Source organism: Dermacentor andersoni, chromosome 3 (genome assembly GCF_023375885.2).
Source record: "Dermacentor andersoni chromosome 3, qqDerAnde1_hic_scaffold, whole genome shotgun sequence".
Taxonomy (NCBI): Eukaryota; Metazoa; Arthropoda; class Arachnida; order Ixodida; family Ixodidae; genus Dermacentor; species Dermacentor andersoni.
The window spans coordinates 188,680,606-188,805,477 of NC_092816.1; the positions used below are offsets into that span (position 1 = coordinate 188,680,606).

The 124,872-nt window shown below is 48.4% G+C and overlaps 1 protein-coding gene and 1 non-coding gene across 2 annotated transcripts; one reads left to right on the forward strand and one right to left on the reverse strand.

Annotated features, from left to right (window-relative positions):
* Positions 1-903: 903 nt before the first annotated feature.
* Positions 904-976, forward strand: TRNAR-UCG (transfer RNA arginine (anticodon UCG)). Its single transcript has one exon. It is a non-coding gene; the product is annotated as a tRNA-Arg (tRNA).
* A 41,712-nt stretch (positions 977-42,688) lies between these two features.
* LOC126524415 (juvenile hormone acid O-methyltransferase-like) lies at positions 42,689-116,823 on the reverse strand. Its single transcript, XM_050172734.3, has 5 exons — positions 116,716-116,823; positions 73,985-74,227; positions 71,998-72,364; positions 59,260-59,419; positions 42,689-43,026 (listed from the first exon to the last, which is right to left on the reverse strand). The coding sequence occupies exons 2-5, from the start codon at positions 74,224-74,226 to the stop codon at positions 42,818-42,820; spliced, it is 978 nt and encodes a 325-aa protein (XP_050028691.1). The 5' UTR covers position 74,227; positions 116,716-116,823; the 3' UTR covers positions 42,689-42,817.
* Positions 116,824-124,872: the final 8,049 nt, after the last annotated feature.

Genomic DNA, 124,872 nt, shown 5'->3' on the forward strand with positions numbered 1-124,872 from the left:
GGGCCTCACAAAAATGTATGGAGACCGACAACGGAGCTCTAACTAAACGTGCGATGATAAAAGACGTAGTTAAAAACAATGTAATGATTCCGACAGCCTTGCGCGCACAGAAATATCGACAAGAGAATTTCGCAGGGAGAGATATGAAACTCTGCTTACCCGCCTCCCCCCCCCCCCCCCCCCCCAATCCCCTTCTTTGGTGAAGCTCAGGAAAGGGCGGGGGCATTCCTGCGCCGTTATAATTGCCGCTTAGGATCTTTTTTCTATATATCTCTTCCTTTTACTCATTTAGGCATTATGACGACATTGTAGATAATGTATATCTCATTGAACACTGAGGATCACGAAGTTGTCACCTTCCATTGTCGGTATTGTCATCTTTATTGATGTTACCCTCGTTGTTGTCATCTAAATATATTTCTAACCATATTTCTAAATGTATTCTAAAAGGTCTCTAAGCATATTTACTGATGAGCAAGGGGTGCCGGAACTCTTGCTAGCGCGCTAAGTGTCTGACGAATGGAGAAATGTAGGAAAATGTTTGGAATGGATGGTGGTGGGAGGAATAACACAAAAGGGTTTACAGCTAAACTTAGAATTATATCGGGGTCACCAATATAAGCCCCAAACAACTTTTATGTTCCTTATCTCTTTTTTTTTGCGCAAGCAATGGGGCTTAATTATTGCAAGATGTTCAGTGCGTGTGCCACTCTTCCACACGCGACGTGCGTGTACTAATGCTACGCACCTTGAAGAGGATGAGTAATCAAGTAAAGTGATCGAGCTGCTTAAGAATTTTAATTACGACAGAAGTCTAGTTACGTACGCAAATATAGAAATCCAAAATGCCGAGGAGCAAGGCATGCCACAGCTTGGTGACACTGGTTTCGTTTGACAGCCGTGGTCCGCGTGGCCTAATGGATAAGGCGTCTGACTTCGGATCAGAAGGTTGCAGGTTCGAGTCCTGTCGCGGACGTAGCACTTTTTTGTTCGAAAGTAGATTTTTCTTATGTCGGGGGGGGGGGGGGGGGGTGCTCTTGTCTGCTTTTTCACAGCTGTATCAGAGTAGCACAATGAAGAAAGTATTTAATGCCAGTATTCATTTCAATGGGTCTAAATTTAAGCCGAGAGATGCAAAAGCGCGGCCATAACGAATGAAGCTTGTCACACAATGCGATAGGAAGAGATATGCTATAACAGGCCGACAGCTCAATCAGCGGACGCATTGTATTGATTTTTTTTCTTTTTGTTTTCTTCTGCATGTAATAGCCTAGAGTGACACCGGATGCTCGAAGTGCTGTGCTAAAAAAAAAAAAAGAAGCGATGAAGGTTGTTAATATGTATTTGTGCCGTGGTTATCTCTCGCATAGTCTTGCACCGCATACTTCTTTCCCATATCGGTTTGTCCCGCGCAATTTCGTCCCATATAGCTTTGTCCTGCATACCACGCCTAGTCAGCTTTCGTTCGGCACATTTTGTTGCGTGAGACTTTGTTCCGCATATTATAATCACTCGTACCTTCGTCCTGAGTAAGTTTGTGCCACAAAAGCCTCGTCCTACATACTTTTGCCTACTTATTTTCATCCCGCACATTTCTGCTGTGCGATAATTTTTGCCGCACAGTTCTGGCTGATACAGTTTGTCCCGCATAATTTTGTGCACCATGCCATTTATGCACAATGCTCTTTTCGGACGTTTCAAATTTTCAGATTTATTGCAGTAATGTTGTGGTTGCGCGAGTACAAAAGAACTATCACGATGGCGTGTCCCAAAGGTAAAAACTGTCAAGGGGACACCATAATGAGATATATATTTGATGTTAAATATCAACATGCAGCAGTAAGTTGCTTACATACAATATATAATATTTAAACAGAACATTTTATACAACGTTTCGGAAGTTTACTCCATTCTTTCTCGATGCTCATTTTTAAAAATTTTTATTAATTTTTTTCTGTGTGTGTGAGTACGTCGCAATTAAGCGACATGGTGGTCGCCATTTTTTCGGAGTCGCCGACACAGACGGCGTCGGCTGGGGCCAGGAGACGAGAAACGTCCACTTTCTTTCTACAAGTATAATCTCCTTTTAAGATTCTCTATTGTCACAGTGGGTAATTCGGTTGCCTAAACTATGCAGCCCGGAACATGCTCCCCCCCTCCCCATCCAAGGAGAAGCTTAGGGAGGGAGGGGGGCATCCTCGGGCCGTTCTAATTGCTGCTTATTATTGTTTCCTACATATCTCTTCGTTTACCTCATTTAGGCATTATGACGACATTGTAGATACTGTATATCTGCATAGAACACTGAACACCACTATGTTGTCTTTCATTATCGGTATTGTCATCTTTATCGGTATTGCCCTTGTTGCTGTCATCTAAACATATTTGTAAACGTAATTCTAAACGTATTGTAAAGGGTCTCTAAACATATTTGTTGATGAACAAGGGGCGCGGGTCCTCTTGCTAGCTCGTTAAGCGTCTGACGAATGGTGAAATTTAGTAAAATTTTCGGAATGGATGGCGGTGTGAAGAATAACACAAAAGGGTTTACAGATAAATTTAGAAGGATATCGGGGTGACCAATATAAGCCGCAAACCACTTTTGTGTTCTTTTTTTTTGTGCAGGCAATGGTATTTAATTACTACATGACTCTCTGCGTGTACCGCTCTTCCACACGCGACGAGCATATGCATACGTGATCAGTAATCAAGTGAAGTGAGCAAGCTGCTTATGAATTTTAAATACAACGGAAATGTAGTCTTGCAAGATAGACGCCCTAAGCGCGTGGATGGATACTTAGGCACGACAATACCAAGGCTGTGCGAGAAAATCGGGGCAATAGAAGTGATTCTTAATAGAAATGGATAAATGTTTCGGTAAGAAAAATACCTCCACAGTCTGGCAGCGGAATTGCAGGCGGTACCAGAGGAAAAGAGCGTTGCTGCAACAATACCTCGAGCTACAACAGGAAGCACCTGTAGCCATAGTCATGCAGGAAACGGGTAAGGCCCCTGTTAGATTTTCGGGTTACTAAAGCTTTGAAAGCGGCAAGAGGAATAAATGCCGAGTCGCCACCTTCGTAAAGCGAAACATTGCAACCATAGTTCATGATGTCTCCCCAAGCGAGGAAGAGGCTGTTTTCGTTGAGATTATCACAGCAACGAAAAATAGAGATAGAATATTCCTGCTGAATGTGTACAGCACACCCAGGCGGAAGAAAATTAAATTCATTACTTCATTTCGCAAAACACTCAAAGCCGCAGATGGGCGACCTCTCATCATTATGGGAGACTTCAATGCGGCTCACGAGGAATGGGGATATACATACAGAGACCCCAAAGGTAGACGAATTTGGGAGGATGTACAAACGCTAGGGCTTAATCTACATACGGACCGACGCGTCCATACGCCCCCAGGCAACTGTATAACCAGAGACACTGCACCGGACCTCACGATAAGCCGTATGGCGGGAACAGTAACATGGAAAAGCACCGGACAAAATGTAGGCAGCGACCCCTTTATTATTTCCTCACGCTAGGAAAAGGCGTCAGAACTCGCCTCATCAAACAGCCGAAATTAACGGAGTGGGATAAATTCAGAGAGATAAGAAAGGAGGCCTCACTGCCGGGCGATCTCTACAATATCGCCATGTGACACACCTCCTTAAAACACACGTAGGGCAACCGACTACAACTGTGGAAGATGAGGACGCAACCCCCGCGCTAGACAGCAAACTGCTGAACATGTGGAGCAGAAAGAGTCACCTGAAGGAAAGACTCAAGGCACAAAAATGGAACAGGAATGTAAGGCGCGAACTAGCCAGACTCAACGAAGAAATCGAAACATATGCGATTAAGCTCAACGAGCAGAATTTGTACAGCAAGTGCGATGAGTTGGAAGCCAATATGAGTATCTACAAAACCTGGAGCCTTCTCAGACATCTCATCGACGCTAGTAAATAAAAAATGCAAGCTAGTACAAACCAGGTGAGATCGAGGCATGACTTCGTAGGCACACATGACGAGCTCATTAGCGAGCTCCAAGAAACATATCTTGGAAAAGTAGAGATCGAGGTGTTTAAGGACTACGAAGGACCTCCCAACCCAGATCTCGATGCCCCCATCACCACGACAGAGGTTAGAGCAGAGATTAATAACCTCAGAAAGAGATCGGCCCCCTGCGCGGACGGGATAACGAACATAGCCCTCAGGAATCTAGACGATGAGTCTATGATCACATTAACCAAATACATGGACCTGGTGTGGGAGAAAGGAGAACTCCGAAAGACATGGAAACAGGCGGACGTAGCCTTTATTCCAAAGCCAGGCAAAGTACCCGGCTGGAACAACATGCGACCAATCTCCATCACCTCGTGTGTAGGGAAATTGATGGAGCATGTTCAAGCGAGACTGACCAGGTACACGGAGGAGAACGATCTCTGGCCGCATGAAATAATTGAATTCAGGTCAGGGCTCAGCACACAAGATGTCGTGCTCAGACTTAAGCATGGTATCCTAGATCGATACGACTCAACTGACGCCAGGGCAACGCTTGGCCTCGACCTCACCAAGGCATTTCGCAACGTCAGCCACAAGGCAATCTTGACAGGCCTCGAAGAGGTAGGTGTTGGACATAGGCATATGCATGCGTCAAAGACTTTCTGTTACAGAGGGAGGCGAATATAAAATTTCTGGATGTAAAGTCCCCTCTTATCACACTTGGGAGCGAGGAGACCCTGCAAGGGTCGGTGCTATCACCCTTCCTTTTCAACATAGCGATGAGGGGTCTTCAGCGGAACTAAATATGATTAAATCGATAAACTTTAGCATGTAGGCGGATGATATCAACATCGGGGTTAAGTAACAGTGGGAGCGACGCAGCCATCGAACTTAAAGTACAGATAGCGGTGAATATGGTAGAAGAGTATGCGGCCAGCAGAGGCTTGGCGCGCTCGCCAGAAAAATCGGAGCTGTTAATCATTGAGCCAAAACATCAAAGGGGGCACGCTGGGAGCAGCAGACCCATCAATGCTTTCGCAAACGGAAATGAGTTTCCCAAGGTGAACGAAATCAGAATTCTTGGCATGTATATCCAGAGAAATGGATACAACCTGACGACAATCAAGAAGTTAGAAGGATACGTGGCGCAGGTCACGGGGATCTTTGGAGACTTGGACTCAAAGGCAGGGGCCTCAAAGAGAACAGACTCCTCAGACTCATGCAAGCCTTTATTACCAGCCGAATAGCGTATGCCACACCATATGTTGTGTTTAAACAAGAAGAAAAAGATAAAATAGACGCGATCATTAGGAAGAGCGTTAAAAGAGCCCTAGGGCTGCCAGACTCGGCCTCGACAGACCTCCTTCTCAAAATGGGGGTTCACAGCACGCTAGTTGAGCTCACTGAGGCAGTACGAGCGTCTCAGTTGGAAATATTAGGCCAGTCCAAAACAGGGAGAAAAATCATAAAATGGGTAGGAATTCAATGCGACAGGGGTGCCCTGACTGGCAAGGAGGACATTCCGTTGGACGTGCGTAAACAATTCCGAATTGCCTCCCTACCTAGAAATATGCACCTTATCTACAACAAAGAGAGGAGTGCCCACAGGGCTAAGGCTCTAGTACATAAACAGAAAAACACACCGGCGCATAAAGTTAGCGTACGTGGACGCCGCTTGGCGCAGAGACGGGTCTGTGGTATTGACGGTGGTCGATGGCGACGGGTGCGTTAAGATAGCGTGTTCCACGTGCACGATTGACGCCTGTACAGCCGAGGAGGTAGCAGTAACACTCGCTTGTACGAGTACAAAAGTGGGAGTCACATTACTCGATGGCAAATTAGCTATCCGAAATTTTAGCAAAGGGAGAATCTCGGAAGATGCCCTCCAAATTCTACTCAACAACCGTCCTAGGAGGGACATAACCTTTATTTGGGTTGCGGCCCATGAAGAAGTGCCAGATAACGAAGCCGCTCACCATCTCGCGCGAGTACTCTACCACCGGGCAGCTCTAGAGCAGCCAGTTGCAGGGATCAAAGATAACATCATCACGTGCAGGGAAATTGTAGATCATTACAAATCCGAAAGAAGAATCTGTCCGCCTCCGCATCGGTCTCTCTCTCTCTGGAGGACGTTCGCATTTGGCGGCGCCTCCACGGAAACAATTATACATCACCATATTGAATATACTTAACTCAGACGAAGGACTCTAACGAGGCCCTCTGCAAAATTTGTAAGGATGAGGGTACGCTAGATCATGTAATGTGGGAGTGTGCTGGCTCCCCAGGGGCCAAGGAAGAGATGGACAGTAGAGAAGCCTGGGAGGCCTTGCTGCAGAGCGAGGCTGAAGACGACCAGCGTCGAGCAATCCGCCTGGCCGTTGCAGCCGTGAAGACTCACTGTCCTCAACGCGCGAGGATGGCTTCGTCCTTCGCACCCCCCCCCCCCTGCCTACATGTAGGTTAAAAGGCGGGTACCCCAGCTCTGCGGAATAATAAAGTTTTCAATAAATGAATCAATCGCGTGGCACATTTGCGTGCTCGCAAGCAACTGCTGGCTGCGCATGCGCTGAGAGATACTGTGGGTTCATAAACGCGCCCCGAGTATCGTTGCGTGTTTTTTCCTTGTTGAATTGAGGCTGCCAGCGCGCGCCTCGATAATAGAATATCTTCTAACCCATACTTGGTAACAAGCTACTACACTGTGCAGCGTTTGTTGCTTATGCACGCCAGCCGTGGTAAATGTTGCAAAAGAAGTTTTTTCTTTCTTCTTTCTTTTGAAACGCGATCCAGCGCAAGCCATGTGCACGCCTTTAAGTAGACGTGCTGCCCTCTCCGTATGCTCGTGCTACTATCTGTGTCTCTAGAGCTAGAAACGCCAAACATACAAAGTGGATGAAAGGGCGTAAAAGGAAAGATTGCTTTCAGAAGGTCGCATCACACCGCAATTGTCACGAGAAACCAACAAACAAGGACACCAAAGAAAACATAGGGGAAATTACTTGTACTTACTAATTCAATTAAAGAAATGATAAATTCATGGCAATGAAAGTGAATGAAAGAACAACTTGCCGCAGGTGGGGAACAATCCCCCGTCTTCACATTACGCGTGCGATGCTGCTGGCTTCATTCATAAAAATCGGGCACCTCGGTTAACCCCATTTCATCTCGTTACTATAACTGTCAAGCATCACCACCATGGAATGAAGACGACACTGACTGAATAAAGGGTTCGCTCTCGTCTTGTTGCTCTCGAAAGGATCGTCTTAGCACGCACGTCTTCGTGCTGAAACTCCAACATGTCATTTATATATATATATATATATATATATATATATATATATATATATATATATATATATATTGTAACGGACAGTTAAGGAAACCCAGATACAACTATTTATTGTGGGCGAACTTGTGCCCTGGGGTAAATAAAAAACACTGCCGCGTTCTAAACGGGAGATCAGGAAGGCCTTCTTCTTCTCTCTCGAGCGTCGCTTCACCTCGTCTTCTTCTTGTAGACGCCGACAACGGCCACCTGCGATGCGAGTGCGTGCGGCGAAAACACGAGCCATTACTTCGTCCTTTTCCTTCAATACTCCGTTGTCGTCTTGAGGGGGCGCACGAACCTGCGCGCGTTGTTTAAATGTTTCTGCCTTGTATCATTATCCCCCCTCCAAAACGCATCGTCCCGATGCGTAAAGCGACGAAATTGTTCACAAGCAGTTGTCCACACTAAAGTGGTATATGGCACAGAAAAGATGTTTGGTCGAATAATCACTGCCTGTCATAATATGGCTTCAGTCTGACCACATGTACAGTTTCTGTGCGACGCCGGCATCGTGATGAGCTCACTTGTCCTTCTGGCGTAACTTCGTAGTTCAGGGGGCTGATGCGGCGAAGTACTCGGTAAGGGCCGAAGTAACGGCGCAAAAGCTTTTCGGACAGGCCGCGCGTCCGCACGGGGGTCCACACCCATACTCTGTCACCTGGTGCATACTCGACTTCCCTTCGTCGCAGGTTGTAACGGTCCGCGTCGATGCGCTGCCTTTGTTGAATGCGATGTCGCGCCAGCTGACGTGCTTCTTCGGCCCTCTGTGTAAAGTCACTGATGTCAGGGTTCTGTTCTGTACTGTCGCTGACAGGCAGCATTGCATCCAAGGGTGTGGTAACTGTTCGACCAAAAACAAGTTGGAATGGCGTTACTTGAGTGGTTTCTTGCAATGCGGTATTGTAGGCGAATGTAGCATAGGGTAGGATCTTGTCCCATGTACGGTGTTCTAAGTCTACGTAAATTGACAACATATCGGTCAGCGTCCTGTTCAATCGCTCGGTTAACCCATTTGTTTGAGGATGATAGGCAGTTGTTTTCCTGTGGCTGGTATGAGTCAATTTCATGATGGATTGCGTCAAATCGGCTGTGAACGAAGTTCCTCGGTCCGTGATAATAATTGCAGGGGCACCGTGTCGTAATACTATCTTGGTGACAAAGAATTCAGCCACTTCAACGGCCGTTGCACTGATTAGAGAGGATGTCTCGGCATATCGCGTTAGGTAATCAGTCGCTACTACAATCCATCGTTTCCCCGATGACGATGTCGGAAAAGGACCAAGCAAGTCCATTCCTACTTGTTCGAACGGGGCTCCTGGGGGTTCTATTGGTTGAAGGAGGCCTGCGGGTTTTAATGGAGGCGTTTTGCGTCTTTGGCAATCCCGACATGTTCGTACATAATGCTGCACTGAATTCAATAGCTTTGGCCAGTAGTATTTAGCATGAATTCGGGCGAAGGTTCTGCTCACTCCGAGGTGTCCTGCTGATGGGTCATCGTGACAGGCTTCTAAGATTTCCGATCGCAAAGCTGAAGGAACAACGAGTAGAAGTTTCTCTGTGCTGTGCTCAAAATTTCTTTTGTACAGGACGCCATTTCTCATCACATACGATGACAATCCCCGGCAGAAAACTCGCGGAACATGGACGTGGTGTCCCTCGAGGTGCCTGATGAGTAGAAGCAACTCAGCGTCAGACTGCTGGTGTTTGGCCATCTCAGATGTGGTCACGGCTCCAAGAAACGAAAATTCGTCTCCATCTTTCACAGGAGCAGATTCGACCGGAGCACGTGATAAACAATCAGCGTCACTGTGCTTGCGACCTGACTTGTACACGACCGTTATGTCGTATTCCTGCAGCCTCAGACTCCATCTAGCAAGTCGTCCAGACGGATCTTTCAGGTTTGCAAGCCAGCACAATGAGTGATGGTCACTGATTGCTCGGAACGGTCTACCGTATAAGTATGGTCGGAATTTTCCTATGGCCCATATTACTGCGAGGCATTCTTTTTCGGTGGCTGAATAGTTGGTTTCAGCCCTCGACAGAGTGCGGCTAGCGTATGCAATCACTCTTTCCTCTCCGTTTTGCCATTGAACGAGGACGGCACCAAGTCCTAAATTGCTGGCGTCTGTGTGGATGTCTGTTTCCGCTTCCTCATCAAAGTGCGCAAGGACCGGGTGGTTTTGAAGTCGCCGTCGCAGCTCATTGAACGCATCTTCTTGTTCACTGTGCCATACGAAAGGCATATCTTCTTTCGTTAATCGCGTTAACGGCTCGGCAATCTTCGAAAAGTTTTTGACGAAACGTCTGTAATAGGCACAAAGTCCTAGGAATCGCCTAATGGCCTTTTTGTTGGTTGGTCTAGGAAACTTTTCTACTGCTGCGGTCTTCTCAGGGTCAGGACGGATGCCTTCGGAGCTAATCACATGGCCGAGGAAAAGGAGCTCATGGAAGCCGAAGTGACATTTTTGTGGCTTTATCGTCAGCCCTGCTGAACTAATAGCTTTGAGCACAGTCCTTAGTCGTTCCACATGCTGAGCAAAGGTGGTAGAAAAAATCACGACATCGTCGAGATAAACCAGACAGGACTGCCACTTTAACCCGGAGAGCACAGTGTCCATCATCCGCTGAAAGGTGGCAGGTGCGGAACAGAGGCCGAACGGAAGTACCTTGAATTCGTATAGTCCGTCTGGTGTCACGAATGCTGTCTTCTCACGATCCCGTTCGTCCACTTCTATTTGCCAGTATCCGCTTTTGAGGTCGAGAGAGGAAAAGAATTTCGCATCCCGTAGTCTATCGAGGGTGTCATCGATCCTCGGAAGTGGATAGACATCCCGCTTTGTGACGACGTTTAGCTTCCGATAATCAACGCAGAAGCGCAAGGTCTGATCCTTTTTCTTTACCAGCACTACAGGCGAAGCCCATGGGCTGGTCGATGGTTGAATTACGTCGTCTCGAAGCATTTCTTCGACTTGTTTGCTGATGACCTCTCTCTCCTTCGGTGACACTCGGTAGGGATGCTGGCAAATGGGCCTCACAGCTTCGTCGACAATGATGCGGTGTCTGGCGATGGATGTTCTCTGGACTTTCGATGTCGTTGAGAAACATGAGGCGAATTCTCGTACAAGGTTCTCTATTTGCTGCTTCTGGCTCGGTGATAGTGCTGCTTCGATGTGGACGGATGCGAGTATGGAGTCTACGTTGTCAGACTCCAGTAGTGCACCATCGGAAGAGCTCAAATCCGTAATTTGTTCATAATCGTTAAGGCGGGCAATGACGGTTCCCTTCGCAACATGCTGAACTTCATTTCCAAAATTAGTCAGGAAGACATTTGAACACCCGTCACGCAGCCGAACAAGGCCCCTTGCCATACAGATCCCTTTTTCGAGTAAGAGCCCAGTGTTACTGTCGGCTATTCCTTCATAGTCGCTGAATACGGTGCTTCTTACGGCGACAGCTATGCTGGATCTTGGGGGTATCGTGACGTCGTCGTCTATAATCTGAAGCGCATCGAATCGTTCTTCACTCTCGAACGTCGCGATGGCGTGCTTCGTTGAGAACGACACACAGGATTCCTGCAAGTTGATAACTGCACCGTTCGCCTGCAAAAAGTCCATTCCAATAATTACATCCCTTGAGCATTCTGATAGCACAATGAAACTGGCGACGTATGTAAAGCCGCGTATTCCGATTCTAGAAGTGCACCTGCCCACCGGGTTGATAAGGTGTCCACCGGCGGTTCGAATTTGCGGTCCTCTCCAAGGAGTCAGCACTTTTTTCAGTCTTCTGGCAAGTACTTTGCTCATAACGGAATGGTCTGCGCCTGTGTCTACTAAAGCAGTAATTTCGCAGCCGTCTATAAACACACATAAATCGGAAGCTACGTCACTCTTTTCGCAACTGCTCTCGCGTCCGTCGTTATATTTCAGAATCAGCGCTGGAGGCTCCGTTCGTGCGTCGACAGCGGCCTCACCTCCACAGGTCGCCGGCATTAGTTTTCCCGACGTGGGCTTTGGGGGCGTCGCCTTGGGGAGCTTGAGGATGGACGCGGGCTCGGTGATCGATACCTCAGCGGCACTGTTGACCGAGGTTGGTGTTGCTGTGAAGTCTGCGGGCTTTGGCGCGTTGACAAATACTCCTGGATCTCGAAAGGGCGTTCACCGTTTCTTGGGCAAGGAGCGTTTATGGAAAACCCCCGAAGTCCCGCTCTGCGGTATTCGCACATCCTGTAGAGATGACCAGCTTCGCCGCAGTGGTAGCACAGCGGGATTCTATCAGGAGTGCGCCATATGTCAGCTTTCCGGTATCTCGTCTCCGGCGGAGACGGCAAGAACCGAGGTTCAGGTACATGCGCAGTTGCCGCGACAAAGGTACGTCCTGGAGATCCTCTGAGTACCTCGGCGTACGATACCGTCGGCCGTACCGGTGACGACGCTTGCGGCTGTGCTGGTGGGTGCTGTTCGCGGACGGCTTGTCTCACTTCTTCGCGAACCACTTCTGCTAACGAAGAGACCTCTGTGGGGCCGTTGTTCCGCTGTTGCCTCTGGAGCTCTTCTCGAACCACAGACCTTATGAGTTCTCGTAAGACCTCGACGCTGTTCCCGAACATTGCCGGCATCGCATCCACAGAGGCGATGTTCATATCGCGGTTGTAGAGTCTCGCACGCTGTTGAAGAGTCCTTTCCATAGTTGTCGCCTCGGAGCGGAATTCGGCGACGGTGCGTGGAGGGCTGCGAACCAAACCAGCAAAAAGCTCCTGCTTCACGCCGCGCATCAGGTGCCGAAGCTTCTTGTCCTCGCTCATGCTCGGGTCGGCTCGGCGGAATAAGCGGGACATATCTTCGAGATACATTGCCACGCTTTCGTTGTTTCGCTGGCTTCTTGCTTGCAAAGCGGCTTCAGCTCTTTCCCGGCGGTCTGTGCTCGGATACGTGGCCAACAGCTCCCGTCGGAAGTCATCCCACGACCGGAGGACAGCTTCGTGGTTTTCGAACCACGTTCGCGCACAGTCTTGCAACGCGAAGTAAACGTTGCGGAGCTTCCGGTTTTCGTCCCATCCGTTGTAGTCAGCGACGCGCTCGAAGCCTTCCAACCAGTCCTCGGCGTCTTCGAAGGTGTCGCCGTGAAAAGGCTCGGGCGTTCGCGGCTGATCAACCACGATGCGGGTTGAGGCTGTCTGAGATGTCATTACTGTATTGTCTGCTGCTGCTGTTATAGTCTGCTCCGGCAAAAGAGGAAACTCGGGCGGCTCACCACGTAGGCGACGGCTCGTGCGCTGGTGGACGGGCGTAAGCTCGTTGGGTCTGAGATGGCGTGGTTCCGGGCTGCTTTCTCCAACTCGAATTGGGCTGGAAATCATTACCCCGCACCTCCACCAGAATTGTAACGGACAGTTAAGGAAACCCAGATACAACTATTTATTGTGGGCGAACTTGTGCCCTGGGGTAAATAAAAAACACTGCCGCGTTCTAAACGGGAGATCAGGAAGGCCTTCTTCTTCTCTCTCGAGCGTCGCTTCACCTCGTCTTCTTCTTGTAGACGCCGACAACGGCCACCTGCGATGCGAGTGCGTGCGGCGAAAACACGAGCCATTACTTCGTCCTTTTCCTTCAATACTCCGTTGTCGTCTTGAGGGGGCGCACGAACCTGCGCGCGTTGTTTAAATGTTTCTGCCTTGTATCAATATATATATATATATATACTATCAGTGGTGTACTCTCACTTGGCAAATAGGTGCTACAGGCTGGCTATAGCCATAGAACCGTTTGCCGAGTCGTCTCTGCGATTACCTCAGCCAACAAAACAAAGAATTTTCTTGTGTTTTCTTCTTTGAAAACTTTCCCTATCGAGGACGAGCCAGGCTAGACATCGATAAATTAAACATCCTTTCGAAACACGCGATAACCCACTGTTGAACGGAAACAAGCTTGCTCGATATACGCATACACCGTTTCTACAACATATGGCAACGCCCGTGCGTCAAAGTAATAAAATAAGAAATATCAGTAGTAAACCAGCAAGAAGTTATCATTTACACATTTAGAATTGTCGCTTGACCGCAAGCAATTTGCAGTAAATGATTGAGCAGACTAAGCTAATGCTCAAGACGCTCGCAAGAGAAGTAATATGTGCTTCTTCATTCGTGTTAAGTTTGAAAGTTGAAGGAAGAAGATTGCTGCATGCCAAACTATAACTGTCTCAGCGTGTTCCTCTGATACATGAACTGCGGGCAATCGCGGTTGAGGTGGTTAAGGAGAGTGAGAGGGAATAGCAGAGAAATTAGAGTAGGAGGAGAAGGCTACGCTCACAGAGAGCTGTTTCTGGGGCGAGTGGGAATTACATCCTGGCATTCGCTTCTCTATACGTGTACCTTCCTGTAGTCGGTGTTTAGAAAGTGCAACCCTTGCCAGAATATTCTCACAAAAAGAGGCAAATGCGTCATCGTAATTTATGGGTCAGTTGCCATCTCACTACGAGGTGGGTAGTGATTTACTAGCCACCTCGACGTTATTTACTGCGGCGCAATTTTACTGGGAAAAGAGAAGGAGTTCGCAGTCTGGAAAAAGGACAGCACCAGCAACAGGACCAGTGAAATACAAAGCAACACAGGCGATGACCAGAGGTGTGCAGAGTTACGGATATCGAAGAGCACGAGGAACAATTGGTGTTGCTCAACCGACGAGCCCAACATCGCACTCTTGCACAGTACATTTCTTTTACACAAAGCACGTTCAAGCCACTTGCTTCTCGTGCTTTTCACTAAACGTCACTCTGTCCAATGCTTCTCACTGGTCAGCGCTTTTGCTGTTCGGTCTTGTTGGTACTTTTGCTGCGCTGTTTCCCTCGGAATGTTGCTCGACCAACGATAACCCAACTTCGCGCTCTTGTGAAGAGTTCGTGAACAGTAGTCAGTGGCTCCTTTAAGGGGCTGTGCAAGAGAAAGTTTATTTAGGCCAGTTAGTCAGAGAAGACCAGGACAATGAGGAATTTTCTGAAAAATAAACAAGGATCGCAGTGCATGTGGTGGGCACTCCGAAGTCGTGACCGGCAGCTCGCCGTTACGCTCGAAATCATATGTGTACAATCATTGCATGATACTTGTAATAACCTAAGAAGCAAACAAATTGAAAGAAACCTGAGAAGCTAAAAAGCGCGCTACCAGCACTGAAACAAAAGAACGAGTGCCGCAACGTCAGAGGACAGGAAGGCACCCGTTTAAGTTAGATAGCAGACAGGTGCATCTGATGCTCCAGTAGAGCTTAAAAGGAAAGAACGGGTCGCAACAGTTCCTGTGATGCGTAGAGCAGGTAACCGGTGGTCTTCTAGAGAAACAGAGTAGGTGCCAGGGAAAGAGAAATGCCGTCAAAGATGGCAGAGGATTAAGTAGTTTGATGATATTAAGAAATTCGCAGGCACGGAGAGAAGGAAGTTGTTTGGAGATTACTAGGAGAGGCACGTGTACTTGCAGTGCAAATAAAATAAGATGATAATGATAAATATGATGCCAATGATGATGATGTGATAGACGCGGGTACTTTTTCAAAGCTGCATGACTGTGCCACCATGAGAATGTGCGTGGCATATAAGCCAAAAGCCATTCTGTGAAAGCGCAGGTACTATTTTGCGTATAAGACAGACATTTCAATGAAATAGTGTGGGCCATTGCTTCCAGGAGCCTCCGCGGCTAGTTGGTATTGCATTATAATTATATAGTAGCTTAGCGAAAAAGATAAACAGACACAAAATACAACAATACAAGCAAGGTCGGATGCTGCGAGCAACTGTTCATTCATAGGGCGCCCAATGATATTTTTACTATTCTGTACACATGCGCGTCGTCACATGATCGCGTAACAGTGGAAGAAACCGTGACATAATGTTCGCGCATGCCAAAGAGTTCCGATGGCGATCGCGCTCTGCAAATTGATCGCAGTACCTTACGTCGTCGGGTATTGTAGACTACATATTAGTCGAAGCTGCGGGTAAGCCATAACTGTACAACCAGCCTTACAGTATCATGCAGAGTTGCAGTAGTGCGCTTAGGGCAGGCCGCACGAAGGTAAAGTCGCTTGCTGCTGCAGGCTCTATCTATATTCTACGCGTGATTCCAAAGAGGGCAGCTTTAGCTTTAATTGGCTGAGTACTTGAAGCCTGCTCACCTCCGCCGCGGTTCGGTCCAGTATTGGGCTATCTCCGGCGCCGGCCCACATTATTGTCTTACCTGACGGACGGCTTTCTCTTTGGGTAAGCATAGAAATTATTAAAAAAATTGTGGGGTTTTATGTGCCAAAACGATTTTCTGATTATGAGGCACGCCGTAGTGGAGGACTCCGGAAATTCGGACCACGTGGGGTTCTTTAACGTGCACCTAAATCTAAGAACACGAGAGTTTTCGCATTTCGCCCCCATCGAAATGTGGCCGCCGTGGCCGGGATTCGATCCCGCGACCTCGTGCTCAGCAGCCCAACACCATAGAAATGATCATGCATTTGAAAACAAGCACAAGACCAGCATCCGAACCAGATATTTGAAGAATAGCCCGCGAGAAGTTCATAAGGCTGTTTCTCGATGCATGTGTTCGTAGCGTAATAGTTTCAATTTCGGGCTTCTGTACTAAAGGTCATGTGTTCGAATGTTCCCGTGGAACATTTCTTAATAGAGATTATTTATTTATTCCAGTGTTTTCTTCCGGACGTGACGGTGCGGTAAATGACTGGGAATGGGAGGACAGAATGACAACATATAATGACATTACGAAACAATATAGGTTACAGAGGCGCATATTCACGCGACCTCACGCAAAATTGACAAAAAAGCAGTCTGTCGCATGGCGGCAGTTACAAACTAGGACGTATCCGAATCCTGCGCTCTCGCGCATCATATATCCGGATGTATATCCTACGGACAAATGCAAAAGATGTGAATCCAGAGCCACTTTGGAGCATATATTATGGCAATTGCGAGGGATAAATAATAAAGAAAACGCGGCCTCTAGCAGCAGCCTTCGCACGCGCTGGGAAGCCGCGCTGCTCAGCCCCGACCTCGAGGATGAACTATGAGCCGTCCAGCAGGCCAAGATGCCGCCAGGACCCACGAACTCCTGGCCGTCACCTAGGCGGGGCCTCTGGCCCTCCCCACCAACTCGCAGGGCACACAATAAAGTTCTTTCCTCCTCCTCCAGTGTTTTGCTGAAAGTGATGAGTATACCAACTCACGAAGCCGTTTAATGCCAAATGGACGAGGTTTAGGCACATATATCATCATCATCATCATCATCATCATCATTATCATCAGCCTATTTTATGTCTACTGCAGGAAGTAGTCCTATCCCTGCGGTCTCTAATTAATATTGTACTGCGCCAACCTGTTTTAACTAGCGCCTGCCCATTTCTTAATTTTATCGCCCCATCGCGCGCAGCGAGAGACCTCAACAGAGTTATTCATCCATCCATCCATCCATCCATCCATCCATCCATCACACCATCTAGCCTTCTGCCGTCCTCAACAGCGCTTCCCTTCTCTTGGTACCCATTCTGTAACTCCAATAGTACACCGGTTACCAAACCTTCGCATTACATGATCTGGCCACATCCATTTCTTTCTCTTAATGTCAATTAGAATATCGTCTATACCCGTTTGCTCTCCGATCCAAACCGCTCTCTTTCTGTCTGTTAAAGGTATGCCGAGGATTCATCGCTCCATCGCTCTTTGCGCGGTTCTTAACTTGTTCTCAAGCTTCTTTGTCAGTCTCCATTTCTCTGCCCCGTATGTCAGCCCTGGTAAAATGCACTGATTGTACACCTTCCTTTTCAATGATAATAGCAAGCTTCCAGTCAGGAGCTGAGAATGTCTGCGGTATGCGTTCCAACCCATTTTTATTGTTCCGTAAATTTCTTTCTCTTTCATCAAGGTTCCCTGTGAGTAATTGACCTTGGTAATTGACACCGATTCTAGACGCTGACTGGCGATCCTGACCTCTTGTTCCCTTGCCCAGCTATTGATCATTATCTTTGACTTCTGCATATTACTCTTCAACCCTACTCTTATGCTATCTCTGCTAAGGTCCTTAATCATCTGTTGTAACTCGTCCCCAGTGTTGCTGAACAGGACAATATCAACTACAAACCAAGGTTGCTGAGATATTCGCCGTGGATCCCCACTCCAAACCCTTCCCAGTTTAAAAGCTTGAATACTTTTTCTAAGCACGCTGTGAATAGCATTCCAGATATTGTGTCTCCTTGTCCTGACCCCTTTTTTGTATGTGTCTTCCTAATTGTGGAGAATTGAGGTATAGTTGTGGAATCTGACGCAATAGTTCTCCGGAAACCGGCAAGGTGAAGAGAAGTAATTATTAAACGGAAAATCAGACATCCCCTTGTTCGTAACAATTGCTAAAGATGAATACCATACGGGTTCCACGAAATATAAACCTCGCAGTTGAAGAAAAATTCGTCCTGGTCCGGGACTCGAACCCGGAACTACCGCCTTTCCGGGGCAGCCGCTGTACCATCTGAGCTAAGCAGGCGGCTAGCAGATGGCAGCGCGAAGTCGAATTTGTCAACAACTCGAAGCAAAGGCAAGAGTTTGACGTAATAGTTCCGCGGAAACCCGCAAGGTGAAGATAAGTAATTATTAAAGGGATAATCAGACATCCACCCGTTCGTAGCAATTGCTACAAACGAAACCCATGGGTTTCCTTTGGTTTCCTTTGCTTTCTTTTGAAACCCATGGTTTCCATGGGTCTCCTTTGTAGCAACTGCTACGAACGCGTGGATGTCTGATTTTCCCTTTAATAGTTCTGGAATCTCTAGATATTTTGCAAGATATTTAGGTAAGGATCCTAAACTCCCTTTATGCGTAATGCCTCTATAACTGCTGGTATCTCTACTGAATTAAATGCCTTTTCGCAATCTATGAACGCCACATAGAGAGGCTGACACTACATTGCAGATTTCTCGATTGCCTGATTTATGACATGGATGTGATCCCTTGTAAAGTATCCCTTCTTGAAGCCAGCCTGTTCCCATGGTTGACTGGAATCCAATGTTGCCCTTATTCAATTGGAAATTATCTTGGTGAATATTTCATAGTATACGGGGATTGAGCTAATGGGCCTTTAATATTTCATCTCGTTGACCTCTCCTTTTTTTGAATTATCATAACCTTGGCATTCTTCCAGTTCTCTGGGACCCTTGAAGTCGATAGGCAATTCGGATAAAGGGCTGCCAGTTTGTCAAGAATTACGTCTCTTCCATCTTCGATTAAATCGACTGTTATTCCATCTTGCCGCTTTTCTGATTTATGCCTTGTAAGGCCCTTCTAACTTCATCCCTAGGTACAGAAGTCTTTGTAACCTGTTCATTACTACTTCGAATGGAGGTATTGTGGCTCCTCTGGATACTCTATAGATCAGTATAGAATTCTTATGCGGCTTTTACTATATCTTCGAGACTGCTGATGATGTTACCTTGCTTATTTTTCAATGCATACATATTGGTTTATCCTATGTCAAGTTTCCTTTTCACTGATTTCATGTGCGTCCATTTTTTACTGCTTTCTCAGTCTTTCTCACCTCATAATTTCGAATATGCTTTTCTCCTTGTTGATCAGCTTTTTTTTAATTCTACGTTGTCTCTTGAGTTGGACACTTTTATTCTTTGTCGTTCCTTTATTGGATCATTTGTATCACGAGAGAGCTTACTTACTGTGTGTCTTGGTGCCTTAACTCCCACTTAAATTGGTGCTTATGAAGCCAGCCTAGTTACGCTTTCATTCATTACCTCAATGTCATCTTCGTCTCTCTGTTTTAAGGCTGCATATTTGTTTGCAAGTACCAGACTGAATTGGTTTGCTTTTACCCATAACGAGTCTAGGTTGCCTGTTTACTCTTTTTCTCTACAAATTGACGTGAATCCTAGACATAACTAACTTATGATCACTGCATTTTACCCTACCTAACACTTCAATATCCCGCACTATGCTGCGATCGGCGGAAAGTATAAAACTATTTAATTTATTGTTTCACCACTAGGACATTTCCAGGTCCACTTTCTATTGCTACGCTTCCTGAAGAAGGTGTTCATTACTGGAGCGTAGGCTTGTAATACCGTTATTCTTTACCCCTTTTTCAGCTTTATTACGACTACTGCTACCCGCTCATTAATGCTGTAGAATTCGTCAGTGTTACTCGCTATGTCCTTATGGATTAAGAATCCTACTCCGTATTGCTTCTTACCTGGGAGTCCTCTAGAGCAGAGGACATGGTCATTGATCAGCACTGTACAAACCTTACCAGTTCTTCTAACTTCACTAAAACCAATGATGTCTCAAACAATGACTGATAGTTCCTCAGCGAGTCCTGCTAAGCCAGCCTCATTCGAGAGAGTTCAGGTGTTAAGTGTTGCCAGCGTCAGTTTCCATTGGCGGCCTGTCCAGGTCCAGAAATTCTTAGCACTCTCTGCTGCGTTACAGGTCTGACCACCGCTTTGCTTAGGGGCTCCGCAGTTGCTGGGAGTTGAGGGCCATAGTGCATCAGGGAGGCAAATTCCTGTTCTGGTGAGGGAGTATGTTTTGTTGAAGCTCAGTGGGTGTTCCTAGTTTGCTTGCACCTCTATTAGCATTGCGGCACTGGCTCTCAGTATCTTTTGCCGGTGTCAGGCGCCACTACAAGCCTGGAGATATAGTTCCATGCACTTGCCATAATTCCTATGCTGGCGAAACCAACACGATTTCAGCGACACTCCCGCGATTGCGACACTCCCGCTGAAGCACTGCGATGGGTAGGTCACGCAGAGTTAGGGCTCCAGAAAAACGACAGCGATCACAAAGTGTTTATCATTAGCGTCACTCAAAGGTAATAAAATATTCCACACACCCATCAGCAGGTGTAGTGGTTTTGCAACAGCTTCGCTGGACATCCACTTTTGCATGGCCGGGATAGCGATGTAACTTTTCAATTCCACAAAATGTTCGCAATATACGTGCTCTTTTAAAGCGAATATTTCTTTGTGAACCCTTCTGGACTTTTCTTACCGTAGCTGCTGAGTGTTGCTGGGTGCTGATGCAGTCGTGCTGAACAGCTTATAATTAAAAAATAGAATTAATTGCCTGATGGCGGGATCGAACCTAAATACCACTGAAGAGAAATCCGACGTTCAAGCCATGGGGCCACAACTGCGCGTATACTGTTATTGTGTCAACGCCAACTACGTCTTTAAGGTGGTCACCACCGGTTTCACACTGCGTTGCATGGGTGTGCCAAACTGAACTTACTTCACTTTGGATGCACAACAGTAAAACAAACAAACAAACAAACGGCTGCGCAAGAGTAAGTACATGTGCGCGCAACCGAGCTGAGGCTGCCGGCGTTTGCACAGCCTGAAACGTGGATGAATCCGTTTGGACAAGGGCCTTTGCTATGAACTTCCACTGACATTGCAATAACGCAGGAACAACGCAGGCCTGTGCATTTAAACAAAGCTTAGCTGCATGTAAATTTCAAAAAGTTGCGTTGGTTCTCTCTTGATAGTTAATTAACATTACACAATAATGTCGCTTTTGTACATAGTTGTTTCACCACTGCTGCCAGAACACTTTGGATTCAGATCAGGTGCGATTGTTCTGCTTTGATATTTCATTAACATTATACAATATATTCGCATATATAACAGTTACAGCCAGGATGAGGAGGAGTAGATTTTAATGAAGAGAAAGGAGGAGAGGTCGGCCTGGAGAGCGTGTCTCTAGCCTGCTACTCCTCACTGGGGAAAGGGGAAGTGGGAAATACAGGAAAAGGTAGGTGGCGGGTGATTATGTTATGGTACAATGAGATACTATATACACGTTGTCCAATATGCGGATGCGCACTGTAGACGCAATACACGTAAGAGTAATCTTGTCCATACAAAAAGTAATCTTGTCACAAAAAGTTATTGCACAAACGCATTTCGCACTGACTGCACGTCTCACAGCTTCTAGAGACGATCGTCTAAACCAGCCTCACTTAAAAAGTTCAAAAATGATTTTATGGCACGTTGGGCACAGTCAACACTCCTCCACGCGCCCAAAAGCTTTTCTTCTGAAAAGGGGCGGGAGTCCAAGCTGTCAACGGTAGATTTGAGTTTTCTTCGTTCGGCCGCATATTGAGGGCAAACGCGAAGTACGTGAGCTATTGTGTCGAGAGTGTGACAGACGCTACATTCAGGGTCCCGTGCTTGTTCAATCTTGTGAAGGTATCGGTGGGTGTATGCCACACCCAGCCGTAATCGATGAATGAGTGTTTCCTGGCTTCTCCGCAACCGAAGTGGAAGCCGGAATTGTAATCCAGCGTCAAGTCTATGGAGGCGTTCTTGTCGATGTTCGGGGTTGTCCCAATGTCGCGCCGTATAATTTTTAATGGAAGTATGGAGCAAGGCGTTAATGTCATACCGGGAAAAATGAATTCTTATAATGGTTCCGTCAGTGTGCGCCTTTTTTGCTTCCGCGTCAGCCTGTTCGTTTCCAGCTATTCCACAATGGCCAGGAATCCACTGCAGCACGATGGTGTGCCCGGAAAGAGACGCCTCAGCAAGCATGAGACATGATGTCATAAACCAGAGGACTATATGCGGTTCTGTCATTCATATAATTGCTGATGAGTTACAGTGCTGGTTTTGAGTCACAGAACACTGTCCACTTCTTGAGACTCTGTTGCAGTATGCAGCGAACTGCTGCTCGAACTCCGGTCAACTCAGCTGCTGTAGACGACGTCCTGTGTCCTATCTTGAACCGTTGTGCGATCCCCATTCCTGGCACCATGTAGGCCGCCGCGGAAGAGGTCTGTGTCACAGAACCATCTGTAAAAACATGTTCGTAATATCCATACATGTAAGCAATGTATGATAGCTCGAAATGCTTGAGACCAGCAAGCGGCATTTTCGACTTCGTCGTTATTCCAGGGATTGAGAGTCTCACCGTTGGATTGCCATCGTCCAGAGTGGAACTTCGGGTATGTCATACGGTTCGAAGTCCGACGGTAATAAGTCTTGCTGCGAAAACACGGCTTCTGAATAGGCGGACACAGGCCGTACGCTTGTGACGTTCGTGAGTGGATGATTCCTGTGTCTAGTCAGTAGTGTTGCATATGGGTCGCAAGCCCCAAGGGTAGCGTTGGCCTGGCGGCCTGGGGCACAACTGGAAGCATCCGAAGGTCCTGGCAAAGCATGAGTCGACTGCTAACAGAACAACTTGTTTATTCTAGTATCGCAAAAGACCGGCCGGTCAGGTCGACCGAAGTGGAGAGACGGGAGAGCACGTTACTCGACGGAAGAAATCGGAGCCTCTCTCGGCGTCCGTGGGCTGCTGCTTTTATACTCTCGGAGTCGAGGGCAAGAAGGAACGGCTCGGGAAGAGGCGCACGTGACGGCGCCGCTCGGGCACGTTGAGACGAGTAGGTGACGCATCCGCCGGGCCGGCGCCGGTCAGACCTCCTCGCTTCACAGTTGGGGAGCTCCTCTCCCCGGCTGCCGCGCTTTGACAAGCGTGGGCACCAACATGCACACACACACACACACACGCACACACGAAGACACGTGGCATTGAAACATGCCTGGACGCGCTTGGCGGGGAGGCGTTGCGGCAGCGCTGAACGGGCCAGAATGTCCGCCGCTTTGAACGAAGCCCCGGCGTCCATTGCATCCGCGCCGGCAATACCGCGCGTCGTAGGCGAAACGTAACAGACCGCCCCGCGGGGAGAAGGAGATCCCGATGGTCAGGGAACTGCATCCGCTGTCCGGAGGGATGTCGCTCGATGATGCTCATAACCGAAGTCGGTCGTCCTTCGGCGTTTCTTGAGCGCAGCGTACAGAGAAGGCCTCGTTCTCACGTTCAGGTTCACACAGCACACTGCGAAGTGACTTCGGGAGAGTTGCCATTTTTGTTCTCGTTCCCAGCAAGCGTTAGAACTACGCCGAAACTCAACCGCTCAGTCAGCAAGCACGCCACAACCCTCACTAAGTCATGCCAGGCTCTTTCCCCTTTTATACTACTGCCTAGTTCCTTACAGTAGTTTAGCAGCACTCAGAACGCGTCCACAATTTGGAAAATTGCACTAGAAAGCACGTCATGACTTTGAAACACTAAACAAAAGCAATACGGTAAATATCCTGCCTCAGGAAGAAAAACATCAGTAACAAATAACTTTGAGGCTGATTCCTACGTTAGGGGACTCGACTTAAGCCATCGGCGTTACCGTTGAGACTCCCCTTTTTGTAACGCACCTCAAAGGAATATTGTTGCAAAGCGAGGCTCCAGCGCAGGAGGCAGCCATTTTTGGAAGAGATGGTCTGCAGCCATTGGAGAGGGCAGTGATCCGTCTCGAAGCATGCGAAGCGGAGACCGCAGCGAGCGACCGTACACCAGCTCAGCTGGCGAAAACCCTGTAGCCGCATGCGGCGCGGTCCTTAATGCAAACATCACCCCAGGCAGACACAGCTCCCAGTCAGTTTGTTGTTCAAAACACAATGCTCTCAACACGCGCTTCATGACGGAGTGGAGCTTCTCAACGGAATTCGACTGTGGGTGGTACACTGAGCTGTGTAACAGCTTTACCCCACACCTTTCGAGAAAGGCTGTCGTCAAAGCGCTAGTAAACACTGTGCCCTGATCTGACTGGATTTCCGCAGGAAAACCAACTCGCGCAAATATGGACAGTAGTGCATTGACTATTTCAACTGAGCTGAGTTCTTTAAGCGGCACTGCTTCAGGGAACTTTGTCGCTGGGCAGATCACAGTCAAAATGTGTCTGTACCCCGTGGCTCTAAGCGGCAGAGGTCCCACTGTATCAATAACGAGCCGTCTAAAAGGCTCCGAAATGATAGGTACCAACTTCAACGGCGCCCTCGATTTGTCCCCTGGTTTGCCCACCCGCTGACAGGTGTCACATGTCCTCACAAAGTGTTCTGCGTCACGAAAACACCCTGGCCAATAGTACTCTTGCAAGAGACGGTCCTTAGTCTTCTTAACTCCCAGGTGTCCGGACCAGGAACCTCCATGCGACAAGCGCAACAGATCCTGACGGTAGCACCGAGGCACGATCAGCTGATCGAACTCCACTCCCCTGCGGTCTAGATATTGACACGTGTACTTGCCTCTATCGGGCGACAAGTTTTGCCGCCGAACAAATGTTATCGCACAGCGCGGGACGCGCCTGCATGTATCCGAAGTTTCTGGAAAGTTATCGATGCTTCTACCCGCTGTCTGTTGTCGCCGAACGTTGTGTTATCTGATTTCATCGCTTGACACGAATGGTGTAGAACATTTTAGAAGGCATGCGGGTCCCAACGTTTAATCTGGAACATTCGATGATTGCTGTATAAAAGCCGACGCGCTTGACCCGCTGATCAGATTTTCGACGATCGCCGAGCGTGTTCACCGCTATCGTTGTGCTATAAGTGTAGCCTGTTTTGTGGGCACAGGTTCGCCCAATAAAAGTTTGTTTTGTCGTTCACAGTATTGCTACTGTGTTATTCAACGTCACCACCACGTGACAATATTTCCGGTACAGGACCCCACCTCTTTCCATAAAACGAGTATTTTTCTTGGCGATACCTTCCTTGACATTGTAGCGCATGTTTTCTAGGCTGCCATCCTTTTTTTGCTCGGCTATCAAAGCCGAGCGGCTGACTTTTAGCAAAATATTCAGTCCATCTGACGTAGGCGCGATGAGCAAATCTGCAGATAGCTCTTCTAACTTTCCCGTGTCGGGCATTTCCTCTCCAGTATCTGTTGCCTTCAACGCTACAGGCTTAATTTTATTCAGTTCGGACGTGCTCTGAATATCAGCTTGCTGCGCCTCTGACCCTTTCTCATTGTTCGACAACGGCCCCGCAACTACCGCCTTTGCAGCTAGCTCCCGAACTCTCGATCTGGTTAAGGCCTGAACGCTAGCCTCACCAAACAAAAGCGCCTTCTCGCGCAGGAGGTGATCGGACCTGTTCGAAAATAGGTACGGGTACCGGGGGGGGGGGGGGGGGGGGGGCAGCATAGATGACACTGCGGCCTCCGTCTCAAGTGCTCCGAAAGGTCCTTCAATAAGCACTTTTGCTACGGGCAGACACACGCTATGAGCTTCCACGGCTTGCTTGATCCACGCGCACTCGCCCGTGAACATATCGGGTTCTACGTAAGAGGGGTGAACTACATCCATTGTAGCTGCGGAATCACGAAGCACTCGGCACTCTTTCCCGTTCACGAGGAGGTCTGGCATGTAAGGCTCGAGAAGCTTCATATCCTCGTCAGTGCTGCATAATGACAAAAACACGACTTTTGTTTTCGTTTCTGGACACTGCGCCGAAAAGTGACCCGGCTTCTGGCACGTATACCACACGCGCGCTTGCCTCGTCTCGAACCGCTTTCTGCGTTCGGCTTCGGCTGCCGCCGTCTCCTTAGGTTCGGTTGGACTGCTTTCACTCGCATCCGCACTACGTGTGTTCCCCCTTGCTCTCATGGGCGTGAACTTCGGCCTCTCAAACTTGGAGCCAAATTCACCCTTTTGACCGTCCTTAGCTCCGCGAGCCCGACGCGTCACAAACTCCTCGGCTAGCTCTGCGGCTTTAGGCACCGTACTCACGTCTGGCCTATCCAAGACCCAGTACCGCACGTTCTCAGGTAACCGACTATAAAACTGCTCCAGCCCGAAACACTGCAGAACTTTCTCGTGGTCACCAAACGCTTTCTCTTCTTTGAGCCACTCCTGCATGTTTGACATAAGCCTGTAGGCAAACTCTGTATATGACTCACTTCTGCCTTTCTCATTTTCCCGAAACTTCCGACGGAACGCCTCCGCTGACATCCTGCACTTTTTTAGCAGATTCGATTTCACTTTGTCGAAATCCTCTGCCTCCTCTCTCTTCAAGCGAGCGACTACGTCGGCCGCCTCGCCGGGTAACAAAGTGAGCAAGCGCTGTGGCCACGTTTCCCGAGAGTACCCCTGCTTCTCGCACGTTCGCTCAAAGTTAACCAGGAACAAACCAATGTCCTCTCCAAGCTTAAACGGCCGCATCAGGTCAGTCATTTTGAACGATACTCGTTCTCCTGCACCGTGTGCCTGACTTCCATTACGAGCGCGTTCCATCTCTACCTCGGGACCCTTCATTTCCAATGCGTGTTGACGGTCGCGCTTTCTTTCTTGTTGCTCTCGCTCTTTTTCTTTCTCTTGTTGCTCTCGCTCTTTCTGTTCTTTACGTTCGCGCTCATCTTTCTCTTTTTGCTCTTTAAGTTCGCGCTCCTGTCTTTTTACCCTCTCCTCAATGGTCTCAAGGCATTCCGACAGCTCGTCATCCTCAGCCTCTAACTCAAGAATAGCCCTTAGCAGTTCTGGTTTTCTGAGTTTGTCTGAGACATCCAGACCCAACTCTCTTGCAAGCTCCAGCAATTTCGGTTTGCGCAACGACTTCCAATCCATGGCTGCTCTGAATGCTGCTTTCTCTACTGCCTACTATTGTCTTGCCGCAAAGTAACCCGGCAGCAACGACAACCACAATTACCAGCTCTGTTTCTGACACTAACAAAAGCCTCGCAAAACTCAGATGAAGAAAGTCCCGCACTCACCAAACTTCGCCGCCAAGAATTCAGCGCAGTCGTTCCGCTGCAGGCAACCAGTCATCACACAGGGCTTGTTGCACTGCTCCCGGATGGTCGTTGTGCTGCTCAGCATACAGTCGACCGCATATCTTCGCTGCTGGCCTCCGTTGTCGCGATCTCACCGCTGGCAAACAGTTGTTGCATATGGGTCGCGAGCCCCAAGGGTAGCGTTGGCCTGGCGGCCTGGGGCACAACTGGAAGCATCCGAAGGTCCTGGCAAAGCATGAGTCGACTGCTAACAGAACAACTTGTTTATTCTAGCATCGCAAAAGAGCGGCCGGTCAGGTCGACCGAAGTGGAGAGACGGGAGAGCACGTTACTCGACGGAAGAAATCGGAGCCTCTCTCGGCGTCCGTGGGCTGCTGCTTTTATACTCTCGGAGTCGAGGGCAAGAAGGAACGGCTCGGGAAGAGGCGCACGTGACGGCGCCGCTCGGGCACGTTGAGACGAGTAGGTGACGCATCCGCCGGGCCGGCGCCGGTCAGACCTCCTCGCTTCACAGTTGGGGAGCTCCTCTCCCCGGCTGCCGCACTTTGACTAGCGTGGGCACCAACATGCACACACACACACACGCACACACGAAGACACGTGGCGTTGAAACATGCCTGGACGCGCTTGGCGGGGAGGCGTTGCGGCAGCGCTGAACGGGCCAAAATGGCCGCTGCTTTGAACGAAGCCCCGGCGTCCGTTGCATCCGCGCCGGCTATACCGCGCGTCGTAGGCGAAACGTAACAGTAGCCTTAGATGCACTCGCAATGGCTCATGTTGCAGATAAACTCGAGCTGGGCACGCACGTGCCTCTGCAATAGTGCCCCAAGTAGACGCACATCGTGGTAGTCCTAGGCAAATTCTCAGTGCGCGAGCCTGAGCACTTTCAAGCGTGCGTACAGCAGTTGTACTAACCCGAGAAAGTACACGCGCACTGCAGCGGAAGTAGGCAACAAAAAGTGCCTGGTAGAGCTGCAGAAGAGATGACTTGGATGGGCCCCATGATTTTCCAGACATATGTCGAATGATCTGAGTAAAGCTGTCCAGCTCTCTTCTTAATCCAGAGAGGTGCTTTGACCAAGATAAGTCACGGTCGATAGTGACTCCGAGAAACTTGTAGTGGGCTCCTGTAGGTATCATATCCAGCTTTTCCGGACACGTACCAACTAGCGCCCCAAGCGGGCCCGGCACGAAGCTAGCGCGTTTTCAATGGAACGAGCGGGTTTTTCGCGAGTAACAAAAGCTGCAGGTAGATTATCGAAAAAGGCAGGTGACAGACGTGTTCTGGAAGACAATCCACACGAGCCAAATGCAGTGATCACTCTATGGCACGTAAGAATTTTGTTCCCACAGCGCTTAAAGATTTAGCAATGGAAGCCTATGGAAACGACGAAAATTTTTACTCAATTTTCGAGGCAATAACCGTGCCTTTAATTAAACTACGGCAGCTATCGTAATACCCAGTGCAGCGTATGTAGTCCAGAGACTCAGCTTTCGATTGACGCCTATCTCGACTCTCCACACCTGGCGTAACACTGTTCCCAAAAACGTTTTTTGTAACACTTTCGTGAAAATTCACGTGGTATCTATAAAAAGATAAGCGTACCACTGGGCGAAGCGTCGGAAGCCGTGGGGGAGTGGTAGAATCGCGCATATCTTTAGCCCCGCGTCGCGGTGGCCGCGGTTCGATTCTGGCTTCGCACTTTTTTTTTAAGCCGCATAGGACTTAGTTTTATAGTTAGTTTATCTGGGGCTGGGCGAAGCTGAATCGGGGGTGATATCGGGATGGGCTAACCTAAATGTGGGAGTGATTTGCGGTGGGCCATCCTAAATTTGAAGTAGTAGAGGGGTGGGCCAGGCTAAGTTTGGAGCTGATATGGGGGTGGGCCAACCTGGATTTGGGGATGATATGGGGGTGGGCCAACCTAAATTTGGGGGTGACATGGAAACGGGCTAACCTTACCATGGGGGTGATGTGCGGTTGGCCATCCTAAATTTGAGGTGATCGAGGGGCGGGCCAGCGTTATTTTGGGCGGATATGGGGGTGGGCCAACCTCGATTTGCAGGTGGTATTAAAGTTGACCAACCTAAATTTGGTGGTGTTGCGGAGGCGGGCCAATCTGTATTTGGGGGTGATATGTCGTTGGTCCTACCTAAATGTGGAAGCATCTCGGGGTCGGCCAATCTGAATTTGGGGGCGATATGGGGGTTGGCCAACCTAAATTTTGGCGTGCGTCGACTCGAAACTTGGAGGACGATTTATGGAAATTCGTGCGTGGACCAACTTGAAAATTAGGGCTGGCCCAATTGAAATTTGGGATTGGGCCAACTTTAAGTTTAAGGCTGGGTGAAAAGAAAATCGGGTGTGGCCGACTTTAAATTTGGGGGTGGGCCAATTTAAATTTGAGGGTGTGCCAATTTGAAATTTGAAGGGTGGGCCTACTTAATGTTTGGGGTGGGCCATTTGAAATTTGGGGGACTGTTTACGAATAGTTACACAACATCTGTGGTGTTTCTGCATATTTTTATCATCGCAAAGTACGTATATTAAAAATTGTTACCCAATACCCCTCAAGGTGAGCTACCACTCGAGTCTTCCCAGCCCACTGAGCTAATAATGTCACAGGAGTGCTCTCATCGTGACGACTGCGACGTTCAATGTGGAGATCCACAAGGACAAATCGCAGACCGAGCTGACCATTTTCACACCAATGTCATCGCTAACACTACTCGCTCGTGCTAGGCGCAACACACGCTTACAGCGATCATAATTCAACTTTCAATCGCACGCTAGTCGACACGTTCTCAGTGCACAATTTCGTCAATCATCTGGATAGGAACCTTGCTGGATATTTTACTGTTATGTTGCGTTCTTTTTCACGAAAGCGTTCTCCCGCAAAGAGAATACATTATTTAGATTGACGAGGCAAGCTAGTATATAACTCATACGAAGCAAATGTATAAAGCGTTATAGAGATTTAAAAAGAAATATGAATAAGTAAATAAGATTTCAGATGGTATTGTTTCGACCAGGCACGAGAACGATTTCTTCCCGCCTGTCACAGTGCTTTGACCGAAAACCTAAGTATTTTGCTCTAACGTGTTGCCCCAATACTACATATGCTGACTGTACAAAAGTGCGGTGCGTGGTCACACCTTCAAAGCCAGTCTATTTTGTGTACTGTTGTTGATAGTGTAGTAATGTTTAAGAGGTAGTTTTTCTCTTCACAAGAGCACAAAAGGAAAATAATATTACAGATAGTAGCTAAGCGCAAAGTACATTGGAAGAGCTGAAACCAGCAAATATTTTTAATTTGCGGGTGGCTCTTCTCCGCTGGTAGATCGTTGTCCGATCACTTCAGCGAATTTTGTTTGTGTGCAGCTGCACCAAAAACAAAGATACTACCATTTCATTGCCAGGACCTTTATGCCCTCCACACACACAAGAAGGACACCAGATAATTGACACTATCAGTTTACCAACTGATATTGTTATGCTAATTTCAGTGTAGCGTGGTGTCTCCGAACGGAGTATTTTCTTAGTATCAGTCCAGTGTTAGCAGTGAGAAGCAGTTCGGTCTACCAACCCCATGAGGGCCTACTAGCCATTGTAGCGCTTTACTCTAGGACAAGTGCTAAAAACATGGTGTGCTTTGTCCTTTCCGCAGGTCGTCCCTCCATTATGTTATGGTGACCATCAACGTTGTGTCCGTCAGGCCTCTCCTCATTTTAGCTTCACCATAGCAAGAGTGTACAGAGAAAGGAAGCTTTCTTTACAATCAGCCATAGCGGGATTCCACCACTCGTAACTGCTGCAATTTGCATTCAGTGGCTGGGCATGCTAACTACATCCTTAGTTTCACAATGGCTAGAGCGTGCAGAAAAAGTAGAGCTTTGGTCGCTATGACTACCACGAACCCATGTCAATGCAGATATAAGTACGTACAGGGGCTGGGCATGCTAACTTCTGCGCTACCACCTGCCGCCGCCACCTCAGATTTTCTATGTATACCTGCTTCTTGTTTTCATCGCAGACGCATGCAGAACAAACGCGGATAAGTAATTGGATTGGATTGGGAAAACGCTTATTGAGCCTGCAGTGAAACGCGAAGGCGCGCTTCGGACGTGGCCTACGTCGTCATCGTGGCAGGTACTCTGAGAGGACCCCGCTCCCCGTTGCCGGCTCGCCAGGCTTCTGCCTAGACAGCGCCTCGATGACCTGCTGGACGGCCTGGAGTTGTTTTTCTTGGTCATCGCTCCGCGTTGCTTCCTCAAACTGCGGCGGTATACGTCCTGAGTTAGCTTCGCTTGGATGTTTGGAGCAATCCCATAGCATGTGCTCGAATGTGGCCGTCTCCCTGCAGCACGCTCTGCACTTGTCATGGGGGTGTGATTCTGGGCACATCCTATGCAATAGCACCGGGCTTGGAAGCGTTCTTGTTTGTAGTTGCCTGAACAGCACGGCCTGCGACCTGCTCAGCCCTTTGCAGGGCGGCGGGAGAAGTCTGCGGGCCAGCCGAAAGCCTTGGTCAGATCGTTATAGCTGGTCATCCGGTCTTTGGCGCTGAACCACAGCGGGCACTTGTTGCCTTGGGCGCGGTCGGTTAGTCCTCGCGCTCGGGCGTGTGCCATTTCGTTGCGATTGGCATGCTTCTCCGACGCTTGTCCTGCGTGCGCCGGGAACCACTTGATTCGAGCCCTCTTGTCGCGGTTTGCCTGTCGGAGCAGGACGCGTGCCGCCGTTGGGGCAATTCTTCCTTTGGCGTAGTTCCTCACCGCCTATCTTTAGTCGCTGAGGATCATGTGGCATTCTCAGTCTACGATGGCCAGGGCGATGGCTATTTCTTCTGCTTCCTCCACTTGCTTGCTCGATGTGCTGGCGGTCGCCCGCACGTCGCCTCCGGAGTCGACCACCGCGATCGCGAAGCCGTTGCGGCCGGCATATTCGGCTGCATCCACGTATCTGGCGCCGGTGTCTTCCGCGTGCAAGTCCGTCAGTGCTTTGGCTCTAGCGCGTCTTCTGCCTTCGTTGAATTCCTGGTGCATGTTCCTCGGCAAGGGGTCAACCCACGCGTTCCGTCGTACGTGGTCGGGGACAGGGCATTTTGGTCCCTGCTGTTCGTGATAACCGATGCCTATAGACTGCACAGGATCTTTCTGCCGGCCTTTGTTGATGACAGTCTTTCCAACTGAGCGGCTCTTTGCGCTTCGGGGATCTCGTCGAGCGTGTTGTGTATGCCCAGCTGAAGGAGACGTTTCGTGTTGGTAGTTCCGGGTAGACCGAGGGGTGTCTTGTAAGCCCTCCGGATTAGGATGCCTAGCTTGTTGTTTTCGCTTTTCATCCTCTTGTGGAAGGCTGCCACGCACACTATGTGGCAGAGTACGAAGGAGTGTATAAGTCTGATGAAGTTTTCCTCCTTCATGACTCCCTTGTTTGTGGCAACGCGCTTCACCAGTCTGGTGGCGTCGGCCGCCTTATCCATGATGCGGGTGACGGTGTCCCCGTTCCTACCGAGCGCTTCGATCGTCATGCCCAGGACTCAGATCTTGCTGACTGTCGGTATTGTGTTACCATTCCAGGTGCAGATCTTGATCTTTTCGTGTTTCCTTTGCTTCTTGATTCTGTGCGTTTTGATCGTTTGGTAAACAAGAGCTCCGACTTGCTTGGGGAGCAACGCAGTCCCGTACCTTCCAGGCTTTCTTCGGTCATGTCGACGGCCGTCTGTAATGTGGATTTTATGCAGGCATCACTGCCCCCGTCCACCCACAGCGTAATGGCCTCCGCATATATCGTTTGCTTCAGTCCTTCAAGCTGGCATAGCCTTTAGGCAACTTGAATCATAACAAGATTAAATAGCATGGGTGAGACGCCGGAGCCTTGGGGAGTGCCCTGGCTCCCTAATGTCTTCTCGTCCTTCTTCAGGTCGCCGGCTCTGAGCTCCGCCGTTCTGCTGGTGAGGAAGTCTTTGAAATATTCGCACGACCTCTCGCCTAGGTTTAGATGGAATACCTGCGCGACGATGGCAGAGGGCGTCACTTTGTCGAAGGCGCTTTCTAGGTCGAGCCCGAGGACGGCTTTGGTGTCCCTGGTTTCGCCGTCGATGGCCTGATGTTTGATAAGTAAAAAATCTCAGTGCCCTCCCACTCTGTGAAGAAAGATGACCAGCAAAGCTGTGTATGTGGGCCCCTTAGTGGCGAACTGCCCCTCCGCCGTATGTCGGCCCCGCATTGCACTGTCTTCGGGATCGGTCCACGTATGGGAGTGCTTAATGCCTGCTTCACCTCCGCCGCAGGACGGCCTGGCATGGCGTTACATTCGGGATCAGCCCACATATGGGGAGAGCTGAACGCTTGCTTCACCTCCGCTTCGGGTCAGGCCGGTATTACGCTAACTTCGGGATTTTGCCCTACACGCGCACACGATAGTGGGGAAAGTAGCCCTTAAGAGGAACCTTTAGGTCTGGTGGTCCCATCTAAATACATGTAAAAGGAGAATTCGTTTTTCTCCACAACCACTGCATGAAGTTTTACAAGGTTCGTTGCACTTAAAAGAAAAACTTAAAATCTAGTGACTGTTGGTTTAGAATTTTTTATTAGGTTATCATTTGTTTATTCAAAAAAAATTAAATTATGGGGTTTTACGTGCCAAAACCACTTTCTGATTATGAGGCACGCCGTAGTGGAGGGCTCCGGAAATTTCGACCACCTGGGGTTCTTTAACGTGCACCTAAATCTAAGTACACGGGTGTTTTCGCATTTCGCCCCCATCGAAATGCGGCCGCCGTGGCCGGGATTCGATCCCGCGACCTCGTGCTCAGCAGCCTAACACAATAGCCACTGAGCAACCACGGCGGGTTGTTTATTCAAAATTGGCAAAAATCGCTAATTTTCAGAAAACGAAACCATCAAGTTTACTACTCTGTCTTTCGGCAATGAAAACTGATATCACAATTCTCTATATTGCATCTAACAGCTCATCTAAAGCGGATAAAATTGATATACTACGCATGAATCTAAAAAAAATTGAATAATGTGGAAATACAGCTTTTCCACAACCCTTGTTCACAACGTAACGACTTCACGTAAGATATAAATCGGCATATTCGATTTGTCCGCTTTGAATTCTCTAAAGGATGCTGTTTACAGAACTGCGATATGAGTTCTTGATGCGGAGTTATTAATTCGTAAACTTCGTGCTTCTGTATTTTTCGCACTTTCAAATTTTTGAAAATCTTTTACAAGAATTCAAGCCCTAAATAGAAATTCCGTTTCCAATAGTCATTAGAATTTACCTTTCTCTCCCGAATCCAGCAAATTTCATTAAAATCGGCCAAGGGGTTGTCTCAGAAAAGCGTTTCGGCGTTTTACGTCTATTTGAATAGGCCGCGTCGGAGTTGGGCCTGAGTTAATAAAGCTTACTACTAACGACTTCGTTGTAAAAAAAAGGGATAAAAGAAAAAAAAGCGCCTCAGCCGTCAATATCGCCGCCTCAGATTTAGTCATGATGGCACCGCCACCATCGGCACGGCTCCGTGAGCAGCTACCAAGCTGTTCACTTTCGTTATCTTCCTTCCCTCGGCGGCAGCGCATTGTCTTTATGCCAGCGACGCGCTAAATCTGCACCATCATTCCGTCATGCATCGCTTCTGCGACCAAGCAAGCTTTCGGCGGCACACGTTCACTGCCGTATTTACACTAAAGCTTCAAAATGCTTGCCTTCGAGAAAGCAGCATGAATAAAAATGGAACGCGACTATGTGGCCGTGGGGAACATGTTCACGGGGCCATACTACTGATGACAGCATCACAAAAGGCTAGATCGTTGACTTTACAGGTTTGGAAGGAATGACTGACGGGCTAGTTGATTCATTATCACATAAAGAACAGTGCTTGAAGTTTTTAGCGCAGTTTGTGTGTGGTTCCTCCTTTGTGTCCCGTCGTGAACTGCTGTTCTTTAGGTGGCTTTACATATGTGCCTTTTCTGCGTCAGTTACGCCTTCCAAGAGTGTTTACTTGGAAAATTTTCGTTCGCATGGCTCTTACAGAAGCACGTTTAGTCGAAAGTTTTTTGCTTGGCTGCATAATCTCGAGGACGGGCTCCAAACTGCTCATTTTCTTTAGCCACGTAAGAACCATTACTGAAAATTTATTTAACGTAGCTTTGTTAATTACGCAAAGAACTTCTCAACTTACTCCGCCTCTAGAGATTACCAATCTGAGCACTCGAATGATAAAATGATGTTACATTGTTTGTATCGTTTCAATAGTTTCGTTTCGTGCAGTTAAAAGCAGCCGGCATATTGATGGTGCTGTAGACTTCTTATAAAGTAAGTGTGAAAGCTTGGACAGGTAATCTTGGCACAAATCAACTTCATGAGCTTAAGCACATGGCCCAACCTTGCACGTCTGTCTTTACAACCGATTCTCATACATTAAACAAGAAGCACCTCAGCGCTACGGTACATCCCACAAGGTGTGCGAGAACATTGTGCGCGCTCGCGATTAGGTTTCTGAGCGTTGGTGGCATCAGGCTCGGTTTCCTGGCATCATGAGGAATAAAGACAGCTTCCTGGAGGAAAGCATTGGGTACATTTTCAGTACTTTGTAACATATGGATCAGCACGGATATGTACGTTAGAACTAAAAGTACTGAAATTTTAAGGAGAGGGTTTCGCTGGATGTATTTTAGCTGTCTAATCATAAGATCTAAAAAAAATACTGTGATTTTGTGACAATTATTGCTGACATGAAATATGAGCTCCGACACAGTATCCGTGGTGGAACTGTCCCCTGGACTACAGAGCTACATTGAACCACGATATGCTGGTTTGACAAATACCAGTAATTGGAAAATGGTTCGCTCTTGAATTTCCTGCATGTCGGCGCCGCTGTGCAGTTTTGGGGGCCCTTTTTAAACCGCAAGCACTATGTTTCAGCTAATATTGAAAGCAACTGTATTCATTTTCTGACGGGGGGGGGGGGGGGGGAGGGGGGGACTTTTTTTAGCGTCTAACCACAGTTCCAAAGTTATCAGTTAGCTCAAGATGCGCCTGCATGTGTTTCTAGTGTCCAATATGTTATCACGGATTCAATAGCGAAAGAGCGTTATCTTATCAGATTGTGCGCGTGAAGCGAATACTGGCGTAGATTCTCCATCACATTTGATGACCCGAGATTGCGCTGCAATGTACGAGCATTCCAATCTGACGAACCGACGCCTTGATCCGTAGATCGGAATCAGAGGAAGGACTTTGCGCGCAGCCATCGTTATCTTTGAGAGTTATTTCCTTTTCCAGCGCAAGCTCATCTTATAATGAGTAACATTCGTGACTGACTCTTTTGGAAGTGTTTTGTTCTTGACACTACCACAACGTGAGAGTATAGAGGTGCTCCATCTTCATTGAGTGAATACTGGGAAACAGACTATGCCTTTTCTTGCGTCTGCGTTTACACATTTACCGCACCAATTTATTTTTCATAACTTCTTTTTTAGTTTAGGGGGCTGTAAAGCACAGCAACCTTTTATTAACAGGATGTTTTAATAACACAGAAAATTTAAATGCTTATTAGTCGGCTTTCACCTCATGGTAAGGAGGTTCAATAAAGATATACTTATGATAATTAAAAGCCTATCCGTTTGACAACGTTTCATCTGAGTTTCCCTTTACAAGGTGATACAGACTTGCAGGTGGTTCGTATCGGGGACCCTCGACATATGTCCAACCGCCAAACAAAGGGCTATTCCGAATGTTTTATTTCAGTAAGGCGTGTTACCCTCCTGTCTTTTATTCCGGTTCGCAAACACGCATAAGACGAAAGTGCTGCGTGAAGAGCGTCGTTAGTCCAAGCCAACGAGCTACCGTAACTCACCTCGCCTATATCGCTGTCATTTAGGCTTAGATAAGAAACATAAGCATTTTAAATCTACGCATCACGAATCCAAAAAGAGCTGCCCGCGACCAGCCCAGCTAGGTTTCTTTGATTTCGTACTTCGTCGTAGCGGCTAATAGCAGCTCACGAAGCAGAGCACCGAGTGTGGATATGGCAGAGAAGGTGTTCTATATACTGTCTCATCACCCATCTAAAATTGCCCGCCGTGCTACTGGCCATTCCTAGAAAATTGTGTATGTGACGCCTAGCCATTTGCAACACAGCAACATTGTTTTGCGATGGGAGAGTCCAGGTGAGGGACATGGTGGTCATGGAGATAAAGACACGCTATTTTCTGCAGTACCTTAGGAATGCATGAATGAATGCCTTCATTTATTGAGGAAAGGGAGGAGCAAGCATCAGTGGAAGCACGTCTCAGCGGATTGGGAAAGAAGCGGGGGACAAAGAGGAAGAGCTGGGGCCCGGGTGGCAGGCGAAGTCGCAGCTTGGGGGCGAGAGAATATAAGCAAGAGTTGGCGAAACCAGTTGAATTCCAGTGTACATGTGTGATGTGCCGAGTAAATGATTGGAGTCACCGCCCAGCATCCGTCCTTTGCGGCAGTATAAGCTCCCGCCGTTCTTGGTAACAAACCTTTACTGAAAACCAATCTTCGCAATTACTTATTCATCAGCCATGCCTAGCCACGTATTCCTTAGTGGCAGAGTCTGTGGATTGCAACTACGCTGTCCCGACAAGTTACGACCATAACGTGACGCTAGCGGTTACGGATGCCATACTCGTGACTCTTACCATACTACTACTATACTGCGCGAACACTATAAACATGGGTTTACTGCACAAGTTAGTGAACAGACATTTTAGAACCGAGTTTTTCGCCTTACATACGCTCAACGCAAGCACCATTGCAGCATGTTACGGTGCGCGTCCCTTCAAGACATAGACGCGAACGCGAACATAAGAACGCGTTAGAAGACCTCGTGCCAAACATATCCAAGCCAACAATATGTTAACAATCATGCCGTCGTTTCTATGCAAAGAGGTTATGTATTTAAACTTCTCGAGTGACAGTCCAATCCGCCACCTACGGGAGCGCGTGAAGCCGCCGGGGGCCACATTGTTAGAGGAAAAGGAGTGCGGCCATAGTACGTGGCTGCGGTATACGCGCGACGCAACCTGTGCTTGTGGTTCTGCAATGAAAAAATAAAATGAAACCCCTTTATGAAGTATATCAGTCCGCCATTGTGTGTCGCTGTTGTCAAAAATAAAATGTCGTGGTGGTGGGTGCTTTGTGTTCTGTGTACAATATGTTGCGAGAACTGAAAAATAGTCGTTTCCTGTTTTCTTCATTCAGTAACCTGTCGCGTGCATCGGCACTGTGATGCCCTTTCGTCGATACGTGGTGCCGGCCCGTATTGGCACAACGACATGACCTCTAAATATAGTATCCTTATGCCATTTCTTTAAAAAATCACTATTTGTGTAAATGAGCGTTTTTGGTTTAAACCTAGAAAACAAGAAAAAAATATTCAACGGTAGGTCTCATTTTTGTCCGGCATTTCAGTTCTAGCTGAAAAGAGTCGGAGAAATCAAATTTACAATAAAGCTAAGGCGACCCACAATCTGCACGCAGCCGCAAGCCTACATGCGCTCCAATGAGAATAACCTGTCAAAGTTAAGGTCATGTGTCAGCTGGCGGATCAAGCAATCTTTACTTTTTTTTTCGTTTCTGCATCCGTTCTGCCTGCGTCTGCAGCAAAAACGTGAAGTGGGAAGGCAGATAAACAGAAATTGGTGGAGGCAGGTGGTAGCATAATGATTAGCGTGCCCATCTCCCAAGTGCAAGATGGCGCATTTGGGAGATGAGCTCGAATCCCGGTGGTTTGTTTGTGAAGACAGCTTTCTGTGCTCTCTGGTGATTGCGAAGCTCAGAACAAGGCAGCAGCCTGACAACAATGGTTGCCGTCAACGTAACAGAATAAGCGGTCGTGCAAGGTCACACCTAAAGCCGAAAGCACGTTCAGAGAAAATACACTATGCTCTTGTCGACAAAAAAAAAAAAACGTGATGAGTAACGAGCGGTGTTGTTGAGCGAGGCTGTAGACGGATAATGTCACCATAGACAGGACCACGCTCCAATACCGGTGCTCAGCGGAAATATACATCGACAGCATGTCAACTAGCGTGTAATTGATACTTCATTAAGCTCGCTGCGTGTTTGTGTTGTGTCTAGCAGGAGCGAGTAGTGTAAGAGATGACACTGGAGAGAAGGCGGTGGGCGAAGTCCGCGAAAAGAAATTGAGGATAGCCATATTGAACGTCAACGCCATGTTGAATAAAGCCTGCGACTTCAGTTGCTCAGCCGCCAGAAAGGCTTGAGTGGTAGCGTACCGCTGGGCGTATTTGGTAACCACACCGACAAATGCACACTTTGCGGAAGTAAACAGAGGAAAGGGACGCAGTGAGTTGGCCGCCCTTTTCGAGCTCTGGCATAGTTTGAAAAATGAATGTGGTGAAGTATGACGCACTAAATAGTATGTGTTAACCCAAATGAATCAGCGTGGTCATACTTGCGCGACACGCCATGGTGGCCTGCCACCAGGGCATCATGAAGTTGCAGCGATGAGAGTTTTCATTGGGTACTTGAGAATAAAAACGAGCACATCAGAGATGTCCGAGGGACATTTCTAGAGTACAAGAGCACATCGCCCCCCCCCCCCCTCCCCACCCTACAAAAATTAAAAAAAATCGCGAATATAAGTTTACAAATAGGGACATCATAAGATCGAGCACTACGGCGCTTGTTGATCTTGTTTAGGATGACGTCAGCATTTCATTCAGCGTTTATTTATGAGAAAATGATTTGAAATTCCATTTATTTGCATCACAATGTCAGGCACAATCAGGCAAACATTGACAGTATTTCAATAGAGAGTGCCTGTATACTCTGTAAAACCCCAAATATTATTATTACTCTGTGGAGATTACGTATGACAATGACAACAAATACAGAAAGCTTTGCTTACATCGATTCGCACATACATGGGATCCGCATAATTTTTTTACTGTCAATTTAAATGCTTAAGAATGGCGCTCATTAACACAATATTTCCATTCACAGTGAGCAAAAGCGGCTGTCGTATCCACAGTAGAATTGATTTAAACGGCTTTAATCCCATGGACATTATATCGTTGCCAACTTCCATGGGATTGGAGTCGCCAAATGGGATACAGTTGACAGGGAAATCAGAAGGTTGATGAACGGCAAGAAGGCAGAAGCTTGCGCAAGACCTCAGGGATATAAAATGACTTTTTGAGCAGCTTGGTCAAGGGGGCCACGCAATGGTTTCCACGTCTATTAAAAATCCTCCAAAATATGTACAGAGGCCGACAAAAATGCGGGCATCTTGGGAAAGGTGAAATCGCTGGAAATTTCAGGACAGCATTAGCCTAAATATAAAAGATGACTTAAAAATAAGAACCCATAGTGTTGGCAGGGTGGCCAAATTTTGGCACAAATAAATTGGCTGTTGAAGCAGTTCAGCAATGGTGCGCAATAAGGCGAGAATGTCGGCAAGTTTTGAACAAATGTCGAGTAGGTCCTGTGGCCGACACCAGCGCTCGGCAGCTGTCAAGCGACTGCACGTATTAGCGAGATGCCTGGTCGTCAGTAGTTACAGTATGATTCGGGTCTGAAACATTGGACGCGGACTGCATCACATTGAATACAGTGCATTCTACGGTGTCATTCTTCGACAGATGGTACCGATTCTCGCGCAATGATGATGGGAACAAATTGTCTCACGTGCCGGCTGTCACCTTCCTCCTACTGCCAACATTCCTTCCCCTCCGTAGTTGCTTAGCTTTTATTGGGTTCGGCTGCTAATCATGAGGTCTCGGGATCGAATCCCAACCACGGCAGCCGTATTTCAATAGGTGTGAAATGCGAAAACCCGCGTACTTAGGGGTAGGCGCACGTTAAAAAATCCCAGGTGGTCTAAATTATTCCCTAATCCTACACTACGGCGTGCCTCATAATGAAATCGTGGTTTTGGCAAGTAAAACCTCATAATGTGTTATGAAACATTCGTTAAAGATGTCCTGGGCAGTCGCACAACTCTTGAATACAATTAAGTGTCAGGAGTTGTGCGCGAGGTCTTTGAGTATGTGGATAGCCTTTATGGCGTTCGATAGCTGCTAGTCTACACTGCGGTTATATAATAAAGGCGGAACGGCAACATGGTAGAGAATGTAGAGAACATACAAATCCCGCATATATGACTGCAGAATAATTTTAAATAGCGTTCTTGCTTTACGCACGTGGATAACCGCCATAGGAGACTACTTTGGAAATTAACTGCAAGTACTGTATATGTCGTACTGAAGGGTGTACCTGGCTTGGGTGGCCAGTAAATGTGCTGTAATATTGCGAGCAGCTTCGGCCATAGCATGCTAACGGACGACGACACAGAGTGAAGTGACCAGCGCAAGAGTGGACAGGGGACACTAAAGACGCTACAAGGACAAGCGTCCAGTTGGAAGATTGCGCTTATCCTTGTCGCCTCTTTAGCGTCCCGTGTCCACACTTGCGCTAGTCACTTTAGCATGGAATACCAACTAGCCCGGTTTCACACCCTGCGACGACACAGGGACAGTTTGCTCAACTCTTGTGTCGTGACTTTTGTGTCAAGGTGAAAAACCAACATATTCATGTATACGTCTTAATACTTACGCACATCTAGATTTGCAGCTGCGGCTGTAGCCCATGAGTGCGCATTGCAAAGTCGCTAGTGAAATAATTGTGTGCACCGTAACGATTTCGATAGGGGAAAATCAAAATCCGTCCACGACGGCGTCTCTAGTAAACGCTGTGCGATGTTCGGGCGTTAACAATGCGTGCCCACTGAAGAAAGGCTGCCCCGAAGTGCTTCGGACGGTTAGGCTAGCTTCTTTACTCCGTAGAATGAAAAAAAAAGAAAAAAAGGAAAAGAAAAAAAAACGAGAAAAAAAAATGAACCGCATTAAAAGCTCAGGATTAACCATTGCTCGTCGCGACCAAACGCTCTTAGGATGACGAGTAATTTCCAGGCGACGAGCGAACACGCTTTATCAATAACACTGATAATGCCGGCGGGACAAGCATTGTGGCGAAGTTCGATGCGCAGGGATAGCTTTTATTTTTTTTATTGTAGTTTGGTTGACGTCATCACGCGTCACCGCGGGAAGTTTGAAATGTTCAAGGTAAGTACGCCACGTGGTGGCACTCACGCGAACTAAACCCTTGTGTCCAGAAAAGCTGGATACGGAAGTGCAGGAAAATTAGAAGCCATGTTGGAGCTATACTATTTGGCAGGCATGCCAGCCGCGGAGCATGGATGCGACTCGCGGACACTACCCGACTTGAGGTATTCAGTTAGGTTAAGCAGCATATACCCATTTTAACCCAATATGAATACCCTAGAGTGGTTATGCCACGTGTACGAAGTTAACCCTCGCGACTTGGAAGTTTGCAAGTAAAAAAGGGAAAAGAGGACTGAAGTGACCACATTGAGAGAGATAGAGACGAAGAGTGGAGAGGAGTACAAGAAAGGACCACTAGCGATTTCTCCCGGTCGGGTATATCTTGGGGGTTCCGCCTACGGGAACCCGATGCCGAAGTGAAGCGTGTCGGCTCCGGACAAGGGTCTCAAAAGTCCTACTACAGCGCGTCGGCTGAACCACACAGATCCCCTACACGACAAAGCCACGCACGGCTTAACGCGGGTGCGTCCACTTCCTACGTTCATGAGTCCGTGGTTTCGCAAAAACAATTAAATCAGAGCACGGCATAAAGGCTCACTAGAATACATAAACTCTTTGACACTTGGGCTAATTTCGTACTTTTTTCATTTTTGTGAGTACCTTTAGCGTGCACAACAATGGAGATTTATTTTGTGCGATACCCCGCTGAGAGGTTGAATTACCCAGCTGAGAGATCCAATTGTCGAAGTGAGTTTGCTACTTGGAGCCTGCTCGTGCGGCTTGGGACGCAGAAGTTTGCGTACGTGGCTTTTGTGCGTGGATTACCAAGAGATTATGCGCCTTGACCGGTCTCCCGCTACGGCGCTTCGAGACGTCTTGCAGGATATCTTCTGTGAACTTGCGCAGCTCCGCCTTTTCGTCTTCAATCAGCAGCTGGTAAACGGGGTTCAGAATAGTGTAGAAATCTGCAAATAAAGAAGGCGTTACTTTTAACTCCACACCAAGGGCTCCTAGCTGAGTTGTGTTCAGTTATACCATAGTCGTTGTAGACGTGCCAGGTGTACTTGAGCTCTCTTTCTATCTTATCTTTCCATTCTCTCTTTCCCGTACCCCAGAGTAGGGTAGCTGACCAGACGCATTGCTGGTTAACATCCCTGCCTTCTCTCTTTATTTCCTCCTCCTTCTGTTTATTTCGCACGGATATGCGCGCTTCACACAAATGCCAAATCTGTAGAAACCCTGCTGAGCACACAAATAGGTACGCAAAAACTGCCACCCTCACTTATTGTGCTTGAGAATTTCGCTAAACTATGGTTGCATCAGTACCACGAAAACATTTAAACTGGTCTGCATTGCAATGAGCATGACCCGCTTCTTTAAAGACGCAAAATAGGACGATACGGTTCGAGTGACTGTCATTGATACTCGCAATACAACAAAGCAACGAATTTCACTTCTGCCTGGAAAGTCAGTCCCCGCTGAACTTTCTTCTGACGGGTAATGTCACCTACATTCAAACTCCTCAGGATATCTGCTGAACCGACATGAGAACGCATTATGGTAACAGGGGCAAAAAAAAAAGTCATTCCATAGTTCGCGGAGGGATGTGTGGCCGGGCCAAGTTTCGTGATTACCATCGAGGACCACAAATGCCTAATGCCGTTGGAAAGGATGATTGACGAGGCGAATGGAGTTTTGTAGGTGGACTGGTTACACCTGCAATACATCTGCTTCATCGGGACGGGAGCGTCGTTCGGAAGAACACTTGCGTTTACTTACCAGCAAATCCATGCCAATATTATGAGGCAACAGCGGCATCAATAAACAGACTAATATACTTTTCTGCGACGTCAGGTACGCAGCCTGTAAATTGCCGTGGTAGCGTTAGCCGATTCCCTCTTGTGCCTTGCAAATGCGGTGTGATCACTTCTTTTTTAGTTTTTACAAAATTATTTAAAAAGACTACCTGTGGCAGATAGCATAATTCTTGCCCTGGAGCTGTATTGTTTGATAAGGCCTACATTACTAGCACGAGAAATTGAAAAAAAAAAAGAATGTTCAACCAATGAACAAAAGGTGAAAATTTAGCTTCTTCATTAATTAGGTTAGGGTACATATTGCAATTTACAAATTGTAGCCCGCGAGCTTGCAAGAAGTATCCGCTTGAAATGAATTTTCAGGATTACACCAGTTTCAAGATATTTCTCAAAAATGTAGGACGAGATGCATGGGCCTGAGCCCCCTCCAGAGTTTTCAAGAGAAAACAGAGCCCCCCCCCCCCCCCGCCCCCGCCGATGCCGAAGCCTACCCGCCCCCCTGTCCCTACACACACACTTAAAATGCCATTACCAGAGTTTTGTCACCCACATCATCTGAGGTTTCTTTGGCTTGCTTCGACCTTATAACTTAATATTTTTATTGTAGCAAATAGCTTACTTCTTCATTGTTGGCGCGGACGTACACGGCTTTTAATTCATACTTTCGCTTTATTTCTGCATATCCTGATAATAGGAGGACAGACGTATTAGAAGCACTAGTTGCGGCTGCCTCATCCATATTTTCCTGATTTCAACATCGTTTTGATTTCCACTGTAAACACAATGCACATACAGAATATATTAAAATATATACACAGGACAAGGCTCATTATACTTTTGAAAGATAAGGACGTAGCCAATTAACAATTATTTATCAAGATATGGATAGCTTATTCCTACAAAATAAATATGTTTCTGTATGTTCAATTCGCTTCAAATTCATTTGCGTGCTTTTTTCACCCTGAAAAAAGCATGCAGAGTTTAGCGACCCTCTTGGCAGAGTTTTATCAACGGCGTGTAAAGTGCACGTGAATGATATGTGTCTCAGTATTGCTTCTCTTTTCAGTAAGCAATATTAACGACTAAAGAAAAAAAAAGCAATGAAAGAAACTCTTCTAATAACTTATAACATTTATTAGAAATGGAAACATCACTACTTTCAACCTGCAGAGGTCATAAATATATAGAGGGTGTCCCAACTATCAAGCATCAAGATTAGAAAAAAACGGCAATTGCGTTACTCAAAGAAAACTTACTGCATATTGTTTCTAGTATACAGTGAAACATTCATCTTCCCGTTACTCAGAGTTAATTAGGCAATTGTAATTACTTATATAACTCGAGACGTACTGCCCTAATTATCAAAGTGTCAACGAGGCATTCGTAGGCACTGCCAAGGGACATTTAACTGCGGTATTTTCAGCCACGTGATAATTGCGCATCAATTTTTTTTTTACTGAAGACAGAAATACGAAAAATACCACGTTGCTGAGCTCCCACCCGCACCATAATGCAGTGGCCTCGAACAAGCTCCCTCTGAGTTAGCCGGAACGAAATAAAGGAAATAAAGAAAAACATCGTGACCGATCTAGTGCCTTATCTCCCGCGCCCCAGCCAAAGTAACACGCCGCGTTTGGTGTTGGAACCAAGCTGAGATAGCTGTTGTCTAAGCGTATAGATAAAGTGCACGTTTTTTTTTAAATATTTTTTTGCCATAATACGCATCACCACAAAATTGACAACGTAAGTGCAAATGTTTAAAGGTGCATTTTGTTTCATCCCAGTCGCCATGTCTTTCTTTAATGAGAAGAGGGTAAAGATTATCCTTGCCTTGAGAGCTTCAAATGACAAGGCCGCAAATATATATCAGTCATGGAAGTATGGCGGTAGACCAAACGCATCGAGGTCCATAAGAAATTATGAAAACCTGAGACAAACCGGCAGCTTCAAGAAACAGCTGCGGAGGATTCCGTCTTTCAGTCCTAGCCTGCGCACCGATGTTCTAGCATTTATGACTTCAAACCCTCATGCTAGGGTGCGGGTAGGGGCCGCCCAGGCGCCAATGTCCAAGTCGACAGTTTGGAGTATTTTAAGCGGTGGCATTTCGCCCGCACCACCTTAATCTGCACCAATGCTTGGAAGGCACGAAACTGTAGAATCGTCTATGTTTCTCGAATTTCTCACAAAAGCCGATGAGTCGCCATAATTTTTCAGCAACATCATTTGGACAGATGAGGCCAATTTTCGCAGAAACGCCCAGGTAAATTTGCATAATTCACACTATTCGACTGTCTCTAATCCACACTGGGTTCAAGCGCACTCGGCACCAGTACCAGTTGTCGTTCCATGTGGGGTTCGGAATTTACGCCGGCGCTACAATCGGCCCCATCTTCTTCGTTCACCCACTGACTGGACAGCGTTACGTGGACGAAATCCTCAAATTTGTGCTGGATAAATTTATCAGCAGGGTCCCGCTGTCAGGTCTCCCACTTCTGTAGTACCAACAAGATGCAGCACACGGCGGCAGCCGAGCACGAAAGTGGCTGGATGTGACTTTTCATGAGAAATAGATCGGAACGGGCGGGCCTGTAAATTGGCCGGCTAGGTCACCTGACCTCTCTCTCCACTCGATTTCATTCTTTGAGCTTATGTGAAAGATCATGTTTACATGATCGAGACGGACGTCAGATTAGTTCAAGGTACGGATAACGGAGTCTGCCGTAGAATGCCAGCGTCGGTCATCAAGAAAGCCACCGAAGATGTGATGAAGCGGAGTCAGTACTTCGCACACCGGCAGGGCACCTATTCGAACACGTCCTCTGGGCAGCAGCTGGTGTTCAACGGAGCTTACAAATTCATAGATAATAAGGGCACCCTGAAATTCGATGGTTTCAGATGCGTAAGTATTTCTATCCTTACACAACGGAAAAACCGTCCCCCCGTCCGCCCCGCAACACGATCGCTTTCAACATATCTCCCGCAGCAGCGAGCGACGTGCTTGCTGAGAGAACGCAGCGCTCACGGAGCTCTCGGCACATGCCGCATTCTGCCGCTTTCGCAGATCGATTTGAAGATACGGGCCGCGCCGCTGCGCCAGCCTTATAGTTGCTTACGGAGCACGGTTGATCACGGTTAGTAATGGTTCAGTGTACCTAATAAATGTTGCATATAATTCCTTCATTCGCTACATATATCTGCCTGGTCTTTTCATCCCACGTCCACATCCGCTACGGGCTATCGATAACACCAGTGAAGTTGGTTTTACTCGCCTCTTCTACGTGGACTCGTGCAGGTCTCAACAGTTCGGTGTTGCAACCGTACTTCTCCGTTTCACGGTTCTTTCGCGGTCGTTCTCGTCATACTACGTACTACGATACACCACGTCAGTACTACGAAATGCTTACGCATCAGTCAGATGAATGCCTGAAGAGATACTGCCTGGATTTTTTTTTTATTTTTTTTTGTGCAGACGTCCCGAATGCCACTTCCGCTCATTTAGAAGTGGCAGATTTACTTTCTTGAACACCTCGGCTCTGCCTTTTCTCTACACGTTGGTCGCTTCCCGGTCTGTTTATTTGGCTTTTATTTTTTGCCACGAACCTGCCACGAACCACTGGCAACCATTCTGCCTTGATTTTGCATAGCGATTCCGATTCGGTTTTGTTGTTAAACTTGTGTTGCATCGAAACCCAGCCCAATAAATGTCCCGTTTTCTGTGCGAAGAGCTTTGCCCAGGGTTTTTACTCGCTGCATGCGTGGGCTCCCCTTTCCCTAGCTGAAACCGGCGTCCGCTGCAGGTGCAAACTCCGCGCCCTGCTCCACGCATGGCGGCTCGCAGTGCGCGAACCCGCAGTGCGCGGTCGGCGCACGCGCCGTGGGCGGTGTGTGGCTGATTATTGTATTCAGAGAAAAGACGGGGAATGCGGGAGATGGAAATTCAAGACGATGAGCAAAACGTGAACAAGGTGAATGCAGGAGCCAACGTTTCGACAAGTGCACTTGTCTTCTTCAAGGCGCCTTGAAGAAGACAAGTCCACTTGTCGAAACGTTGGCCCCTGCATTCACCTTGTTCACGTTTTGCTCATTGTCTTGATTATTGTATTGCCACATGTACATGGTTATCTTTCTCGGGTGACCGTTTTTTCACCGGCTGACAAAGGTAAACGTAATCGCTCAGCGCAGGACGCGCCTGCATGTATTGGAAGCTTCTCGAATGTTATCGATGATTCTATCCGTTGTCTGTTGTCACGGAACCTTGTATAATCTGATTGCATGCGCGACGCCCATTGTGCAGTACTTTCTGGAAGACACGCGGGCACCACCGAATATTCTGGCCCCTTCGATGACTCATGTATCAAAGCTGACGCGCTTGCCCCGCACATCAGAGTTCGATGATCGCCGACTGTGTTCGCCGCTATCGTTGTGCCTTGAGTGTAACTTGCTTTTGTCGGCACAAGTTCTCCCAATAAAAAGTTTCGTCATTCACACTTTTGCGAGTGTTCTCCTTATCGTCCCTACAACGCGACAATATACAGGGTGTTCAAAGTTAAGCTTTACGGTTTTGTTAAAATTAGGCACTGAGAGGTACGCGAAGACCACCCGTGCAAATAAGTTTGTGGCCAGGGGGACACAAAGTGAGATCATAAATATTGATGTCAGCAGCCCAATGAACTAAAATTGAATAATTAACTTTTCCTTGACTGCAGTGAGTGGGTATGTTTGTATTGAAAACTTAGAGGCAGTCGTGTTTCTGCACAGTACGAGTTGGAAGAATTCTTCTAGCGTGTCTTTGCTCCGAGATATCCGACCCCAAATTGTATATGTCGTTCGCATGATTACGCATGCAAGATAGGATGGGCGCAAAGCTCCTCCCTGATGTGACAAGCTCGTTGCGTGCGGCGTTTAATCTGACAACGAGGCGGATGCCTTAGCAAAGATCATAACTGTCCCCCTTCTCCTCTCGGCTGGCGAAATAAAAAAATCGAAGAACCCGGAACCGCTGTCGTGACACGCGACCACGCAGCCTGTTGCGATGGCGGCAGCTGCCATGCCGAGAAAATGGCGCGAGCGGAGAAGCCGGAAGGCAATGCGCGTGCGTGATGTGCGCTTATGCGCGTACGTGATGCGATAAGCGTGTTTAGCAATGGGAAAGAAATTTCCCTACCAAAATTAAGAAAGGCAGGAGTGAAACCGTAGAGACGTTCACTGAGGTTCGCGCAGCGAACGCCAATTCTGAAAGATTGTTGTCCCAGTCCATGTGATATGTGGTATGGGCAGTAAGCAAAGCGCTCATATTGCGATTGAAGCGCTGAGTAATGTTCGCCTGTGGGTAGCATGACGACGTTTTCTAGTGTTTGATACCAGGGCGGAGCACCTCTTAGCAAATGTACGATTCGTAAAGTAAATAGCGTTGTAGGTTATCAACTGCGCTGGGAAGCCGAATTTCGAAAACACTTTCCCGAGGAAATTCCCGATATTTCCCGAGGACAGTGCACGCAAGGGGTACAACTCAACCCACTTTGTGAAGTGGTCGCTAATCACAAAGAGGTAGCGGTTATCCCGAGGACTGCGGAGAAAAGGTTCCATTATATCACAAGCCGCAAACTGCCAGGGGCTGTCACATAGGGCTACATAAAACTGGGCAGTGGACCACAACGGGGTTTTACCCGCCGACATGTAGAACAACGTCTAACAAAGAGGAGAGAATCCTGCAGCCTGCCTGTCCAGGTAGCAGTCTGCCACAATTTATCGTAACACTTGCTGGCGGAGCTGTGACAAGTCAAGGCGGAGTCATGTAAGCACCGGAGAAAGTTGGTTCTGAGATTCTGTGGCATTACTACCCGAAACAGAGAGTAACAGAGAGGTCCCATTTCAGTTTCTAACTAAGGGACCTCCTTCTGTATATACATATGCTGTAATTATCTCCATTTTTGTCATGAATAAAACTGATTTTGATTCTGATTCTGAACTGTCATCATCGCCGGCTTGGGAAAGTATCGAAGGAAACACCGTACCCAGTGAAGGGCATAGGAGTCGGACTCACCATTGTTGCTTGTGTGAGGTAGACTAGGGTGATGTTGGCGTGCAGCCAACCACCGGCAAAGGCCTTCCTCGCGCTTAGCAGCGAGAAGGCGCTGCCTGCTGATGAAGGGTCCCACCGTGAGTCGGCGTCAATGGCAGCAACCAGGCTAAGTGTGTGGAAGAGGACTCCGGCAAAGGCGTGCGAGAGAGGCCGTCATCCACTTGATTCAGGGTGCCAGTGCAGTGTTCAATGGTGAAATAATGCCGCTGTAACGTAAATATCACGCGGGCAAGGCATCTGCCGGGTTTCGCAAGTGCTGCAGCCAAGTGGGGACAATGGGATCTGTTTGAATTGTCAATGAGGTGCTGTCTTTCAGACCCAGTGACCGTGTGACTATTTTCTGCAGCCGTCAGTGTATGACTTGCGAAGACAGCCAGCTGAAGTGCACTTTCGAATTCCTGCAATAAGACCACTCCAAGATCATAGACGCTAGCGTCTATTTGCAACCCAAATGGCTTGCTCAGGTCCGGAAGCTTTAGGGCTGCTGTTGCAGCAATTGCCCTGGTAAACGATTGGATGGTTTATTGCTGATCTTCGCTCCAGTTACATTTGACGCTCTTGCGCACCAGTTCATTAAACGGAACCGTAGGTTCTGCACAGCACGATACAAATGCGTCGTAGAACGCTACCATGTCCAGAAAACGCTGCAAGCGTCTAGCGCCACGCGGGCTAGGGTACTCCACGATTGCAGGAAGCTTCGCTTCGTTTGGCCGAAGACGTCCGTTGTCGGCAACGAACGCAAGCAAATCGACTTTGGAGCTGGCTTACTGTAGCTTCTTTAGCTCAAATGTTAGTCCCGTTATTTGCGTTTTCTCGACAACAAAGGTAAGATATTCAAGATTGTCCTAAAAGATGACAACATCGTCCATGTATGTCATTGGGAATCGCTACCACACATCGTCGAGAACGACGTCCATTAAGCGTTGAAAGAGCTACCGAAGTTCTTCAGAAAGAATGGCATGCGGACAAATTCGAAGAGCCCTTTGTAACAGGTAAACGCAGTCATAGGAATGTCCGTGTGCTCCATCTCTCTCTGCAAAAAGCCACGAGAACAGTCAAGCGTAGTGAACATACACGCATTACTCAGACTCGACAGAATTGACTCGATTGACGGCAGAGGGTAGCGTCCTGAACTGTGGCATCGTTTAAGCGGTCAGAGTCAACGCACAAGCGTGTGGTACCGTCATCTTCTGGCGCTATAACAATGGGAGCAGTCCAGCAGGTTAGAGTCGGTCTCACCACACCGGTGTCGATAATCTCCTAGAGCGCGACGTCCAGAGGTGCCCACCTATGCACTCTCAGATGCCTTGTGTTGTCACCCAAGGTCTCGTGACTAGCGTGTCAATGCGATAACGCAGTGCAAGAGTGCAGCCTGGTTTCTCCGCTAACATGGCTGCAAGTTGTTCGAACGTGCCTGCAAGCTGTCGCTTCTGTGCGTCCTCGAAAGCACATTTTTGTAATGTATCGACGATTGGCGAAGGCTGCGAACACCCTGCCATGAAGGCCGTGCAGTCGCGGGTGTTTTGCACAGGAAGGGTGGCTATGGAAGTAAAACGACATCACGGGCTCAAGTGATTCGGAAGCCACCGTTTGACAAATAGAGCGCTAGGTTCTCCCGCACAATAAAGTCATCACCCAAATGCCAACCCGGGCAATCGGTAAATCACTGTCGACACGCTTTACCCACGAAGGAGAGCTTAAGACAGGACAGTAGCACGCGCTGTGAGAACAGCACCGTTCGAAACTCGCAGGCGCGCCAGCCGTATTCTGTTTGTCTGGCACAACTGAAAAATATCGTCTCCGATTAGCCATACATTGCCACCGGTGTCAACAATGGCGGCGATATCCGAGCCAAGAACATGTACCGCGACGGACGGTACAGGAATAGAATTTGGGGAACGAGTGCGTTCCACGCGGCAAACGAAAGGAATATCAGTTCGTTCACAACCCTCAGAAGCTACGGCCCCAGGAGGTGGTATCCTGGTTGTCCACACCCAAAGCAATAGCCAGCTTGGCTTGGGAACGGCGCGATGCGGTCACAAAATCCAGGCCAGCAGGCCCCACTCCTGGTGAGCCGCGTCCAAGAGGGCCCAGCCGCGGTCTGCGCCAGCGTTCGTCATGCCGGCGTACCACACTATATATATATATATATATATATATATATATATATATATATATATATATATATATATATATATATATATGGCGATTGAAGAACGCGATAGCTGGACAAACGGACGACAAAGAAGTGCGCGTGCTTTAGAATAAAGGTATGGCATTTCAGCCACGCCACGTGTCTTGCTTCTGATGTTGCAACAATTGACGGAATCAACCTCGTTAAGCTGCCATGGCTACCCCGAAACCTTCGCTCAACATTACGAAGTACAAAGGAATGCCAGCAGACGTCCCCGCCGACAAGTGGCTCCATCTTTTCGAGCTAAAGGTGGCTGAAGCATCATGAACACAGCGCGATCAGGTCAGTCGCTTCAGCGAATACGTCGAAGGGGAAGCGTTCAAGTAGTACCTGACAGAGATATTCGGCAACAACGAATCATGGGAAGACATCAAGCGTGGCAGGCAGGACCGCTTTGCGACGACCAATGGAGCATGCCATCCGACGTTTCATTCACTACCGACTGAAGGGACAGGCCGTCAAGGAGTACTACGACGAGAGAAGACGACTCGGTGCCTTGGCCGACCTTAAACAAGGCCACATCATCTCTGAGTTAACTGACATTGTTCCTCCTGACATGGAACTAGCGCTAGCCGGACTGTCTTGCACCTTACCATCAGAGTCTTGAACCTCACTATCAAAGGTCGCGACATCCATGAAGCGGGTGAGAGGACATTCCTTTACTCGAACTATCAGTACAATGCCAAGAGATCCACTTTTCTTCAACAAACCGCAGCACTCAACTTTGACATCTAGCCCGCGTGTTCCACGAAACGAGTGCAGATACTGCTCAGCTGCTTGTTTCTCCCGACAGTTTCATTGGCACAACGAATGTCCGCGCCGCGCAACGTGTCTGTCGTGGAGACTGTGTCGGGAAACGAGAAGAGCGACCCGCAGTTTCGCTAATATGCTTTAAAGGTCTCATCAACGGAGAACCACTCAATGTAACTCTCAATACAGGAGCAACGATTACTTGTATCAGTGAGACTGTACACAGAAAGCTCCAACTTCAGTTGATGAGAGACTCTAGCATGACAGTTCAACAAGTTACATCAAGCATTCGAACTTGGGGTCACTTAATCATTCACTTGCACATTAGAAATATAACGAAGAAAGTAGATGTGCACGTGCTCCAAGGCATGAAAATGCAGTTGATTTTTGGCCTGGACAGAGTGTCATACTTCAGTCTTTCTGTAAACTTGGAACGCAAGACAGTTACACAAGCACGTGAAATTTTGAATGCACACGATCAGAACCATTAGGAAAGCACTAAAACCTATCTGATCAAGAACCTGACAAAGGAGAGCTTGGCATAACGGCAAGGCGCTATGCTGGAATGGAGATATCTTCTCGAAATCCCATATGGATATTGGATGCATCTCTACTGAGCAACATAGGATCGCACCTACCAATGCTGTTCGAATTCATCATGCGCCATGCAGATGTTCGCAAGTAGACAAGGCATAAATAGAAAAACAAGTTGACATCCTTGTTAAGGAAGGCGTTGTGAGGCCATCATTGTCCCCCTGCGGTGCACCTGTCATGCTAGCGGAAAAGAAAGGCGAGGGACACACTCGTTTATGTATTGACTACCGCAAGCTGAAATCTGTAAGGATGCCCGATTATCAACCAATTCGCCGGGTTGACGATGTCCTTGACCACTTGGTAATTTCAAAGCTTTTTACTATATTGGATGCGACTTCCACATACTGGCATGTCCGAATGCATCCTGACAACATTCAGAAAACTGCATTTGTCACGACTAATGGCCATTATGAATGGCTGGGGATGCCGTTCGGATTAAGGAGCGCTCCTGCTACATTTGAAAGAGACTTGAAGTCAATAATAGCGAAACATCGGCTCAGTAATGTCATAAACTACTTTGGCGATGCTGTCGTATATTCAGAGACCTTTGACGACGATCTGAGAAATCTCAGAAAGCCCTTAAGTCCGATAATGTAAAACTGAAACGCAAAAAGTGCTAATTTGCCAAGTCCAGCATCGAGTATTACGGCCACCAAATTTCACAAGGAACTGTGACATCTAAGCAAAGCAACGTTGTTGCGGTACTCAACTTTCCAACACCCATACGATAGGAAGAACTTCATCGTTTTCTCGGCACCGTAGACACTTAACATCAATACATCCCTCATTTCAGCTATATCGCTCTTCCTCACACAAAACTGCTTCACAAAGACACTAAATGGACATGGACAGACGTACGCGGAAGAGCCTCTTTGGAACTCAAGAACCGCATAACTCATAAACCAGTGCCTCGCATATACCACGTTTCAAAACCATGTACTGTATAATGTGATGCGTCAGTGAAGGGATTGTTACGGTGCCGAAGCAGACAGATAACATAGACAATAAACATCCCCTTCACTATTACTCCCGTAAGCTACTCAAGCACGAAGTTAACTACGCCATCACATAGACAGAATGCGTTGCCATCGTAGACGCGATTGATAAGTGGCATTATTATCTTTATGGGGAGCCTGTCACTGTTGTAACGGATAATTCTGCGCTACAGTGGCTGACGAATGTCAAGAATTGTCAAGGTTGGCTTTTTCGGTGATCGTTAAAGTTGTCGATGTATGAGGTGAACATTAAACATCAGAAAAGCGTAAGCAATGTTCAATCACTTTTCAGAGCTTCTGTAGTGCAGCTTCTCTCACCCACCGATCTTCAGAAATGTAACAATGAGCGCCACAGAGGAACGTACCCGCTAGAAAACGGCCTAGTCATCGACAAAAAGGAAGGCCAAGGAAGATATACGTGCCTTATGAGCTGCGGCCAACTATTTTTAAGAACGCTCATCCACATTTTGGGCATGTCGGCGTGAAGAAGACAATGTCACTCCTGTCTTCAGAATAATATTGGTCAGCTATAACAACCGATGTCAACTACATTCCACAGTGTGACACCTGCCACAAATGCAAGAAGACCAAAGAAGTGAGGATCAAAGATCACTTGAGTCACTGCGTTCAGCTGAAGAATCTTTTGATGTCCTTGCAATGGACACCATTTGAGGACTTTCTGGATAAGGCTCATCAAAAAAAAAAAAAATCATCCACTTCGTCATTGACCGTGCCACTCGCTATGTACGGGTGTTCACTCACAAAAATGAAAAGAGCGACGCCTACATTTCATGCTTAAAAAGCATTTTTGATGCCGGAAAACCACGGCAGTTCCTTTCAGATCGTGGAACAGTGTTCACAATAGGAAAATCTAAGCAGTTCTTAAAGCATAACCGAATACAACAACTCGACACGTCGTCTCATGATCCACAATTCAATGGTATGAACGAGCGAACCAATCAAACCATAGTGGCCAGATTTATATGCAAGATCAACGATGAACCACAGACGTCTTGGACTAAGCTGCTATCGGATGTCATTGACGAATACAATAGAACACCTCACGAAGTTGCTGCTTACGCACCTTCGTACCTGATGTACGGAATTTTATCTTATCCAGCCATATTGAAGCCACGAGAGAAACTGTTGAGGAAGCAAGAAAAACTGCTGTTAAGAACTCGCCCGCCTACCGCAATACGAACAAAGTAATCTTTGACAGGAAGTTCCTCCCACTTGACCTTCTAGTCAGTGACTCAGTACTTTACGAGACACCATGGCATCCCAACAGCGCCAAGTTGAGTTCCGTCATGGAAGGTCCATACAAGATTCTACGCAACTACCCCCAGGGCTAGTTCGCCGTGCGGCTAATTACGCGCTCCATGCAGATACGCCAAGTACAGCTGCACGTAATCACGGTTTCACCGGTAGTGGGTTCACAAGATACACCCCAAGGTGTTTGAACCCACCACCTCCCATATTCGAAGGAAGACGCTTCTACGCAAGGTATCACCAGTGAACTATGAGATCAACCACTCAGTGATGTCTTTAGGCAGAGACAGCGACATTGTACATATCAGCAAATTGCGGCGTTATTTTGCTCCTTCTGAACTGAGGCTTTCTTGAGGGGAGGGCGAAACGCGTGACGATTGAAGAACGCGATGGCTGGAGTAGCGGAAGACGAAAAAGTGCGCGTGTTTCAAAGTAAAAGTACGGCGTGTTAGCCCCGCCACGTTTCTTGCTACTGATGTTGCACACACACAGCAGCAGCAGCAGCAAACGACTTTATTGGGGTCCTGAGGAGCTAAGCGGGGGCCTGCAGGTCCCTACCTAGCCGTTGGCTAGCCCCATGTCGGAACAGAGAGGCCATGCCTCTCCGCTCATTCACGGGCCCTCTGGACAGCCAGGAGCTGGACGTCCTGCCTCGGGTCTGTGATGGCCTTCGTCCAGTCTTCTTCTGTATTAAAATCCTGTAACACAGGGCACTGCCAGAGCATGTGATTTAATGAGCTAAATTCAGTGCCACAATCTGGGCAGAGTGGATCGATGTCCGGGTGGAGGATGTTAAAAAAGCCCCTAGAGGGGTAGGACCCTGTCTGGAGCATGCGAAGCGTGCTAGCTTGTGGCCTGTTGAGTTTATGATGGGGGAAAGGAAAACTCTGCCTATTCCCTCTGTAATGAGAGGTGATTTCATGAAAAGTAACCAGTGGATCACTGTGGACGAGCTCTCCCGAGACACCATCCCGTCGCGGCATACAAAACCTCGCGCACGGTCGTGGGCTATCTCATTGGGGTTCAGGTGACCCGGTAATACGTCTGGTCCCATGTGAGCTGGGAACCAGACTATGTGGTGAACAATGTCAGAGGGGTGTTTGCCGTTTAGAATCCTGGCTGCTTCTTTGGCTATCAATCCCGATGCGAACGCTCTAACAGCTGCTCGGGAGTCCGTGTACACCGTAGTGCGCTTTGAGTCCAGTAATCCGAGAGCTATAGCAGCCTGTTCTGCAACATCGACCGAGGAGGTTTTCAGCGAGGCTGCCGAGAGGAGTTCTCCCTTGTCATCGACTACGGCTACGGAGAACCTGCTGGCACTGGCGTGTCGCGCCGCGTCAACAAAGGTCTCCGTTCCGGATATGTTCTTTAGGAAAGTTCTAGCCCTCGCTAACCTTCGACCTTTATTGTGTTGGGGGTGGACATTTCTTGGAAAAGGGTCTACAATAAAGGAGTTCCTTGTCTGAATATCAAGTTGCGTGATATTTCCCTGATTGAAGCTAGGACGGAGGCCTGCCGCATCCAGAAGTCTTCTGCCTGCTTTGGAGTTTGATAATCTAATAATTTGTGCTGATCTTTGTGCTTCTATTAATTCCGAAGTTGTGTTGTGTACTCCCAATGTCATGAGTTTCCCTGTGCTAGCCGTGATTGGCACGCCGATCACCCTTTTGATACTTTTGCGCATAAGCGTGTCTAATTTATCCAGTTCTGTTTTCGTCCAATTGAGGGCCGCGACTATGTATATGACATGGCTGATGAGGAAAGCATGGTGAGCCCTAAGGAGTATATCCTCGCCTATGCCACCTTTCTTGTTGGACACTCTCATAATTAATCTAATAATGTTTTCAGTTTTCGTGGTGAGTTGGGCTATAGTCTTAGCGTTACATCCCTTTGAGTTTATTGAAAGCCCTAGTATTTTGATAGAGTCGACTCTCGGGATGGTGTGCCCATCTCTGGTACGAACGCTAATGGGCACCTGATCGAGTGGGGTGAGTCCCCTAGCACCTCGTCTAGCCTGTCTGTACAGCAGGAGTTCCGACTTTCCAGGCGAGAGTGCCAGTCCCGTACCTTTCAAGAAAGACTCTGTAACATCCAGAGCCTCCTGTAGAGCTTGTTCGACCGTAGCCTCCGATCCTCCAGGACACCAGATTGTAATATCGTTAGCATATAATGCATGACCTACGTAAGGAATTGCTGCAAGGCTTTCCGACAACATGCGCATTGCTATATTAAACAGAAGGGGTGAGATAACTGCCCCTTGGGGAGTACCCCTGTTTCCGAGTGTGAAATATTCTGAGACTGATTGCCTCAACTTTATCGCCGCCGTCCTGCTCTCGAGGAAGGATGCAACGAAGGAGAAGAATTTAACTCCTAAGTTCAAGGCCGATATCTCGTGAAGGATATAGTCATGTGCAATTGTATCGAATGCCTTGGATAGACCCAGCGCGAGGACCCCTTTTACATCTTTGCTTTGAGAGTCGATTATCTGTGTTTTGAGCAGGAGCATGACATCCTGCGTTGAAAGCACGGGCCTGAAACCAACCATATTGTACGGGAATAGTTCGTTGCGCTGAATATGTCTCGATATCCTGTTATGCACTGCATGTTCCGCTACTTTGCTAATGCAAGAAGTAAGGGAGATAGGTCGGAGGTTCTCCAAGCTGGGTGATTTACCTGGCTTGGGGATTAAGACCACTGTGGCCTTCTTCCAACTCTCTGGTACAACGCCCTCCTCCCATACCTCATTTATCTCCTTCACTAAAGCTTGAATTGCTTTGTCGTCCAAATTTCTTAAGAGCCGGTTTGCAACTCCGTCGGGGCCTGGGGCAGACCTTCCGTTTAAATTGTGCAGCACTTCCCTGATCTCAGCTTCCGAGAAGGGGACGTCCAGCTCTGGGGCAGGCGCGCCCTCATACTGAGGGAGGGGAGAACCTGGGCTTTGGCCAATTGGAAGGTATTTGTGCGCTAGTTTCCGAAATATGGAGGCCTCTGAGATGCCTTCCATTTTTTCCTTATTAATTAATCGGTCTATGACTAGTCTCTGATTACATTTGGATTGCCCATCGTCTAAGAGATGTTTAAAGAGGGTCCATTTGCCTCTGTTGTGCATTTTTCCATCGGCTGCGGAGCAGGCGTCTCTCCATTGCTGTTTATTAAGTTCGGAGCAATGCTCCTCAATGAGTTTATTGAGCTCCGCGAATATATACACAAATATACACACACACACACACACACACATATATATATATATATATATATATATATATATATATATATATATATATATATATATATATATATATATATATATATATATATATATATATATATATATATATATATATAAACACCCTTTTAAGCTATCCCATCCCCTTATACCACGTGACCAGGTTCCCATACTTCTCAGAAATACTTTTCTTCCACTTTGATACTCGTAAAGCTAACGCATTACAATGTGTTCCATGGGTGCTTCAGCATGGTATAATCAGGTTACTTACCTAGTGCGTTCTCTTTGCTCAATCCTAGTTCCCCAGTCACACGGAAGACTTCACAAGCGAGCGGAGCCAAGTTCGTGGCTCGCACGAGATTGACCAGATATAAGCGCAGTGAATCGATGTCTTCCAGACTTCTAGTTTCCGGAAGGACGCGCAGGAGAATCTGTGGGTCCAAAAAGAAAGCACATCATGCGGTAAGAACATTAACACGTTCGCGCAGCTGGTATTGGCTGTTTTATTTAAATTTGATTAATTAGGCATAACATTTTATTTTCATCAGCATGCATTGTCTTTTCGTTATTGAATGAACATCCTTTTACTGCGCCTTCTAGTTGTGGCCTCTGTAGGCTTCCTAACACGTACTTTATGTTATCGAGATCGAGCAAGGTTTTAAGGTCCACGGGATATGTTGTGTGTCCATTGTCGGCCAAGTATGCGGAATGGGTACTAGGCACATTGGCACAAAGGATGTAACTCTCTTAACTGAAATAATCGAAATTGTTGCTATAAACAGTCCCGGAATGCGCTAAATCTCGCCGTCGATAGGCTCATACATAAGCAGGTCACCTCGGGCCTCATAAACGATGTAATTGTCAACGACCTGGCGCCAACTTACCTACCCGTCAAGGAAGGAGATTCGCAAGGCATAAGCGCGAGAGTGGCTTACCCGGGGCTGGACAGGCCAGAATTAGACGAACCTTTTACGATTTCAGAAATCAGAGACGTACTCTTCAACCTAAATGGAAGATCGGCCCCGGCGCCAGACGGGGTCACCAACAAGCTCCTCCGGAACCTGGATGACAAGGCCATCGTAATCCTAACGGCAGAGATAAACGAGGTGTGGAGCTCGGGGCAGGTCCCGTCGGAATGGCGCACCGCCAAGGTGGTGCTCATCCCCAAACCGGGGAAACCTCCGCACATAAATAACCTGCGCCCCATCTCTCTAACATCGTGCATTTGCAAAGTGGCAGAACATGCAGTACACAATCGAATCGTCGAACACGTAGAAAACCACGAACTATTTAGGCATAATCTAATAGGTTTTAGAAAGGGACTCTCCACACAGGACGCAATGCTCCTCCTGAAAAGATCTATATTCGATAACGAGACGCGGGATGTACGAAGTATCATTGCACTCGACCTCGCTAAGGCCTTTGACAAGGTGGCTCACGAACACATCTTGAACGAAATATCCCATCTCAACCTAGGGCGGAAATTCTTTAATTTCACTCTCTCGTTCCTATCGGAAAGGAAAGCGTTCCTTCGACTGGGCACGATCTCGGGCGGTCCGTACGAACTGGGAAACTGCGGAGCCCCTCAGGGCTCGGTCCTATCCCCGCTACTATTTAATATCGCCATGCATAAACTCTGAAAGGCTGGCCGCACTCCCAAAAATAGGCCACGCAATCTATGCAGACGATATCACAATCTGGTCCCCGGGGGGATCTTTGGCCGATCTAGAGCAATCTCTCCAGGCGGCCATAGATGTAACGGAAGAATTTCTTACATGCACGGGTCTCAAGCTGTCACTGACCAAATCCGAACTCCTCCTCTAGAGACAGTCGAGGCAGGGCGTTAGGAACCTCGAGCCTCTGGAAACGCTGCCAGTCGAAATTACAACATGAGAAGGGCACCCCATTCCGAGGGTGAACTCCATCAAAATTTTAGGACTTTTAATAAACGCCAAAGGCTGTAATGCAGAAGCTCTAAACAAGCTGGGCGCGCAGGCGAAAAATATACTAAGACTCATAACTAGAATCGCAAGCAAAAGGGGGGGACTCAAGGAGGACAACCTACTCAGGGTCTTCCAAGCTTTCTTCATCAGTCACATTACTTACACGGCACCGTACCTCGAATGAAGCAAAATTGAAAAGAACAAACTCGACACGCTCATCAGGTCCGGCGTCAAAAGAATACTCGGTATTCCACAATCCGCTAGCACATTAAAGCTACTTGAACTCGGAATTCACAATACCACAGACGAATTAATTGAAGCACGGTTTATTGCACAGATCTCCAGGCTCTCGTCAACTAAGCCGGGAATCAAGATTCTTGATGAAGCTGGTCAGCTCCCTATACAGGCACCGCTCAACCGACACCCCCTGTCTAAATTAGCCCGTGAAGGTATAAAGGTTGAGCCCGTGCCGAGGAACATCCACCCAATATATAACGAAGGTCGCAGAAGAGCGCGGGCTAGAGCCATCCTTCGACGAATCGATCCTTACGGGGCAGATGCATTCTTCGTCGACGCCGCCAAATATGGCAGCGAAGACAGGTTTGGAATCACGGTCGTTGACGCGCGTGGAACACTTATCAGCGCCGCATCAATCTACGCTAAACACGCGAACGAGGCGGAGGAAACCGCGATAGCCTTGGCTCTTCAAGCCGCAAAAGGCCCGGCGTCCATTTTCTCCGACTCGCGCACGGCGGTCAGGGCTTTCTCGTCCGCTCTAGTTTGTAAACACGCAGCCGACAGCGTTAACAGATGCTTTCGTATTAATACGCGAGAAGAAACCGCAGGTCATACCATAGCATGGTTCCCGGCCCACATGGACGATGTAACTAACCGAGCGGGTTGCAACCCTAACGAGCGGGCCAACTGCCTGGCGCGTGAATTCACGAACCGCGCCCGAGCTAGCGGTCCGGCTCTCCGGCAGGATTGCCCCCTTCAAAGATAAACTTACAACCTTTCACGAAATTACGTCACATTACAGACACAGCAGGAGAAAATTCCCTTCCCCCAGCCCGAAACTGAACAGGGCTCAGGCTGTTACTTTCAGGCTTTTACAGACGAGATCGTACCTCACTCCGAGAACGCTTAGTTGGATAGACCCGAACTTTCCGCAATCGTGCTCCAAATGCGATCACGCGTGCTGCTCCTTCGACCACATGCTCTGGCTGTGCCCGTACAATGCGGGCTCCGACTTTCATAACCAGTCCAAGTGGGACGCCTTGCTGAAGAGCTCGGATTTCCCAAACCAACTATACAGGCCGTCCAGAGGGCCCGCGACGTCGCGGAGAGTCGCCATCTCCCTGTCCCGTCGTGGGCGGAGCCACCAACTTGATCGGGGAACCTTCGGTTCCCCCAATCAAGTTTCTCAGGACACTCTAATAAAGTTCTTGTCACTGTCACTGTTGCTTGAAAATTTGAATTTATTCCTTAAATTTGTTCCTTATGGGCGACGTGATTGAATGTCCTGTTTCGCCCTCTGACCCATAGACACCGTACATCGCGTGCCTACGAAGTCTGGCGAAAAAAACATAATTGCCCGCTTCTGCTGCCGTGACAAGAAAACCGAATTTCTGCGCAAAGCGAGAAAGGCTCGCCTACAAACTAACCAAATTGGTTTCTCAGGCTCCACTCCACCCCCAGCTCCAGTCTTTGTAAATGACCATTTAACTCCCGACAACAAGAGGCTTTTCGCGAAGGCACTAGCCCTAAAGAAGGATAGCAACTGGCAGTTCCTGTGGACAGATAATTGCCTCATTAAAGCTCGTAAGACCAGTGACAGCAAAGTATTCCGCATTTCATCTGAGGCAGATCTGCGCATCTTCACCTAACCGTCTTTCATTAATCTTTTCCTTGCGCGTGCGCACCTTAATCTGCCATGTCTTTGATATCCCCACAAAGATTCAAGTATCAACTTTCAAGTAATAATCGTTCACTGATCCATTTTAACGCTCGAAGCCTTAGGAGGAATCATGATAACATTAGTAACTTTATCAACAATCTTGATCACTCGTTCTCGTTTATTTGTGTTTCTGAGACCTGGCTTTCTGACAACGATTTCAATTTATACGGTTTTCCATCTTACAGTTCTGAGTACTGTCATCGTTCGTCTGATAGTCATGGAGGTGCTGCTATTTTGATTGCTTCGGACGCCACTTACACCCGTAGGCACGATCTTTCAATAAATGTTAGTTCCTGTGAGGCTATTTGGATTGAGGCTGAACAACCTTTCTTTGCACATAATCGAAAAAATCTTATTCTTGGTTCCATCTACCGTTCCCCATCATCTTCTGTCACTGATTTCCTACTTGCTCTTGACGTCATACTTAACAAATTATCGTTCGAAAACAAGAATGTTTTAATCGTTGGCGACATTACCATCAACTTTCTCGATACAAATACCAGCGTATATTCTGCCTACTCAGACTGCTTTTTCGGATATGGCTACGAGTCGCTTATTAATTGCCATACCAGATGTAGCCATAACGGAACGCAGACACTTCTTGATCATGCGTTATCTACATAACACCGTCCCCTGTGTCGGGAGTAGTGCGTACTGATATGACCGATCATTTTCCCATTTTCGTTACATTTAACAGTCTAGCGCCAATCCCCAACATCTCTTTCAGTACATCAGTATTTAACAAAGATACATTTATTGATACCATTAGCGATACTAATTAGACTCAGGTCAATCTATTGGAAGATCCGGCAGCAGCAGTTGATGAATTCTCTACGTTGTTTTTACATGCCGTTTCAATGAGCACCCGGACCGTTAAGTGTAAGAATAAATATAAGTATGCCTGCAACTCGTGGATGACGTCCGCATTACTGACCAGATTAAGGAAAAAAGATAACCTATACAGGAAAACTAAGCGGCAACCTTTTAACTCTAATCTGCCCTGCGTTATAAAAAATATTGTTATGCTCTTAACACGCTACTTAAACAGGCTAAAAGGCGCTACCATGATAATGAATTTAATAAACACAGCAATAATCCAAAAAAGCAATGGAAGCTTCTTAACGAATCATGAATAAATCTTCTACGCCTGAACACTGTTCTAAAATTAACCTGAATGGTACAACATACCACGAGCCCACTCATGTCGCCAATGCCTTTAGCGACTATTTTGCTCTGTCACAAATAAATAACAACCCAGTCACTCAGCCAACCTTGTCGAGGTTACCTCACTCATTTTTTCTTTCCCCTGCTACTGTTCCAGAGGTGTATTTAACAACCTTTAGCCTGAAAAACACAAGCCCAGGTTTAGATAACATTTGTGCACACCATTTAATGTTAGTTGCTAATATTATTGCTGAACCAATATGTATCGTAACTAATCGCATTTTCGAATCCGGCACTTTTCCTCTATGTCTAAAGAAGGCAAAGCTTATTCCCGTATTTCAGAAGGGTGCCAAAGACCAAATTTCTAACTACAGACCAATATCTATTCTTTCGTCTTTAAGTAAGATTATTGAACATTTATTAGTTAAACGTTTCAATAACTACCTTGAAACATTTAGTATAATTAATCCCTGTCAGTTCGGCTTTCGTTCCGGAAGTTCTACTTGCTTAGCATTGCTCTCTTTAACCGATTTTATTAAGAAATCTATAGATTGTGGTAAATTCGTTGGCTCTGTCTTTTTGGATTTCACCAAAGCTTTTGACACGATTAATCACAGCATTTTGTTCACTAAACTTGAAGCATACGGTATTACTGGTCCCGCCTTAACTCTATTAAAAAGCTATTTGTTGGATAGGCAGTACGTGGCTTCTGTAGCGGGTGCCCTTTCTCAAACTAAAATAATTAACTTAGGTGTACCCGAGGGGTCCATTCTCGGTCCATTACTATTTATTATTTACATTAATGACTTACCCGACCTTTTACATTCATCTCACTGTGTTTTATACGCCGATGACACCACCTTATCATAATCCGACACGTCGTTATTCTCATTAACATCAAAGTTAAATGCTGCGCTAACTGACGTTATAGAATGGTGTCTCAGTAATTACCTAATTATTAATCCCGAGAAAACTAAATATATGATATTCAATAGTGGTCACAGGGTCCTAACTTCTCCACTAGCGTTAACACTTGGTGCTCATCAAATTCCACCCGGTGACTTGGTTCTATTCCTCGGTGTTCTCCTGGACGCTAACCTCAAATTTGACTCCCACGTTAACAATATTAAGAAAAAAAACGGCATTTGGCATTCGCGCTCTAATAAAAGCACGCGCCTTCTTTTCTCACAAGGCTCTTTTATCACTTTACTTCGCTTTTATTCATAGTCATATTAACTATGGAATCGCTGCCTGGGGCAATACCTCCAATTGCCACCTGTCATCAGTTCAGCATTTACAAAATCAAGCCATTCGTATCATTACTAGCAGTCCTCGCCAGTCAAATGCATCCATTTTGCTCCGTCAAAACCTCATTTTACCGTCCGTGAACTTGTTTCAATATAATTTAACAATCTTATTTTTCAAGTTACTTAACAACCAATTGCTTCACGAAATCGTTGACCTAAGTGATTTACGTAACTGCAATAGAACTACGTTTGCCTTTAACAGAAATTTTTTACTGCCTTGTGTCCGTACCAACTATGCTAAACTAACATCATCTTTCGCTGGCATATCTTTATGGAATCGCTTACCATCAAACATAAAAACACTCACATCATTGTATGCCTTCAAAAAATCCCTTAAAGAGTTCCCTTTGAAGCAGTGACGCAATTATCGTTCCAAATGTTTTATTTATTATCACTATTTTCTCCTATGTTTTGCTGCTCACATGCTTGCTGTTGCCTTTAGTCGTTTTGTTCATAAATGCTTCTTTTTTATGTATTCTCATGCTTTTTATGTCTGTTGAAATTTTGTATATGTATATTTTTAGCGCACTTATATTTTTACTTCATGTTCATTTCGGCCTGCCGATTATATTTTTCTCTATTTCGTTCTGTTCCTTCTTTACATAATTTAAAGGTTCTGTTGTACGCCGATATTATTTGTATTATTTGTTAGTATTAGTGTACATTGTAATCATAATCACTTTTCGGTTGTTGCACTAGAGCTCTTCGTTTCTTTTAGTGTACATTCTATAAATTTTATTTCTGTCCTGCCACCTATGTAATTTTTTTTTCTAATAATTACCCACCGAGAGTGCTGGTTACAGTCTTCGACTTTGGGACCCTCGTCTGTAAAACAAAAATGTAACCGTTTCTTTGTTTGTAGTGAATAAACTTGATTTAATTTGATTTGATTTGAAATTTATATATGTGTAGTATTTCTTTGTGTATACACCTATCCTCACCATTCTTCTTTCGACAGAGATCATGCATCGCATACGCCAGCCGCAGCAGCCAAGTAGCTATGGGATTGCGCTGCTTAGCTCAGGTCATGGACCTAAGTGCGGCCGCGGCGACCACGTTTTGATGGGGGTGAAATGCAATAACGCACGTCTACTTATATTTACATGAACGTTAAAGAACCCATGGTAGTCAAAGTTTTTCAGGAGTTACCCATCATCATATATGGTTTTGGCACGTACATCCCTAGAATTTGAATTTAATAATACATCGCCTTAGTCTGTAAAATAACGGCCGTGTGCATTCACCCGATATGATGTTAGCATATGGCATAGCTTGTGAACGGTGTAATGCATGAACTTCAGCAGGGATTATGAAATGTGGATTTTTATGGCGCAAGGGTCAGGTGTACCCAATAAGTGCGAAGACGAAGTTCTGCAAAAAAAAAAAAAGCTTAGTGAGAGGGCGATGCACATGAGTCTTTCAAGTGGAGGTATGTAAACGTGGCTGTAAAGGGTGTGGAATTCGTCGGCTGTAAAAATACGTAGCATGTATATTCACATAAAACTGTCAAGTATCGTTTGACATTCTTTATGCGGCGATGTGAAGGTGATAAGTAATAAGGAAAGGAAGTGGTGTTTAGATCGATTTTTGATTTGGTTACATTTTAAATTAATTTCGTAGAGCATTGCAGTCTCGATACATTCTTCGTGAACAAAGGCTTGGATGGCGATACTGTTTGTTAAAACAGCTATCGCAGCTACAGCTTTTACGAAGCGATGCTACGACTTAGTTTCTTGGACAGGTAATACGTATACGTACATTCTTTAAAATTGAAAAAAAAGCCCCTTAGTGCAGAACAGCGGTTCAATACTAAGGAAGAGTGTGGGATATAGAGGAATGTGCCTTTGATATTGTTACGCGCTATTCCCGCGCACTGAAGCACGCATCCTGCCGAGCGTGCAAGAATGCGCCAGAACGACGGTAAAGACAATCAGAGTAGCGCTCGTGCTGTTGTTCTGCCATCTAGCCTCCAGCCATTTCTCTCTTTATATATATCGTAAATGCAATTTCCTATCCCTTTTGGGTGCTCTCATCCCCGTGGCATTTTGGTGGAGGTGCGGGTTACCCACACGGCACAATGGAGCTCCGCAGCGGCCGCGCTTGGATTTCTTCACCAAGGGGGAAGAGGGGTCGGCGCCCGCCGAGGCCATTCCAACGACAACGGTCGTCCTGGCTCAGCTAAAAGACTCAGGCACATTCTGCGGGACTGACAATGTTGACATCGAGGACTGGCTATTGTACGAGCGTGCAAGAACAATCACTGGGATGAGACGATCGTGTTGGAAAACGTCTTATTTTACTTCAAAGGAACAGCGAACGTGTGGTTTGAGAATAACGAAGACGAAATTGGGAGTTGGGATGCATGCAAGAAAAAGATGCGTTCCCTGTTCGGCAAGTCTGCAGGTAGAAAGCCAGCAGCAAGGAAGTAGCTGGCATCTCGAGCGCAGACAGCGACAGAGTCATGCCTGACTTATATACAGGCCGTGCTTGCCCTTTGCCGCAAAGCCGACCACGACATGACGGAGTATGAGAAAGTGGGCCACGTGTTAAAGAGCTTAGGAGATGATGCCTAATCTGCTAATCTGCAAAGACGTGGACACCGTCGATGCCATCATCCAAGAGTGCGAGCGCTTTGAGGCTGCCAAAAGTCGACGCATTGCCCATCATTTCGCTCGACGTCAAAACACGACAGCAACGTGGTCGTGCGAAGACGTACCTGAGCCGTCGGCACCGCTCACCGTAGAACATGTGAGGATCATACGACGTGAACTTGAGGCTGTGTCTCCTGCTTCTACCAGTGGCCGTATTTGTGACCATACTATAGCTCCCAGATAGTGCCACTAGTTCAAGCTGTCGTTCATCGGGAGCTCTCCGATGCTGACCTGGACTCTGTGTGCGCCGCAGCTCCTTACCAGCTGATCGACCGCCGTCCCTCACTTCGGCACGCACGAGGTCAAAGGCTACCATTCCGTACTCGCTATCCAGCCGACTGAAGGACTGCTGATGACTGTCCCATTTGCTTCAACTGCCGTCGTATTGGACACGTGGCACTCCATTGTAACAGCCGGTGGTATTGGTATTAGGTGCCCTATGGACACAACAGTCGCCCCGACATGGATCATGGGCGATTTCAGCCCTACCGCGAGCCTTCCCGAACCACCGGCGACGATGCTTCCTCCATGCCGTATCGTCGTTCACCATCCCCACGTGTCACCAGTTCAGTTCGCCGTTGTCTCATGGCGAATCATCTCGCTCACCCCAGCATCTCTGACTGGGAACAAGTGGATTGCCGCAGCTACGGGCTACACGATACGATACGCTATGACGCGGGCACTGCCGACATGCTGTGCCACTGACGTTGCGGAATTCCTCCTTTAAGACGTTATTCTTCACCACGGTGCTCCTGGACAGCTGCTGACCGACCGTGGTCGCTCATTTCTGTCCCAAGTCATCGACGACATTCTTCATTCGTGTTCCATACGTCACAAGCTAAGCACGTGCACTGCCTTCCATCCGCAAACCAACGGGCTTACCCAGCGCCTTGACCGCATGCTGACCACAATGCTGTCCATGTTCGTTTCCTCGGACCACCGTGATTGGGACAGCACCTAGCCTTATGTGAGTTTTGCCTACAACTCGTCACGCAATGACACCACTGGCGTTTTTCCCTTTTATCTCTTGTTTGGTCGCCATCCCACATTGCCGTTGGAGACTTTTACCATCACCTGTGCACCCGGTTACAGACTACGCCCGCGATGCAGCTTTTCGGGCTGCAACGGCTCGCCAGATTCCACGGTATCGTCTCTCCATCTGTCCCAGAAGGCCCGCTACGATTGCCATCACAGAGTCGTTAATTACTCTCCGGGCTCTTTGGTCCTCCTCTGGGCGTCTTGCCGCCACGTTGGCTTGTCGTCAAAGTTTCTTTCCCGCTACTCCAGGCCTTAAGAGGGGCTACGCCAGATCAGTGATGTCACGTACGAGATCGCTCCATTGGACAGTCGATCATCTTCCGCGTCCGCCACTGATATCGTGCACGTCTCCCGACTTAAGCCTTCTGTTGCCGGACACGATCCTACGGCTCCTTAAGCGCCTAGACGGCGCTCTCGCCGGCGGGGTTCTATGTTACGCGCTATTCCCGCTCACTGAAGCACGCATCCTGCCGAGCATGGAAGAATGCGCCAGAACAACGGTGAAGACGACAATCAGAGTAGCGCTCGTGTTGTTCTGCCATCGAGCCTGCAGCCGTCTCTGGCTGTATGTATATTGTATATACAATTTTCTATCCCTTTTGGCTACTATCATCTCCGTGGCAATATGCCGGAAAAAAGTGTTTGCGCTTTATACTTTGTTTCTTAAATTCTAAAAGGACATGTATAGCCGCAACTGTTTCATTACACCATCTACACGTGGGCAGCAGACCACTCGCGACCAAGCATGAGTGAGTGGCCTATACAATCTGCACAATGAAACGTCCCGCCATCTCGCTCGCTTTTCATGTATAAAGATTTTTTTTTTAAGTTGTGACTGCAAACTGTAGAGATTTTACTGTGCAAACTACCTTGTATATTTTTCAAAGATAGCGGTAAGCTGCCGGTCATGATTTGGTAATGCCAGATGTAAGCCGACCACCTGGAACTGTAGTAAAACAAATGAAAAAAGCGCAGCACACTCCATATGGGCTTTCGTCTCGACAAGCTCTTTCCCCACCTCTGTCACTTGAGTTGTGGTCGTCGACGGCGCACAGGGAGTGGGATCATTTACGCTAGTAGAATAAACACGCAGCTGGCACACCTAACTACAGCAAAGCTCGGGGAGTGCAGAAAACCACCGGCGCCACCTTAGCTATGGCGCTTGACAGTGACCAAGCGCTTCAAACCTCCTTCGGTGGTGCACTTTCCTGGAACCGCCGCAGCCATTCTCCTCGCGCGCGGCAAACGGCCTGGTGTGAAAAGATTCACAGTTGCGCCGATTAGTTAAACAGGTGGCCTCCCCTAACGGGTGGCAAATGACCACGTTCCGCGTCTGACTTCCCTACCGGTGCTCTCGTGTGTGGCTTTGGAATGTGCGTGACACGGGCAGTTGCAATCACGCAATGGTGGCGATTGCGCTGGCACCATTACACCATGGGACCATTATGGGTGCGTCATCGCACGCAGGAGAACGTGCGGTTCCCTAAGGCACATGAGAAATGGTCAGTTTTGACTCTGATCTGAAGCACCAAACGAACGTTTTCGTATACGCTCCAGACAAGGCGTCGATGGTGGGCTAGAGAACAGTTATACCGTGCACCTCACTGACAGGTTTACTCGCTAACCAGTGTTTGCTATGATGCCCCAGGGCCTTCGGCTCCTGGTAATTTGGTCGCTTCGCGCGTGCGTTCGAGGACTGTCACCATAATTCGGACGTTCTCCCGCGTCCACGTTCTGCGTATATGTTTGGCCTATGAGCATTTTATTACAGCTGCTGCGCTTGCATGCCGTTTCTTAGAACTTCTGACAAATATGGGCGGCGTGACCTTGCGTCTATGTTGTATATTGTATAGTTTTGGTGAAGATTCTACGGTGAACTATGTTTTCAAAAATGTGTGCTCAGATGCTTAGTGAGTCGACTGCCCAATCATGCATGGTAGTTCTGGCAAACTCAAGGTATGGTGGACTGATTGTCGAGACACAAAACAAACGAACAATGATTCGTCAGTAAACATTTGTGGCGGAGCATTGGGTCTAGAAAATGCGGCTCCAGCGTTCCCACCGTCGTTATCGACGTGACTTTGGGTGCTATGCACCATCGGATCTGCCGAGATTGGTTTCTCTATGTTGCTCAAACCAATATTGCAACCGTTTGTAACCGATGCAACATTGAAAAGGTGGAAACTTGTAACCAAGCTTTGTAAAGACTTTGTAAATGCAAGTTTTCTTCGTCTATACATGAGCGTCTGCGTCATTCGAGCCAATTACCAAGCTATGCAGGCCGTCTCTGACGGAGCTCGCCGGACGCAGAAGCGGAGAGGGAGGTGGAGAACAATGCATCATCACCGAATCATTCACTGCAGTCGTACGCACTTGTGAAATTCCCTTTGATGATAAAGTGCAGTTGTGAGCATTCGACCAAGATAAACGCGCTCCCGCGCCGATTGTAGAGGCCAATGAAAAGTTATCGTTCTCCTGCCGGGCTACAGAGCAACACGTTTCTCTTTCGCATAATAATCTTAAATCCTACTCTTCCCCTTTGTCGGCCAAAGTCCTAAATAATTTGTAGCAAGTCATCTCCAGGGTTGCTAACAGATCGATATACATTCGTAATATTTTTAATTGTTCCGGTAGCTTTGCACGACCGCAGTAGAATCGCACTGCCGCGTATCTCCGCACTGTATGCGAAGACACGAGCTGCATTGCAGACATGTGCTTACATTACTTCTTTTGTAGTTGCACATTGTTTCGCCACTCAACCGCGTGCCAGATGAAAGGTGCCCCAGACAGAAGCACACAAATGCCTCCCTGTATGCTCACAAGCAAGACTACCTTATTGCTTACTTTGTATATATCGGGAGCATGAAAATATCTACTGGTGCTCGTATTTTCCGGCCGCGATCACGCTGAAGGCGTACCACCAGTGCTATTGCTTTGTGGAATACTTACGTCAGAGTACTTCTCCCACCTGGGCGACTCCATCATAGCCGTGAAGACGTCGAACACGACCAAGCAGTCAGAGAAGATCAGGAAGCATTCGCCGCCGGGCGCCAAGAGCGTCTCGACATTCGTCAGAGCACGGCGATGCTCCGCTATCCAGTGGAAGGCGAGGAAGGAGTAGACTCTCTGGAAATGACCTTCCACCTGCACGAACCTTGTTACGTCCTCGTCCGCGAGGATGTCCAGTTTGCGGTACTCAATCCGAGGGTACCCGCGGTTTTCTGCTGCAAATTTCAGCATAGCCTCCGAGTTGTCGACCGCTACGAGCCTCTTGCACCAAGACGGCAGGCGTGGCAGCAGATGCTTCCTTGTGAAGCTGCATGTGTGGAACGTTCTTATAGCTCTTGCAAGTCTCCTGATTGCACTAACGCGCTATTAGCATAAACGGAGGCCGCAAGTTGTTGACAGATGATGAAGGCAGTAAACAACACTAACTTCAAATTTATTTCGATATGTGCGCAAGATGTAAAATTGTGAGGAGTGAGCGACGGTTCAAAAGAGATGAAGAAACATAAGGACCATCGTAAAGAAAAAAATGAAACAGCGTAAGTGAAATCGACGTGTGTGTTTCTAAAGTTCTGGCTTTTCTATCGCACTTGTAACTTCGGCCGTATTAGTAATGAATGTCCGTACCAAGTGACAGTCATAACGATAGCTATTGTCACCCTGCTATCTTCGCACAAATAAGAATTACAGTTTTTTGCGTGTGTATATGTTTAACGCGACACAGACGAGGGACAAGAAATGGACGACACGAGCGATGATTTACAACTGAAAGTTTATTGCTGGACGAATCATAACGAGGACTCAGTCACATGGTGGGTACAAGATATGTAAGGGTGTCCAGAAATCTGGCCATTCAACAAATACTGTTTGTTTTTGGTGCACTGAAAGAGATGCTTGGCTAACAAACTAGGTGGAAGCTATGTGCATGTGATATGCTTCAACTATTTCCACGCTTGTTTGATTTTATTTTTTTGTGCAGCTTTCTGGTTTGGTGAAACAGGGGGTCGCATTGGCAGCGCCTGTAATGTGCAATCAGATTTGAGCTTGTAGAAATCCTGACAGCACTGTGGGGCTCTCCAACACGAACATTTAAGCAGTCTCCAGTCTGTCCGTAATATACTTTGCCGCACGATAGTGGTATGGCATATACCACCTTTACTGAACACGAGTCGAACTGCCGCGTGTACTTCATCTGACACGAAGTTGTCGATGTCTTCCGAGGTTTATTCAAATCTGGCCGTACAGTCCAAGCGTTGTCCAATGCAACCCCCTGTTTCACAAACTACAGTGCTGTTTGGAAATGGAAATAAAAAAACGCCGAGAGATAGTCGAGGCAGATCACATACACATACGTATTTGTTTAACACACGAGGCGGAATCTATTTCGCTGCATCAAAAAGAAGGGGTATTTTTGAATGGCCCGATTTCTCGGCACCCTTGCATAGTTGGTACGCACCACATGACCTAAGCGTCACGTGACGATTTGCCAAGCTATAAATTTTTACTTGTCGGTCAGCGCTCGTGAGCGCTGACCGACATTCCTTGTCCCTCGTCTGTGTCACGCTACACGTGTATGTGAAGATGTTAACATACCAACTCGCCGACTTGCTGCGTTGAAACAATTAAAATCGCAGTACGCCCAAGTATGAGCAGTTCTCTCTTCACCCCTTCAACTACAACGAACTTTAAAGTCTAGCGACTTTGGAATCCTAATTAGGATTCCAAAATCAAATTAATTTTCGCCTCTTCCTACTGTGGCTACAAAAATATTTGTTGCTTTCTATGCTTGCGCTATTGTGTCGTAAGGCGCACTGTTTTCATCAGCTCGTCGCAACGCATGTGAGAATAATGTGCCAGCTGTTACTAACACTTCGCCGATAAAGTAGACATAAAGAACCAGCATACTTCAGCCTTCCAGCCTTCACCGTACCTTCCCGAGCCGCAACCAATGTCCAGGAACTGGCTTTCCTCCTTAGTTGGGGCCTCGTCCTCTGCCTTTCCGACACTGAGGTCAGCGCTGTTCAGGAAAGCCTGTTCGAACGAGTCCAACAAGGCAGCGACGGCGGGTGCAACGGGTGCAGAGGCTGCGTCATACAGTTGCACACACCTCGCCACGCCGTACGTGTCCACAGCGTCACCGCTGGTTTTATTTCTTGGTCCCGGAGTAGACATGCTGGTATAAAAAAAAAAATAAGCATGATAGGTCATATCATCCACGTTAATTATCCAATCGTGCTAATAACGTTGATTGAATAATGAATTTTCTTGGCGCGAGAGCCAGCTCTGGACAAAGAGCGCCGAACACATGGCGTAATGAATGGGCAATAATAAATGAAAGATTGGTGTAGCGTGACTGTAAAGGGGCCTAAAATCGGTTGCTCTGAATTGTCTAAAATATCAATATAACAAAAATAATGACAATCGTCAGTGATGTGTGCTAGGATCATAAACGTTTTGCGACGAAAGTATGACTAGTAAGTCGTATAGGTGGCAGTATCACTGGTACCTGTACCGGCCCCTCGGACGCTAGGGCTAGGAGGCACGTGTTCTGCAAGTATGCGTGTATTGCAGCTACAAAGTCTAACTGGACGCCATGCTACAAATAACCTAGCCAAATAATTTATAATATGTCCGTTTCTGCTAAAATGTTCAGCACCGTGTTAAAACGCGGTCCGTTGCTGAGAAAAAGTGCTAGGTGGAGAAACATGTGCTCACAACACAACAAGGAAGTACTTTTTTCTCCTTGCTTCTATTTCAGCGCACTCAAGAACAACGTGGATAACTGTAAGGCTAATGTCATACCTGCTAAATCTAGTAGGTGTGGCGATATGGCAATGTGGCTGTGTGGTAGCAGGTAAGCGAGAGTGATGTAGGTGTGCACTTTCGTGTGTATTTTTTCCCTAGGGTATAACCAGTTCCCTAACTTTGGTTTTATCGTGTGTAGCATGTTTGATACGTCGGTAATCCACTGCTTTTGCCAATTCTTCCTTATCTGGTGCCGCGAGAAGGGTGTAAAGCCGGTAGCCACTATGGGTTCATTTATGTCTGTGAGGGAAGGCTACTGATCTAGCGTTTTCGTCATAGCCTACATTTCGTTGTACGCATCTGTGGCAAGGTACCAATGAAGGATATTTACTTGGTTGCACATGTACGCTGCAAATAGTAATGAGAACAGTTCATTAAGCAACGGAGTCATGTTTCTGCCAGCTCGTTAGGGTTCTAACGCTGCCCAATGAGTTTGTGAACACCGTAGCTTCGGCGACATTTGTCTGCTTTATGGGTTTGACGACCAAGAATATCGCGAATTGTTTCGAAGTGAATATTGTCACGTGGTGGTGACGTTGAAGAACACAGTAGCAGTACTGTGAACGACAAAACTAACTTTTATTGGGCGAACCTGTGCCCACAAAACAGGCTACACTTATAGCACAACGATAGCGGCGAACACGGCTGGCGATCGTCGAAAATCTGATCAGCGGGTCAAGTGCGTCGGCTTTTATACAGCAGTCGTCGAATGTTCCAGACTAATAGTCGGGCCCCGCGAGCCTTCCACAAAGTTCTACACCATTCGCGTCAGGCGATGAAATCAGATAACATAAGGTTCGGCGACAACAGACAGCGCATAGAAGCATCGATAACTTTCCAGAAACTTCGGATACATGCAGGCGCGTCCCGCGCTGTACGATAACATTTGTTAGCTGGTGGAACATGTCACCCGATAAAGACAAATAAGTATACGTGTCAATATCCCCCTCTTAAAAGCATCGACCCGATGCTGCAAACAAACGAAAGTAATAAAGAAGAGCACTCGTAGCAAAGAAAACAACAAAATGAGGAAAGTTCGTCAGCGTCCATAAAAGGGTTTAAGACGCACTACGTGGACCACTTCAGATCGTGCGCGGCGCCGCTGTGAATGCGAAATGCCGTCTGGCACGACCTCATAGTCCAGTGCGCCAGTACGTCGGATGACCTTGTAGGGTCCGAAATAGCGCCGCAGTAGTTTCTCACTGAGTCCTCGTCGGCGTATCGGGGTCGAAACCCCAACACGTACTCGACGAAGCGCAGTCGGAGGTTGTAGTGTCGGCTGTCGGTCCTCTGCTGGTTCTTGATCCGTAGGCGGGCGAGCTGTCGGGCTTCTTCGGCGCGCTGGAGATAGGTAGCGACGTCAACATTCTCTTCGTCAGTGACGTGCGGCAGCATTGCGTCGAGCGTCGTCGTCGAGTTCCTGCCGTAAACCAACTTGAACGGCGTGATGTGTGTTTTTTCTTGCACCGCCGTGTTGTAAGCGAAGGTTACATAAGGCAGGACCGCGTCCCACGTCTTATGCTCGACGTCGACGTTCATTGCTGGCATGTCGGCGAAAGTCTTGTTCAGGCGCTCCGCGAGACCATTCGTCTGCGGGTGGTAGGCAGTTGTCCTCCTGTGACTTGTCTGGCTGTATTGCAGAATGGCTTGCGTGAGCTCTGCTGTAAAAGCCGTTCCTCTGTCGGTGATGAGGACTTCTGGGGCACCATGTCGCAGCAGGATGTTCTCGACAAAAAATTTCGCCACTTCGGCTGCGCGGGTGAGATAGTCCGTCGCTACGACGATACGCTTATTCCCGGATGTTGACGTCGGAAACGGTCCCAACAAATCCATCCCGATCTGCTGGAATGGTCGGCGAGGAGGTTCGATCGGCAGTAGTAATCCTGCTGGCCTTGTCGGTGGTGTCTTGCGTCGCTGACAGTCTCGGTATGTCTTGACGTAACGGGCGACGTCGGCGGTCAGACGCGGCCAGTAATACCTTTCCTGTATTCTAGACAGCGTCCGGGATAATCCGAGGTGGCCAGCGGTTGGATCGTCGTGTAGGGCGTGCAGTACTTCTGGGCGGAGCGCTGACGGTACAAGAAGGTAGCTGGCGCGGACTGGTGAGAAGTTCTTGTTCACGAGCAGGTTGTTTTGTAGCGTGAACGAAGACAACCCACGCTTAAATGTCCTAGGGACAACGTCGGTGTTCCCTTCCAAATACTCGACGAGCACATTTAGCCCTGGGTCTGCTCGTTGCTGTTCAGCGAAGTCTTCCGTGCTTAAAATGCCAAGGAAGGCGTCGTCATCTTCTTCATCTTGCGGTGGCGAGTCAATGGGGTCGCGTGATAGGCAATCGGCATCAGAGTGTTTTCGTCTGGACTTATAGGTTACAGTGATATCATATTCTTGCAGTCTTAGGCTCCACTGCGCCAGCCGTCCTGAAGGATCCTTTAAATTCGCTAGCCAACACAAGGCGTGATGGTCGCTGACGACTTTGAATGGCCTGGCATATAGGTAAGGGCTAAATTTCGCTATAGCCCAAACGGTGGCGAGGCATTCCTTTTCGGTAGTAGAGTAATTGCCTTCCGCCTTTGACAACGACCGGCTAGCGTAAGCTATCACGTGTTCATGTCCATCTTTTCTCTGGACTAGGACTGCACCGAGGCCTAGGCTACTGGCGTCAGTGTGGATTTCGGTATCGGCGTCCTCGTCGAAGTGCGCAAGTACGGGCGGTGACTGCATGCGTCGTTTGAATTCTTGAAATGCGTCGGCCTGCGGCGTTTCCCACTTGAACTCGACGTCACATTTAGTTAGCTGTGTCAGCGGCTCAGCGATGCGTGAAAAGACCTTGACAAAGCGCCTTTAGTAGGCACACATGCCAAGGAATCTACGCACTGCCTTCTTGTCGACGGGCTGTGGGAACTTTTCGATGGCAGCTGTCTTCTGCGGGTCGGGGCAGACTCCAGACTTGCTGAAGACGTGGCCTAGGAACAGAAGTTCATCGTAAGCGAAGCGGCACTTTTCTGGCTTCAGAGTGAGCCCTGATGACTTGATGGCCTCTAGTACTGTCGCTAGCCGCCTAAGGTGATCATCGAAATTTCCGGCGAAGACGACGACGTCATCCAAGTAAACAAGACAGGTCTGCCACTTCAATCGTGCTAACACCCTGTCCATAACGCGCTGGAACGTTGCAGACGCCGAGCACAGTCCGAATGGCATGACCTTGAACTCGTAGAGGCCGTCTGGCGTGGTGAAGGCGGTCTTTTCGCGATCTCTTTCGTCGACTTCTATTTGCCAGTAGCCAGACTTGAGATCCATCGACGAGAAGTATTTTGCGTTGCAGAGCCTATCTAATGCGTCGTCTATCCGTGGTAGGGGGTATACATCCTTCTTTGTGATCTTGTTCAGTCGACGATAATCGACGCAGAAACGTAAGGTTCCGTCCTTTTTCTTCACCAAGACAATAGGGGATGCCCACGGAGCTTTCGACGGCTGGATGATGTCGTCGCGCAGCATTCCGTCGACTTGTTCTCTTATAGCCTCAGGTTCTCGCCGCGAAACTCGGTAAGGGCTCTGGCGGAGTGGTCTAGCGCACTCCTCGGTGATTATGCGATGCTTTGCGACTGGTGTCTGTCGAATCCTTGATGATGTCGAGAAGCAGCCTTTCTATCGTCGGAGAAGACTTCTGATCTGTTGTTGCTTACTCACAGGAAGACTTGGATTAATGTCGTAGTCTGGTTCGGGAACCATGGTCGTCGGGGTAGATGCGGCGGAATCCGAGAGGGCAAATGCATTACTGGTTTCCCGAATTTTGTCGATGTACGTGATCGTCGTGCCCTTGTTGATGTGCTCGAACTCCTGGCTGAAGTTTGTCAGCAACACTTCAGTTTTCCCTCCGTGCAGTCGAAGGATCCCTCTTGCGACGCAAATTTCACGGTCGAGCAGCAAACGTTGGTCGCCTTCGATGACGCCTTCTACGTCAGCGGGTGTTTCAGTGCCGACCGAAATAACAATGCTCGAGCGAGGCGGGATGCTCACTTGATCTTCGAGCACACTCAAGGCGCGGTGACTAGGAAGGCTCTCCGGCGGTATCGCATGATCTTCCGACAGCGTTATTGACTTCGACTTCAGGTCGATGATTGCGCCGTGTTGGTTCAGGAAGTCCATACCGAGAATGACGTCTCGTGAACACTGTTGGAGGATAACGAAGGTGGCAGGGTAAGTCCGGTCATGAACGGAAATTCTTGCCGTGCAGATTCCAGTCGGCGTGATGAGGTGTCCTCCAGTGGTCTAAATTTGAGGGCCTTCCCATGCAGTTTATACTTTCTTCAACTGGACGGCGATGTGTCCACTCATGACGGAGTAATCAGCCCCTGTGTCCACTAAGGCGGTAATTGCTTGGCCGTCGAGAAGCACGGCGAGGTCGGTGGTTTTTTGTCTTGCGTTACAGTTAGGCCTCGGCGTCGGATCACGGCTGCGTCGCGTTGACCTGTGGTTGGTACGTGGCGTCGTCAGGTGGTCTTTCGTCAGCGTGTTCTTTCCTGCCAGAATTCGTCGGGACGGCGGTGTGTCGTCGTTGTTATATCGTCGAAATAGGCTTTTCGGCGTCTTCGTCGGCGGCGGAGGATCTTCGTCAGTTCGACGAACAGCAACCGCACCTCCATCGGTTGCTGCTTTTAGTTTTCCGGATATGGGCACGCTGACCGGCCCCGGCCTGGGCTAGTGTATGGTCGGCGCTGCGGCGTCAGGTAGCGGCCTGGTGATGGCGAACGCGACGGTCGTGGAGAGCTCCACTGAATAGCGGCGGGGTAGTCAGCGATATCGCAAGGGCGTTCACCTTGCTGCGGGCATGGAGCGTTGACAGCGAACCCTCGCAGTCCCAAGTCGCGGTATGGGCATCGGCGGTAAACATGGCCGGCTTCTCCGCAGTGATAGCAGAGCGGGCGGTGGTCGGGGGCTCGCCAAATGTCCGTCTTCCTCACGTAGGTGGGCTGGGCGATGGGTGGGCGTGCTGGCGGCGGCGGCGGCGGCGGCGGCGGACGAGGGAATTGCGGCGTTACAGGGCCCTGGCGCGGTCGCGGAGGGGGGCCTTGACGGCGTGCAACGGCGGCGTAGGTCATCGCTTCTGGCTGGGGCTGCGTTAATTGAGGTTGCACCTCAGGAAACCCAAGTGATCGCTGAACCTCATCTTTCACGATTTCGACGATCGAGGCCACTTGAGGCTGCGACGGAGGCAGGACCTTGCGCAGTTCTTCGCGCACAATGGCCCTGATGGTCTCCTGAAGGTCTTCGGAACCCAGTCCTTGGACGGCGTACTGCGGCGTGAGCCCCTGGTGGTTATATTGCCGGGTGCGCATCTCCAGAGTTTTCTCGATCGTCGATGCCTCTGCAAAAAACTCAGCTACAGTCTTCGGCGGGTTACGAATGTCCGGCGAAAAGTTCTTGCTTGGCGCCCCTCATCAGGAAGTGGACTGTTTTCTCCTCCGACATTTCCGGGTTGGCGTGCCGGAAAAGACGGGCCATCTCCTCCGTGAAGATCCCGATCGTCTCGTTTGGCAGCTGCACTCTGGTTTCTAGTAGTGCTTGGGCTCGCGCTTTTCGCACGACGCTTGTAAACGTTTGCAAGAAGCCGCTTTGGAACAGGCCCCACGTCGTTATGGTGGCTTCTCGATTCTCGAACCAGGTCCTGGCGGCGTCTTCCAATGCAAAATACACATGTCGCAGCTTGTCGTCGCTGTCCCAACTGTTAAACGTAGAGACCCTCTCATACGTCTCGAGCCAGCTTTCCGGGTCCTCAAGCGTGGAACCGCGGAATGTCGGTGGCTCCCTGGGCTGCTGCAAAACTATTGGGGCCGCTGAGGCTGCCATTGGGGCTGTCTTCTTGGTCGTCTCTGGTAGAATTCCGTTTTCCGGAGGAAGCTGCTGTAGCCAGCGGCTTGCTCGATGTTCCGGGAATTTGCGGTCCGGGCGTGAATTACGGCTTGTCGGGGGCGTCCGGTACATGAACGTAAAGCACCTCCACCAGATGTCACGTGGTGGTGACGTTAAAGGACACAGTATAAATACTGTGAACGACAAAACTAACTTTTATTGGGCGAACCTGTGCCCACAACACAGGCTAAGCATATAGCACAACGATAGCGGCGAACACGGTCGGCGACCGTCGAAAATCTGATCAGCGGGTCAAGTGCGTCGGCTTTTATGCACCAGTCGTCGAATGTTCCAGAGTAATCGCTGGGACCCGCGTGCCTTCCATAAAGTTCTACACCATTCGCGTCAGGCGATGAAATCAGATAACATAAGGTTCGGCGACAACAGACAGCGAATAGAAGCATCGATAACTTTCCAGAAACTTCGGATACATGCAGGCGCGTCCCGCGCTGTACGACAACATTTGTTAGGCGGTGAAACATGTCACCGAATAAAGACAAATAAGTATACGTGTCAATATACTGGTGGTGTGGGTATTTAATGCGCCGGATCTTGAAAACGACGCTACCAGAGTTGCATAATGCACACAAGCGGGAGACTGGAAATCCCCTATGTAAATTTCAGCAGTACTTCTCTTGAAGTTCAAGAAGGGCGAGCGTATATGGTTCTACTTTCAGGATATGGAAGAGAGCTAAATATGGTTCTTTGGATATGTACGGACCATTAATTCGGCTCCATATACAGTCTTTCTATAGAACTAATTCTGAAGGCACCTGTAACCAGGCGAAGAAAGAGATAGCAAGCAGGATCCAGCATCATTAACGCGCTCCGAGCACAGCACATGTCACACGATTTATTGACGTCTAGCCGTCAAGGAACGACGAGGAACCTCAAAGGTGAGCGTCAAGAAACGGTGGTTGTCAAGCGGCCAAAAATCCCAGCAAGCGCAAGCTCGGGTCGCGTCGCTACCGCTAATACTGTGGCTTGCTTGCTTGGCTGCTTCGTCGTCATCTTGCCTTCTTCATTACATTGGCCTCCGGGGAATAGCATAGCCATCCTGGTGACTTAAGGCGTTGACAGCATAGCGGGGCCATAATATGGCTCGAGGCGACTCACATGGAAGACTTCCCGACCACGACGACGTAAGTCTTCGGACAGTGTTAAAGGTTCAACCTCATTATTGACTGGAGATGTCTGAGCGAGGATGTGGTAGAGCCCAAGATATCGGGCCAGTCATTTAGAGGAAAGCTCAGGAGCACTCGGAGTTCAAGCCAAAGGAGCGCACCGGTCGCGAAAGTAGGGAGAGGTCAGTCGGTGTCGTGCCTTAGCTGCTGGTGACTTTGGTCCTCGGTTGTCAATGAACGGGCCAATTTCGAGACAATCTTCGGCGTACTTGGCAAAATCAGATGGGAGTATATTCAGAGGAGTCAGGTGTGTATGGAAGCGTAGTGTCCAGCGTGCATGATGGCTCGCGTCCGTACAAGAGAAAGAACGGCGAGAATTCTGTGGTGACGTGCGTATCAGTCTAGTACGCATATGTGACGAGTGGAAAGACGGTGTCCCGATTGGTTGGGTCCGATGCGGCGTACCATGTCAGCACATCACCGAGAGTGCGATTAAATAGTTCACTTAGCCCATTCGTTTGAGGATGGCATGCAGTTGCCATGTGATGAACGATGTTGCACTGAACGAGCAAGGCTTGAATAGCAGTTGACAGGAAAACATGTCCTCTGTCACTCAAGAGTTCACGGGGAGCATCATGTAGCAGAACGAAGTTGCGTAAGATGAAAAACGCAACGTCTCTCGTTGTGGCTGTAGGCAAAGCTGCAGTCTCTGCGTAACGCGTGAGGTGGTCCACGCCGACAATTATCCACTTATTTACAGAGGTGGTCGAGGGAAGCGGGCCGTATAAGTCGATACCGACGCGGTGAAATGGACGGGCCGGCCAAGGCAGAGGCTGAAGTGTACCGGCCGGGCGTTGAGGTGGAGCCTTGCGCCGCTGACAGGCAGTGCAAGCACGTATGTACTTGTACACAAAGGTATACATTCCGCGCCAGTAGTATCGCTGACGCTGGCGGTTGCATGTCTTGAGAACACCGGCGTGAGCACTTTGCGGGTCGGTGTGGAAAGCAGTGCACATTTTCGTTCGCATGTGGCGGCGTACCACTAGCATCCACCTCCGGCCATTAGAGGCGTAATTTCGCCGATAGAGGAGATCGTCTCGAATACTGACCGGGGTGGCTTGGCGACGGAGAGTTCTTGAACCTGGATAAACTGATGAATTATAGTTACACCCACCATCTGTCTTTGAACTGTGGGTGAAACTATGTTGGTCAGAGCGGACAATGCCTTAATAACAGGCTACGGAAGCATCGCTACAATGTGATTGAAATTAGTGGGATCTCTGGATGCCTACCGTAGGAATTGCACGCGTAATCAGCAGACGCCACAAATACGGTCACGTGTGAACCGGTATATGGTGCACGCTCAATCGTCAGCAGAAATTGTAATCAGTTAACCCGGGAAATCATCGAAGCGGAATTGATTGACAGGTGTGGTGACACCTGTGTGCCAAAACCACCCATCGAACTTTCCAGCAAGGAGCTATCCTTCTTGCACAGAGATAGCTATTTTCTGCGGGCAGCGCACACGTGATGTGTCACAGGTGCTGCCATATAAGCGGTCACTTGCTTCAATATAAAACAATGTTGTAAGCCTGTGCTCGTGTGTCTCAGCCTCTTCTTCGTCCTCGTATCGAACATTGCCCTCACGAATTCATTCTGGGTCTGTATTTTCTCGCCACTCATTCTGCCCTCATTGAGTGTTCCGCCGGCTCACTTTGCCCTGACTTGCCTCCCCTTGCCGACCCTGTGGACCCGCCTCAAATCCGTTTAAGCTGCATGAATTTTATTCGCCTCCCGCCTCAATATGTGGCACATGCCGACTTGTTTCCCACACCAGCTGTACCTGGCGGCAATTACTTGGTCGCACCAATTCCGGTCATTATGTTTACACATACACATGGTGTTACCGTTCCGCACACTCTGCTGACAATTACTGGCCACCGCAACTGCCTCCCACTTGTCTATTTCGCGCTAACAGAGCCGGTACTCCGTCAAGGTATCTCACAGGCTGAAATTAATGCTCTGCAGGATAGTCAGGTTGAGCCCGTCGAAGTCGAGGTCTGTTGCAGCTCAGCCCGTACCGCGACGTCATCCCACGGCAGTGGCGTCGACATCGCGAAGATGTTTTCCTCTCACTATACACCTGCTCAAGCTGAAGCTCTTTGCCGCGTTCTTGAAGGCTATCGCGACATTTTTTTTTTTTACTTTGACAATCGTTCCTTAGGCCAAACGCCCGTCGTGACTCGTCGCATAAATACTGGCGATGCGAACCCTATTCACCAACGTCCATATCGTGTTTCCGTGTCGGAACGAGCAATTATTCAGCAGGAAGGGAAACAGACGCTTGCGAAGGACATTATCGATCCTTCCTCTAGTCCCTGGCCTTCTCCCGTTGTCCGTGTCAAAAAGAACTATGGAACGTGCCGCTTTTGTGTAGATTTTGTGTAGATTCATTTATGCTCAGAGGTTGTTGTAGCCCATTCAGATATATATTGGGATCAGGTAATATTCCTCTCTTGTTTGAGAAGAGAACGCAGGTACTTTTTGGAAGGATTAGCTTAAATACATCCTCATCAGCCCCCTTACACAGTTTGTTCGGGCCAAGCTGTACCTGTCGCTCGCAGATTGCACAATTACGTGACCTGAATGCAATCTGCACATCGTCCACATGGTTATAATAAAAGGTAGTGCGTGGTATAACGGTATGCAAAGAACTCATTTTTGCAATGAAGAGAGCACTTCTCAACACACCATTTCGAGGTACACATATCTTCTGACTGAACAGCAGAAACAGGACGTTGCTACAACTTACATCAAACGTTCTGTTGTATAGGTATTTTTAATGACGCTCTGTAAGTCCACGGATACCCATTCCAGGCAAATAACGGAAAATTCCAAAGCGCCAAGTAGTATCCTAGGACTTCTCTGTGTCATAGCATACTGATAATAAAGATTGCTTGTGTATAAAGGCATCCAGGATATTCGCGTCCATGTGGACGAAGCTGTCGATCGAAGATCTACTTTCTCTAAATCCACACTGTGGGGAGTCTAATATTTTGTTATGTTCAACATAATGAATCAGGCACTCGTTTACTATTTCCGAATAGAGTTTGAAGAGACAGCTTGACAACAGTATAGTGTGGTATCTGCCCGCTAGAGACAGGTCATTGTTTTCTTTGAGAATTTAGATTACAATTGCTTGTTTCCAAGCGAACCGAATTTAACCCGTAGATCGTATGGCATTGAAAAGTAACAGGAGTGTTTGTTGGGCCTCAGGGTTTACGTGTAGAATAATTTCGTAGACTATTCTGTTGGTTTAAAAATCTGCCGTCACCTAAGCACTTATTTGTGAATGCGAAAGCATTAATGTCTAATTGATCGCCGCTAAGCGGCCCTTCGGGTTATAAACTCCTCGCAGCCAAGTCACTGCGTTAAGATTGTTGGCGAACGCCTCCTAGATAGCACGAGGCGCGTTCACTTCGATCTGTGACGTGATGCTACCTTGCCCGACTCCCATATAATCTAATGGGGACGTTCCCGAGTAAGCCGCAGTGGTTTTGGCGTCACCGCTTTCGTCACTCCGGGGTTGGTAGTAACAGTTTTGGCCCAGTAGCACGGTGCCATAAAGCCGAGTGCACAGGCCTGCTACCTAGGAGGCAGGCGAAATTTCGCTTCCAACGTAGTTGAAAGCTTGCGCGGACAAGGAACGCGTGGATAACACAGGCTTCCGAAAGCGAGGGTGACGTGGTGTCGCGGCAATGCCCTCTCCCCTCAGGCAATACCTGGTGCGCCAGCGTGGCAGCAGGTGTTCCTTTTCGCCCGCTCTACTACTTCGAGGCGCGCACGTGACATGGCGTCGCAGCCAATCGGAATTTAGTTGCCGTTTCGTTGCTACAGACGCCGCCTTTTTCGTTCAATGGGTCAGCTGATACTTTCGCAACAATAATAATGTCAGACTTTTTTGCGTAGATTTGGGGCGCGTTTTCCGAACTCTCAACATCGTGGGACTAAATTTGCGAAGTTCTTCAACGTCGTCAAGAGTGTGGAGGCAGTGCTGGCAGTATCCAAGAGACATGTATCTTAGATAATATCTTAGATAGACTTTGGGTATGGGTATCTTTATCTGTATCATGGCACGTCTGGCAAGACTTTTATCAGTACCTGCATTTCCGATGCATGAAAGAATGTATAGTGTATCTTAAGTACACGATAGTACTATCACAACGTTACTATGCGAAACTATAAACATTGACTGAACTCCGCTTCTGAAACTGATACTGCTGCTACTAAGCCACCTGAGCAAAATGAAAGGCAGCTACATTCTTTTGCCTTTCTGCCATAACACTCCAGCGAGGGCAGGCGATGAAGTCTGCGGGTCCCTATTGGTGGAGCCTAGTCACGTGGTGGTGATCGCGCAGTCTCGACAAAAAGAAGCTCGCGACTGTCTGCGCGCAGCCAACCTTTTGTTTTCTTGATGTTTTTGTTTTTAGCTGCGTCGGTGCCACGACATTTGCTCATAGCCACCGTACTGTGCTGCACACGCCAATGCGGGAGCGTCTTTCGCGCAAATTCTGATGCCATAATCGAGAGTAGATGTTAGCATAAAACGGCAACCGGCAAAGCAGATTGGTTGGAGATGATACTAGCCACAATCTCAAAATGGGTGTAGTGCATGTTCGCAATGGAACACCACAGCGCACCAAACCGCACTGCGCCATACTGTGCATTGGTCCATATGTACGCTGCCTAGCTAGAAGAATAAAACCGGCTGAATGCCGCACGACAGGCGGCGAAAGCCGCCAGGGAGACAGAGCGCACTGCCCGCTAGAAGACGAATGAATTTAATTCTGAGGTTTTCGCCAAAACTAAGATTTCAATATAAGGCACGTCGCAGTGGAGGATTCCGAAATAATTTTGACCACCAGGAGATTTTTAACGTGCCCCCAATGCACAAGACACGGGCGTTTTTGCGTTTCGCCTCCATCGAAATGCGGCAGCCGCGGCCGGCATCTGATGCCGCGACCTCGTGCTGAGCAGCGTAACACCATAACCGCTAAACCACTGCGGTGAGATGGATGGATGGTGGGATGTTACGAGCGTCCAATTTGGATCGGGGCGGTGGGTTGTGCCACCAAGCTCCTGCTATAATACTGCTTAATGTCTATACCTGGGTTAAAAAAGAAAAAAAAAAGCATGATGAATTCCAATAACCAAATTTTCTGACCCCCTATTGTGAACTTTGTTCTTGTAGGTCTCCGTTTTTTGTCGTTTCCCTACTTTTCTGCCACAAATCACCCAATCCCTCTTACTCTTACTAATATATACTGCTGTCATGTTCACTTCCCCCTCCTCTCGCTGAACCGAAGGGCTTCAAGGAAGGCAGTGGTGCGTAAATCGACCGCTGGGCAGATATCTTCACATTCTAGTAAAACATGCTCCGTCGTTTGCCTAGATTTACCGCAGCAAGCACGTGCTTCTTCCTACTTTTTATATCTCGCTTTATAGGTGCGTGTTCTAAGGCATCCTAATCAGGAGTGCCCGAAGGAGGAGCCACACAGCGTGGCGCCATCTCTCGAGGTGATGCAAGACCCGCGACGCGCAACTCACGGACCGCATCCGTTCAAAAGAGCCCTCAGCGCCAATAGATGATAATGAAGTCTATCGTGTCCTGTGTTTGCCTTGTAAACGTCGTTATTGCAAATGAGAAATAAAACTTCAGCGTATAGTAGAAGTTACAGCTTGAGTGATATCATGAACAAACATTAGGAAGAACTCGGAAGCAATATTTTCATTACTTCTTTGGGTTGTAACTAGCGTATGTAATGCGGTCTTGTACAAGGAGTTGGGGGCCAGGGATAGCATTTTTTTTAAGTTTTCACTGGTTGCCCGGGTGATCTCGTATTATTCTCGGAACTTGCGCGCATGTTCTCGTTTGAGTAGCGGATAACGACTCTGGCTTTTGGCCCAAGGTCACTTGAAAGTCGCCAGCAACGGGAGCTGAAAGCATTCCATGCTTTAAAATATCGTAGGTGGTTTAGGGCCCCTTTAAGAGGAAACTTTAGCTTGGGTCCTACTCCGGCGCGGCCTATTCAAATACATGTAAAACGCAGAAACCCTTTTCGGAGATAACCACTGGACCGATTTTAATGAACTTTGTTGCATTTGAGAGAAAAAGTTTAAATTCTAGTGGCTGTTGAAGCGGAATTTCAATTTAGGGCCTGAAGGTTGTTCAAAGAATTTTCAAAACTTCGAAAAATAGAAAGACGAAGTTTACAAGTTAATAGATATATCCATCAAGGATACGCATCGCGGTTCTGTAAATGGCATCCGTTAGATCATTCAAAGCAGACAAATTCTATATTTCAATTTATATCTTACGTGAATTCATTACGTTGGGTGCAAGAGTTCTGGAAAAGTTGTATTGCCATATTACACAATTTTTTAAGATTCCTTTGTAACATTTCAGTCTTGTCCGCTTTAGATGTAGTATGAGATGCAATTCACAGAATGGTGATATCAATTTTCATTGGTGAGTTGCAGAGTTGTAAACTTCATAGTTTCGTTTTCTGAAAATATGAGATTTTCGCGAATTTATAATAAAAAATGGACGACCTAAATCAAGAATTCGAAACGGACAGTCACTAGATTTTAAGTTTTTCTTTTAATTGTAACAAACCTCGTCAAATTTGTTGCAGTGGTTGCCGAGAAGAACGAATTATCCTTTGACGTGTGTTCAGATAGGAACACCCGAGTTAAAGCTTCTAAAGGCACGTCGCTACAAGTATCCCTACAGTCTCAGCAGATCCCTTAAGCACAAGGCCTGGAAGCACGTGCCTTTGAAGCCGCTACTATCGCAGCAGCAGCCTCTGGTGAGAGGTTGTGCTACGAGTCTTATGGAAATATAACGTGAAATAAATCAACATATCGTGAAAAGTCTCAATCTTATTTATGGTAAAAAAACAGTTCAGTTCTAAGAACTAATGCCTGATGAAGCGTGACAACGGGACGCTAAAGGAAAGCGCTACTATTGCGATAGTAACTATAAGGACACACCAAGGGCATTTGTATCGTCGTCGTCGTCACTGTGATGTTCCGTATAATGTCCAAACGCGATAACATCGACGCCGCGCGCCGTACGCTGTATGTACGAGTGAATGCTTGCGAGGGTCAGCTGATGATCGCGGCTCAATCTCGTGCGCGCGAGCGAGGCTGGCGCGGCAGAAGCGCGGCGTGTTCTTTTGCACGCGAAACCTGGGAGGAGGCGACAGAAAAGCTGGGGGGGGGGAGGGGTGGTATTGTACTCCGGCGGCTGCTGCTTGCGCGCGGGCGCTGTGTCTCGAAAGCCATTTGCACTGTGGACAAAGTACGCACCCGCGCGAGCCTCATCTTCAATGCGATCTGCGATGTGGACAAAGGGCATGAGCCGAGGGCTGGTAGCTTCGTATGCGCTGTGCTTTCGAAGCTTAGTTCGCCTTGAAGCGAGAGACAACACGAAGGTCAATTCGCTCGATACTGCTCCCACGTTTCCTCACTCAAGCGTTTTGACAGCGAGTTTCCGCGCTAATCGAACGCGATGTGTTCATGTTTGCCTGTGCGCAAGATACACCGTGCTTGTTAATTTAGTTAGTAGGCGAATGTTTACAAATTCATTAATTACTAAATTACTGTGCTTACTTCGTATATATGTCTACTAATTTGCTATCGCAATCGATGCTTCGCCTATCGGGCGAAACTGCGACTTTTTTTTCTTCCTGTAGACGTCTGCTTTCCAGCATTCCAGCAATACGCAGAAGACACTCAACGTCTCGCCGCATTTATCGCAGATTCAACACCGGATAGCAGCTAAGGGCTTGCACCATACGTATAACCGTTCTTAAGTCGCCAGGAAGAGATATCAGTTCACCGTGTTTTTGTAGTTGATGGCTTATTTCCTTCAAATACCTTAATCCAGTAGAGTTTATTTGATTTTTCAGTATCCCACCGGCTTTGCCAACACTTCACTTTTTTTTCGAATGAAAGGCTACTAATCTATCGCGGAGACAGGTGTGGAAAAAGTGCAAGCGACGGTTTGAAGTTCTGTTGGCCATGGACCTAAACTCTTTCCTGAGGATAATGGCCGTCTATCCAAGCCATGTATTTTTTTCGAAAGGTACTTGTGGGGAGCGTCATGATTTTTACAGTGTAGAAGAAGGTGTTCTATGTCTTCGTCAGGCTCTTCACATGAGCATGTAGCACTGTTGGTTTTTCTTATCCTATACAGCAAGATTCTAGTATAGGCCGTACATAGTTTGTAAATTTTAAACGAAATATTGAATTATGTAGCAGGAGTTATATGATATTGTTACGCAAAGGACGAGTCAGTAAGACGGGCAACTATTTACAGGTTATATTTGCAACAGCGGCTGCAGCGTTGACCGGTTAGATTCACAGCGCGAGCCCAGTTCATTCTTCCTCCTCTTTTCTCGAGTGATGGCGCCCACGCGCCTCGTTCAAACAATCAAATACCACACGCGTGTAGCATAATTCCCCGGCGGCCGAAGCGACGTCCCGTAGCGTCTAAATTCCATCACAGGGAGGGTGATACTGCTTCAGTCGTGTAACGTGTACGATATCACTGGACTGGGATGCAGACGGGGCGTCAGGGGCGATCTCGTAGGTGACGGGAGTCACGGCACGAAACACTCGGCATGGGCCTGTGTAACGAGACAGTAGTTTTTCTGATAGGCCGACCTGACGCGACGGAGACCATAGAAGCACCAAAGAACCAGGCGGGAAGTGCACGTCTCGGTATCGCCGGTCGTACAAACGCCTTTGACTCTCTTGGGATTTCAGAAGGCCATCACGGGCAATTTCCCTTGCGTGGGCACAGCGGGCGATGGAGTCAAGTGCATATTCACTGGTCGGTGCCGCGTGAACAGGGAGGGTTGTGTGGAGGGGCAGTGCTGGTTCCCGGCCGAACAGAAGGAAAAATGGTGATTAACCGGCGGTGTCGTGGCGCGAGTAACTATAAGCAAATGTGACAAACGGTACAGCAACGTCCCAGTCAGTGTGGTCTGAAGAGACATATTTCGCGGGCATGTCTGTGAGAGTGCCATTGAGACGCTCCGTGAGGCCATTTGTTTGCGGATGGTATGACGTGGATAGCTTGTGCCTCGTGGCACAGGACTGCATGATGTGCGCGATAAGTTTTGATAGGAATGTCGGGCGACGGTCTGTGAGAAGTTATCGCCGAGCTCCATGTAATAAAATAACGTCGCGCAGAAGAAAATCGACGGCATCTGTGGCATAGCTTGTAGGAAGCGCTCGGGTGATGGCGTAGCGCGTGGCGTAATCCGGGGCCACAGCGATCCTCCTGTTCCCAGAGGTAGAAAGCAGAAAAGGGCCAAGTAAGTCCAAACCAACCCGAAAGAATGGTTCCGGGGGAATGTCGAGTGGTTGAAGGTACCCAGCAGGGAGCGTCGATGGTGTCTTGCGTCGCTGGCATTTCTCAGACGCAGCTACGTATCTTCGAACGGAGCGAGCAAGCCCTGGCCAAAAGAAGCGTCTGCGGATCCGGTCGTAGGTACGTGACACACCCAGGTAACCGGCAGTGGGGAGGTCGTGAAGTTCGTGGAGAACAGCCAAGCTAGGGTGTTTAGGGATCACATAGAGTAATGCAGGGCCGTCAGGGTGAACATCGTGGCGGCAGAGGACGCTATCTTTAAGTGTGAGTAAGCGAAGGGAACTGTCGGCAAGTCAAGATTCCAGGCAGTCAATGATAATACGCAAGGACGGGTCACGGCGCTGCTCGTCGGCGACATGGAGCCGTGGAAAATAGAGAGAACACAGGCGTCAGTGTCAGTATCAGGCGTAGAGGTCGCGTCTTCGGCTGGGTAGCGAGACAGGCAGTCTGCCTCCTGGTGTTGGCGTCCCGACTTAAGTCAGTGTGTAGGGATATTCTTGTAGTCGGAGGGCCCAACGACCGAGCCGGCCAGTAGGATCCTTGAGCGACGAAAACCAACAGAGCGCATTGTGGTCTTTGAGTGCTGAGAAGGGCTTGCCATATAAGTATGGGCGGAACTTTGAAACAGCCCAGACGAGAGTAAGACATTCACGCTCGGTAATCGAATAGTTGCGCTCTGCAGTTGTCAGGGGCCGGAAAGCGGTTTTTTCTTGGTCTTGCTCATCGACGGAAATCTGTCAATAACCAGATCGAAGGCCGATGGGCGAAAAGTATTTGGCACCGTAAAGACAATCAAGAGCGTCGTCGATTCGTGGTAAAGGGTAAACCTCCTTTTTAGTAATTCGGTTTAGGTGGCGGTAATCAACGCAGAAATGCCACGTGCTATCTTTCCCTTTGACGAGCACGACCGGCGACGCCCAAAGACTAGACGAGGGCTCAACAATACCTCTGGCGAGCACCTTCTTTACTTCCTGCTGAATAACTTGCTGCTCTGCCATGGACACGCAATATGGTCGGCGGTGAATGGGAACTGCATCACCAATGTTTATCCGATGCTTAACAAGGGACGTCTGACCAAGTGGTCGATTGTCAGTGTCAAATGTGTCGCGGTAGGAACGCAAAAGGCGATATAGGGCGACTGCTTGGATCAGGTGCGAGGTCCGGAGCGATCATGGGACGTAATGGGCCGTCGAGGCTCAAGGCATCCTGCGGGTAATCAGGTGGATCTGGAGACGCGTCGGCTGCAAAAGCAGTGACGTGGTCGTCTGTCACTGACCGGAGCGTGGCCACCGCTATGCCTTCAGGTAACACTTGCTTCGTCAAGCCAAAGTTGATAAAGGGGAAACACATGCGATTACCGGCCAGGGTTACGACGGAGCGTGGCACAGAGATGTCGCACGCCAGGAGGATATCACGAATAGGTGCGACGACATAGTCTCCATCAGGCACGGTTGCCGTTGAGGCCAATTCGACGAACGCTAGGGCTTCTGGAGGTAAGCCAACGAACGCTGTAGTGCAGTGGGTGTAAGATTGTTCGGGCCGAACGTCTGAAAGAAGTGGAAGGCACAGCGTACCGGTGAAACAGTCGATGAGAGCAGAATGCGTCGTCAGAAAGTCGAGCCCGAAGATTAAGTCATGAGAGCAACTGGTCAGCACGGTGAACAAGACTGGAACTTGGCGGCCAGCAATTCCTATGCGAGCAGTGCACATACCTCTGACGGCAACAATGGCGCCATTGGCGACGCGTACGGCTCGAGTGATGGCAGGCGTAAGAAATTTTTGAGGAGACGACATAGGTTAGCGCTCATTATGGACACTTAGATTCCAGTATCAATTAATGCCGTCAATGGAACACCATCTGCGTCTACTTCAATTAGGTTCGTGCTGGCGAGGAGCGTCAATTGAGAATTTGGACAGGACAGACGTGATTCAGCACTAACTCCAAGAGCTACATGGCCAAGTTTTTCTGTCCGAGATGGTCCATAATTGGTCGGCGACGAATAGCAGCGTAGCTGGGGCGACGGGCACCGACAGCGCTAAGGTGACGGCCAGCGAGCAGGACGACTGACATCGACGGATACGTCAGAGGTAGGAGGCATATGGCGAGGCGAGTAACGGCGCGGGTCGGCATATGGGCGAAGAGACGAGGAAAAGGAGCTCGAATACGGCGACGTCCAGGAGGTGCGGCAGTGGCCAGTGACGTGGCCAATGCGGTGGCAACGGAAGCAAATGGGCTTGTCGTCCGGAGTTCTCCACTCGGCAGGGTTGCGGTATCTGGGAGGGGAATGCAGATCGCCGTGAGGCGGAGCAGTCGGCACCGGTCGGGCGTCAGGTGAGGAGACGGAGCAGGCCGCAGGAAGACCTAGGTTTGCAAATTCTTGCCGCACAGCTGCGTGAATGAGAGAGATCGCTGGGGCTGGTTGGTCAAAGGGGGGGGGGGGGTAATATGGGCGTTGATGGAACGGCGCAGGACTTGTAGCCTCGAGCTGGCGGCGAATAATACCTGTGACGGGCTCATTTAAGGGTGGTGAAGCGGTAAGGTCGACGCAAGACGACGTCGCAGCCATGTTAGGGAGCCTGGAGAACATTAGAATGACGCGACGGCTTTTGACGAGCTCAAAGCGGCGGCATTCCTTGACAATGACGTCGATGGTGGACACATTGTTGAAGACCAACAAGTTCAAGGCGTCGTCCGCAATCCCTTTAAGTACGTGGCCGACTTTGTCAACCTCGACCATTTTCTCGTCGACTTTCCGGCAAAGAGCGAGCACGTCTTGCACGTATGAGACAAACGATTCAGTAGAATACTGAACTCGGGTAGAAAGTTCTTTTCTAGCAGCCAGCTGCCATCCGGTGGGATTTCCAAAGAGGTCGACGAGCTTCTTCTTGAAAGCGTCCCATCTGGAGATCTCGTCCTCGTGTGTCCGGAACCAGACACGAGGAGTTCCGTCCAAGTAGAATAGGACATTGGCTAGCATAATGGTAGGGTCCTAGCGGTTCTTTTGGCTAACACGCTCATAGAGGTTGAGCCAGTCCTCAGCGTCGACATTATTTTGGCTGGAGAATATGCCAGGATTGCGGGGATTGGTAACCGTAACGTACGTTGTAGTCGGGGTCGCTGGAGTAGGAGACGAGGTGTCGTCACCGGGAGCCATGGCGGAAAGCAGGACGGTACGACCGCTGCGGAGCTCCGTGGCGAGTACGGGGAACCGCTCCCTTTACCACAATGTTACGCGAAGAACGAGTCAGTAAGACAAGCAACTATTTAGAGGTTATATTTTAAACAGCGGTTGCAGCGCTGACCGGTTAGATTCACAGCGCGAGCCCAGCTCGTTCTTCCTCCTCTTTTCTCGAGTGATGGCGCCAGCGCGCCTCGTTCAAACAATCAAATATCACGCGCGCGTAGCAATATAATTGAGAGTTCTACGCATCATTTATGAACCAAGTTTCCTTGTACAATCTACTGCATAGTTTCTTCAATAGACATCGTGCATCAGTAGCCGCTAGAGGAAGTAGTGATAATTCAGTCTCTTGATGTGCTGCACGTGCCATCTGAGCAGCTGTTACATTTCCTATGATTTCACAGTAACTTGGGATCCACTTGAAAGTTATGTCCTGTTGCAGATATTTCGCTATGGCGTATGTCTTCTGTATTTCGTACGTCAATGTGCTGTTTCTTTTTCTTAAGCTGATTTCATTTAAGCACAGAAATGATGCTTTTGAGGCACTCAGCATTACCCAGCGAAGTGGTTTTCACTGCTGACATTTGTAACGTAAAGCAAAAAGTATTGCGTAAAGTTCTGACATTGTGGACGTTGTAAAGTGGCAAAGCCTGTAAGCTATTTTCTCTTGTTATGCAGGTATATAAAACGCAGATGTAAAGCTTTGTTTACAGCATGATCCCTCGGTATACACGTGGATGCGATCTACGTACTTACTGTAAAGATTTGATCACGTTAATTGCTTTGTCGCAACTACGGGCATCTCACATTTGTGACCTGCTCCCGGAATTGAAGCGACTATTTCTGTACTTGCAAGAGTCGCCATGGGGGATGAGTTGCGCAAGTAGGCCAGTATTCGTAAGCAGGCAGTAAGTTCTTGCACCTCCGTATTTGTTCGTGCATACGTGCAGCAGTTCTATATTGAAGGTCTTGGCATAGTGAATGAGTAGCGTGTTGCGTAGCGAAACGAAAAAAGTGGCGACAAGTTTCGATAAATTTTAGTGCATGAAAAGTTGGTTGGCGGGACTCAGCAATTACCAAAGCACTGGCATATGCACGCGGAACACCAAGACATATGCGAAGGCTTCTAGCCAGTAATCTTTGAATTGTTTCCTCTAGATTACAGGATATTCCATGTAACAGAGTAGCCGTCAAGTCCAGCCGCTCTCCTCTGGTGGCACGATACAAGTGCGCTCTTAATTATTTTAATGGAACCGGCTGATCTAGGTCATGATGATGGCTATTGCTAGATAAATTAATCGATTCTTTGACTTCTTTGACAGAGTTACTGTATTCCGGTGTGTTTACTGCTGCACTTGGCGTGTAATAAGCTGACAGAAGTCGTTTGCAATGGTCGTTTCTGGTACTTTCTTGACTAAAGCTAGAGCTCTGAATGGTTGTTGGTGAGTTACTAACCTATTCAAAGAGCGCCATAATTTGGTTCAAGTGTAAGGGGAGTAATTGAAGTGCGCCATTTCTGCCAGCGCTTTGTACCTAGGCGCTCCAGCTGCCGACTCATACGATCTTTTGACATTCTCAGTAATCTTCAATAATACATGTGCGTCGGTATTTTTTTTTCAGCTCTGCGGCGTATAGCTCTGAGCTTTTCGTGTTCAGAGTCTACACCGGCGTAACCTTCAGGAATCTTAACAAACTTCGAACGAAGGTTAAATTTGTCTTCTACAGGCGATAACAGACAGTCTGTATCACTGACCGCATCATCTTGACTTGTAATATTATATCGAAATGCATGGCAGTTTATATTTGTAGAGTGCCGATAAGTCGAAAATCGTAGTCTGGAGTGCTGTATTAGAATAGGAAAATGATCGTTACCCCTTGTTTCAATGTCTGTTCTCCGTGTTGCTCCCTCCCCGTACAATGTCGTTTGAGGAGAGCGTGAGGTCCAGGCAGTTGGAGTAATTAAAGCTCCTTAGGAACGTCGCTGAGCCGTCATGCAACAAACACGGACCACTTCTCTGAACTGCCTTTTCTAGGTCATTTCCACAACGGTCACAGTAGGCGCTTCCCCACATGACATGGTGCGCATTGAAATCCCCGCAAAATAATAAATTTTTTGTGTATTTCTGAAAAGGGCCTGTTAATGTGAAAAGTGATATGTTTGTAGAGGGTTGTAGATAAACACTGACTATAGTGATATTTACTCGGCCAAACTGAACTTCACATGCTACGTATTCTGGGATGTCTGACGCTGCGGCACTTGATAACGCTGATGGCAGGTCTCTTCGAACACGTATCATGTCATCGCTCTGATTAGTCCTGAAGATCTAGAGGACGTATAAACAACGTAGTTAGCTAGTCTAAAAGCGTTGTCTACACCGGCCTCTGTAATACATAACACTAGAAAGGAGAAATGAGCCACCAGTTTTCCGAAATCCGCGCACTTAGAGCGAAGACTATTCGCCTTCCACTGAAATAGGGCGACATTTTCATAGCAATTATTCATGTCCCGCCTGCACAGTGGTTGTTGTGTTTTGCAATATAACTTGTTCCATCGACAATACGGCCTTGACCTCCGGAATGTTATTAGCCTGTGGAATCGCGGCAAGTATGCCTTTTAAAGCACAAAACAACATTGGTATGACAAGTTCAGCAATAGACGCAGAGGAGTTCCTCTGTTTCGTTGCACACACTGGTTTCGGTGTACTCGTATTCCGTCGCATGTTAGCCATGTGGTTGCTCTTCTGGAGAGATACCTCCTGAACTTCTTGTCGAGCTTGATGTTGGCTTCATGATGTCCCAAAACTTTGCACTCGGTGTTGTGGTCCCCTTGCGACTTTTGCATATTGCATAGAAGTGTCCTGATGCTTACGCGCTTGCGGTTGAGGTGTTGCATCATATTAATGTTTGGTTCCGGTACTCCGCGCTGTTGTGTGCGAGCACAGATAATGTCATGTTGGTATTGAAGAGAGGCCGCTTTGTTCTGCGGGCATCCAGAAAATGATGCAGTGTGAGGCGCGTTGCAATTCGAGCACTTAGGTTGTCTTATAGATTTGCAGTCTTTGTGATGGTGGTCTTCTGCACATATATTGCAGCACCTTTTCTTCGACAGTTTTTCGCTAAGTGACCAAATCTCTGGTAGTTCTCGCAGCGTCTGACTGGCCCAAGATATTCCTGGAGTGTATGGCTGGTGAAGTCAAGATACACTCGCTCTGTGATTGGTCAGTCATAGCGAAATTGCAAAATTACACTTCTCACCGGGCGCGATTCCACGGTGCCATATTCTTGACGCATGTAATCTGTCTGCAGTCTAGCTGATATCACTCCTGCCTCTCTCAAATATTCTGGTAACTGTTCTTCTGTGTATTCTAGAGGCATGTTTCTGATTTTCCCAAGATTTCGTATGTATGGCTCCGGTATAAATGGCTTTACTAGTAAGCCACCAACCTGTACACATGACAACAAACTCTTGGCTAAGGCGAGTGGCTTCACAGTGTCTGAGAAACTTCCGTCTTTGTGCACTCGGAAAGAACCTACTTTCTCTTTTGCTAGAGCAACGATTTCTGAGGCTACAACATTTGGGCTTACTTTCCAAAATGTTTTCATTTCTTCAGTTGGTCGGAATACCACAGGAAGTACTGCGAACCTTCTTTTTTTTATATGTCACAAGAGTGAAAAAATTTGCCTCCTCATCCCATTCAATCTCTTCTTCGCTAAGGGAGTAGGTCGATGTTTTCTCATTCATGTGGTCGAGCTGATCTTCCGCTCTCACCTTTTTCGCGCAGCTTGCTTCGTCCAACATGCTCTCGGCTTTCCTCGTCGCTTCCAGGACGAGTGTTGGCGGTCGAATGTAGGAGATCCTGGCGGATCCAGGCATGCTCATAGGCTTGTCAGTTCCGAAGCCATGGCGCGGTAATGACAGCCCTTACTACGTTTTCCTGTTGCTGCCTTGCCCCTCCACCACGGTGGCAGTTGAACAACAGCACTTGGCACCGTCGCGTCACTCGCCGGTATCAGGGATGGCTGCTGATGTTGTCCTCGAAGCCGTGAAAATTTTCAACGATAGCCGCTCTGGTGCCAGACTAGCCTCGGCAGCTACACTTCTACTTTGACGATCGCGACAACTTCGGAGCGCGTTCAAAAATCACCGCCTGAGGGGAAAAGCGAACTGCTTAGAAAATAAAAATATAGTTCTCCTCGTTCACGTCCGATAGCAGAGCGTGTCCGTGAACGGCGCGGAAGGTTTCGAAAGCGGCGTTTCCAACCATCGTTAGCGGGCTAACGACGCCCAATGGGCGCGGCGTGGAAAGAGTTGACTATCAAATGTGGAACTTTTTGAATGCAGATCCCGGCTATCATCGAAATAGTGAAACAATCTGCACCATTTTGCAGTTCCAAAAATGGAAGGCTGTGCTGACGTGTCCCTCAAAATAAAAGGGAACTATGCATATTTATATAATGCCCTATGCAATTGTTCTAGTGTGCCCTATGTGATATTGACACGTGTACTTGTCTTTATCGGGCGACACGTTTCACCGCCAAACAAATGTTATCGCACAGCGTAGGACGTGCCTGCATGTATCGGATGTTTCTGGAATGTTATCGATGGTCCCATCCGCTGTCTATGACCGAACCTTGTGTAATCTGATTGCATGTTCGCGCAACCCGAATAATGTAAAACTTTGTGGAAGGCACGCGGGTCCCAGCGATTACTCTGGAACATTCGAAGACTGATGCATAAAAGCCGACGCGCTTGACCCGCTCATCAGATTTTCGACGATCGCCGACCGTTTTCGCCGCTATCCTTGTGCTATAAGTGTAGCCTGTCCTTGTGGGCACAGGTTCGCCCAATAAAAGTTGGTTTTGTCTTTCCCAGTATTGCTACTGTGTTCTTCAACGTCACCACCACGTGACATCTGGTGGAGGTGTTTTTCGTTCATGTACCGGACGCCCCCGACAAGCCGTGATCGAAGCCCGGACCTCAAAGAGAACACCAACGTAGTCCCGGACCATCGAGCAAGCCGCCGTCTTCAACAGCTGCCCCCGGAGCACGGACTTCTATCTGAGGAGACCAAGAAGATTGTGGCCAAGGCAACCCCAATGGCAGCCCCAGCGTCCCCCATCGTACTGCAGCAGCCCAGGGAGCCTCCGACGTTTCGCGGTTCAACATTCGAAGACCCGGAAACCTGGCTTGAGACGTATGAGAGGGTCGCTGCATTTAACAGCTGGAGCAGCGACGACAAACTGCGACATGTCTTCTTCGCATTGGAAGACACTGCCAGGACGTGGTTCGAGTACCGAGAAGCCACCTTAACGACCTGGGACCTTTTCCGAAGCGGCTTCCTGGAGATATTCACAAGCGTCGTTCGCCGAGAACGAGCCCAAGCACTCCTAGAAACTCGAGTGCAGCTGCCTAATGAGACCACCGCGATTTTTACAGAAAAAATGAGCTGCCTATTCCGCCACGCCGACCCGGAAATATCCGAGGAAAAGAAAGTTCGCCTACTGATGCGTGGTGTAAAGGAGGAACTTTTCGCCGGAATGGTACGAAGCCCACCGAAGGCTGTCGACGAGTTTCTTCGCGAGGCCACTAGCATCGAGAAGACACTGGAAATGCGGAACCGGCAATTCAACCGTCGCACGAACTCGACAAGCAACGTCGGAGTTCAGTCACTGGCCACCGACGACCTACGCGAGACTATCCGAGCGGTCGTGCGGGAGGAGCTACAGAAGCTGTTCCCGTCATCAGAGCCTCAAGTGGTTTCGATTACCGACGCCGTACGTGAGGAGCTTCAACAACTCGGAGTAGCCCCTGAATCGCCGCAGCCTCAGCAGCAAGCGATGACATACCCCGCTGTAGCCCGCCGTCACGTTCCCCCTCCGTGCCCACGGCAAGGCCCAGTGACGACACAGTTCCGTCGTCCACCACCACCCCCGCCGCTACGCCAACCCGTCACCCCACGAGACATTACAAGACTGACGTTAGGCGCGCCCTCGACCACCGTCCGCTTTGCTACCACTGTGGAGAAGCCGGGCACATATACCGCCGATGCCCATACCGGGAGATGGGACTCCAAGGGTTCGCCGTTAACGCCCGCGACCAAATTATTGGCGAACGACCTCGCGATATCGCCGACAACTTCGCCGCTACTCAGTGGAGCCCTCGACGACCGTCACGTTCGCCATCACCAGGCCGCTACCTGTCGCCGCAGCGCCGACCATACCCCGGCCCAGCCCGAGGCCGCTCTGCGATCCCATATCGGGACAACTAAAGGCAGCAACCGATGGAGGTGCGGTTGCTGTTCGTAGAATTGGCGAAGATCCTCCGCCGCCGACGAAGACGATGAAGAGACCATCTCGGCGACCTAATAACGACACGCCACCGTCCCGACGAAGTCAGGAAGGCAAGACTACACCGACAAAAGACGACTTCACGACGCGACGTTCCAACTTCAGTTCAACACGACGCAGCCGTGATCCAACGCCAAGACCCAACTGCAACGCCAGACAAGGAACCACCGACCTAGACGTGCTTCTCGACGGCCACGCACTCACCGCCTTAGTAGACACAGGAGCCGATTACTCCGTCATGAGTGGACCCATCGCCGCCCAGTTGAAGAAAGTTAAAACTGCATGGGAAGGCCCTCAAATTCGAACCACTGGAGGACACCTCATTACGCCGACTGGAATCTGCCCCGCAAGAATTACCGGACTTACCCTGCCACCTTCGTTATCCTCCAATAGTGTTCACGAGACGCCATTCTTCGCATGGACTTCCTGAACCAACACGGCGCAATCATAGACCTGGAGTCAAAATCGATAACGCTGTCGGAAGATCAAGCGATACCGCCGGAGAGCTCTCGTAGTCACCACGCCTTGAGTGTGCTCCAAGATCAAGTGAACATCCCGCCGCGCTCCAGCATTATTATTTCCGTCGGCACCGAAACACCCACTGACGTAGAAGGCGTCATCGAGAGCGACCTACATCTACTGCTCGACCGTTAAATTTGCATCGCAAAAGGGAGCGCTCGACTCCACGGAGGGAAAGCGGAAGTTATGCTAACCAACTTCAGCCAAGAGTTCAAGCACATCAACAAGGGCACGACAATCGCGTACATCGAGGAAATTGTGGAAACCAGCAATGCCTTTGTCCTCTCCGGTTCTGCCGCATCTACCCCGATGAGCATAGTCCCCGAACCAGACTACGACGTAAATCCAAGTCTTCCTATGAGTAAGCAGCCACAGATCAGAAGTCTTCTCCGACGATACAAAGACTGCTTTTCGACGTCATCGAGAATTCGACAAAAACCAGTTGCAAAGCATCGCATATTGTTACGGGAAGGAAGAAGCGTGCGTCTATTTACAGATGGCTTTTAATGGCTGAGCCAGCAAGCGTAGAGCAGCGATAATGCTACACTCATCTTCGTCGTCTCCAAGGCCACCATCATCGTCCTCCTTTTCCCACATTACCGACTGTGACATCACCCCCGTCGGAAAAAGCACCTTATTGGTGCGGCTCATCGGTATGAGAAAGGTAGGGTTTGATGCGGCTGACGTGGATAATGTCAGAGAGAGGTGAAGGCACCGTGCCATCCAGCGGAGACACTTCATTTGTGACAGGGGTCACCTGGCGAAGGATGCGGTAAGGGCCATAGTACCGCGAGAGGAATTTCTCCGAAAGACCAACACGCCGAGTTGGACACCAAACTAGCACAAGAGCACCTGGTTCGTAGTGCACGTCATGATGGCGCTGGTCGTAACGGCACTTCTGGCGTGTCTGTGAAGCAGAAAGACGAATGCGGGCAATCTGGCGTGCTTGGGTCGCTGTAGCTATTACATCCGGAGTGTACTCTGTCGGCGAGTCGAGTGTGGTCGAAAGGAGAGTCTCGAAAGGCAAAGTCGGCTCACGGCCGAAGAGGAGATAGAAGGATGAATATCCAGCTGTGTCGTGGCGCGAGGAATAGCGAACGTGAGAAATGGTAGAGCAATGTCCCAGTCACGATGATCGGAGGAAACATACATTGCTAACATGTCAGTTAATGTGCGGTTCAGGCATTCGGTAAGACCGTTAGTTTGAGGATGGTATGCGGTAGTAAGTTTGTGTTTAGTAGCACATGATCGAAGTAGGTCGTCTATGACTTTGGCAAGAAAGTATCTGCCATGATCGGTGAGAAGTTGACGAGGTGCACCGTTGTGCACGATAAGGTCGTGAAGCAAGAAATCAGCGACGTCTGTGGCACAGCTGGTTGGTAGGGCTCTAGTAATGGCATAGCGAGTTTTATAGTCCGGAGCGACGGCAATCGACCTATTTCCGTCATTTGATGTAGGGAATGGACCGAAAAAATCAACGCCAACGCGAAAAAAAGGGTCGGCCGGTATATCCAAAGGCTGCAGCAGTCCGGCGGGAGGCACAGCTGGTCTTTTCCGGCGTTGACACGACTCACACGCGGCAACATAGCGCCGGATGGAGCGGGTGAGACGGGGCCAGAAAAACCGTCGCCGAATTCGGTCATAGGTCCGCGTGACGCCAAGGTGTCCAGCGGTGGGAACGTCGTGCAGTTGCTGCAGTACAATCTGTCGCAGATGAGATGGAATGACGGTTAGAAGCTCGGGCCCGTCGGGGTGCATGTTGCGGCGATACAGGATGCCATTTTGTAGTACGAACATGTGAAGGGATGGGTCAGACGGATCAGAGAGCAGGCGTTCGATAATGGGGCTTAACGACTCATCGCGTCGTTGTTCCGCGCCAATGTCTTGCAAGGCAGAGAGCGAAAGAACGCAGATCGGTGCGACATCCACTAAACCGCCCGGTACATCGACGGGATGACGAGACAGGCAGTCGGCGTCCTGATGTAGACAACCCGACTTGTAGACCACAGTGTATGTGTATTCCTGTAGCCGTAGGGCCCAGCGACCGAGGCGTCCAGTGGGATCCTTGAGGGAGGAAAAGCCAACAAAGGGCGTGGTGGTCGGTTGTAACTGTAAATGGTCAACCACATATGTAGGGTCGGAACTTGCCCACCGCCCAAATAAGGGCGAGACACTCGCGCTCAGTAATCGAGCAATTGCGCTCTGCGGGAGAGAGGAGGCGGCTGGCGTAGGCGATAACGCGGTCGTGCCCACATTGGCGTTGAGCTAAAACTGTGCCGATGCCGTAGCCACTGGCGTCGGTGCGGATTTCTGTCGGAGCGGAGGGGTCAAAATGGGCGAGAAGAGGAGGTGTGGTGAGCAGCGTGATGAGCTGCGAGAAAGGAGACGCCTGTTCAGAGCCCCAACAGAAAGGAACGTCTTTCTTCAGGAGATCAGTCAGGGGACAGGCAACATGGGCAAAATTTTCCACAAACCTGCGGAAGTACGAGCAAAGGCCAATAAAGCTGCGAACATCTTTGGCACAAGTTGGTACGGGGAAATTCTGCAGAGCATGAACTTTGGCAGGGTCGGGGCGAATGCCTGACGAATCGACGGTGTCCGAGCATGGTTATTTGGCGGTGACCGAAGTGGCACTTGGACGAGTTGAGCTGTAAGCCAGCGGTGCGAAAAACAGAAAGAACAGATGAAAGTCTTTCAAGATGCGTCGCAAAAGTTGAAGGGAATACGATGACGTCATCCAAGTAGCACAAACAGATGGACCATTTCAAACCACGTAACAGCATGTCCATCATCCGTTCAAAGGTCGCCGGGGCATTGCACAAGCCAAAAGGCATTACCCGGAACTGATATAGGCCATCTGGTGTGACGAATGCGGTCTTTTCGCGGTCCATTTCATCCACGGCAATTGGCCAATATCCAGAGCGAAGGTCTATAGATGAAAAATAAGTGGCACCGTGGAGACAATCCAGAGCATCGTCAATGCGGGAAAGTGGATATACATCCTTCTTGGTGATCGTGTTTAGATGACGATAGTCAACGCAGAATCGCCAGCTGTTATCCTTCTTTTCGATGAGAACAACAGGAGACGCCCACGGACTGGAAGAGTGTTCAATAATTCCTTTGGCAAGCATCTTGTCAACCTCGCTCTGGATAACTTGTTGCTCAGAGGGCGACACCCGGTATGGGCGTCGGCGAACAGGTGCTGCATCGCCGGTATTTATACGATGCTTCACGACCGTAGTTTGACACAAAGGGCGATCGTTCAGGTCGAAAATATCGGAGTAGGACTCGAGGAGGCCACGGAGCTCCGTGGCTTGTTGGGTTGAGAGGTCTGGTGCAATCATCTTTGTAAAGTCGTTGGTCGGGGCTGATGCAGAAGGCGCAGAATGAGCATTGGTCGAAGACGGCGCAACAGATAGAGCGGAAATGTGGCACTCGTGCGTCGGTGACAACGTGGCTAGAGACATGCCTCGAGGAAGTACTTGTGGGCACTGTCCGAAATTTAGGATGGGAAGACATGTCTGATTGTCCGCAACAAAAACGATAGTGTGCGGGAAGGAGACATTGTGAGAAAGCAGGACTGAAGTCGCGGGAGTAAGGACATAGTCTCCGTCAGGTACAGGTGGGCAGGCTAAGACAGGGATGCAGGTTGCTGCAAGAGATGCCAGGCGTATAAAATCCGCGGAACAAAGCTGAGTTGGAGCTTGAGCAGGAAGGTCAGCGGGGACAGGTAGTGTTAGGTCAAGTTGTACAACACCGGCGGAACAGTCAATCAGAGAAGAATGGGCGGCCAAAAAGTCGAGTCCGAGGATAACATTGTGAGGGCAACGTTCGAGCACACTAAACAAAACGGACGTGGGGCGACCGGCGACACTCACACGAGCAGTACACATTCCAAGTACAGACTGAGTTCCACCATCGGCGACCTGGAGCAGTCGAGTCGGAGCAGGAGTCAGTACTTTCTTCAAGCTCCAGTGTAGATGGGCTCCAGTGTAGATGAGTGCTGTAACGGGCAAACCATTCACGTCCACGTCAAGAAGGTTCCGATTAGTAGGCAGAGTCAGCAGAGGAATTTCAGGCCGGGGTTCTAGAGCAGCGTCACCTCCAGGAGCTGCCCCAGTTAGTTTCCCGTCGGAGAGCGGCGACGGTAAGCTGGGGATGGAGAGCGATGCAGCTGAGGCGAAAGGGAGCGGCGACTATGTGATGATGGCGAGCGGCTGGTCGCGGTGGCTCGAGCGTTGTCAGGAGCGTCTTCAACCTCGGTGTTCGTTGTCAGGAGCGTCTTCAACCTCGGTGGAGAGTGATGGCGGGCGAGGATTCAGCGGAGAGCGGCGGTCGGCGGGAAAGCTTGGTCGAGAGTGGGATGGCCAGGAACTTCGACAGTGGCGAGAGATGTGGCCCAAACGTCCACAGTAAAAGCAGATGGGTCTATCGTCATGTGTGCGCCATTCGGCCGGGTTGCGATAGCTCGGATATGGACCGTATTGGCTCCGGTGAACAGGGCTAGAGGCAGCAGACGAAGCAAAGTCAGGACGGCTGGCGGAGCAGATGGACGGAAGGCCCACATTGGCAAGTTCTTGGCGAATTACTGACTGAATGAGAGACACAAGCGGCCGCGAATCGTCAAAGCACTGCGTCACTGGCGTGGCAGGAGACGCTGCTTCGATTTCTCGCCGAACGATACCTATGACGTTCTCGCAGGAGGACGGCTCACGCGGTGGACAAACGTCTTCGCACGCCGATGAAGCTGCGGTATTAGGTAGACGCATAAACTGTTGAACTATGTGGCGACTCTTTGCGTCTTGAAAGCGGCGACATTCGTTAATGATTTCATTGACCGTTGTTACGTTCTTCTAAACAATCAGGTTAAACGCGGCGTCCGCGATGCCTTTTAAAACGTGGCTGACCTTGTCTGCCTCTGCCATATTGTTATCCACTTTGCGGCAAAGGGCGAGGACGTCCTGGACATACGCCACGTAAGATTCAGTGGACGTCTGTACGCGGGTCCCAAGGTCCTTCTTCGCAGCACGTTGGCAGCCGGTGGGCTTGCCGAACAAATCTCTAAGCTTCTGATTGCACTGGTCCCAACTCGTAATCTCTTCTTGGTGTGTTTCGAACCAGACCCGTGCCGTTTTCTTGAGGTAGAATATTATATTGGCCAGCATAAGCGTGCTATCTCACCTGTTGTGTGCGCTGACCCGTTCGTAATTCTGCAACCAGTCATCGACGTCCACGTTGTCGATCCCGGAAAACATGCCAGGGTCGCGAGGCTGGGCCAGGATGATCGTCGGTGGCGACGACGGGGCCGTGGTTGAACTCTCTCCTTCGGATGACATGGTGGCCAGGTTACGTCTGCTCCGGAGCTCCGCCTTGCGCAAGTGATTACCCCGCACCTCCACCAAAGATGTTACGGGAAGGAAGAAGCGTGCGTCTATTTACAGATGGCTTTTAATGGCTGAGCCAGCAAGCGAAGAGCAGCGATAATGCTACACTCTTCTTCGTCGTCTCCAAGGCCACCATCATCGTCCTCCTTTTCCCACATTACCGACTGTGACATCAACCGAAGAGTGCGCTCGACCACTCCGGCAGAGCCCTTACCGAGTTTCGACGCGAGAACTTGAAGCTATTAGGCAACAAGTCGACGAAATGCTGCGCGACAACGTCATCCAGCCGTCGAAAAGCCCGTGGGCATATCCTGTAGTCCTGGTGAAGAGAAAGGACGGAACCCTACGCTTCTGCGTCGACTATCGCCGACTGAACAAGATCACGAAGAAGGACGTATACCCCCATCCACGAATAGACGACGCATTTGATCGGCGCTGCAACGCTACATACATCTCGTCGATGGACCTCAAGTCTGGCTACTGTAATATGGAAGTCCACGAGAGAGATCGCGAAAAGACCGCCTTCACCACGCCAGACGGCCTCTGCAAGTTCAAGGTCATGCCATTCGCACTGTGCTCGGCGCCTGCAACGTTTCAGCGCGTCATGGACACGGTGTTAGCAGGATTGAAGTGGCAGACGTGTCTTGTTTACTTGGATGACGTCGTTGGCTTCGCCGGAAATTTCTACGATCACCTTAGGCGGCTTGTGACTTTATTAGAGGCCATCAAGTCATCAGGGCTCACTCTGAAGCCGGAAAAGTGCCGCTTCGCTTACAATGAGCTTCTATTCCTAGGCCACGTCATCAGCGAATCTGGAGTACGCCCCGACCCGCAGCAGACAGCTGCCATCGCAAAGTTCCCGCAGCCAATCGACAAGAAGGCAGTGCACAGACTCCTTGGCATGTGCGCCTACTATAGGCGCTTTGTAAAGGACTTTTCACGCATCGCGGAGCCGCTGACACATCTATTCAAATGTGATGTCGAGTTCAAGTGGGAAACGCCACAGGCCGACGCATTTCAAGAACTCAAACGACGCATGCAGTCGCCGCCAGTACTTGCACATTTCGACGAGGACGCCGATGCCGAAATCCACACTGACGCCAGTAGCCTAGGCCTCGGTGCCGTCCTAGTCCTGAGGAAAGACAGACTTGAACGGGTGATATCTTATGCCAGCCGCTCGCTGTCAAAAGCGGAAGGCCATTTTTCTACGACTGAAAAGGAGTGCCTCGCCATCATTTGGGCTACAGCAAAATTCCGCCCTTACCTCTATGGCAGGTCATTCAAAGTCGTCAGCGACCATCACGCGTTATGTTGGCTAGCTAACTAATATTGTATTAGCTTGTAAATGCATATTTGTATAATATATTGCATACATGAATGCACCATTACCACATTGGAAGTCTATGGGTGGCAGGGCCACTGTTAGGCATAGGTTGCCCCGTCGTTCAAGACCAACTTAGGTATAACAATGGTGGAAACAAACATAAAGAAATAAATTACGCGGCCCTCATGCTCATTGTATTTGATTCCCTCTATCTGGAACTACGAGGGTATGTGGGCAGTTAGCGTGCACGAAGAAATAAAGAATGATAATTTGATGCAGGAACAACAAATTGCCAGTTTCACTCGAAGGCGAAGCATTGAAATCTGCAGCAAGGTTTTCCTTTCCTCTGAAGGTGTCTCAGAACACTACGGGGATGAAGAGCGTGCCGGCAGCATTGCAGACGTGACGCGTTCGCGGTGCACCAGGTGAGAGCGAAGGAATACCGCCGTCCATGGCCGGCGCCCAAACAAAGGATTACCCCAATTTTGCTACCCGTTCTACACGCTGCCGTATGCACACAGGTGCTCAGCAGGAACGTAATCATCATCATCATCATCATCATTAGTGTATTTTATGCCCAGTGCAGGATGAAGGCCTCTCCTTGCGATCTCCAATTGCCCCTGTCCTGCGCCAACTGATTACAAATAGCGACTGCGAATTTCCTAATTTCACCGCCCGACCTAGCTCTCTGCCGTCCTCGACTACGCTTCTCTTCTCTCGGCACCCATTCTGTAACCCTAATGGTCCACCGGTCACCCATCCTACGCATTACATGGCCTGCCCAGCCCCATTTTTTCATCTTAATGTAAATTAGAATATCGGCTATCCTCGCTTGTTCTCTGATCTACTCCGCTCTCTTTCTGTATCCTAGCGTTACGCCTAGCATTTTTCGTTACATAGCACTTTTCGCCATCCTCATCTTGTTCTCGAGCTTGTTTATCAACCTCCAAGTTTCTGCCCCATATGTTAGCACTGGTGGAATGCATTTATCGTACACCTTTATTTTCATTGATAGCGGTAAGCTCCCAGTCAGGATCTGGCAATGCCTGCCATACGCACTCCAACCCATTTTTATTCTTCTGTAAATTCTCTTCTCATGATCAGGGTCCCCTGTGACTAATTCACCTAGATAAACGTACTCCTTACGGACTCTGGAGGCTGACTAGCCACCTTGAACTCTTGCCGTTCTCTTGCCATGCCATTGGACATTGTCATTGTCTTCTGCACTATAATCTCTCTTACACTCCCTACACTCCCACTCTTACACTCTCTCTGTTAAGGTCCTCAATCATTTGTTGTAATTGGTCCCCATTGTTGCTGAACAGAACAATGTCATCTGCAAACCGAAGGTTGCCGATATATTCGCAATTGTTACTCCCTCCTAAGCCTTCCTAGTTCAATGGCTTGAATACTTCTTCCAAGCTTTCATACTTATTCGTTCAAGTCCGTCTTTCCTCTTGACAACGACAGCACCGAGGCCTAGGCTACTGGCGTCGGTGTGGATTTCTGTTTCGGCGTCCTCGTCGAAGTGCGCAAGTACCGTGAGTGATTGCATGGGCGGTTTGAATTCTTGAATTCTTGGCCTGCGGCATTTCGCACTTGAACTCAACATCACATTGAGTTAGATGTGTCAGCAGCTCTGCGATACGTGAAAAGTTCTTGATAAAGCGCCTGGAGTAGGCATACATGCCAAAGATTCTCCACACTGCTTTCTTGTCGATGGGCTGCGGGAACTTTGCGATGGCAGCTGTCTTCTGCGGGTCGGGGAGGACTCCAGATTTGCTGATGACGTGGCCCAAGAACAGAAGCTCATCGCAAGCGAAGCGGCACTTTACCGGCTTCAGAGAGAGCCCTGATGACTTGATGTCCTCTAGTACTGTCGCAAGCCGCCTAAGGTGATCGTCGAAATTTCCGGCAACGACGACGACGTCATCTAAATAAACAAGACATGTCTGCCACTTCAGTGCTGCTAACACTGTGTCCATCACGCACTGGAGCGTTGCAGGGGCCGAGCACAGTCGGAATGGCATGACCTTCAACTCAGAGACCGTCTGGCGTGATGAAGGCAGCCTTTTCGCGATCTCTCTCGTCGACTTTTATTTGCAAGTAGCCAGACTTAAGGCCCGTTGACGAGAAGTATTTAGCGTTGTAGAGCCAATCCAATGCGTTGTCTATCCGTGGAAGCGGGTATACTTCCGTCTTCGTGATCTTGTTCAGTCGACGATAATCGACGCAGAAACGTAGGGTACCGTCCTTTTTCTTCATCAAGACTACAGGAGATGCCCACGGGCTTTTCGACTGCCGGATGTTGTAATCGCGCAGTATTTCGCTGACTTGTTGCCTTATAGCTTCACGTTCTCGCGTCGAAACTAGGTAAGGGATCTGACGGAGTGGTCGAGCGGACTCTTCGGTTATTATGCGATGCTTTGCAACTGGTGTTCGTCGAAACCTCTATGACGTCGAAAAGCAGTCTTTGTATCGTCGGTGAAGATTTCTGAGCTGTTGCTGCTTATCCACAAGGAGACATGGATTTATGTCAAAGTATTGTTCTGGAACTATGGTCGCCGGGGTAGATGCGGCAGAATCCGAGAGCACAAACGCATTGCTGGTTTCTTCAATTTTCTCGATGTATGCGATCGTTGTACCCTTGTTAACGTGCTAGAACTCCTGGCTGAAGTTGGTCAGCATCACTTCCGCTTTTCCTCCATGCAGTCGAGCGAGCCCCATTGCGATGAAAATTCCTAATCGAGCAGCAGACGTTGATCACATGCGATGACGCCTTCTAAGTCTGCGGTTGTTTCATTACCGACAGAAATGACAATGCTGGAGCGAGGCGGGATGCTGACTTGACTTTCGAGCACGCTCAAGGCATGGTGACTGCGAGAGCTATCGGTTGCTATCGCTTGATCTTCCGAGAGCATTATTGATTTCCACTTCAGGTCGATGACTGCGCCGTGTTGGTTCAGGAAGTCCATGCCAAGAATGGGGTCTCATGAACACTGTTGGAGGATGACGAAGGTGCCAGAGTAAGTCCGGTCATGAACGGTAATTCTGGCGGTGCACATTCTAGTCGACGTTATCGGGTGTCCTCCAGCGGTCCGAATTTGAGGGCCGTCCCATGCAGTCTTAACGTTCTTCAACTGGGCGGCGATGGGCCCACTCATGACGTAGTAGTTGGCTCCTGTGTTCATAAAGGCGGTGACTGCGTGGCCATCATGAAGCACGGCGACGTCGGTGGTACTTTGTCTTTCGTTGCAGTTAAGACTCGGCGTTGGATCACGGCTGCGTCGTGTTGACACGTGGCTGGAACTTCACGGCGTAAGGTCTTTTGTCAGCGTATTCCTTGCTTCTAGGGCTCGTCTAGGGTTCCAGGGAACAGCAGCCGCACCTTCATCGGTTGCTGCTTTTGGTTTTTCGTATGTGGGCTCGCAGACCGGTCCCAGCCTTGGCCAGTGTATGGTCGCCATTGCGGCGATAGGTAGCAGCCTGGTGACGGCGAACGGGACGGTCGTCGAGAACTCCACTGAGTGGCAGCGAGGTAGTCGATGTCACGAGGGCGCTCGCCAAGCTGCGGACGCGACGCGTTGACGGCCAACCCTCGCAGTCCCAAGTCTCTCTCTCTTCACAGTTTTCAGTGGCTGTCATTCACAGTTCGCAGTGGCCTCTTTGTCATCTCCGATATAGCGCGTTGAGAATAGTTTTGCAAGCATAGATCTACAATGCGGCGTCTTTCTTTTTCCGGTACGCCGCGACATGGCTAGTTTCCGAAAGTGAACCGGGGAAATTAAATTATACTGCACTGTTACAGCGTTTTTATTGCCGAAGTGCCATGGCAACCAGGAACCGAACAAAATGCAATTCTTCATGCAAGTCGACAGAAATATGTATTTTAATGGAAACACCTCTGGTATCTTTCGATTTGACGAGTCATCCCAGAATCTTTAACTCGTGAGCGGCTAGTCACTCAGTTGAGCAGCCGTTGGCTGCACCGCCTCAGCATATTAAGCTAAGATGGGGTAGCATGACCAAAGAAAAAAAAAAGGCTCGGCGGTAGATCGGGCTGACGCCCATGGTCAGTTAAAAAGTAAACTGGCCCGACCACAGCAATCTGGCTTGGGCTGGACTTGGCTTTTGCAAATGGCCAGCCCGTTTGCGGACCACCGGCATGCTGTCGGCAGACGACACCAGCCGGGCCTCATGCCGGTTTAATTATCGTGGTCACGTTCGTCCAACACACGGGCTGGCGACTTCCCCACGACGGCAACAGCATCGCTTGTCCGCGGCAAGCGTTCCTGTGCTGCATTCATATTTGTATTTTACCCACTCAGCCTAGCCCCCCCCCCCACTCACCCACCCACTAAAGAAAAAGAAATCAATTCCTTCTACTCTCCAAATTTATCCGGTGCCCACCGGATAATTTTTGTCGTTTCGGGACGTATACCGCACAATTAACAAATTATTATATGCTAGTGAGAATATGCATATGGCTTATTCCGAGCACGCACTTAGATGAAATAGAAGCGAATAACGACTTAATAACCCCGCAAGACGTAACTTAAGCTAGAAAACAGACATGTAGATTATAAATTTTCCACTCCAATTACCTATTCAAAACGGACACAAAGAGCATTTGCATGCGGCGTGCATTGACTCCAAGTATTGACTCCAAAGAGAAAAAACAAACACACACACAAAAAAACATCGGCGGCAATGTTTTACTCCAACTAATCAATGTAATCAAATAATTGACCGACGATTCCTCTAAATGAGAATGCGACTTCTCGCGTCAGGTAGCCGTCAATGAACCGGCACCGCTTCGGTGATTTTACCCAAACTGTGACACCCAAACTGGTGCGTCTAGTGACGGAATCGTGACGTCATGGGGCGCGGGTGGAGAGGGGGATCTGTTGGCGGGCGACGGCAGCGTATGTCATCGCTTCCGGCTGGATCTGTGGCGATGGCGTTTCGACCTGAGTAACACCAAGAGATCGCTGAACCTCTTTGACGCTGTCGGCGATTGAAGCCACTTGAGGCTGCGACCTTGGGAAAAGCTTACTCCGTTCCTCACGAACGACCGCTCTGATGGTCTCTCGCATGTCGTCACTGCCGAGAGCTTGAACATTGGTGTAGTTTCGGCGGTTATGTGGCCTTGTCCGCATATCGAGCGTCTTCTCAATGGTTGTGGCTTCGGAAACAAATTCAGTAACAGTCCTGGGCGGGTTGCGTTTTCGTGCATTCATTCTTTATTTACAATATTTTACAAAATACGAAAGCATTACTGGACCCATTGGCTAGTCCCGGGTGCATAGTCAACTTAGGGTACAAAAAACGCAGCACGCGAGCAAACCAAACAGCAGACACAATACATAATAATAAAGTTAACATACATGACTTAGGTACGAAGGTAAATATAAACTCACTCTGTGTTTTTCCTTCACGCACGCGCGAAAACAAAAGACATAATACACAATAAAATTGACATGCATAACTTCGGCAGGAATGTAGATATAAAGCAAGTGTACTTTTATCCACAGTATTCTTCAAAAACGTATTTTCTTAGAGCAGACCTAAAGTTCCGGGCGTGTTTTATATGTATTGGCAGAGAATTCCAAACAAATGCGCCGAAACATTCCAAGAGCCTTTTCCCGTACAGGTTATGACATGCAGGCAGATTAAAACACTGATTAATTGCAGCTCTTGTATTCTTTAACGGAATTTTAAACAAAATAACAGGAAGTGGACCACTGTTTTCGATAATACTATGAATTATCTCAGCCATTTTCAATTCATAATGCATGCACTGGCAACACATGCAATGAGCTATACAAGTACTACGTACTGGATTGTGTGCTACCAGAAGAAGTGATAATTCTTAATGCGCGTTTTTGCATACAGGATCAAGGTAAGTTATAAAAGTGTTTCCCCATGAGTCAATACAATAAGATATCAGACTCTGAACGAAGAAAAAGTACAGAATGCGTAGGACAGGATATACGAAACATTCACGAGCCTTAAGAAGAATATAACATGCGTAAGTAAGCTTGGAACAACGGTGTTTACTACGAGTTTTCCAGTGCATGTCTGAATCGAAGAAAATGCCTAAACATTTGTAAGAGACAGCTTGTTGTAGTTTTGTACCGCGTAATAATATGTCCATTATTTCAGTATTGAGTTGTTTCTTCCTGAAAAGAAAAGCTGTATACTTAGTCTTACTAAGATTAAGGGTCAGTTGATTGGACGTGAACCACTTAAAACCATTATCTAGCTTTGCATCTATCTTATCCTGTATATCAAGCAGACTGTCTCCAGTGAATACAAGGGCGGTGTCGTCAGCATACATCAAAGCCTGTGAATGTCTAAGCGTTGCAGGGAGATCATTCACGTAGAGTGAGAAGAGCATGGGCCCAAGAACGTTGGCCCTGTGGCACGCCGGTTAGTACGATTTGTGAAGTAGAGATATAATTTTTAAGTAATACATGCTGCTTGCGGTTACTGAGGTAGCTTCTAAGTAAGTTCAGGATTTTGCCCCTAAACTCTTGATTGTTAATCTTGTTCTGTAATATCTGATTGTCAACTGTATCAAAGGCCTTTTCTTTGTGGAGATAGAGAACGACCGCAATTTTATTCTGTTGGAGAGCCGTATTGAGTAGGTGCGTCAGGGGCACGGTGGTCAGGGGTAGCACAGCGGAAGTAGATTTCTGAGGTCTGCAACCGTGTTGGTGGAGGCTCAGGATATTGTATTTGGATATAAATTTGTTTATGTTCACAGCGAATGTCTTTTCAAAAACAGTTTTGATAACGCTATTAATTGAAATCGGCCTATAACTTGATGGGTGAAATCGATCTCCGTCCTTATAAATGGGAACTACTTTTGCTATTAAAAATAGCATTCTATTAAATAGCTTCTGAATTAAAAATTCAGAAGGATATATTTTAGAATCAAGGGAGTAATTAAATAGAAAAGGAGGGGACCCGCTAATATGTAAATGTTGTCCTTAATCAGCTTAACAGGTATTTGGTCATGCTAAGCTGCCTTATTAGATCTTAACTCTTTAACAACTGCTATTATTTCATCCACTTCACCACTGATTGGATAGACTACGTACATTCGGTGATTTGAGGTCGTTGGGTTGCTAGTTGCGGTCCTATATTTACAAAAATATACTCGGTAAATTTATCAGCCGTTCCCTCGTCAAGTACATCAGGCAACATACGCTGCTCTGAACGAAGCCCTACCGCACATGTTACAATATTCCAAATTTTACCTCTCTTGCCCTCAGCAATAATGAGAAGAGTAGTATACTTGTTTTCTTTCACGCAGTAGAAATACCGACAGGTTCCTGAAACCCTTAAACTGGCTTAGATACCAGTTATTACTTTTAGCACGTTTCCATTCCTCATGTCATTTTTCTTTCTCCTTCAGTATGCGTAGGATGTTGTTAGTTATCCATGGGCATATAGGTGCAACATATCGACTCGAGGACCGGCTGACACAGACACGGAATAGCATTTGCTGCCCTCTAGCCCCACGGCCATGCCAGCGGGCCCTAGTGGTCCTCTGCGCCATGAAGCCAAGAATGATAGGGTCAGTGAACCCGGTGACCCTACGGGCAAGCAAAGAAATGGAAACAATGAGAAGGAAGGAGTTCAGAAAATGCTGAATCACGTGGTAGAGTCAATGCGCGTGATTCTCAGTGGTCCATAAAATCCGGCCGCTAAATGTGTCCTGCTCGCCGTGCTGGAGCCGCTAATCACAGCACTTTACATGCTACAAAGTTTTTGTTTGGCGCTTGTGCTGCTCACGCAGGGGAGGCCCACACACCAGCTTCGTCTTAGCGCCTTTATCTTTAGGTTCACTTAAATTGGTGATTACAGACAAGATAGGGAACTCGATAGTGGCTCAAGGATGAGATTTCTGAATGTTTATTATCAGAATGTTCAACTTGCTTTCACCGTTGTGCATCCCTCTTTCTACGTCATCATCCTCCCTCATCACACCTTTATGCCCCCGTTCCCCCTCCACCTGTGCAGAGTAGCAGGCTAGAGCGCGTTAGCTCAGACCGCCCTCTTTGCCTTTTTTCAAATAAATTATCTCTCTATCTCGAGAACTTGTTTGTGGTGCTCTGAAAGGCGGCACCCTGGACTACTGTAAAGATCTAGATATATCCAATAGCCCATCACTTACCCTTTCTGTTGTGGTTAAAATCCAAGAAAATATAACTGCGAACATGTCTTCTCATGAACCGCAGAAGAAGATTGACTATCAATTAGTTCGACAGAATTTGCAGCAAGTAAACTTCTTTGGTACCTATGATGCTGACATAAACAAAGAATATACAAACTTCGCTTTTTGCGAACTTGTCAAGCTTTGCTAGTTCATCGGTGAGCACCTTCAGAATCTTTTCTTTTATGCTGTTCGGCTGTTTTTCTCCAGAAACCGTGAGCCCATCCCCGAGAATACCAGTGTTCACAATTCAAAGAACAGAGAGCGTCAGCGAACCATGAACGTCCTTGCGAATACAAATTAGGCAACAAGCAGGCAATAGGCAACACACTCGAGGCAGCCACAGCGACGGCGCGGCGTAATATTTCCACAAATAGGAACGGAATTGCCACCAACCTGCGAAAGGTAGATCAACTTCGTTATGACGCGTCTGTACGCCGCCGCTGCTGCTGAAGTGAATGCGGCACACAAGAATGCCTCTCCTCGATGAAGCCGATAAGCCCAGGAGCAGTCTCCGGTCAGTGAAAACAGATGGCAGCAGGCGTGAGTCCTGTTGCATTTGGACTACTGCGTTTTCTTCGAGATTGGCAATGCAGGAAGGCAGATATGTTCCGGGACCCTTTGAATATGCTGGCAGCGCTTCTGTCCACTGCTCCTGTGAAAGGTAGATCAACTTTTTCATGGCGCGTCTGTACGCCGCCGTTGCTGCTGACGAAGTCAATCTGGCGAAGAGCTCCTGCTTTACTCCACGCATGAGGCACCAAATTTTCTTCTCAGGCATATCCGGGTTGGTGTGGCGGAACAGGCGCATCATCTCCTCGGTGAAGATGGCTATGGCCTCGTTCGGTAGTTGTACTCGGACTTCTAGCATAGCTTCGGCCCTTTCCTTGCGCACGACGCTCGTAAAAGTCCGCAGGAAGCCGCTATGGAACAGGTCCCATGTTGTCAGGGTCGACTCCCGGCTCTCGAACCACATTCTGGTGGCGTCTTCTAAGGGAAGTATACATGCCTCAACTGTTCGTCGGAATCCCAGTCGGAGTGCCAGCACCTCCGCCAGATGTCACGCAGTGGTGACGGTGAAGAAAGCAGCACAGCTGGGAATGACGAAACTAGCGTTTTATTGGGCGAACCTGTGCCCCTCAAAAACAGGCTACACTCGAAGAACGGCGAACGCAGTCGGCGACCGTCGAAAGTCTGATCTGGCGGTCAAGCGAGTCTGCTTTTATACAGGAGTCATCGAAGGTTCCAGAGTAATCGGTGGTGCCTGCGTGTCTTCCAGGAAGTTCGACACAATTCGCGTCACACATGGAATCGGATTACACAAGCGTCGGTGACAACAGAACCGTCAACAACATTCGAGAAACTTCCAATACATGCGGGCGCGTCCTCTACAAATCGATAACATTTGGTAGACGGTGAAAAGCGGCCACCCGAAAAAGTTAAACAACTACATGCGTCAATATGTTAGTGCCTGTAAAATACATTTATCATACAGCTTTCTTTTCAATGATAGCGGTAAGCTCCCAGTCAGGATCTAGCAATGCCTGCCGTATGCATTCCAACACATTTTTATTCTTCTGTAAATTCCTTTCTCATGATCAGAGTACCGATAAGATAAGAGGCTGACTGGCGACCTTGAACTCTTGTTCCCTTGCCAGGCTGTTGGACATTATCTTTGTCTTCTGCATAATAATATTCAACGCCACTCTTTCTCTCTGTTGAGGTCGTCAATCATTTGTTCTAATTCGTCCCCAGTGTTGCAGAACAGGACAATGCCATCTGTAAACCGAAGCTTGCCTAGTTACACGGCCTTCATCCTCACTCCTAAGCCTTCCCAGTTAAATGGCTTGAATACTTTTTTCAAGCATGCAGGGAATAAGATCGGAGAGATTGCGTCTCCTTCCCTGACCCTTTTCTTTATAGGTATCTTCCTACTTTTCTCGTGGAGAACCCAGGTAGCTCTACAGTCTTTGCAGATATTTGCCAAGATATTTACGTAAGCCTCCTGTAGGAATGCGTGTGCGCACAGCGCTCATGCCAGCGGGTGAAGCCAGAAGGCTTGCCTGGCTCCGGCAGAGCCAATTGAGCGTAGCGTAACTGAGTCACTGCTTTTGGAGAGCTTTTCTGGAGACCTTTTAATGCTCCACGTGCGAGCCGTGCGTGCACCATGGATAGAAGGACAGAACGCCAAAGGAGCGAGTGCGCTTTGTGCGTCCGTATAATTGGTGTTGCAATAAAAAAGAAAACTGGCTGTGGCTTAACTCAGCTAACCCTGGTTATGCAAAGCGATAACTTGTTTTAGCCTGGGTTAAAGCCCCGCCATCCACGCGTCACCGCTGCTTTCTTGGTCGGCGGTGGCGCGTGGATGGAGGGGCTCTAGCCTGGGTAAGTCTTGGTATCACTTGGTTAACCTTTGATTTAGCTGTAATTATTATACTTAGGTATACAGTCATCGTTAAGCCAGGTATGACGGCTTTGCCTAGGTCAGTGCTTAGACATCACTGTGATTGGGCTTGCATAGACACGCATCGTTCAATGGTGCGACGCCTGTTGTGCCACAGAGAAAGCGCAAGTGCAAGACATGCGAAGAGACGCCGCCAACATGCGCAGCGTGGAAGCACAAACGGACAGGGCGTGAACGCAGTCGCTACATTGAACTCGACGGTGCGACGCCTGTTGCATTCCGGACCCTCTCCAGTGAAGCAGGTCGCCGGGCAATATCCGCGGGGTGGTCACACGCCACTTGGCGACGACTGCTCAAAGTCTCCTCGATTTGGCTGCACTTCCTGCACTAGTTCAGGGGGTGCAGCACTCAGGCACTTGATTTGCCTGTGCAGCTAGCGCCACCTGCACTTCGGCACTCGATTTGACGTCGTGCTGCACGAGTTCATGTACACTTTGGCACTAGACTCTCCGCAAGTTCGTTTCTCGTGCACGTAGTGCAAGGCTCTTGGTAGCAGACGACACATGCGGTTCCGTGGCCATGCGGGTGTTGGTAGACGGCATCGACGGCGCCTGTTGTTAGTAACGCAGCACGGACGCCAGTTTTCTTCAGGATGTGTACGCAGCATCTTGTTAAGGGCGCTTTCCGGGTTCAGCTGCTGCTAAGTGCACTGAAGCCCGGAATTTTTCCACAGGTCACAGTCGTTTGTAATAATTTTCACGAGCTTACCGCTACCTCGACGTTAAGTTTACGCGAAACCACATCGGTCCGTCATTTGAAACGTTGTGCCATATATGATTCAGAAAGGTGTGGAAACTGCGCTTGGTCATGCTTTCTGAATAATCATGCCGAAGTTGAACTAATTTCCAGGTACTAATACATAAATTCTTCCCAGAGGACAAGAAAACGCCATTGCGCACACGTTTACGCTTGCGGCACACACCAACAAAAGAAAAGCCACAGCCGCCCAGTCGCAGCAGACGAAGGCCTGTACGTTCCTGCACTTTCGTCCTCGATATGACCGCTGCACCGAAAGCGCTAGTGTGGCGCTACACTCACACTTCAAGAACTGGCGCTACACTGTTACACTTTTCTGAACTAGAGCAAAAAGTGCAGCCAAATCGAGGAGACCTAGAGCCTCCCGCGCAACACTCGGAGAAGACGTCCCCACGTCGCTCTCATCCACGGCCAAGCCATAGAATAAAGAACCAACTTTAGAGAAGGGAAACTGTACCTTCCACAGTGGTTCGAAAATAGGAAGTGGCAGCGCATGGAAATTAGCGGGACGCCCGACAGACAGCGTTACTTCAACAGGAAGCGGAAATGCCTTTTTTTTTAGTACAATATCCAACATGGCCGCTTTTTACAGGCGGCGTACGCTGGGCACGCGCCGTGCTCACCTTGTTGGCTTTGCTGCATGCCTCAGGTGCCGCGTTTTAATCGCCAGGGGACTAAAGAGCCTCTAATGATGCCCATACAAACAAGCCACAAGTGAGTGAACAGGACGGGCGACTTTATTGGCAGAAGAAAAGCAGTGTACCTTCTCCTACAAGAGCATAAATAAAATTTGCATGTCGAGATGCGCTGAAACCATTAACGCGAGCTCGTAAACTGCTCACTTTCGTCGTCGCACATGGCGATCTGGTAACAATCAATAGCGCAAGCAAATTGGGCAGCGCACCACCTGTTTGCATCGACAGTCACCGTAACTTGCATTGCGAAACAATCGGGTGACGCAAGGCATCTCCTGCCGCAACCAACACAACGACATGGACTACCCGGCATTTTAGCGTTAACTCCTTTCCAACCTGCACGTTTATTTTTGTTCTTTCGGGGGCCGCTAATGTGTAACTCATACTTCGTGCCCCACATTCTCAATATAGGCATCACCATTTTGCAGCCACTTTTGCAGGCCTTTCCACCCATGTGACTATCAACTTCATACACTTCGGACCATGTATTCACGTGTGCTGGTTTCCGTTTACGCCACATACCGGATGATGAAGGTCCACAAGCATAATTTGCTCGCGGCTGCCGCAGGAATTGTCGAACGGGGAGAGCACCAATTACGGTGCATGTAAATTGGGAGTCTTTGTCGCTGTGTGCACTGCAGCAGCAGATGGTTACCTCGAGAGACTCTTGCCCATGCAGCTGACCAGGTCGCCACATTCAAGAAACATAACACGGCGACCATTATCAAATTAGACTTGGCATTCAATCAGCGCATAAGGTTCAGACAATACGCTGTACATTGACCAAGATCCACATGACAACAGTGGGCATTCACGCACTGCAGGTCACTTATAGCACTTTCAGCTATCCGACTTCAGGCAGAGTGCTTGCCTACGTCGCACATGGCGGTCTAGTAACGAGTGACAACCAGCAGCGCAAGCAGATTGGACAGTGCCCCACCTGTTTGCATTGACAGTCGCCGTAACTTGCACTGCGAATCAATTGGGTGACGCAGGCACCTGCTGCCATAGCCAACACAGCGACATGAACTATCCGGCATTCTAGCGTTACCGCCTTTCCTACCTGCACGTTTGGTGCAGGTAGTACTTGGTAGCACACTTGGTGCCCCACGTGCTCTCAATATGGACATGGTCTGTTTTGTGGGAATCGCCATTTTGCAGCCACTTTTGCAGGCCTTTCCACCCACGTGGATATCAACTTCGTACACTTCAAACCATGTAATCATGTGATAGTCTCCGTTCACGCCAAAACGCTGCCGCAAGCACACTTTGGCCGCGAGCACACTTTACCCACGGCTGCAGCAGGGAAGGACAAACAGGGAGCACCAATCGCAGTACATCTAAACAGGGAGTCTGTGTCGCTGTGCGGACTGCAGGAGCAGGTGCTTACCTCGAGAGACCGTTGCCCAATGCATCTGACCAGGCTGCCACATCCGAGAAATGTAACACGCCAGCCATGACCAAGTGGGACAACATTGAAACAGGACTAAGCAATCAAATCATTTCAGCATACTCTAACATAACGCTCAATCTATACATTGACAGCATACACTATACATTGGCTACGATCCACATGACAACAGTGAGCATACACGCACACGGGTTGCTTGCGGCACATTCAACCGTCCGACTGTAGGCATAGTGCTTGCCTTCGTCGCACATGGTAGTCTGATAACAAGCAACAACCAGCAGCGCAAGCAGATTGGACAGTGTTTCCCACGTGTTTGCACCGACAGTCGCCGTTGAAAATGACTAACTTGTATTGCGAAGCAATCGGGTGACGCAAGCATCTGCTGCCGCAGTCAACACAACGACACGGAGTGCCCGGCATTTTAGCGTTACCGTCTTTCCAACCTGCATGTTTCTTTTTGTTTTTTCGCATGACACTAATGTGTAACTCACACTTGGTGCCTCACATTCTCTAAATGTGGACATGGTCGCTTTTGTGGACATCACAATTTTGCAGCCCCTTTTGCAGTCATTTCCACACATGTGGATATCAACTTCATACACTTATAACCATGTAATCATGTGTGAGAGTCTCCGTTGGCGCCCAATCATGGCCCAGGAAGGCCACAAGCAAAATTTGCACACGGCAGGAGCAGGAAAGGACGGAACGGTGAGCACCAACCACGGTGCGTGTAGATTCGCAGTCTATGCCACTGTGCGGACTGTAGGAGCAGGTGCTTGCCTCGAGAGACTGTTTCTCAATGCAACTAACCAGTCTCCCACATATGAGAAACGTAACATGGTGACAAGTACCAAGTCGGACAGCAGCGAAACCAGATTCTGCAATCAATCGCTTCAATGTAGCTTGCGCAAAAACACAGGCTGTCGAGCAAGAATAGCAATCCTGAATGAGACTATGAATTAAATATGGGAATGAGAAAGCTTGCATTCAAGAAACAAGCCACTCTACCTTGCAAGCACTGAAAGCCAAAAACATTAAGAAAAGTTAAATGCTACATAGCACACAGTGTAAAGGTTAATGCAAGACACACGCCAATGCCGCATCAGCTATTTCAAGAGAGGAATCGTACATGGCAACGTGCACTAGAAAATACTGCTACATATATGTTATGCTCTTAGACAGTGACTGGTATTAAGTATGAGCAAACAATCGGTAGACCTTTAATGTTTGGATGAGGAAGAGGAATGTTCTTTTTTGTTGCTTAAATGTTTGCTACTAGACAAGCTTTGAAGGGGTACTGAGTGGCCCCTCAAGCTTGGTGAAAAAATTGCATGAATAGCATGCGCTGCTATGAACATCTCAGCCAAATTTTGAACTCTCGCGAGGCGCGGGGTGCTAACAAGTGGGGAGCAAAGTCACCTTTTTTTTCATACTCTCTTTTCAACAGAATCCTCCTCACCCATTTCGAGGCTGGCAGCACCTGACATATTACGCCACCTAGCAGATTCTCGTACTGCAGCTGGTATAGTCCAATAGCTGACGCGAGCCAAGGAGCACGAGCCGACTATAGTCTGCTCACGCTCAGCCGCAGCCGCCAACATAGGAATGAAGCTGCACTGAAAGCAATGAAACTGAATGAGCTGAACATTGGCTCTGGTAGCCGACAAGCTGATGGTGACGACACTGTTGTTATATGTGTGTATGTTCCACTGCGACAACATAGAGCAAGACACACAGTATTCATATTGGTAGCATTATAGTCCTGGTTTGCTCTAGCGCCGTTTCTGAGATGTAAATCGTACAAGAACTGAGCAAACGTGCACTGTTTTTCCATTGACAAGGAGACAGTGTTTGTGTGTATCCACTGTGCAGTGTGGATGTGTTCGTCATTTTTATGCAGCTGCAGTATCATGGGCTTGTGCCTATTCATGATGACAACTGCTTAATGTTTCCACTTTTGGGCGGCATGAGGTATGAAAACAGTCACGAAGTTTTGTGTGTTTGATGTAGAAAAAGGAAATTCATTTATGCCGGAGTTTGTCTTTTATCGGCGGACTACTGCAACAATTAGCATTTTTGCCATGTGAATGCTTCCCCCATTCAATTAATATAATTTTTAGCTGTTCTTATCAGTTGAGAAGCACAATAAACACTATTGAACATGGTGCTGCTGAGAAAATATTAATTACTGCCTACATACTTCACTACATACCTCAGTTTATGATAAAGACTAATGTTCAGCCGGAAATAAAAATATCTCATAGTTGCATGAACGTACACATGCGAAATGCTACAGCAGCCCAGCATCACACTAATGTCAACATTGGTGACATCCGGCAACATTCAGGGCACCTGTAGTTCTGCAACGTTGCTACATTGTTACCATTAATGCATTACCTTGATCTTTACATACAACGTTGACACAACGTGGGCGTAAGGATGTTGTCACATTTGTTCGTAACATACATGAACGCGCAGGTGGCAACGTACATTCCACGTTGAAGTTGACTTTTCAACGTTGCATGACATCTGTTACAATCAGGCAACATTTCAGAACGTTCTGCGTTACTTGGGGATAACTAACGTACTGAAAATGCATATGCCATTCATCAGACGATGCGCTTTTGCATATAATGAAGCAATATTGCATCGAATTCGGGAGCTGAGTTTTTGCACACGCATGTTTGTTGACGAACACGAGACATCCACGGAACCCTAGCCATAAACAGCTTCGCTGTAATAATGCTAATCAACAATTTACTTACCGTGCCCAGCAACGACAATGAGGTGCAAGTGCTGGCACGCGCATACATTAGTAAAATAAATTCACCGACGATTACGATACTCCCTAATGCAAAATATGAGCGCCGCTCTATATGCGCTTTCATTTCGCTATATGTTCGGGCAAAGAATTTCAGAGCGACATGTAACAGAGTCGGCGATCGTCGAAAATCTGATCTGCTGGTCCAGCGAGTAGGCTTTTATACATGTCTCACCGAAGGTTCCAGTGTAATCGCTGGTGCTTCGTGGCTTCCAGAAAATACTACACAATTCGCGTCGCGGATGCAATCAGATTACAAAATCACAAACCATGGCAACCGAAACAAGCGCGAACGAGAAGAACGTACCGGGCTAACCAAACAAGCGTGAGCGGGAGCTGACGGGAGCAGACCATAGTACAAAACGAGCGGTGCGGTTGAGACCAGATATGAGTACGCATCAAGCGG

Coding starts and splice junctions, on each gene's coding strand:
- LOC126524415 (XM_050172734.3), bottom strand. CDS start 74,226: ATGTCTACTCCGGGACCAAGAAATAAAACCAGCGGTGACGCTGTGGAC. Junction 72,365..73,984: donor ATTGGTTGCGGCTCGGGAAG/GTACGGTGAAGG, acceptor CCACACATGCAG/CTTCACAAGGAAGCATCTGC. Junction 59,420..71,997: donor GGTGGGAGAAGTACTCTGAC/GTAAGTATTCCA, acceptor TTGGACCCACAG/ATTCTCCTGCGCGTCCTTCC.